The 113,969-nt window shown below is 34.1% G+C and overlaps 4 protein-coding genes across 4 annotated transcripts; 1 reads left to right on the forward strand and 3 right to left on the reverse strand.

The window, feature by feature from the left end:
• Positions 1 to 4,188: 4,188 nt before the first annotated feature.
• On the reverse strand, positions 4,189 to 11,873 carry LOC134251695 (zinc transporter ZIP10-like). Its single transcript, XM_062734120.1, has 9 exons — positions 11,778 to 11,873; positions 10,880 to 11,330; positions 9,765 to 9,966; positions 8,859 to 9,028; positions 5,712 to 5,885; positions 5,449 to 5,599; positions 5,024 to 5,350; positions 4,647 to 4,834; positions 4,189 to 4,432 (listed from the first exon to the last, which is right to left on the reverse strand). The coding sequence occupies exons 2-9, from the start codon at positions 11,255 to 11,257 to the stop codon at positions 4,283 to 4,285; spliced, it is 1,740 nt and encodes a 579-aa protein (XP_062590104.1). The 5' UTR covers positions 11,258 to 11,330; positions 11,778 to 11,873; the 3' UTR covers positions 4,189 to 4,282.
• Positions 11,874 to 21,372: 9,499 nt separating this feature from the next.
• On the forward strand, positions 21,373 to 24,676 carry LOC134251696 (uncharacterized). The gene is made up of 3 exons (XM_062734121.1): positions 21,373 to 21,516; positions 21,766 to 21,936; positions 23,887 to 24,676. Exons 2-3 carry the CDS (start codon positions 21,768 to 21,770, stop codon positions 24,144 to 24,146), a joined length of 429 nt encoding a protein of 142 aa, XP_062590105.1. The 5' UTR covers positions 21,373 to 21,516; positions 21,766 to 21,767; the 3' UTR covers positions 24,147 to 24,676.
• Positions 24,677 to 29,958: 5,282 nt separating this feature from the next.
• On the reverse strand, positions 29,959 to 68,638 carry LOC134251678 (transient receptor potential cation channel subfamily M member-like 2). The gene is made up of 32 exons (XM_062734084.1): positions 68,547 to 68,638; positions 61,147 to 61,330; positions 60,373 to 60,558; positions 59,798 to 60,034; positions 59,191 to 59,395; positions 58,555 to 58,753; positions 58,304 to 58,448; positions 57,626 to 57,719; positions 57,260 to 57,390; positions 56,911 to 57,105; positions 55,157 to 55,321; positions 54,726 to 54,910; positions 54,036 to 54,288; positions 53,864 to 53,954; positions 53,414 to 53,481; positions 53,201 to 53,338; positions 52,966 to 53,109; positions 48,584 to 48,817; positions 45,889 to 46,063; positions 45,636 to 45,689; positions 45,444 to 45,476; positions 45,236 to 45,362; positions 40,303 to 40,519; positions 39,652 to 39,788; positions 38,075 to 38,214; positions 37,320 to 37,441; positions 37,139 to 37,233; positions 36,678 to 36,881; positions 35,380 to 35,587; positions 33,186 to 33,305; positions 31,836 to 32,009; positions 29,959 to 31,694 (listed from the first exon to the last, which is right to left on the reverse strand). Exons 2-32 carry the CDS (start codon positions 61,321 to 61,323, stop codon positions 31,593 to 31,595), a joined length of 4,755 nt encoding a protein of 1,584 aa, XP_062590068.1. The 5' UTR covers positions 61,324 to 61,330; positions 68,547 to 68,638; the 3' UTR covers positions 29,959 to 31,592.
• A 5,693-nt stretch (positions 68,639 to 74,331) lies between these two features.
• LOC134251677 (transient receptor potential cation channel subfamily M member 3-like) lies at positions 74,332 to 108,981 on the reverse strand. Its single transcript, XM_062734083.1, has 32 exons — positions 108,880 to 108,981; positions 106,334 to 106,521; positions 105,406 to 105,591; positions 104,772 to 105,008; positions 104,206 to 104,410; positions 103,297 to 103,483; positions 102,884 to 103,028; positions 102,701 to 102,794; positions 102,302 to 102,432; positions 101,028 to 101,222; positions 97,075 to 97,239; positions 96,647 to 96,831; positions 96,140 to 96,392; positions 95,274 to 95,358; positions 95,097 to 95,164; positions 94,854 to 94,991; positions 94,074 to 94,217; positions 93,690 to 93,923; positions 93,294 to 93,468; positions 85,774 to 85,827; positions 85,215 to 85,247; positions 84,696 to 84,822; positions 84,277 to 84,490; positions 83,630 to 83,766; positions 82,993 to 83,132; positions 82,146 to 82,267; positions 81,965 to 82,059; positions 80,713 to 80,916; positions 80,342 to 80,549; positions 78,556 to 78,675; positions 74,665 to 74,838; positions 74,332 to 74,529 (listed from the first exon to the last, which is right to left on the reverse strand). The coding sequence occupies exons 2-32, from the start codon at positions 106,508 to 106,510 to the stop codon at positions 74,428 to 74,430; spliced, it is 4,734 nt and encodes a 1,577-aa protein (XP_062590067.1). The 5' UTR covers positions 106,511 to 106,521; positions 108,880 to 108,981; the 3' UTR covers positions 74,332 to 74,427.
• Positions 108,982 to 113,969: the final 4,988 nt, after the last annotated feature.

A 113,969-nucleotide genomic window follows, 5' to 3' on the forward strand; every position in this document is an offset into this window, starting at 1 on the left:
AAGGCATATTCAATTGATTTAGATGAGGAATTGGTAGATTTTTTGTAATAGAATTCTGGCCCTGGAATAGTTGAAAAAATTACTAATTCCAGTGCGTGACATATCATCTTTTTCGAAAGGAGGGGGGGGGGGGGGGTTAGCCAGAAAAAAAATATTCGCCCGAAAAAAAAACTTGAGAAGCCAAAAAAAGATTTGTCTACTCCAAGCCCGAAAATCCTATTTCGGGGAGGGGGGTCCAACTTCGATCAGTCCTAATTTTTTTGTCAGATATACTACATTACCCTCTGTGGACTATACTTCCACAAAAAGTGGGGGTGGGGGCTGTACTTTCAATGAACATTACATTTTCTATTGTAAAGTTATGTTTGGGAAAAGAGGGGGGTTGATATTTTGTGCCTCTAATTCTTCCGTATCAATCAGGAGCCCCCCCCCTCTTACCAGGCATAAAAACACGGTCGTCAACATTCATTTTATACCAGATATACAGCTTTGAGATAATGTAAATGTATTTTTACATCAGGTAATGCACTTTTGGAATCAACATGATAAAGAGTTAACACAATATAAAGATATTTTAAGATCACATAAGAAAGAGTTGACATACTCAGTAACGTAATTATATATCCACATCACGGAATTGAGTTTTGACATAATGTGATAAAGTGTTGATAATATAAAGATATGTTCACATAATGTCATACACTTTTTACACCACGTAATAAAGCACTGACATAAAGGTAAGATGTGTTCACTTCACATCATGATGCTCTCGCCGTAAAATAAAGATAAACCCATATCATGTAATAATGCTTTGATATAATAAAAATATACACTCTCGAAAAGGAATGGATTTTTGACTTCATGTCTATGAGATGTATGTCTCTCGACTTCAATAAAACTGAACTGATAAGTTTAATTATAAAACACAATTCACTTGACGTAATGCAATTTTGACCTCTCATATTAAAGAAATGAAATGATGTAAAGAAACATTCATTTCACGTAATAAAGTATTAACACAATGTAAACACATTATCGCTTCACATAATGAATTTTCGACTTCAAGTTATGAAGTGCTGACATAATGAAAGGATGTATTTACTTCATGTAATGCAGCATTGACATGATGTAAAGATATGTTTACATCATCTCATAAAGAATTGACATAACGTAAAGATATGTTCACATCACGTAATGATAAATTGACATAATAAATGCATAGTTGTATGCTATAAGGCAGTGTTGGCGTTCCATAGCTGACTGACGTTTTTCATACTAAATGTTAGTCCATTATTTATACACTGAATTGACGACGGATTTTTCCGTTAATTCCCGATTTCATGGATCATGACAAAAAGCACACGGCGGGTGTGACCGGTCGGCAGGGGATGCTTACTCCTCCATGGCACCTAATCCCACCTCCGATGTTTTGGAGGTCCGTGTTTGCTCTGCCCCTATTTTGTATTGTTTTATGGACTTTTGATTTTGAATGCTGTTCGTTATCTCCATGTTTCATTTGAAAGTAATCCACTACTTTTTTCCCATTACTCTCAATTTTTGAAAGGGGAGGGGGATTCTAGGGTGGTGTTCGCCGGCCCCTTTAAACATAGATTCACAGAGAAAATTCCATGAAAATGATATCTTTTTTATATGCCTTGACTCTTTGAGGTTTTTGCAATTTACGAATTTTTAAAATACACTAGGATCCAGTTTTACAAACGAATTTGCGACTTTAAAAGAAATATAATTTTGCAAATAACTTTTTAAATTATTTTTTAAACGGTATTTTCATGCAAACAATAGAATCTTCGAATTTTCAAGAATTTGCAGTCAAGTTAAATTTGAGATTTTAGTCGATATTTCTTTTGTATAACGGGTCTCTGGCTCGTAGGAAGCAATTTCAGTTGGGAAAGGGGAGATATGGTGTATGGTCAAAACCAGTATTTTGAGTGTAGGTAGAAACCTCTCTTTAGGCTTGTTATTTTATTTATTCATAATATATATAACATTTATTGGAGTCCCTTTTCTGAATACAACTATATTCACAAGGCGTTAAAATGAGCTTGGTTAAGAGGTTTTATTTTTTCTTCAGTTTTCCAATTACGGAACAAAAAATTGCCTTTAAATTGTTTTGTACTTTGATTCACGGAAAACTTATCTGACCGACTGCCCTATAACTAGTGATCACCAGATTAATTAAAAGCAGTATATAGAGAAAGCTTTGTTGGAAAACATGACGAGTTGGATACAGAACGAGACAAAAAGAAAGTAACGCTTATGTCCCAGTCAGAACTTGTGTTTTGGAGAAACTATATACATTCGACAACAGGTTATTTTGTCCTTTTCTTTTTATTAAATGCATATAGAGTTTTTTTATTATTGATACCTTTTACAATATATTATTTCGACTTTGACAGTTTTACATAATTGCAAAACTTAGCACTGTACAACATTAATTAATATACATGTATTAGGAAACACAAATTGGGCAGAGTTTCACAGATATTTGATTACAAATCAAAACAGGCTTCTAAATCCCTTTGCCAATTAATACTTGTACTTTGCATTGCACTCTTCCATTAATTTACGAAGTATTAATATTCATTTTTTTTAACATATGACTACAAAAGCAGGTTTTAAAGGAATGCATTTCTGTCAAAAATACCAATTGTTTTTTTCTTTCAATATTACCTTTTTCATTTTTTTCACGAGGGTTTAAAAATGTTACAACTCATATTCAAATTATATAACAACATTTGTTGCAAAAAAAATATTGCACTACCCAGTAGTAATTAAATATTCGGATAAACATGATAATTTACAGTGTTATCCGTCCTTACTGATGGGTTAGCATCCTTAATGGAAATGCATGGAATATAAAAAGGAAGTAAATGTCAACAATTTTTTTTTCACTTCACATTCAAATTGACAGTTCTAAGCATATGAGCTACATCGTTATGTGTCGGAAGACATACATGGCAAACAATATACATGTATACGCCCAGCCATATTTATGGCGGGGCATAAAAGGTATACAGCAAAACTCGGTTAGTACGAACACTGATATTGCGAATTTACGGATATAGCGAAGTCATCTTGGATCCCCAGCTATATAAATTTAATGAATTTCTTATACGGTTATAACGAATTACGGATATAGCAAAGTAATTTCATAGGTCCCAGTGACTTCGTTATAACCAAGTTTTACTGTATACGGTTGATATTAATTCTTACGAGGGCTTTCGAATGATATCACTATATACATGTAATAAGAAAAAAAGAATCAAGTCATGTTTTAGTTCCAATTATTCAACGATATTTCTTCAAGAGATTCTAACGGAGATGACTTTTTTTTTTTACCAGAAACAAGAAGCTGTCCTCTTTTCTGGAATTTCAATCATTATGAGTTATTTTTTAAATCCTTTGGAATCGAACCCTCCATAATTATTTTGAAATTCGTATAGAGTTTCTCATAAGATTAAACTTTTTTGTCCTAGACAGGTGATTCTTATGAATAAGATTTTTAAAAGATAACATCGAATTTTCAAATTCCTTATCATCTCTGCTAGGAAAGAGGAGCGGCCGTTCATTTTATTTGAACAAATTTAAATCCCCTTCATCCAAGAATTTGGTTGAAATTGTCCCAGTGGTACTGGAGAAGGAGATGGAAATATGGAAAGTTTACAACGACGATTTTGGGTCAGAAAAGCTTACTTTAGCAATTGGCTCAGGTGAGCCAAGAACGCAAGAACACTCAAATCCAAGCGAATCTTTTTGAGTCTTCTGCTTGTAGCTGCAGAACTGTAGCTCCCCGAAAAGAATATACAATTATTGACAGACCGGAGACGTCTGTCAATATATCTTTTTCGGAGAGCTACAGTTCTGCAGCTACTGCATGTCGGAAAGACCTAAGATATCACAATTACAATAGTCTATAGAAGATCGAAATGGAGGCCTTTTCAACAGAGAGAGAGAGAGAGAGAGAGAGAGCTCGCGATTATTTCGGTTGGAGGTACTGAGTATATGGAATATTGGCGAGCGCTCGCGAAAGTTCGCTCTGTTGAAAAGGTCTCTGGAAAACAAAGTTCGAGTCTAGCAAACAAATCCTAACAGAAAACACAGTTTAAACAGTAGCAAGATAAAATCAACATTAATAAAAACCACATTAAATGTAGTCAACATTAAATATATACAATACTAGTATGATATAAGATTCGAAAAAATTGCAATAATGCAAGAGAATTGTTCATGGATTTCTGGCAGTTTCGAGGAGAGCACGGTGTTATGGCTCCATCATTGTTTTCATGTTTTCCTCGTACAGAGCTATGAGTAGCATGATTCCGATTCCCAGAAACATGCCACATGCCTGGAATAAGAGGTGGAAGAAAGGGTTCTCTCCTTCTTTAGCATCGACTGTCATCATTTCTGGCAACTGTGAAGAAAATTGCAGTTGTGAGCAAATGATGGATCTAATAAGCACAATCTATTCATTACTACCCAGAATGCACGTTTACTCACTTGTATCCTTTTGCTTTATTTTTTTAGCTATAGTTTGGAGAACATAGCTGATGACCCATTCACCCACCGTATCATATACTGGTAGGACGAAGATGAGACAATATATAAAAAAAGCTTAACATGATTACCATATCAACCAAAGCAATATAGAGGAACATTCCGCCCACCACAGTGAAGATCCAGAGACTTGCTGCCTCAATGTTACCAAGCATGACGCCAATCAACATCCCACAAAACGCTAACACAGACGACACCACGTTATAAACGATCGCCTGCTTTGGCTTCATTCCCGCCTTCAAAAGTACAGCAAAGTCACCTAAAAATAAAGAGATCTGCTGTTAAATTTTACTTCTGATTGTCTTATTAAGTGTTGATAACATCTTTATGTCTTCCTTACTTTGTGATTTAGCTCGATTTGATGAATGCATGAAACTCGCATTGCTACCAAATCTCAAAGCCAAATTGGATTGGTTTTGAGGAGCGCTAATTATTTAGAGATATTTACCTATTTCGTGAGGCAGCTCATGGCAGAACACAGCAATAGTGGTACTGATGCCACCTGTCATAGAAGCAGCGAAGGCTGATCCGATCGCCAGTCCGTCACAAAAATTATGAATCCCGTCCCCAAAAATGACCATCCAGGCCACCGCTGCTACATCTTTAGGAATGCCTTCGTCATGGGAGTGGGAATGGCTATGGGAACGACTCAGCTGCCGGTTCAGGTTCGCCTTGGAGTTTTTGCGTTCCATCTTTTTCTGCTCGTTAATTTTCTTCATCAAGACCTCATCTTCCTGTTTTTCTCTGTTGGCCTCCTCGGCAAAATGTTCCAGTGCTAAAATTATTGACAGAAAAAAGCTTCAGAATTGGCTTTTTGGATTATCATTTATGGGAAACTGTTGTATTAGCATTACGAGTAAATTGACCTCTGACCTCTGGTTCCCGGATTCAATCCCCAGTTCAGCGATTCGCAGTCGTGTTCGTGCTGGTAGAGATGAGCGAGCTCGTGAGCTTTTTTAATCTGTTCTATCTCGTCATCCCCGAGTCGGGCTGCTAATTCCAACTGGTGCTCGTAGTGGATTTTCTAAAACACATTATTTTGAATACATGTTTATGCTTATACGCCTGCAATATTTATGCATTATTTTGGCAAATCAAGTCTGATTTGTCACTAAAGATATGATAATTAATCTCACCTCTTTCCGCTTCCTCTTAATGTTTGTGACAATAGTCATCACTCTTTCGATGAAGAAGAAGATGAAAATTCCGACGAGTGCCGTCAGCCCTTTAAAGACGTTTTTCTGTTCGTCTGTTAGTCCTGCGCCTGTAGTGGAATGTCCATGAGCGTGTTCGTCCTCAACAGCCAGTGCCTGAAAAGGTCATTATTAAATTAATCGTAAAACAAGCAGATGTAGTCTACATTTTGTTCAATTTATTTAAAGAAGATGAACATTAAAGAGGAAAACAACTTAGTGCAGTACATCTTAATTATCTAACTTAAAGTCCACAAATGGTCCACCTCCGATACCAGTAAAACTATACATGCCAATAGAAAATGGTTTCATTGTTCTTTTGATAGTTGTGTATCCTCCTCGTCCGTCTGTCAGTGTCAATTAACTCATATGGCTTATATATTAAGCACATAACTTTATTTTGGTGAATACAACATCGTATTGAAAATATTTGAAATTAAGCTAGTTGTCTTTAAATTTAAGTATTTTAACTTCTCAAATCACAAAAATTTGATTTGTATATGAAATTTTTGAAGCCTTGTAGGTGCATTTTTTGTATTTTATGTAAGAATTGAGTTGTCAAAAATACCATTCCTACATATATTTTTGAAAAATAAAGACGTTTGTTATACCTTTAATTGAAAACGTGTTCCTATGCCAATCTATACGGAAAAAGTCTAACATTTCTGATGTTTTGCTGAGCGGGCACAAAAAAATCGATGTTTGACCACTGAGTGAGATGTTGGACCGGTCGGTGAGATGTTGGACGCTTATGTCAAAGAATAGGCGGAGCTTAATCTTATTTTCATTCGTTGGTGTTCAACAGTGACGGACCTGAGGTTACATTACGGAAGACAGTACAAAATACACGTAATACAAAAATTAAAATGAAGGTATAACAAAACATTTATAGACTATGTTCTCGGGCAAAATGCGTTTTGTCGACCCTCGAACCAAACTGTCTGCCTGAGGCCTGACGGCAGACAGTTTGGTTCTTGGGTCCGACAAAACGTATCTTGCCCTCGAACTCAGTCAATAAATGTATAATATTGTTTATAAGTGTTGAGAATGAATTCTGTTTAGTATGCTTTGGTTATTGTGTCATAAATTATTTAACTAAATAAATGACCCTTTCTGTTCCTCTAATGAGTGTTGTGTCATCATTTATTAGTATAGATTGCGTTTTCTCAGGCATTCATAAAATATTTGATACAAATTGGAATTCATATGTTAGCAAGTTAATTACAAATGTACGAGATGGTAAACAATCTTGACCTCATTAACTATAACAAAGATTGATTATGATCATTATAAACCTCCTGTATAAAATATTATACTAAAAAGAAATCGGAAAACACTAGTCACTTAATAGTAGCACAAGAAATAGTTCTTCTACGTTCATTGGTCCAAAACAAGGTCAATCTCCGACGCTCAATACGACAATGTAAAACAATCACAATTAAAATACAAATAAAGACAAGATCAGTCATCTTGCATTTTAAAAAATCTACATCCATTTACTAGCACTTGTGGATGGGGACACTTTTTTGGTAATTGTTTTATGTAGTTTCATTTGGACCCCCCCCCCCCCAATTTTTGCAGTTGCTGTACGACGATACAGTGAAAGATTTCAGTATTTGAAAAAAAGTACTAAAAATTCGGGGAAACAACCATCCAGGAAATACGATTTGTTTATTTGGTTTGTAAATCCCCCACTTGAAAACTTGCTACGGTCTTGACTAGAACACACACTAGTATACTGTATAGTTATTAAATAAAAGAAACTGTATGGTTTTTGAGTTATAAATCTCCAACTATTCCATAGTCTTACTGGTGACATTCATAGTCTCCATCAGGGTTGGCAACAGTTTATACCTCCTCATCCCCAGCCACCCTCTATCTCTCTCTCTCTCTCAATAGATAAAATATAAAAATTCTAGTACCAGGTATTGGATATAGAACAAGAAACTTGTCCGACATCTAAGATCATTGAATGAGGTAAATATTCAGTATTCACACTGTGAATCCAGGGCGTATCGTTTTTAACATGTTTATTCTACATCCTTTTGGTTGTTTTAATGTATCTTCACAGTACCATTATTCTGTCTATTATCGCCGAGATCTGAGCCAACTCAGATGCTTCAACAATGACTACAGTATTTTATATGTACAATACGCACCATTCTTGATAGAATTTCCTTCTTTTTGAAGTATCTTTGTTTTTTTTTTCTCCTTTTCTTTCTTTCATTTTTTTTTGTTGGCTTCTTTTCAGAATTTCACGAGTGCTTGTTATGAATCAAAATGTGATATTGCATAAAGTAAAAAAAATAGTACAAGTCTTTACGTTTTGTCTCTACGTTTTGACTTATACCGAACCCGAAAATATTATACTTCAGTTTATTTTAACAACTTAATAGGATACACAGATCTAGTATCGTTTTTAAAGTGGGAGGGCGATTAGAATAACTGGGAAAAAATATGGATTAGGCCAAAATAAAATTATAGTTTGTTTGGAATTGCCTCCCGCCTCATTGAAATGCCCCCTCCTGAAAAAATTTTATTGACCAAAGTAGGACGACTTTTTTTTTATTTAATCATTTTTTTTTGCCCATTACATGTATCACATGTACCATACATAACACTGAAATATAGTGTCAGATCTAAGTAAAATTAGGTTTTTTTTGTAGATGATAGATACTTTTTTTAAAGTCAGAAAATGTATTTACTGTTTTCTGAGATTTTTATCAAAAATTTAAAAATTTTTCTTCAAGTTAAAAACAAAAAATTATTTCCCTCCCTCCTGTGTCTGAAACCCTTCAGGCGGCAATTCCAAACAAACAATTTTTAAAGATGACCTTACCTGAAAGTTTTTGACAAAGAAAGGAAATTAAATTTCCGCACCCGAGAATCCTATTTTGTAAAATGGGGTCCATTTTGTTTTCACACACGAATTTCTTCATAAAGTTCATATACATGATTGTATAACTATATAAACAGTTAACTAAATATTGTAAAAACACTAAAAAAAAAAATTGGGACTCTCTTCTTTCAAAAGATGTATGACTTCTTAAATTCGCAAACATGTGTAAAAATAATGGTTGGAAAACTCACATGAGGAATAAGATGGAGCATTGCGTCACCAGAGAGGGCGCCAACTGCCAGCGCCACGAGGAACTGCAACAGGTGGTTGTAAAACACGCGTTGCATGATGGGAATAACTGCCACTCCAAGAAGGCCGACCAAACTGATGATCAAAATTGCCAAGGAGCTGTATCCCCAAACTAAAAAAATAATGATGCCTGGCATAGTTGTTATGAAACACGTGTTCTGTGAAAACATTTTGAAAAATCCATGGCTCCTTAAAAAGGTAAAGTAAAACTAATTTCAAAGTGAGTCTTCTGTAGGTTGTTCCAGAGCTAAACATTAAATTACTCTGTACTGCAAAAAGTTATTCGCGATAGCTACGATAAATACCTATCTATATAGGTGTAACTGTTGCGATGGGTGAATTAAGGAATCACTTTCTAATTAATATAGTATACCAGGGCATCAACGATAGTGGGAACATGGGGTAATTTGCATAGCGGGCGAAGCTGTTTTGCATAAATTATCCCACGTTTCCCACTATCGTTGATGTCCCTGGCATACTATACTAACTAGACAGTGATTCCTTATATTTTCATTTCATTGTGAAATAAAATTGTAGATTTAGATTTTAAAAAACGTAGACATAGATTTAAATTACACAGGACTCCTCGTCCACTGACGTCAAACACAAAGGCAGCCGCATGAGATTTAGCGTCAGACACAGAGACAGATGCGCACGAGATTTGCATGCATATTTGGCCTCCTCCTTAGCTCCTGATCTATCGACCTTCCTAATTTACATTCCGGTAGAATTATCAAAATATCAACTCCACTAACTTCCAAAGAGTTATTACAAAGAAAAAAAAATTAGAAATATATGTGAATATCGTTCTTGTTACATGTTTGATTTCCTAAATAAAGCTGCCTTACCACTAGCTGGAATGGAGGCCAAGGTTCGTTTCTCTTCGTCATGTAATTCCTTATGACTCATGGAAGGTGTCATGTTTTTCTTGCATTCATCTTTGTCCAAAAGAACAATCAGACTTGGACATAAATCCATGAATTCGTCTTTGCTTATCGCCATTTTATCTTGAAAGTGGTAGACCATCATCAACTCCATAGTGTTCAAACACTAAGCGAAGAAAGAATACTCTGTGGTTAACAAAATGCAAACATTTTAAGAAACATGTTTTCTTTGATTCTTATCCGCACTCTGTCCTTCTAATATTTTAAATATTATTTAAAAAATATAATTTGTTTCATTTTTTAGGGTAACTAACACTGATATGATAGGAAAAATGTACTTATCACTTATATTTTTTATTTTATACAAATATCAAATTTTGTGACATAAAGAAGATTGAAACAAGATGTGTTTGTGAAACACTATGCGCCTGGCGACAACAAAGTTCTAAAAAGCTGTTTTTAGCATATGGGTCTCAGTCAAGGTCACACGATCATTGTCTGTTGAAAGTGCTTAATTAGTGGAGTATGCATACCAAATATGAAGTCTCTATCTCTCACGGTTCAAAAGTTATGGCGAAAATTCGAAAAAAGCTAATTTTACCATACATGTCACAGTAAAGGTCACAAGGTCATTGACCTTGGTGTCAGTTGGAAGTACTTAATTAGCGGAGTAGGCATACCAAATATGAAGTCTCTATCTCTCACGGTTCAAAAGTTATGGAGAAAGTTTGAAAAGGTTATTTTTAGCACAAAGGTCACAGTCAAGGTCACAAAGTCATTGACCTTGATGTCAGTTAAAAGTGCTTAATTAGGGGAGTATGCGTACCAAATATGAAGTCTTTATCTCTCACGGTTCAAAAGTTATGGCGAAGGTTAAAGTTGACAACATACAGACAAACAGATAAACAGATAAATAGACAAACAGACAGACAAACAGACAGACAGGACAAAAACAATATGCGCCCCGAATAAATTCGGGCGCACAAAAAGTTTATTTTGTAACAAGTGGCCTTAAGAGCCTTTTAAATTCATTATGAAACATCTCAGAAATAGACTCAAAATTCAATCAATGCAATTACCTTACTGTGACTATAATGAGTATTGTCTGCAGGCAAGGACCGCTTGGTCGGACTATTTTTGGCGGTGTCTCTGTTGGTACGTAGGAATGAACATCCGGTCTCTTCGTCATGGCAGTGAGTATCATTCTCTTTAGCACCAGCCACGGCGACAAAGGGCGCTTTATCTGAAATTGCTGGGAGTCCCAGGTTGACCATCAGTTTACTGACATTAGCCAAAGTAATTGTTTCATCGTTTCTGGAATACTTTTGGAAAATAGTCGATAAATAAAAGATCCTTTCTTTATAAGCCCGAGTTATTGTTTGATTGGCTCCAGTGATTCCTAAACAACATCCAATAAAACCAACAACAATGGCGGTGGCCACTGCTACCTTAAACATCTTGACCAGAATGACTGTAAGTGATTGAGTCCAGGGAGGCTCAGACTGACAAGGCGTTTATTTCGTGCTGCTCCTATATAAAGAGTACGTAGAATTGTTAACTTCCGATAATTCAGTCTTCTCTTACAAAGAAAAAACAATGTAACCCATTCTTCTTCATCAAATCAGACGGGATAACCTTCGCATCACGTGCGTAAATTATTATCTGCATTTTTAAAAAAAAATCAAAACCATTGCTTTATTTCAGGAAAATACTATTCTTTATAAGAAATTTGATATTACTTATTATGCAAAATTTGTATATGAATATTTTTATTATTATAATATAATTATTATATGTTTAAAAATTTTGCATATAAGAAATTCGTAAAGGACATAACTTGTTTGATCAAAATGATCACACATACACTACAGTGTAAATAGTTGAGAATACTGAACACGATAGTGTGTCCTTTTTCAACAAAATAAATTACAGTTCCAACGACTGTAAGTTTTAAAAATTTGTAAATAATGTACCTACTCGATCTACTCTTGTAAGCTGCATGGTCCGAAGTCAGTTTTGTACCTTAGCTTTCTCCAAAATCATACACAGTATGGGAACGATTGATTTTCACAACGTAGTTTTTAAATGAGTATCATAATGCCCACACATGTAATTAGGTAGAATTAAAGATCATCTACAAATTACACGACTATTCATAACAATAATCAGTCCATATATGGGGTTAAATTTATGAGGATTAAAAGAAAAATCATTTATTGCAGCCCTTCACATTTCGGCTCAAAATTGCCAGATAATGACGGCAGATGGTGCGCCTGTATTGCAAATGTCACATTATCTGAATGGAATTTTGATGTCGAATTTCGAAACTTGGCAAAAGTAAATTGTTTATATGTTTGTACTTTGCGTTTGATGACCAAATACATGTACATAAAATTACTTGTTACGTGCAAGTGTGCATTTTACTCAAAGGTTGCGGATATGTCAGAATGTCATGGCTGAAAATAACTGAAAATTCACTGGATTTAGACTTCAGTTTTATTCATATTTAGAAGATGAATTAAGATATAATCTTTGATATCAATGATTTTTAAAAGCTTTAATTATAATACGCTATTAACAGTATCTTCTGCTTCGAAATTCCACATTTACAGGTATCTAATAGACACAATTTCTAATTCTAATGTATACTCTCTGACTTTTACTCACACTCTCCTGACAACCAATGAATCTTTTGAATTCGGAACCTGACATATTCGAAACCATGTCAACTTTTTTCAATAAAAATACCCTAAACATATGTATAAAAAGAAGAAATACATACGTGTATTACTAAAACCACATAACGTTTTTTCCCTATTCAATGGGTCTCGGCGCAGTCCTAAAGTGTTTTTTTAAGAAAATATGGGGAATCGCCGAAAGTTTAAATTTGGACCATATAGAAAATCTACAATTATTTATCAGTAGTATGTTAAGATTTTGATACCTACATCATTCCCAAACGCGATATATCAATCCAAGCATCTATTTTGTTTCTAACAAATGTTTGAATCCCCCTTGTCCAATGATTTGACAGCCATGTAATAACTGATGTTTTTAATGTATAAATTTTACACTGAATCCAGATGTATTTTACTACTTACGAGTATTATGTACCAACTTTTCTTCCTATACACAAAACCATGTATTCCTATGTACATACTTTTGTCAAAGCATCAGACTATTTTTTCCTGAAAACATTAAGCTGATCCCGGGCTTCTTCCAACCTACCCGTACTTTGTACATAATTCAACTTATAATGCATCCCCTACTTATATTCCCCCACAATAGAAAACACTTTTCCAGACATTTCTTTACAGCAAGAGATTTATCAACAATATACCCGTGAGCTGTAAAGAGTTATATGAAGTTGTTTACATGCAAGGGATATTTCCAGATTTACCAATCATTCTTCCCCGATTAAATTATTTTTGTTGCAGATTTGTAAAGTGCATAGCGGTGGTGGATATTAATTTCCATCGGCCTATCAGTATATAAATATATTCATAACTTCATAGAAAGAAGTACTTGCATAGCCCTCGTCGTGTGTTTTTAAAGCGTCGTGTGTTTTTAAAGACGTATAGTTCGTGGGAAAGCGAACCAAAAGGGCAATATACCCTTACGTTAGATGATTCAAAGAATTTATGCTCCCGCTTAATTAAGGAAAAGTGAGTATGCTCAAGTGGGTGGAGGGGGGGGGGGCGCACCCGCCCCCCCACCGCATTTGCAAAATTATTAAATGTATGTTCTGAAGTACAGGGGTAAATAAAAAAAAATGCTAATATGGATTTATAGATTTGATAGTTTTTTCTTTAAAATGTGTACAGAAGATTATGTTTATATAAAGATTTTTAACACAATGTATAAAGATTTTATGAGATCTAGCAAGTTTGTACACGTCATACGTCATAACTTCATTTCTTGTGCGAAATTCTATTATTTAGTTAATCGAGAAAAAAAACATGAAATCACATTCTACATTGTCAAAATTTTACACAAAACAAAAATACAAAAGCTCAAGACTTAAATTCTCGGGATATCGCGTGTAAACGAAAGTGGCACAGACAGACAGAAATACAGACAGACCGGGCAGACACACCCGTCCTCTTCCCCACAGCCTCAGCTAGAACCGCACAGGACAGTGAAAAATGTTTTTAGAATGAGTAAATGATATCAGGTGAAGGCATCATATATTGAGACCCACACCCCCACCCAACGGAAGACTATAGCTACTGTATATAGGGAAATTTTCGCCCCTTTCGTACTTGTCGGAAGTGGGCGAATTTAAAAAGGGGCGAATCCAAAGTAAACAGTATTATATCTTAAACAAAAATCTTCCTGGGCGAATTTAAAACGGGACAAACTTGTTTCCAAATATGAAAGGGCGAAAATAACTCTGGTGGCATAATAGTCAGCTAATTAGGCAACAATATAGGCAACATTTATGTAGCCCCCCACCCCCACCCCACCCCCACGATAAGATATCAACCCGGGGCTTGTTGAATATTTCTTTATAAATTATATTTATTACACTTATCTATTATGTATACTACAGGAAAAATCAGGATAAACTGGAAAATAATCGTTCCATACAAATTACACTACTATACATTGCATATATACATGTATTGAAATAATTTTCAGTAATAAACTTTATTAAAAATAAATATATCTTAACGAAATATTGAAACATATCAATAAATTTATAACAATTTCTCTATTGATTAAAGTCTATAGAGATCTCTAAAGAGTTTTAAAATTAACTAAAACTTAATTTTCAACTCTTAATAAATAATAAGTGAAAATAGCCATTGGTCAATATTTTCCCGCCAAAACCTCTAACCTCCTTTGACCGGAGTGTCAACCCAGGACCAGACAGTGTATAACGCTTTGCGTTTTTTATTAGGAGAACTGCATAGACCACTGACAGTAAGTTGACCTTTTGACACTCTTATTTAATAAATACACATGTACTTTCATTTTTCATATTAATAATTGTAAGAATGAAAAATGAGAGAATGTAAAGCTGATAAACTAGTTTATTAAAAACTTTATTTTAAACTTTGTAGTTCGGAAAAATTGTAATACAGGTTTTACGCTGGTGCAGTTTTCTTCTGAACAAATGTCAGTCAGGTGTGACACAGGTACGCAGTATGTTACTTTGTGAGTTGGCAGTCTGTAGCAAAAAGACAACTGCTGTGGAAATGTTGATTGAAGGCTTTGATCCGCCACTGACTGTATCATCTATAGGGGACTGAAGGTGGCTCCGATAGGTGGTGCCATCAGCATCATTGCCCTACGTTGGGCACCAAATTTTGTTGATCTATTATAATGTATGGTGTTGATTCGCACTGCTTGTCAGCTATTTTATGCTTTCCATCAAAACTTGTAATCTTTATCAAAAACCGTCTTTTTTTTCTAGAATTTCAGGTCTCACTTTTAAATCGTAGTTACGCTTCTGTCTTTCCTGGGCTTTTTGGTTCGCTGCCATGCCCATGGTTAGTTGATAATCTTCTTTTAATTTGTTTCTACATATTTGGGTAATGGAATTTGTGAAGATGTTGGAATGTTGAAAGCAATATCTATTGATAGTCTTGGTCGTCTGCCTATTCCTCTCATCTTGTTTGGATGAGTTGATCTTGCTTTTGATCTTCCTCTACCAAGTGGATGATTGTTGGTCAATCCTCCTTTGTTAAAACTGATAGGTCTGACCTTGTGGAAATTTCTTATTCTCTAGTGCATCAACCATAGTAAATAATTTCTGAATCGCTGCTTTAAATTCTGAGATTTGACTTGAAGATGTTGTCTGATGATTTTGCTATGATGTTCTTATAATTTTTTTTCCAAATTCATCAAATGTATCACATTTATCACGTAGATATACCGATATGTCTTTGAAATTTTGACGTAATCCGGACCAGAACTTGGTCTTCAACATTTCATCAACATCTTGGAGATGAACTTTACCCCTGTCAACTGCTCTATTTTAAAGCTCTTCAAGACGGCATCCCTGTGCTGTGTTTTTTCTTCAGGTTTCTGAGTAGCACTGTAGAACTGGGTTATTAATGATTCGCCTTTTCCCACAGTTTTTTGGATGCTTTCCATTTTTTCTAAGACTTGGCTAAGTGTTGCATCTAGACGTAATCTCATGGGTATCTGGATATCTTGACCTCTCAGTGAATTATGATTTTCTAATAGCCTTTGGGACCACAGGACATTGTACTCGTGATCTTGGAGGTAATTTATAATTTTCTCTTTTTCTTCTGTTGATAATTCATCTGTTATCTCTGCAATATTTTCTTCAACTTTTTCTTGAACTTCATTACCTGTTTCTTTGCCAGAAATTTTAAAAATTCAAAATCTTTCACACCAATAATTATGCGCAAAAAAGTGATGTTGTGTATACAACACTTCAAAGAATTGAATGATTTCAAAATAAGATGTCAATTGCATTAATTCAATGTCAATGAAAAAAAAATAAATCAAACATGCAATGCAAACTCAAGCACGCTTCACAATAATGCTATGCATAAATGCTATAAAGAGGTCAAATCAATGTCTCTTATAATGTGTAGTAGGGTATTTTTGTACAGAACTATTATTTCTAGTTTTCCCTATTTTTCCACTGGGGGCCTTAAGGCGGCCTCAAGACCCCCTGCCTGAGCAAAAGTTTCCTGTTGTATACTAAATGAATAAGTGTAGTAAATATAATTAATTTGTGAAGAAATAGCCAACAAGCCACGGGGTTGATATTTTATCGGGAGGGTGGGTGGGTCTGTCCACAAGTATCTGTGTGCAACAGTGCACCAAAAAAGGATGTATTCGCTTTAACAAAAGAATTTACCTATAGGAGAGAACAATTTCCCGGAAAAAGTGACATTTGAAAATCAGTCTTTATTTGTTGTTTTCTACCGTATATATGTCTAAATTTTTTAAATTTGTATTTTACACCTAAAATTTGTTATTTACAACTTTATAATAAACCTCTAAAGTTGATCGAAACACCATTTTGTCCTTCAAAGCGTTGATTTTTGCATGAATTTTGGCCTTGAAGTCCATCAGGGCAGGCCTGCCCCTAAATAAGATTGTGATATTTTGATAGGTTAGGATGTAAGGAATAATTTAAGATAAGATTTTTTTAGGGGCACACATGCCCTGGGGTCGAAATTCACAAAAAACCTACAAAAAATAAGGAAACCAGATTTTCAAAATCTTCTCTAAATTTATGCCATTCGTTCTTATAGTCAGACTAGCTCAGTTGATATATGTGCTGACTTTTACATCTTGGATACTCTCTTTTTAAAGTCGGGGGTTCGAATCCACCTGGTAAAACACTTATACAGCGTTAAATTTCGCCTTTTCAAAGGCTATTTTAATTTTTTTTTTATAGACTTGTGTATTTTTCCTTCAATTATCTATCCCTTATGCATGCCCATTCTTGATATAAGAAAGACTAAAGAGATATCAAATCGTAACAATCCAATGTACAGTCGTCGGTCAGGTGGAACGAACCTCAGTATAAGCACACTTTCTCCGAGGACAAGAATAACTCACTGTGTGTTACTCAATACGGGTATTCTTGGCAGCATTGAGCTGCGATGAATTTCAATTGTATATATTCCTTAGAATTTAATCACATTGATTTTAGCTACATATTTCAGTAAATGCACTCTTGGATTTCATTTAGGCCTTCATAATTTGCACACATTAAAGACAAGTTTTTATTATATCTAGTTATCTACGGATAAATAGCCTAGACATTAGAATAGAATTTCAGAGACAGTAGACAGTACCTTTATGCACAATGAGAAGTAAAGACAAATATCATTTATTGCATTTAGAGGTAACAAACTCAGAAAATCAATAAAAAGGGTTCCTTTTATCTCTACTCACTGAAATAAAGATTTAGGAAACACAAATTGTTATATGTATTAAGCCTAATGTCATTAATCAGAACGGAAATCGACAAGCTTTTTGTAGAGAATAAAACCAAGCCCGGTCCTATAGGTCAGATCCCTATTTATAATGAAGTGATCCTTTGAGCATGTTGAGCCGTTAATTGCAATTTTTTTGCATTACGGGATCTATAGCGTTATGACCAAAGACTAATACAATCCTAAAGCATTATTTAAAATGACAAAATGTCACTTTTCAAAATTGAGCAAAATATATAGCTTAGTTGTTCAAAGGATAATATTGAAATTTCAGATCGAGAGGTTTTCAAATTAAAATAATCCGGACAAATAAAAATGAGTTGAGAGTCCCAGTATATTATATAAATATATAACAACAAACAAGCTGACCTCAACTTTTCAACTTTCCTTTTAACATCCCGCTATCACGTACATTATGGTGTTTACATCTCCCAACGTAGTATCTGATAATTGCTTTCGAATCTAATATATCACCGGTGGGTCACCAGTGGGTCAAAGGGATATAATCAGGCTTCGACTTAGCTGCAGATATGTAGCTCGATGGTTGAAAAAATTTGGATGGATGACCAGATAAATAAGATAAGATAATTTTTTTTTTCCAATTTTGGGACCAGAGGGCATAATTTTTTTTTTTACAATGATAAGATAGAAAGTTCTGAGAAAAAAGTCACATACACACATGCAAATAAACACACACACATGTATACATGCATATATCTGGCATAATCCATACAAAAAAGTACTTGTAAATGCAATATATCAAATTATTTTTTTTCAGAGAGCTTCAGATCTGCAGCTAGTTCGACTCAAAGAATCAGTGTTTCTTGTATTGTTTTTTTTTTTCTCTTTTCCCTTTGAAGAACATTTTGACTTAATTAAATACTCTCTACATATATAGTACAGTTGAAGTTCGGTATCTCGAACTCCGATATCTCAAATATCATGGATATGTCGATGTGACATGGGCGTCAGAAGAGGGGGCTAGAGTGGGCTTAGCACCCACTTTTTTTTTTTTTACAAAGAGAGACATAATGTAGGCATTGAACATTGGGGCGTATGTTTGAATTGAAGTTCAAAAAAGGGTAAGAGGTAGTGTTTGGACAAATTTTGATACTAAAAAATGTTCAATCCTACCCTCCCCCTCCTAAGAAATAGGTAGGAGCTCCCCTTTTTTACTTGTCAATTTTTTTGTAGGTTTGATTTTTTTCTCTTTCACGTAGCCCCCCTCCCCCCTTTCAATTTGCTTCCGACGCCAATGAGTGATTTTATAGTACCAATCACATATTCTTTAAGTATTTTACCCTCAATATCCCGAATCCTCGGATATCTCGAAGTTTTTTGTCCCAGTCACATCGGGTTTGTGATAATAAAGGAATCACTTTCTAGTTAGTATAATATATGCTAGGGAATCAACGATAGTGGGAAACATGGGATAATTTGGGCTTAGTCCGTTATGCATGTATTATCCCATATTTCCCACTATTGTTGAGGTCCCTGGCATACTATACTAACTAGACAGTGATTCCTTATATTTCCATTTCATTGAGAAATAAAATTGTAGATTTAGATTTTAAAAATGTAGACATAAATTTAAATAACACGAGGACTCCCATGCCAATTTCAATAGTCCACTGACGTCAAAAACAAAGGCAGCCACACGATCGAGATTTACATGCACATTTGGCCTCCTTAGCTTCAGACACAGAGATAGATGCGCACTAGATTTGCATGCATATTAGGCCTCCTTAGCCCCTGACCTATCGACCTGTCTAATTTACATTCCGGTAGAATTATAAAAAAATCAGTCAACTCCGCTAACTTTCAAAGGTATACGAAAGCCCAATGAGCTCATTTTCGTATGTAAAAAAAAATTCGCGTTATAACGCGAAACTTTCGCGAATTAACGCGTTACTTTCGCGATTTAACGAGAAAATGTCGCGAATAAACGCGTAACTCTCGCGTTATAACGCGAAACTTTCGCGTTATAACGCAAAATTTTTGCTGTTTAACCAGACATTTGCTTTAGTCACAACTTCCTTTTGATTTTGTCATCAAGTTTATTCATTACAATGTTAAGCAAAAGGCTATTTTGATCTTGGACTATCACAAGATAAATTTTCAGCTTTCTTGCTATTGAATCCATCTTTACAGTCACAATTTGTCTTTCTCAACGCTGTTCAAACAATTCAAAGTTTATGCGAGTTTTCCAAAAGTTAAACTTCAAGATTCTTTTCGGGGAAAATCACCCCTTTCCGGCGTGTTTTTGTGCACTCTCTAAAGAATTTGACAAAATGAGGTAAATTTGTCAATTGTGTCCCACCGCATTTGTGAAAATTGGATAGCAGATTTTCATTTGTCTCCGTTGGATTCACTGTGGAAATACGATATCCTATTTTGAGGTTGCACCACGTTGTCATTCCATTGCTTACGATATTCAAAAACTCTGCTGTATACCTTCATAGTTTTTATTTATGGCTAGTCCACGAACTTCTCTATAGCCCAATATATAAAAATTGGAGAAAATTTAGAGACCCCTCCTCCTCAATAAATTTGTAATTAACAATATCCAATTATAATTGTTATTTAAACAGCATCATGTGACCCGTTAAGCTCATGAAATTATACATTGTTCATTCACTTTTAAGTTATGTTTCTACAGTGTATAATTTTTTGTCCAAAATGATTGATTGCTTAATTTACTAGTGGTACAGCTGTAGTAAATGTTACTGATTAAAAAACAGCTTGAAAAAAGTGAGATTTTCTTTAAAAAATAATCAGTCTAAAGAATTTACAATTGAAAACACATGTACAAGAGAGTAAAATTCATTTTATTAATTCAGTGGTAAGGTTTTGAAATAAAAAAAATATTCTGATGACTAATCAATACTATTCTCGCATCATTTCTCCAGTACATCTTCTGAGGAAATGATATTTTATAAATACGTTCCTGAGAGTTCCCGTCTGTGTTCATGTTCTAATCTGTCAGTCAAGATCAATGTTCCTATGTAACAATACCATATGCATATTATTTCGCGAAATAACGCGAATGTTTCGCGTTATAACGCGAAAAGTTACGCGTTTATTCACGAAAGTTTCGCGTTTATTCGCGAACGTTTCGCGTTATTACGTGAAAGTTACGCGTTTATTCGCGAAAGTTTCGCGTTATAACGCGAAAAAGAAATATTTTTTTTCACATACGAAAATGATTGAGCTCACTGGGCTTTCGTACAAAGGGTTATCACAGAGAAAAAAAAAATAAAAATGGAAATATTGATCGAAAAAATGTCAAAGTTGTTTTACGTCCAGCTCGAGAAATTTTCACTCATATGTAGAAAAGTTTTTTAAAATTAAGAGAAAAATTTCTATAAATCTCTAATGATATTCAAATTTCAAATAGAGTAATTCTAAGAATTATATACCTGGTAATTGTATCCGAATATCTAATTCTTAAATCAAAATTCAATTTCGTATAAAGACGCATCATTCCCTAGTGTGACTTCAATTTGAGAACCGATACAGCAAATTGTGATCGGGTTCGGAATTCACTTGAAAGGTCATTACGTCTTCTGCTTACGCAACACTTAAAAAATAAAAGTTGTGAACGTTTGCACGTACTCAATCGAGTACACATTGTCAAAGGTGACTGAATTCAGACGATTTATATAGGAAGTTTATTAATTCCTGATATCTCGTGGTAGATGAGAATATGTCGTGAATATTCGATTAGCAAGGCTGTTTGGCGCGAATTAACTCGACCGTTTTAAGGAATTTTGACAGACTTTTAGGTTTGTTGTGTTAGTGTTACAGTGTATATAACTAATTGAAAGTAACATTTGATTTTGGTTAAGTGTACGATAATCATGCAAAGAAATATCAAATTATGATAAATACTTTCTAGTTTCTAGACAGAGACATGTAATATATAACCATTTTATATGATTGACCTGTAGAGTGTCAACGTGTGTATACTGTACAGCTGCTGTATAGTTAAAATGAGCAAGGTATTTTCATTTCATTTTATTATCAATTTACAGTGATGCCACAAGAGAGCTCAACCATGAATGAGGTGGATCAGCAGCAGATGGAAAAATGGGAGAAAAGTTTGAGTGAAGAAGAGAGAGCTAGACTGGCTCTCATAGAGTGGAAGAATGATCAGAAATATGACTTCAAGAGTCCTCTAATGAAGTATCCACAACTGGGGATAGGTAGGAAGTCAAAATACCCCTTAAAGAATTTACTGACACCGGGTAAACTTCATTTTTAAAAAAGGAAATAAACTAAACTGTTGTCCTTGGCATTCAGTTTGGGGGTCAAAAATGCTTAAAACCCCATTTGATCGGTCATGGCCACACTATATTTTAAGAGCATTTTTTCAGGACTTGTGATGTACATGAGTCCTTCCAGAATATAAAACGTAAAGACTTGCAAACAGTCAATGGACAACAGAATATAATTAACATGTAAAGACTTTACAAACAGTCAATGGACAAAGCCCTCATACACTGTAATTTTCAAAAGATGTTGCATGATTTACTATCAAAAGGGAAGGTTATAAGCAAGAAATATAAACTTGATTGTTGGCAACTAACACTATGATAGTATCTCTCTTATCATTGTGAACAACTAATATTGATATTATTGCAGTTGGGGCTACAATTAAAAATAATTGTTGGTTTGGCATTGTCAACTTAGTCTTTATACGTTTGTGTTGGTAAAAGGGAATTTTTTTTTTCAAGATTCAAATTCAGAAATATAATCGTGTGTTTCCCAGTTTTGTCATTGATTTTCAAAGCCTTTTAGCTGTTTACTAACTTTTAATGTACCCCGTACATGGTATTTAACATCGCCTACATTAAATTGGCATGAAGTTGTTGTCATATATGCACAAATTCAAGCATGGCCACCATAGATTCATCTAGCAGATTGGACAGGACACTTTCATTCAGATGAAGATAACGAAATAAAATTTATGATCTGTATATCAATTGAAAAAATTTATTTAGACCGCAATGATTTACCTCCGGCAACACCAAAACAGAGCTAATTTTATTTTTGGCTTAGGCCTTTAAAACAGTTTAATATGATAAGGTATATACTTTCCCACTGATAAATTTACCATTGTTATAGATGTTAGAGAACATTTTGATATTGCAATATTAGGCCTACATATGTAAACTAAATACTATTACCTTATGCAAGAAATCCTTTACAAGTTAGATACTCCATTTTTAAGGAATTCATAGCCACAAAAATTGAGCCCCAATTAACATTCGTTGGAAATATTTTGCATTTATAAAGAACCTTGACCACTGTTCAGATATATATATGACACATTTGAATGATACGTACATAAAAATTCATTTCATTAGTAATGTCAATTGGCAACAGAATGTGGACAGCCTGTGAATGTCATTTATAATTGTTTTTAATTGACCATGAGGGAACATTAACTTGACATAAGTTGTTAAAATATTTTGACCTATCACGTAGGTGTGCCCTCAGGTCATTGCGCCAGTTGGTTTTGATTTCTCCAGTTTTAGTATTTTATAAACTCACTTCATACATAATAGTCTTGTAATAAATATAATGTGATGACTGACATTTCAGATGTTAATCTGTTTCAATAAAATCTCTACATTTTCTACTTTCCCCCTAACCATAGAATTGCTTTCTGACAAAAAATATTTTGTTTACAAGTGTATTTTTATAAAGACTTTTGTATGAGAACAAAAAATATTGTTTTTCAATATGTTTTTGTAGTACAGATATACCAATAAAACACTCAGATTTTCTATAATAAATTCAAATATGATGTAGAATGTGTGAGAAAAGTTTACAATTGTGACAATGGTAAGGTAAAAGCTGTTTTATGTGTGCATGCATTTTGATCCATAACTTACAGTACTATAATTGAATCAACAAGATATTTTATCTTGGTCAATTTTACATTTCTCATGAACATGATGAAAATGTTAGTGAATGCATGTATAAAATAAGAATTAGAGCACATGTACCATTTTTATTTTCATTGAAAATAATTGCAATACAGTTAAAAATATTGCTGTATATTGCAATACAAAATCTCTAGCCATGAACATCATCGTTACATGCATCGTTCTATTTCTGATATTAAACATTATATATTGATATTTCAGGTCTTGCAGGGCTGGCTCTAATTGTTATTGGTAGAGCTCTTTACTTCAAGCCTTATCAAAGAAGCATTGCAAGGAAATACGGAAAAGTTGAGGTATCCCAGTACCTTGTACAAACTAGGATGTATGCACAAGGTTTCTTTGTGATATGTGCCAGTTCTATCATAGCTAAACCTGTGTTTGAACACATTTGGAACAAATATGTAAAAAAGGACAGTGCAAAGAATGAATCATCTTCTAGTCAACAAAAGCCACCATCCTAACACTTATATGAATTTTAAATTATATTTGGAAAAAAATAACATTAAATTTGCCAGGAAGACAATTGATTTTAAAATTTGTTTGCCATGTAAAGTAGAGTTGAAATGATTCTTAAATATTTTAATATGTTTAATGCAAAGTCCTGAATCAGCATCAAGTATATGCATCTACAATCTCTTATGTTAATTGAAGATAAGGGATTCATACACAGTAAAACTGTCAACTTGATTTGAAAAATTAAGAAATAAATAATGTGTGGATTTTTTTTTATTTTATTAAATATGAATTTTAAACAAATTTTTAAAATTAGAAATGATACGGTATATTGCCTCTGTATAGATATGTATCATATGCAGAAAACCTATGCTGTCTCAGCACTGATATGTAATATACCTGTATGTGAAAGCTACATGTATACATGCTGTTATTGATATAAAACCTCTTGAGACTTCTTATAGTCTCCAAATCTTTATATGATGGATTTTTGTTGAAGTTGATCTTCATTGTTTTGTAATAAATTATAAATTAAACAGTTTTAAATTCTTGTACATAATAGAAGAATCAGGGTATATAGATTTCGTCTGTCTGCTTCTCTGACCTGCCAGTCTATTTGTCTGCAAACTCTTTAACCATATAAAGCCACACTTTTTGAATGGTTTGACCTCTTCAGTCTTGACCATTACCTTGCAGTTTGACCTATTATTATGATTATTACAAAATTTACCAAACTTGAACCTTGACGGTTGACCATACCTTGAATGTTTTGTGCTAAGGCTTTCATATATCACATGTGTTTTCCTTATGTCAAGACCTTTCATGGAGAGTGGACCTACATAACCTCTTGACCTTGACACATGAAAAACTTAAACCTTGGGGATAACTTCTGAATAGACTATACAAGGGATTTATTATTTAATTAATTATCCAATCAGACAAATACCAGCATCTCTGATCTTTTTATTTTGAGAAATTACCTACGTTAAAAAAAATAACCCATAGTTTTGAATGGTTGTTGCTAGGGTTTTAATTTCACATGCTTATTCCTTGTAACAGGACCTTTCTTTGAGGTTCAATATTTTTGAACCCTTGACCTTGGAGTTCGACATTCATTTGAAAAACTCTAACCTTGGCCGTGAGGTGCCATTACAGGTGCATCAGTGTTCCACAAACACGTTTTAAACATCGTAAGACATAAGTTTACATCAGTTTAAATCAAATACTTTGGCAGCTGTCTAATATTTGATATTTGTTATGATTAATTTCATTATGTTCTTTACCCTGTTACAAACAGATAGAGTTTTGCTGTTTTTATGCTCCATATTTGAAGATTCTATCACATACTGTACCCTTTTGGTCAGTCTGCTTGTTTGTCCTCAAAAACTTAAACTTATGATAATTTAGCTGTAACTTTTGAATAGCTGTGTTAGGTCGGAACTTTCACATCCATATTCCATATATGTATTCCTTGTAACTGGATATTGGTTTTAGTAACAAATTTTGATCTTAGAATTTTAATAGAAAATGATAAATAAATGTCTCCAAGTCTGTTTTTAAAACAATTAAATTATAATGTTGATATCAGCACTTGTTATAAAACATTCTTATATGCAATATGTTTGGTTTAGCTTTTGAATAAAATGAAATATTTTATTACTCTTTTCGTTTTATTTCTTTATTTTTTGGGGTTTAAAAGATTTCAACACATATGATTAAAAAAAAATGAAAATTTTACTGTTTGGAAACTCCCAGAATCTAGACTTCCTATACATGTACTTAGTTGTAATCTAATGGTTTTTTCACCAATGATGGTCAAATTTATCAATCCAGCATATTTATGTAATTTCCACAAAAAATATTGAATAAAGATTCTAGCAGGGTCATTCACTTATCAAGATAGATATGTAATAATTGAAGTACAGTACGTAGGCTAATTCAAAATCTTGACATAAACCACTAGACTACCAATAAATACTGTAGATTCCTAAATATACATGTGGAATTAATTATCGCATCACTTCGTGAGGCGCACCACTCGGGAAATAAAATAACTCGCTTTTATTTTTTATGATGCTGAAGTCCATGTAAGGGAAATCTCTTGATCAACTGTCTATTCATGAATTATTATTCTTGCAATTTGATGTTGAAGAGCCAATTCATGATAAGTACTCATGAAAAATATAGGGCCTAAGTATTCTACAGTACAACATTTACAATGTATATTTGAAACTTCCATATACGCTGTACAATAAGGAAGTTTCATTAAACATTAGGTTCCTGATCCAATCTCTGGAATTTTATGAGCTTGTGTTTTATGCCCTGTTCTCACATTTGTACTTGTATGTATACTTCTTTCTTTTCTTTTTTAGATTGATGCTGTTATCTTCACCTCTTTTACTAAGGGGGATATGTTTTAAAGGTTCTCTGTCAAGATCAATGTGTGAAACAGCAAAGTAAGATCACAGAATACAGTCTTCACATATAGCAGAGAATTGGTTACTGTATTATAAACCTAACTTTCAGTTACTTCACAAAAGCTTGATTGATGTTTATTTCTAGTATGAATGCCGTCTTGTTTAGCAAAGTATCACTGATATGTATAGAAATAAACTTTGCAAACATTTAACATAGGATAAAGTAATAGGGGCATTCTTTTAAAATTCTTCAACTTTTTTGTTTGATATTAAGGAGTTGTATAATAGGGTTATGTCAAGAGAGTTCTAGGTCACCTAAATCAAAGAGGTGACCTATTGCTATTTGCTTTTGTCTCGGTTGTTCAATCCTCTACAAAAATTCTTGTCCCCAGGGTTAAGGGTCTTGATGTTAGTGTGAGCCTCTATATAGATTATATAAGTAAAAATGTATGAATGTTTTAAAAATCTTCCGCTCTTCCCATTTATATTAAGCAGGGGATAAACTAGATGCATGGCTATGATATGAAACAGGGTACCTCAACCTAAATTGTGATATCCAAGGTCCCTGGGTCAGGATCGAGTTGCTTGGAGGGCCTCCTCCTTCCTTTAAGCCATTTTTTTTTTGTTTTCTGTATAAAAATGTACCATATGTGTATCATAAAAGATGAGTTCTGGTGTATTCTGGAAGTAATTTTGAATTATTTAATAAAAAGCATGGAAAACAGTACTTCAAACAGATTGATTAATAAATTTATTCATTAAAGAAATTCTATTTTTCAGAAAAAGGTGCGATATCCCTTCCCCTCTCCAGCAAATGCTTTGAATTTTTAAAGAAATAGCTCTTTTGAACAACAAAAATGTACAGAAATTTTAAAAGAAATTTTTTACAAATGATTTTCATAATCATGGATCAGAGTTCCTACTATGTGATGGTAGAAGATATAAAGTGTATAGTGACTGTATTAATTATACAAGTCTTATCACATCAGAGGAAGACTATATGTACTAATAATAAAAGCTGATTGTGTTTAAAATTGCTTAGCAGTCAGTTTTGCTTATTGCATATAAAACCCTTATCAATACTTAATATGTACATAAATTAATTTCTGTTTATTGTTTTTTCCATGTATGATAAATTTTCGAAGAAAAATGTATGTATAGATGCCGGACATTGATTTTATTAAGGATTGGGAACGAGGGAACTTCCTTTATTAACAAGTGTTTTACTTTATGTGCACTCCTTCTTAAATTTTAGGAGTGACAACTTATGTCTGTAAGAACAGGATACCACAAAAACACTTCTCATAGGTAACTACAATACATTCTTTAATCTATGACATCATTAAATCATCATTATGAATATTAAACTTTATTTATTTCAAAAGAGGATATTGTCATCGGAAATAGTGAATCACAACACTGCATGCAATACACATGTACTTAAGCTAGGGTAGAAAACATCCCAAAATGACACAACAATCACACACATGCATGCATGGAATTTTTATATACCGGTACCCGGTAGTAAACAATATACAAAGAAGATGCATTAATTAACATTCTGCCCTTATGAATTGTCTTGGCATACAAGCTTACTAATTTTTATTCTGAAAGCTGCATTATGCATAAAACTTTTACATTTTGTCTGGCATCTGTCTGAAATCTAAACTTCCACAATTTGCTTTAATGTTCTCCAAAACCAATGGTCCAATTTTAACCAAACTTACCACAAAGTATCTTTTGGTGAAGGGGCCAAACTCTCTTTCCCGGGGAGGTAATTAAAGATTTGTGAAATTTTTGATGATATATTTTTACTTTTCAATGACCACTTTGCAAGAAAAGATGAAACCCTTCATGAATTTCCTTCATGAATTTGTAAATTCAAGTTTGTTACAAACATGACCATCTGGGATAGGTTTGGGTCACAGTAAGGGAATATATAGGAGAACAAGATGGGTTTGTGAAACACTTATATGCACATGGCAGCAGCATAAAAGTTAGAAAAAGCTATTTTTTAGCATATAGGTCACAGTCAGTGTCACAAGGTCATTGACCTTGGTGTCATTTGAAAGTACATAATTAGTGGAGTATGCATACCAAATATGAAGTCTCTATCTCTTCTGGTTCAAAAGTTGTAGTGAAGGTTCAAAAAGGTTATTTTTAGCATATAGGTCACAGTCAACGTCACAAAGTCATTGACCTTGATGCCATTTGAAAGAACAAACCGGGATGGGGGGGTGTAATTAGTGGAATATGCATACCAAATATGAAGTCTCTATCTCCTATGATTCAATAGTCATAGCGAAGGTTAAAGTTGACAACAGACAGACAGGACAAAAACAATATGGACCCCTGATCTATCGATCTGGGCGCATAAAAATCTGCTGATGAGGAACAGATGAACCTTATTGACTCAGGTGAGTGTTGTGACCAATGGGCCTCTTGTTTAATTTTTGAATCTACATATGAAATAGCTATTTTTCTGGAACCACTACAAAATCACACGGTATATAGCACTACACAAAGATCCTAACTTCAAATAAAATTAAAGGCCCATTATCTTTCAACAGTATACAGTGTATACTGTTTGAAATAAGCCCAGTGGTTTTCAAAAAGTCAAAACAGTGAAAAGTTTACAGCCATTAGGACACCAGACACTTTGATTTTAAAAGCTAATTAAGATTTTACAGGGGTCTAATAAAGGCATTTAGCTGCCAAAGCTGGTGACTATTGTGGTGCTGTTCTTGAATACGAGATATCGACATTGTTCCCTGATTTTCACACTTTAAACTTGACTTCAACCTTGCAGCTCCAACCTTGACACATCCTCAAGAAAATTTGAGAACTGAGAACACAATCATCTTCAAAAACACTCACAAGTTTTCAATGTTTTCAAAGATTATTTTATTTCAGTTACTGTAAGTCACACCTGGATCACATATCTGTACTTTGAACAGTGAAACATTATTAATGTGTTGTCTGCTCAATATCTTGAGGAACCTTTTTTAAATGTGAAACTTGGAACAATGGTCTGCTTTGATGACCACTGTATTTAGGATCCTTGCCCTATGTACCCCCAGGTGCAACAAGAACTATTTATATCATAAGTAGATAGGTGTTTCAGGTCATAAGGTCAAATTGTATCAGACATGGAAAGATGTATTTTTAATATCTGAAAATATTTCAGTTGACAGACATAGAATTCGATACATTAATTCCCCTTAAAGAGTAAATGCATAAACACTACTGATTTTAGCTCACAAGGGGGGTCCTTAATTGGCACTACCAGTATCCTTATTTCATTTAGGAAAGAAAGAGCTTTCTTCATCTTTCCATTCAATCTTGATGAATGTAATATAAAATTCATATGACTTATGAAGGTAAAAAAAAAAAAATAAGAACGTGACATCAATATATTTATTCAATGCAAATCTTACGTTTACTTTTGATCATATACAGTACTGTATATCTAACAACATTTTGCTTTCACAAACCACATCATAAACATAGGAGTATTGGTTCAGTGTCACACAATGTCACACAGAAATTGTTAACTAATTAATCCATTTGATGGATTATTGTATTTTTTAAAATCAAGTTCTAATACTACAATTGCCTAATAAATTCTAATTAAATCTTTGAATTTTAATTCCTTGCTATCTAAACAAAATAAGCACTGCATGTAAACTAATCTGAACATTGTGTAAAAATAGATTTTGTACAACTTTAAAATATGATGATGCATTCAATCCACAACTCTTGATAGCTTTTTCAAATACGTTAACATCTTTCTATGATGTCATGCAAGTTTAACAATTTAATTTGTAGACATTTATAGATTTTTCCTACATATTTCAACATAATTCTTTATGGGGGAAATGTTTGAACAATCTTGAATCTCCACTATAGATGTTTATGTATGGTTGCTCAGCTGCAGAATTTTACACAGGAAATATATGGACTAGCTTAAACCGATAGCAAAAGGTCAGCCAAGTGAGTCAATTGACCTTAATACCTACCAATAGCACCAATGGCAAAAGAATATTCGGCTCATGTGAGTTTAAAAGATTCTTTAAAAAAATAGTACGACTCCAAGCAACATGCAAGTCTATACCATTCCCTACAAATGGTCAAAAATCAACTGTTAATTGAAATATACTGTTACCAAAAATAAAACGGCTTCACAGAGATAGATTAACATACATCCCTGTCATGCAGTATGAAACTGATGTTTACAAAGGCAAGTTTACACAAAAAACATTGTTCGTCAATGAATGATGAATTAAAACTGATGTACATTTTTCTGGCTTGCACATTCTACATACTTTGCTCTTTCAAACTTTTTGTTCATACTAAAGCTTCACACTGAAGATAAAAAAACTATCCTAGTTTATAACGATCATTATTGAGTTAAAGTCTTATATATGTACCATTATATTAAAATAATAATGGTATACCCTGACCAGTATTTCATAACCTGTTTAAGCATCTTCAAGTACTGGTATATTGTAGATTGATTTCAACCTGAATCAATATATCTCTGATCAAAACAAATACTGTTTCATCTCTCACAGTTTCAGTGAAATTCTGGTCTTGAACAAAATAATGAAACAATAACCTTACATCTAAAAACATAAACTTAAAAGATATGGTAATGATATCAATAATTATTGAATGGCACCTTCATGTTTACAAAGATGAAAAGTAGATGATAAAATAATGTACACATGAAAGTACAGTGGTAAGAACACAAACACAAAAACTATGTTAAAAATGGCACAGTGAATAATTTGGATAAAAATTAATAAAGTAAAAATGCACCATGAAATAGTCTGCCAACACCAAAAGTGTGTATACAGCAATTAATATAAAAATAAATGTAAATGTAAAATAACTTGCATAAAGGACAAAAATATAAAAGGAAAAAGTCTTAAGACAGCAACAAAATTTTCATTACTTTTTTCAATCATTGCACTAAGAATCTACAACCATCTAGCATTTGAAAGATGAATATAAAGATGAACAAGTCGGTGAGTTTTAATAATAGGCACCTTGGATACGGGCTGCTTCTTGCACGATTAGATTCTGGTTTCCTGGTAGTCTAAGATAAGAAGACACTTCTTTCCACTTTTTCTCTTTCTGCAAAATAAATAAAATACAGGGCTACTTTCTTAAAAAATAAAACAACAAATGCATGTCACAACTGTATTATGACAATGGATAATTTCAGCCTCTCCTTCCAATGTTTGGACCAATAATTATGAAGTTAGTTATACATACGTCCTTGATCTTTAGGTCAAGGTTATCCGGAACATGGTAATGTATGTTCCAGACCTCTGCCTCTCTCCAGGCATTGTCAGTGTTACACGGATCATCCATGTAGCCCTTGTAAATTTGTCCTGAAGTAAACCCTGTAAAGGGACCAGGATGGGGCTCCACAAACTGCTCAAAGAACTGAAAAACAGAAAAAAAAATTTCTCAGAATTCATATATACATGTACATTGCTAAATTATGTTTAAATTATGTACAAGTAAAGGAAACAGAAAAAATTAATGTAAAAATAGGTTTTAAATTACACAAATATGCATGTATACCTTTACTGCAGATATTCTAATACATGAATGTCATTTCTATACTAAGATTATCAAATTTAGTCTGGATTTACTTCTTAAAATTTAATTAATCATTTGTTGTTCCTTGTTCTCATATCTGAATCATTTGTTGTCCTGTTGTTACTGTACCTGAATCATTTGTTGTTCTGTTGTTATGTACCTGAATCATTTGTTGTTCTGTTGTTACTGTACCTGAATCACTTGTTGTTCAGTTGTTCTGTAATTATCTTACCTGAATCATTTGTTGTTCTGTTGTAACCAAACCTGAATCATCTGTTATTTTGTCATTAATGTTCCTATATCATTTGTTGTTCCGTTGTACTTGTACCTGAATCATTTTCCTACTGTACCTGAATCAATTTTTGTCCCGTTGTTACAGTACCTGAATCATATTCTTACTATACTTGAATCATTTGTTGTTCTGTTGTTATTGTATCTGAATCATTTGTTGTTCTGTTGTTCTTGTACCTGAATCATTCATTGTTCTGTTGTCATCATACCTGATTCATTTGTTGTTCTGTTGTTATTGTACCTGAATCATTTGTTGTTCTGTTGTTATTCATACCTGAATCATTTGTTGTTCTGTTGCTACAGTATCTGATTCATTTGTAGTAACCATACTTGAATCATTTGTTGTCATGTTGTTATTGTACCTGAATCATTTGTTGTTCTGTTGTAATGTACCTGAATTATTTGTTGTTCTGTACCTGAATTATTTGTTGTTCTGTTGTTACTGACCTGAATCATTTGTTGTTCTGTACCTGAATCATTTGTTATTCTGTTGTTACTGTACCATAATCATTCATTGTTCTGTTGTCATCTTACCTGAATTATTTATATTTCTGTTGTTACTGTTACTTGAATCATTTGTTGTTCTGTTGTTACTGTACCTGAATCATTTGTTGTTTTGTTGTTACTGTATCTGAATCACTCGTTGTTCAGATGTTACTGTAACTGAATCATTTATTGTTCTGTTGTTACAATACCAGAATCATTTGTTGTTTTGTTGTTTTTTACCTGAATCATTTGCTGTTCTGTCATGTTGGGGTCAAGCTTGGTCTCAGACTCCTGGAAAATGTTCTCCAAAAACTTCTTACAGACAGCTGAGTAGAGAGACATGTCACCATACTCCTTACCCTACAGAACACAGAACAATAAAACTTCCTACAGACAGCTGAGTAGAGAGACATGTCACCATACTCCTTACCCTACAGAACACAGAACAATAAAACTTCCTACAGACAGCTGAGGAGAGAGACATGTCACCATACCCCTTACCCTACAGAACACAGAACAATAAAACTTTCTACAGACAGCTGAGAAGAGAGACATGTCACCATACTCCTTACCCTACAGAACACAGAACAATAAAACTTCCTACAGACAGCTGAGTAGAGAGACATCTCACCATACTCCTTACCCTACAGAACAGAGAACAATAAAACTTCCTACAGACAGCTGTGTAGAGAGACATGTCACCATACTCCTTACCCTACAGAACACAGAACAATAAAACTTTCTACAGACAGCTGAGAAGAGAGACATGTCACCATACTCCTTACCCTACAGAACACAGAACAATAAAACTTCCTACAGACAGCTGAGTAAAGAGACAGGTCACCATACTCCTTACCCTACAGAACATAGAACAATAAAACTTTCTACAGACAGCTGAGAAGAGAGACATGTCACCATACTCCTTACCCTACAGAACATAGAACAATAAAACTTCCTACAGACAGCTGAGTAGAGAGACATGTCACCATACTCCTTACCCTACAGAACACAGAACAATAAAACTTCCTACAGACAGCTGAGGAGAGAGACATCTCACCATACTCCTTACCCTACAGAACACAGAACAATAAAACTTCCTACAGACAGCTGAGTAGAGAGACATGTCACCATACTCCTTACCCTACAGAACACAGAACAATACTAGTAAAACTTCCTACAGACAGCTGAGTAGAGAGACATGTCACCATACTCCTTACCCTACAGAACACAGAACAATAAAACTTCCTACAGACAGCTGAGTAGAGAGGCATGTCACCATACTCCTTACCCTACAGAACATAGAACAATAAAACTTCCTACAGACAGCTGAGTAGAGGGACAGGTCACCATATTCCTTACCCTACAGAACACAGAACAATAAAACTTCCTACATACAGCTGAGTAGAGGGACATGTCACCATACCCCTTACCCTACACAAAACAGAACAATAAAACTTCCTACAGACAGCTGAGTAGAGAGACATGTCACCATACTCCTTACCCTACAGAACATAGAACAATAAAACTTCCTACAGACAGCTGAGTAGAGAGACATGTCACCATACTCCTTACCCTACAGAACACAGAACAATAAAACTTCCTACAGACAGCTGAGTAGAGAGACATGTCACCATACCCCTTACCCTACAGAACACAGAACAATAAAACTTCCTACAGACAGCTGATTACAGAGACATGTCACCATACTCCTTACCCTACAGAACACAGAACAATAAAACTTTCTACAGACAGCTGAGTAGAGAGACATGTCACACCATACTCCTTACCCTACAGAACACAGAACAATACTAGTAAAACTTCCTACAGACAGCTGATTACAGAGACATGTCACCATACCCCTTACCCTACATAAAACAGAACAATACTAGTAAAACTTCCTACAGACAGCTGATTACAGAGACATATGTCACCATACTCCTTACCCTTCAGAACACAGAACAATAAAACTTCCTACAGACAGCTGAGTAAAGAGACAGGTCACCATACTCCTTACCCTACAGAACACAGAACCATTAATCAGGCTTATATCAAATGAAGTGACACTAACAGGGAAGTGAATTTCATTTCCCTGACTTTAAAATATATTGTCCTTTCCTGGCTCTTCATTATACATGTAAATTTGTTTCGCTTCATAATTAAAATACCGAATGAGTGATTTTGTGAAAATTATGATTTGCATGCTTATTGGTGGGTTTTTAAACAGTTTTTAATTTCTTAAAATTGAGGAAATAATATTATGCTATGATAAAGTAAAACTGAACTAGAATTATCAAAACAGGACTTATATTCCCAGCAGGGCAAATCAAAATACATTAACAAAACACAGTAAGTATCCAAAGATGTCCCACACTTGCAAGTTTAGTTTGTATTACCCTTTGAATAATATGCAGTATTAAAATTTCATCAAACTTACACTTGGCAGAGTGAACTCCCCTGATTCCTTCTTTTGAAATACAGCGACTTCTAGGACTTTTTTGCCGTCCACCGTGATGAAGTTCTGCTGGTTCTGACTCGTAGACAGAAATCTCTTCCATCTGGACACGACCAACATCACACAATGATTCGGCCCCCACCTCCTCAACTTCCCTCTTCCTCTCATACCAGTACGACCCATGGGATTTCTGTGAATATTTTTAAAATATACTATCATAGAAGACAGAAACTGAAAAGGTAATAAAACTAAAAACAAAAAAAAATTAAAACTTTAAGGGTGCTGACTGCGGTTTTATTGTGTGAAAACTACAATAGCGAAACTGTATTTTCATACCATATATAAGTTACATAAACTTCAGTGTACATGCAAAGTTTGGGGGAAATCTACCGTCCAGGTATTTTTGAGGGACCGTCTCAAAATACAGGTACATTTACTATAGGATTATATAGGAAAATGCCAATTTTTAGCACTTTAAGGCAAATTTTACAAATACTACAATAGATTTTTTGTTCAAACTATAATATTTGATGAGTAATACTATACTGTACATAATATGTAAGAAACACAAAATTCTACCGTCTTGTTACCAGAGGAGGCATCTCCAAATGCCAAAAATTAACTAATTTTCCTGTTTTAATAGAGTACTACAAAATATGACGGGCACATAGGATTCATATGAAAACAATAAAAATAATAAAGATATTCTCAAATTTCTATGTTTTAAATTTCAAGAGCATATGTTTATAACTTTTTATTTAATAACATTTTCATAACCCTTTTCTTAAAGAGCTTCAGTTTATCATAACATCAAGAACACTGTAACGACGTCAACCTACCTATATCAATTGCAAAATCGATTAAAAATCAGTTATATCAATTTGTAATTACATTTTTATATCTATAATTTCTTAATTTTGTTTAATTTTAATAATTAAGCAAAAAAAAGTTGCTTTAGAATAGTAAATACGCTTCGTTTTCCTATGATGCTTGAAATATTGCGCAATGGAAACCACAGTCGGCCCCCTTCAGGCAAATGCCCAAAACTGGGGCCTGAATGCTGAATATTAGAATTCTGGTAAGGGTCAAGAACTCATTGTGATCAAGCAAAAAGCTTCCCAAATGCATGCTTTGGTGTAAAGATGAAGATTTTCACAGCTGTAATGTATTTTTCAAAACACGACTAATTTCATCTCACCCTAGGGCCTATACACAATTATCTGTTGCAGTCTTGATATTACAAGACTTTTGAACTTAAACCAGTAATTGAAGAGTCTTACATTGGCATGTTGGATGAGTCAAGCTCATATCTTATTGGTAAACCATCCTTTGTGATCCAAGATACTCTGTTGATTTCTATGTTAGTCTCATTAATAACATATGTAGCTGACAGATTCCACAGGGGTTTCTGGTACCCATACGCTGAAAGTATACTGGTTCTCTCCTCCTGACTCTGGCTGCTGCTTTCCACACGCTGTCTGATCCTAAAGAAATATCAACATAAAAGAAAAAGTAAGGTAAATCAAATAACTTTTCCTGTCATGAATATTTTAAAGCTGATATGTGCTAGGTTATTTTGAGAAATATATGTTTATATAAAGAAAAATAATGCCATTTTTACCATTAAAAATCTCTTAGTTATCATTATTAATCTAGACTGTTTTAAGCTTTTTAATGTTAATGAATCCTTCATCCCAGAGAAGCCTAATATTAGTCTAGTTTAATCATCATCTATACTTACTCTATAAAATCAGGATCTACCAGACTCTGTATTGATTCTCTGTATTCATCCACAGGTTTGGTGTACAGGACAGGATCATAGGTAGGATAAGGTTCCTGTATAAAATATTTAACATGTAACAATATATCACCTTCAGATGCCTCTAACAAAAGAATGTAAGTTTGTGGAAGATGATACCTACTTCCCAATTGACATACTTGTCAAAGACAGGAAATCTCTGTATCTTGGTGTTGGGATACGGAGACTGACGACTAGCTATGTGTAGGGAGGTGGCAGTCTCTAATTCTGGACGGGCCTGGGGATCTGCAGAAACATACAAACAAGAGGTAGAAGAATCTGTGACAAATTTTGACAAACATTGCTGTCCAGTACTTGAAACATGACTCACATTTCAGAAAAGTTGCACAAGTAGAATGGCCATAGCATTAGTTCTCTGTGCCTTTTGCTCATCAGAGCAAGAGATGTGAAAAGTTAACAACTTGACAGATGGACAACAGAAAAATGATGAACAGAAAAGTTCACTTAAGCTTATAACCCAGGTGAGCAAACAAAATGTGTAAACCTTCAAGTTAATTCTGGAAATATTACACCAAATTAAGATACTGTAAATCACTTTTTATTCGTGAGAACTTTATTTTCGCATAATTACGTGAGACGGAATGCTCGCGAAAATTTCATTCTCGCGTATTATAGAATTCCTTAAGATTATATAGAGCAATGACCAAAATTCGTGAAAATTTTGTCTCGCTAATAAAGAGTCAATGACTTTCTCGCGAAAATAAGGTGTCGCGAAAGTTAAGTGATCTACAGTATTAATAAAGTCTTTGAATAAAAAAGAGATTTCCTGCATGAATTTGGTTCCCAGTAATTTTACTGGGAATTTTCTTTAGTGTTCACAGATTACAAAAACTCCATATGTGTAAGGATAATACTGACCAATTGTATCTATTTTGTGGGCAATCTGCTCCAAAGCTAAGCTACAGGCAATCAACTGTCTCTCCAGATTTGACATCTGCTCCGTCATTCTGTCATTAAATTCCCTCTGTAGTTTGGATTGTGTTACCAGCTGTTCTATTCTACAATTTAAACAATAGAAGAAGATAATTACATTATACAAAATTTAGGTAATCAAAATTTACAACCTTGACCTCTATGAAAATGTTCTGGTAATGCGCTTCACAACAATGGTCGCAGAGTAACTTTGTAATGGACCTGCTCCGAACAAACTAACCTGATCATTCATCTGAAAAAATGTCAGTAACTTCAGCAGGCCTGGTTCTGTATTCTTATGATCATCACTCATGTAAATCTGGTACTTCTAGGATTTTTATTTACTTAAGAATGGACTTGCTTTAAAAAAAATTACAATCTTGTCACTAATATATCCAGAAATATAGGAGAGATCAAGCAGCTGAAGGCATCCCTAGATTGCAGCAACCATGCCAGTCTGGCCACCTTAAGGCTTTTTGATATTTTTGATGTACTTGGGAATGGATCTTCTCTAAAAGCTAGTCATTCATCCAGCAATCCAGTTTAACTGTTTTGCAATTGGTTGTAAACATCCCTAGATACATCACCAATGAAAGCATGGTTAACTATGAACTTGCATTGGATAGCTCTTTTATCAAACCTTGGACTTATAGTTCCTGTTAAGGATTTGATGAAATCGCTATCCCAGACCTGTTTACCCATATCGTTGTCTCTCAGTATTTTTGTTTAGATTTGTCCGTGAGATTTGGCATTTGCCAGTAAGATTTCATTTTCCATCGATTTTACATATATAAATGGAGAACAACGGCTTTTCTGATTGCTAAAATATGGTTTAATAACTTGGTCGTTGTCATATTATACCACAGCATTTGGGCACCCTGATAACACCTCTGCGTTTGAAATTTTAAATTCTTTTTAAAGTCATTTAAAAGCGTGAAATTGAGATAGATCCTAAAGAAATACAGCTGCTGAATTCCGAACAACTGTATTTCGGATTTCCGTATATTCATAATAGCAAAACGTGAGACGTAATTTGGACTAAAAATCCGTATAAAATACGGCGAAATCGTAAGAGTAAACAGGTCTGCTATCCCACTCAGAGCCAGCTGATAGGTGTTTTTAATATATCAATGTGTAATAAAAGTATTTGTAAGAGTTGGTTAGTAAATTTTATACCCCTAGGTATATCTTTGTGGAACTCTTCAATGTTGAATAACTTGCGGACAATGTTGAATAACTTGCGGGTCAATCATATAACAGAAAATCAAACTGCATGAAAATTTTCTCAAGGATGGATAGCAAAAAGTATACTCCATGGTATAGCTGAAACTCTTCAGTTTATAAAATACAGTTACTTTGCCGATGGCCTATAGGAAATATTTTAACAGAAATTAATTGAAAACAGAAGCTCATTTCTTTGAGGTGAACTAAAAATATCAGAGCAACTTAAGTGTATGCCTTCAAATCTGAAGCATTAATCATTATCTTATCACTATAAATCTAACACGGATTATTTCCCTAACCTTTGACTTTGCATTGTATGTCGTGCAGCCTCTCTTTCATCTTGTTCCTGTTCTTCATTCAGTTTCTTTAGACAGATCTTCCAGTAGCTGTAGTTTGTCGAGTCCTTGACTTTAACAATAGACACATTGTCAACATCCTAGAATTGGAGTCAAAACGTTATGTTGACTTCTTTACTTGAATGATAAGAATCTAATAAGTCATGTTCTTAAAAACAAATAAATACCAATTTCCTGAACTATTTAGATATTTTTTTACAATTATAGCTCTCACTCTCATTTAGAATCCAACAAGAGCAAATAAAATTGTCATAAAGGGTCTACATGCGATACCCTTATCAGACTTATGGAGTTAGTAAATAGATGATTACTTTAAAAATGCTCTATATATCTGTATTTGTAAAACACTGATGTCCCCAAATGGAAGTCCAACTCCAAGGTGAAAAGGAAAAAAAAATGTTATTACCCAAGGAGAGGTTATATCATGAGGAATGTAAATGAAATACAATGTGCAATGTATGAAAATCTTGGCATCAACTATTCAGAAGTTATGACCTGGATTACAGTTTCACAAAAGGTCAAACTCTAAGTTCAAGGTCTTATGGTCAAATTGCTGATATCCAAAGAGAATAAAAGTAAATAATAGAATTTTACCACTCGGTCCTTTTTCTTCCTACAGCATGAGGATCGACAGCATTTCTTTAGGCACAGTTTGAGTTTATCAAAGATGAACTCAAACATCATGATGATGTAACTGATGAAATTAAATGGAGCAGGCAACCTCAGACGAGTCTCAAAGTCCACAATGATGCTGTACACCTGGTACTTCCAGATTTCCTCTGATTCCTGCTGAACCTTGGCATTGGTTACACTACAAGAGGCCCAAGGGCCTTGAATCGCTCTTCTGATAAATTGTACAACCTATCACTTGTATTTGAAGCCTCTAACCCTAAAGTATCATAAGACCCAAGTTGCATCACCTGACAAAGTTTGATGATTCTTAGCCAATTAGGACTACTTTTTGGTCTACATTCTTGGAAAATCCAAGATGCATCAACTGACAAAGTTTGATTATTCTAAGCCAATAAATACCTAAGATACTTAAATATAGCCATAAAATGTCAAAGTAAGTCATCGTGACCTACATTTTAGTCGACATTTTTCAGAGTCCCAAGATGCATCTACTGACTAAGTTTGATAATTCTAAGCCAATAAATACCTGAGATATTCAAAAGTAGGTCACTGTGACCTACTTTGTGGTCGACATTCTCCGAAAACCCAAGATGCATCAACTGACAAAGTATGATGATTCTAAACCCATAAGTCCCAGTAAATACCTAAATATAGTCATTAAATTCGAAAGTAGGTCACTGTGACCTAAATTTTGGTTGACATTTTTTAGAATTCCAAAATGCATCTGCTGACCAAGTTTGATAACTCTAAACCAATAAATACCTGAGATATTCAAAAATAGGTCACACTGACCTACTTTTTGGTCGACATTCTTCGAAAACCTAAGACGCACCAACTAACAAAGTTTGATGATTCTAAACCAATAAGTCCTAGAGATACATAAATATAGCCATACAATGTCAAAAGTAAGTCACTGTGACCTTTTTTGGTCGACATTCTCGGAAAACCCAAGATGCATCAACTGACAAAGTTTGATGATTCTAAGCCAATAAGTACCAGAGTTACTTAAATATAGCCATAAAATATTGAAAGTAGGTCATCGTGACCTACATTTTGGTTGACATTTTTTAAAGTCCCAAGATGCATCTGCTGACCAAGTTTGATAATTCTAAGCCAATAAATATCTGAGATTTCAAAAGTAGGTCACCGTGACCTACTTTTTGGTCGACATTCTCCGAAAATCAAAGATGCATCAACTGACAAAGTATGATGATTCTACACCAATAAGTACTAGAGATACATAAATATAGCCATAAAATGTCAAAAGTAGGTCACTGTGACCTACTTTGTGGTCTACATTCTCCAAAAACCCAAGATGCATCAACTGACAAAGTTTGATGATTCTAAGCCAATAAGTACCTAAGATACTTAAATATAGCCATAAAATGTCAAAAGTAGGTCACCGCGACCTACATTTTGGCTGACATTTTTTAGAGTCTCAAGATGCATCTCCTGACCAAGTTTGATGATCGTAGGTCTGAAGGTAATCAAAATATGCCTTTTTAACAATTTGAAAACAAATGCCTGCAAAATTCTAAAAAGAGGTCAGAGTGACCTACTTTTTCTTAAATATGTTTTAAGGTCCCAAGATGCAGCAAATTACAAGATTTGATGATTCTAACCCTTTCAGTGCCTGAAATAATAGGATTAAATGTTTTAAAAAGGATAAGTAATAAAATTCAAAAAGTAGGTCACGGTGACCTACTTTTAAGTTGACATTGTTCAAGGACCCAAGATGCATCAACTGACTAAGTTTGATGATCATAGGCCTTAAAGTGTCCAAAATATGCCTTCAAATCAATTTGAAATCAAATGCCAGCAAAATTAAAAAAGTAGGTCACCGTCACCTACTTTTGAGTTAACATGATGTGAAGTCCTAAGATGCATCAACTTAGAAGATTTGATGATCCTAGTCCTTATAGTAAGCAAAATATAAACATTTTTATTAATTGTAAATTTAGGTCAACTTTAAAGTGACCTTGAGACCACGCCCTTTGCCCCAGGGTCATGCCTTGAACAATTTTTAATCTTCAACATATCTTGATCCTTGTATGTAAGTTTGGTGAAAATCTGCCTGGTGGTTCTGGAGAAGAAGATTTTTTAGCAACCAGCACTTTTGGTTTTGTTTTCCTGATTATCTCCCCTTGTTTTAGGGTCCCAACCCTTATTTTAGTATAAATGGTAGCCCTTGGGCCAAGGATACCCTGTGACAAATTTGACACTGATTGGCCAAGGGGTTCTTGAGTTATGGCCCATATTCTAAAAAGTTAACGCACACCGCACGACGCACACCACACACCGCACAAATGGCCATAGCATTAGCTCTTTGAGCCTTTGGCTCAGAAGAGCTAAAAATACAATAACCATTATAAAACCCAATTTCACCTTACTTGTTCCTACTATGTGCAGAAATAATGGGAATTATGATTAGAAATAATAAATTAATAAAGAGCATTGTTATTGAAGATAAAGAATATAAACTACTACAATATGCTGATGATACAGTTTTATTAATGGATGGTTCAGAAGACTCAATTAGATCAGCTTTGTCTTTAGTCAATCAGTATTCCAAATTCTCTGGACTGAAGCCAAATTATGATAAAACTCAATGTATTAGGATTGGATCTACTGTTCATACTGATGATAACTTGTGTGATAAATATCAAAACTTGATGTGGTCACAGGAACCATTTACAGTGTTAGGTATAGCATACTGTGTAGATCTAGACACAAACACTATGTTTGATTTGAATTTTTTGCCAAAGATTGACTCTATCAAAAAGCTTATATCATCATGGTCTAGAAGACATTTATCAACGGCAGGTCGTATAACAGTAGTAAAAACCTTGCTTTTACCTAAATTTAGTCACTTATTAATTAGTTTACCGAGCCCTTCTAAAGAAAAACTCAAAGAAATTGAAGCTATATTTTTTCATTATATCTGGAATACCAAAACGGCTAGGGTGGCTAAAAATATTATATGCCAAAGTTATGAAAACGGTGGTATGAGAATGACATGTCTTGATTCATTTTGTAAAAGTTTAAAAATTACATGGATTCGCAGATTGTTTGATAGTTCATGTAAATCAGCCTGGAAAGAATTGCTAAAAGATTTAATTCCTGACATTAAATATTTAGTTATCTATGGTAGGGATTTTTCAAAAAAACTTAAGAAAGATACGGAAAATGTTTTCTGGAATGATGTTTTTTCAGCATTGTTGGATTTGAGATTATGTATTGATGATCAAACATCTATTTTAAGTCCCATATGGTATAATCCATCAATATGTATAAACAACAGAAGTGTTTGTTATAAGTCATGGCTGAGACAAGGTATACAATTTGTTTTTGATTTTTATGATACAAATGGGACTTTGTTAGGATACCAAGACTTTTGTAAACAATATGATTTAAAAACACCTTTTACAATGTTTTTAGGCATAACAAATTGTATTAGAAAATTACAGTTGAATTATGATCATAATATAATTCAAAGAAATCAACCTTTCTTCCCAAAATTCTTACAAACAATAACAAAAAGCAAACAAGGTGCAAGAGATTTCTATGATGTTTTTATTAGTCAGAAATACAAAAAACCAAAAAGTGAAATGAGATGGGAAAACATTTTAGAACTTAATGTTGATGAATTTTGGTGGAAAAAACAAAACATTCTGTTTTTTAACATAACAAATGATATACAGTTAAGATGGTCCACTATAGAATTGTACATAGAATTTTAGCTACAAATACATATTTACACAAAATTGGTGTTACTGACTCAGATTTATGTAGTTTTTGTAAGAAACACCCAGAGACACTTTGTCATCTTTTTTGGGAATGCGAGTGTGTTGCAGAAATTTGGGAAAATGTACTGGATTGGATGAAAGAACAGTTTGGAGTTGATATATCTCTAAACAAAGTTGATGTTTTGTTGGGAAAACATTATAAATATAACAATATATTTAATTTAGTAGTATGTATAATAAAAAAGCATATTTATAGAAATAGATGCAAAAAATGTGTACCATCTTTTGAGAGGGTCAAACAAGAGGTTATGTATTATTTTAATTGTGAAAAATATATTTATAAGAAAAATGGGGAAATGGACAGTTTTAAAAAACGATGGAATTTGATAATGTTTTAATATGATTAATATTTTTGAAAAAACAATGCAGTTACAGATGTACATCAACTTTTCACTGATTATATTAAGATTTCAGTTGTTAAATATTATTATAAATATAATCATATGCATGTTATGTAGCGAAAGGCGTGTGAATGATATGTGAAAAAAATGTCCTGTCACATTATGATTGTGTAATATATATGTGTATTATGTATGTTACTTAGTGAACCCAGGGCCCCAACCCTGGCACTATTATATACTTGGACATGTGATGGGGCAATAAAAAAAAAAAAAAAAAAAAAAAAAAATTATAAAACCATAAAGGTGACTCTTTGAAATTCAAAAAATTTAATCATGTTTAAAAGTATCTGTTTACTCTGTCAATAAAGCATGCAATATCATATGAAAGAAACCCTAAAGGTAATACACTTTCATACATGTATATTCCAGCAATTATGTGTCGCTACAGTAAAAATTTTACTACTGGTATATATTCCTACTATTAATGCAAAACTAAGAGTAGGTAGTATGCATTTGAAATAAATTTGGTGATGTTTCCTTTTCAAATCTTGCAAAGAAATTCTATATATATACATGTATATTGTAGTATTAAACATACAAACATACACATGCTGCCTTCCGGGAAGGTACAGAAGTTTTTTCTTGTTAGTGAAGCTGGTGCTTGAAAATCAAGCACAGAGCCGACCTTGGAGAGGTCATCATTATGAATAATTACACAACAACTTAAATTTGGGTGCGAGTTCATACCTGAACATAGCGTAGAGGAGAGTTAGAAGGATGAGTTTCGTAATGACGAGATACTGGATCACCATCGCGTAACCACCAAAGCTACGATATGGACACTCAGCAAACTCTGGATGAAACCTAATCTGACCTACAATTCAAACAAAAAACTATAGAAATCATAGATCTCAAGTACTTGCTTTAGTGTAAAATAAACATTTATCTGACATACTTGTATTTCTATTCCAAAATGAAGCAGCAGCATCTGAAACATGAAATATCAAGCAATAAGTGGTCGATAATGAATTGTAAAGTGTTTATCAGAATATATAAAATTTCTGAAGTCAAAAATACTTCCATTCACAGAATTATGTGTACACTTAATTGGATTCCTACATTTCAGACAACAGTAAACAAAACTTACTGTAGCATACTTCTCTTGTTTGGTTGGCATAGAATAACTCGCACCGTTCATTACCTGTAATTTTTAAAATCATAAGAAGGATTTATCAATGAAATCTGCTATATCCTTGACTTTTGACCTAGAAAATTGGTTCAAAGTCTGAACATTCCTTAACCCATGAGCCATATTTATGGCAGGGCATGAACGTGTTAACAAAGTAATTTAAGCTTACCTCAAATTTTAAAATATCTAGATTATATGCAATCAAACATACTGTCAAGGTCATCAATTTTCGTGAGGAACATTCCGAAGAAGGCCCTGCTGAGAGCATTGACAATGCCTTCCTCTGATGCCGGGAAGTTCGGGTACAGCGTGGCCTGAATGGTGATACCCCCCGCAATCATAAACATAAGGAACATCCTTAACCAAGTCACAAAGTCCTTCTTCATCTGGAAAAAATCAAAATGCATTCATTCACAGGTGAGTTGTATTTCACATTTCTCCTGGATTCCCTATCTCATATTGGACTATAAAGATGACTGAGAAGTGTAAAGAAAACAAGAGGCCCATGGGCCTTATAGGTCACCTGAGCATCATGCAACAACTTTCAAATGATTGAGTTTGGTTCATGTTTTAAACTAGACACCTTGGCATTCACAATTTTGAAAAAGGCACCATTGCTCATCATAACTATACACTTAGCAATTAGTTTGGTTACTTAATACCCATAGGCAGGGTAGAGGAATAACAAGAGGCCCAAGGGCCTTGAATCGCTCTTCTGATAAATTGTACAATCTATCACTTCTATTGGAAGCCTCCAACTCTATTAGTATCATAAGACCCAAAATGCATCAACTTACAAAGTTTGATAATATCTAGCCAGTTAAGACTGAAGATATCATAATATAATTATAAAATACCATAAGTAGGTCACAGTGACCTACCTTTTGATTGAAATTTTCTGAGGACTTAAGATACATTAATTGACAAAGACTGATGATTCTAATTAAATCAGTACCTGAGATATTCAAAAGTAGGTCACCATGACCTACTTTTTGGACAACATTCTCTGAAAACCCAAGATGCATCAACTGATAAAGTTTGACGATTCTAAGCCAATTAGTACCAGAGATAATTAAATATAGCCATCAAATGTCAAAAGTAGGTCACGGTGACCTACTTTTTGGTTGACGTTATCCAAAAACCCAAAATGCCTAAACTGACAAAATTTGATGATTCTAAGCCAATAAGTACCTGAGATACTTAAATATAGGTCATCGTGACCTACTTTTTGGTCGGCATTTTTCAAAGACCCAAGATGCATCTACTGACCAAGTTTGATGATCGTAGGTCTGAAGGTAATCAAAATATGCGTTTTAAACAATTTGAAAACAAATGTCGGCAAAATTCAAAAAGTAGGTCAGTGACCTACTTTTTCATAAATATGTTTCAATGTCCCAAGATGCATCAAAGTACAAGATTTGATGATTCTAAACCTCCCAGTGTCTGAAATAATGGGATTTAATGTTTTTAAAAAGATAAGTCATAAAGTTAAAAAAGTAGGTCAAGGTGACCTAATTTTAAGTTGACATTGCTCAAGGACCCAAGATGCATCAACTAACAAAGTTTGATGATCATAGGCCTTAAAGTGTCCAAAATATGCCTTCAAATCAATTTGAAAACAAATTCCCGCAAAATTCAAAAAGTAGGTCACCGTGACCTACTTTTGAGTTAACATGATGTGAAGTCGCAAGATGCATCAACTTACAAGATTTGATGATCCTAGTCCTTATAGTAAGCAAAATATACACGTTTTTATTAATTGTAAATTTAGGTCAACTTTGAAGTGACCTTGAGACCACGCCCTTTGCCCCAGGGTAATTCCCCGTGCAAATTTTAATCTTTGACATATCCTGATCCTTGTATGTAAGTATGGTGAAAATCTGCCTGGTGGTTATGGAGAAGAAGACTTTTTAGCAACCAGTACTTTTGGTTTTGTTTTCCTGATTATCTCCCCTTGTTTAAAGGTCCCAACCCTTATTTTAGTATAAATGGTAGCCCTTGGGTCAAGGATACCCTGTGACAAATTTGGTACTGGTTGGCCAAGAGGTTCTTGAGTTATGGCCCATATTCTAAAAAGTTTACGCACACCGCACAAATGGCCATAGCATTAGCTCTTTGAGCCTTTGGCTCAGAAGAGCTAAAAATGCATTTCAACTAATCAGTAATATTCAGCAATAATCAGTAGTACCCCATACCACACATGAACCCCATACATGTCACAATTTTGGAAAAGGCATCCTTGCTTATCAAAAATGTTTGATTTATACCAAGGAGCAGATTTAATACAATTAATTCATTTTCAGTATAAAAGTAGAGCCCCCCTCTCTCTGTGGTACCCCTGACCCCGAGGCCTTGAAATTCACAATTCTGGAAGAAGGGCCCTTGCTCATCAGAACTATATAAGTAGTTTATCTGCTTAATACCCAGGAGCAGAGAAGAAATTTTCAAAGATTTAATGTATTTTCACTATAATCAATAGAGCCCCGCCCTAACATAAGAATCCTTGACCCTGGGGTCATAAAATTCAAAATTTTGGAAGAGGCATTCTTGCTCATCATAACTATGTACTTAGTTAGTTTATCTAATACCCAGGAGCAGAGAAGAAGATTTTCATAGAATTAATGCATTTTTACTATATAATCAATAGAGCCCCGCCCTAACATCAGAACCCCTGACCCTGGGGTGACTCAGGTGACCTAAATATATTTACAGACAGACAGAAGGTGCCAATTTGCCATTGCATAAACTCTTCTGGTCTTTGACCAGTTCCATCGAAAAATCAAAAAATTCCAGAGAAAATTGAGATTTTGGGTCAATCAACTCAAAAACTGGAGACAAAGGTGTCAGATATAATGCTCTTATTCTTAAAAAGACCAGATTGTTAGTACACAGGTTTTTATGCATACCATTATTCTAAAGTTGATCATCATCGGTCCAAGTACAGGGCTGATGGGAAGGAAAACACTCAGTAACCTGTAGTAGAAGTATAGGAGGCCCAAACTCATTACAAATTTAGCCGTGGTGTACTTGATGAAGGGGATGAACTTTGGTATGATTCGGACCAGTCCGATCACGATCAGAAAGGAACCAATCAGGCATATCTCTATCACTGTCCAGAAAATCTTCATCTCTTTGTATTCCTGAAATTTGACAGAAAGAAAGGTAGAACCTTGTCAAAATTAAATTATCAATGAAAACATAGGTAATCAGAGATTACAGAGCTCACCTCAACGAATGTTGTCTTTAAGTAAGGCAAAGTCACACAATGAACCAACAAAAAGTGTACATTCCAAAAATGAAAATATTTAAGCAATTTAAATCTGATACTTTGAAATAAACCTATACAAAAAATTTAAACTAGTTCTTCTTCATGAAAATGTAATTAAAATCCAGCATCGGACGCAAAGAGTTATATGCGGTATTCCCTTGCCCCCCAAAATGCAAACTCATTTGATGGAGTAATATTTAATTAAGTCCTTAAACAATGCTATACATGACTTCAAAGCTGAATAATTTATAAGTAATGACCGTCATATGTACGTAATAACGTCACATTTGACCTAAATTTCATTGAATTCTGCAGAAAAATGTACATATTTGTCGATATTTTAAAATTAAGTCATCGAGCAAGCATGTGTGAGTAATGCATTCATATAATGTGTAGAATATCATATCAATGAAATAGTTTGGTCCTGAACACACATGCGCTATAGTTAATTCTAAAGCTTAAATTGCACCAAAAACTTTAACCTGTTCTTTCTGAAAAAGGATGTAAAATCGGACTAGATTGTGACATCATAAAAACAGAAATTGTGAATACACTGCTCTGGAACTATAATGTTTTCTGTTAACTGTATCATTTTCCATACAATTTATTGAATTCAGCACATTTCAGGAAGTTTTCAAAATTTGACTTTTGTGGGGGCAAACACCAAATAACATATAGTTCTTTGAGAAAAATGTTAACTTTTTGCAAGTTTGGCTTAAAATGCATTACATGTATAAGCTTTATAGTTTGCTGAAATTGCAGCATAACTTTTACCTGGTCCATTATGCACAAATCTGAAAAATGTAATCAGATTCAGCACACACCAGTAAGCATCTTAAATGTGCATCCATGTCTTTGGTCAACATAGCTCATAATCACTTTGAAAGAAACTGCACCAAAAGAACTTTAACCTGTTCACAAGAAAATGTAGGTCAGATTCCTTAATCCGAAGCCAAGCCTGGTAGTATGCATCCTTAGACGCCGAGGGTATCATCCATGCAAGTTTGGTCAACAACTTCTAGTTAGTTAGCTAATGAAAAGCACAAAGAATTTAATTAATTTCACTCAACCAGAAAATCTAATAGGTCAGATTCAGCATCTGAAGCAAGCCTGGTAGTATGCATATTATGTATCATCCATGCAAGTTTAACATTCAACATAGGGCTAGCCTTATAGTTACTTGGAAATGAAACCTGCCAAAACCTTTAACCTGTCAATTTAGAAAATGTAGGCAGATTCAGCATCCGAAGCAAGCCTGGTAGTGTGCATTCTTAGCGATGTATCATCTGAATTTCATGGAAGTTTGGTCAACATAGGGCTTATTTTAGGAAATGAGACCTAAGAACAAGAGGCCCAGGGGTTGAGCACATCGGGCTTGAATTTAACCCCTTCCAGGCATTCATCATATTATTATTATCTACATACCTGAGGTGATATATAATACATATTATCACTAATCATAAATTTGAAGTACTTGGTAAAAGAAGTTAATTTTTCCCTATATATCCCTATGTAAAACTTGGGTTCAGTTGTGAAACCCTATCCCCAGGGTATACATGTAAATCTGCATGTTTGAAAAAACTTGAAAAAAATTTACACTACCTGTAAATGATTCCACATTTTGACGATTTCTAATTTTGTATAATTGAGAAGGATTTTTAAAGACATTTCCTATATATTTTATGTAAAACTTGGGTCACATTTAAGTCCGATGGTCGGATGATTCCAGATGACTAAATTTTTCTTTCTGGCCCAGTGGTTTTGAAAGAACAAGATTTTTAAAGATTTTTCTTATCTATATTCCTATGTAAAACTAGGGTCGGCCATTTTGGCCCCATCTTTGCCCCAGGAGTCATGATTTGAACAAATGAATCTACACTAAAAATGCTTTCCACATTTTCATCTTTCCTGGAAATCAGTGGTTTGGAGAAGAAGATTTTTATTTTTCCTATATATTCACTATGAAAAACTCTGTTTGCAAGGCATTTTGGCAGAACCCTTATAAAATTGGTCATGATTTGAAAACAAACTTGAATCTACACTACCTGAGGATGATTCCACAAAGTTTCATCTTTCCTGTCCTAGTCTAAGAAGCAAAGAATTTTTTAAAGATTTTTCTTATATATTCCTATGTAATTGCCATTATTGGCCCCATCCTTGCCCCGTTGAAAAAATTTATACAATACCAGGATCAAAATTTTCATCTTTTGGCCCAGTGTTATGTAGAAGTTTCTATTATTATTATTACATATAAGATTTTTAAAGATTTGGTTTATATATTCACAAGTCGGCCAATTTCGCCCCGATTGCATCGGGGTCATGGTTTGTACAAGTTTGATTTTACACTACGTGAGCCGATGCTTCCACATGAGTTTCATCTTATCCTGGCCCAGCGGTTCGGACGAAGAAGATTTTTTAAAAATGCCATTAATTTTTAACAAATTCATGATTATCTCCCCTTGGAAAAGGTTGCGTGGACGGATTTGCAACAAACTTGAATCCCCTTCGGCCATTTATACTTTGTGCATGAAAAATGGTTGAAATTGGCCGAGTGGTTCAAAATTGGTCGAAGATGAAAATGTGAAAAGTTTACGACGACAACGACAACGACAATGACAACACGACAACGAACTGAAGAACCAAATTTTTGCTTCAAAACCCGTCGGCCGTTGGTCGGTGAAATGCTAAAAACTGGGGCTTCAAAAATGTTAACCTGCTCCAAAAACATTAATCTAGTACATTCCTTTGCTGAAATTGCAGCATATGAAACTTTGACTGGTACAATGAAACACACCAGAAGCATCTTCCATGCATGTCTAATCAATATAGGACATAGTACTTAAAAAGAAAACTGCTCCAAAAAACTTAACCTTAACCTGGGACGCCAACGATCGAACCGACGTCGACTGTTAATTTCTTTTGTAGGTTAGTTAAAAATGGCGGCACAAGAATTGTGGATATAAAATCACATTTTTAAACGAGTTCCATTGATAATCTAAATTATGTATCAATTTTTATATTAAGGAAATTTAGCGTAATTATCGCATGTCGTGTTTAAAATTAGTTTGTCACCTCAGGCTAATTTTGACTATTTGACCGCCACACTTTTGTAATTTTTAACGGCTTTTTTAGAAATCAAATGGCGGTACAACGAAGGGCGATTTATTTAATCAAATCTTTTAAAAACACATAAGATGTAGAGTTATCGTTCTTAGAAATATCAAATTTTAGCGTTTCTATTATTATTATTACATATACAGGTATATATAAACATATTTAAACTAGATTGATAATACTTCAAAATTTTTTTTCGTACAATTTCGCTAACACTCGTCAAAATTTTCGTGGAAATGTGACTGGGGTTTTAACTCAAAAACAGAATATTTTTGAAATAAGGACAAGTTCATGTGTATACATGTAAATCTGCAACTGATATTGAAAAAAAATAATTAATGCTGGGTCGATCGTTGTGATATATTGCCTATAGTATAGTACGTAAAATGAGTTCTTGAATGAATTAATTGTTTTTGCCATCATTTCTGACTTATAATTATTTTTTAAGCAAACTTTGCATTGTTTTTAAAAGCAGAGATCATCAAGATAATATTGTTATCGGCGTACTTTAGAACAACCGCTTTCGTGGCGAAGCCTTTACTAAATGATTTTATTAAACAGAAAACAAAATTATTCAAACAGTTCATGTTAAAATTATTGTTTACTTAATTGCATGTACCTTGACTGGCTTTGCATGCTTTACAACAGGGATAGCGTCAACCAATTAGCCGCGCTTCACTGACCACATGCACCTGTGGCGGTATTATCGAGATAATTGACACTAAAAAATGGATGTTTGTTGTGAAAACAGGGTGGCGGATGGTGGTATGCGAATTTGGCGTTATAAAGAGAATTTTATATGGCAGGAAAAACGTTCTTGGGAAATCATGGTGGTATTGCGAAAATGGCGATGAATCGAATGGTGATAATTCGAGAATTGACTGTATATATATATACATTGTATACCTTTCTCTTGATGATGGTTTTTCTGATGATTTCAACCCAAATCATGGCAGTCCAAAAATACACAACAAGGTCAATGTAGAAATCTCCACAGGATGGTATAATGACTGCATAACTGAACAAGGCCAGGTAAAAGATGTACAGCAACTGAAAAACATTTACATTCAACTCTATCTTACGATTTCACTTTGACACCTTGATATATGACAATTCATTATTTTTTTCTACAGTTCCTTACCTGACTGAGATAAAACTTGGTGATTGGGGCACTCCACAGGTAGTAGAACTGGAGATAAAGGGGCACCCTTAAGTTTTGTCGACCATAGCTTAACATCTGCCTCACTTGGTATTTCATTTCTCCTCTTGTACTCCTTTTCTAGTAAACAGAAATATAAAATCAACAGTAACCCTCAGGTCTACAATAGCATGTACTAAGAGTTGTTAATCATACCCATTTGATTTTCAGAGGTATCGTATCCTGATTATCCAACTGATCTATATCCAATTCTTCTTCTTCTTCTTCTGAAAAACACATTGATAACAAAGGGTCATGGTTTAATTATATGGACATTTTATGGGCTGAAGAAGAGCAAGAATGTACCTGTCTAATTTATGTGTATAATTCTGTTGCCCATTAAAATAATTTAAAAGGCTTACACCTCTCCCAATATGCATTTTTTCAAGGACCCCAAATACTTCCGTATTATCCCTCTAAGTGTCTACATAACTAATAAAATATTTGCAATTCAACTGAAAAGTATCTGCCATATTGTTATTTAAAGCCATTGGTTTTTAAATATTTCAACCATCTGCTTTTATACAAATATATCATGACAAAGGAACATGATATCACTTGTCATCTCACAAATTTGAGCAATTCTTGAAGCCTAAAAAAAGTTACCTGGTGTTTTCTCCTTAGAGTCTGGGTCCTTCTTAATCTCATAGGTAATCCAAATCAACATGGGAAAGATGAAGAAGACACTCATGTATATCTACAAGTAAAGTCAAACAATGAGTTGAACCAGTTTGGGATTATAATTTAAGTATATTACTTAATTTACTTGTCTACAAACCTTGAACCAGTTGGGTAGTCTGAATACTCCATAATCCACTTCTCTAATGAGTAGGTTACCATGCCAACGCTGAAGCAGCCATTTCTGACAACTTTTGTGAGCAATGAAGAATTTATTGCGAGCAATGTGGGCTAGCTTGATGGTGGTTTTATTGTTAAGTTCTGGTAGTTTCTCATCTAAAGAAGCAATGGCTGTTAGGCATGAATCTTTGTAGCTCAGATCCAACAATCTTACAGCCTGTTTTCCAAACTCTCTACAATACCAAAACATGCATATTGTATTAAGTTGTTTCTGGCCATTCTTTATAGATCTTCATATTTAAATAGGAAAACTAATGATAACAAAACATCCTTGTCATTGCAACATAATAGTCAAATCAACAATCTTAAACTTTGACCTTGATCACATTACACCCCCCCCAAAAAAAATACACCCTCCACCAACATGTGTGTGAACAATGTAAAGTCTGTAGGTTAAAAAATACTCAAACTATTTAGTTAAAAAGAAGTGTAATGGGATTTTTAGTATGTCATGACAGACAAATCCTGTGATTTCCTTTAAGGAGAAAATAAATCGTGATGTCCTTTTATTGTCAAGTTCTCCAAAAGAAAATGTGAGTTATGTGTATGTACATCAGAGAATAATTATTGGTCTACAATGTCATATTCTGAATAAAGAGTAAGTATTTACATAGCAGCATCCTTGAGCTGTCGTTTGATGTCCAGATCCCTGCTACACCATTTTATGGCCAGTGTGTGCCAGATCATACTGATAACAAGAGCCATTACCATCGGCTGGTCAGACCGCCTCCATAGAACTCTGGTCAGTGAGGGGTTAAAGGTCAAAACTGACCAGTAAATCAGGGCATTCAAGGCCTTCAAACATAACGTTCAATGTAATCACTTATATCCTACATCAAATCTAAATCTAATCAAAGAGATTTTCTTTACATCTATTTGAAATAAAACTGTATTTTAACTATATGCAATATCTTTTAACTTTCATTTATCTATCAAATTCTTTAAAGTCTTCTACCATGCAATCTTGCTTAGGTATTTTAAATTTGGATCCTTAAATACATGTTTTTTAACATGTTAAAAAACAGGAATCTATTTACAGACCTTCCTTTCAGCAGTAGATTTGTCACACACAAACTGTCCAGTAGAGTTCATAGAGAGGTCATAAGATGACACAAGAGCCTCCAGACTGGTCAGTTTATACAGAAGGTAATTCAGGTCGCTTTTCTTTCCTATGACAAAGTCTTTGTCTACTGGATAACTCATTCCCTACAAAACAGATTGACAATTTAACACTCAGATACAACGTGAAGGCATTAATCAAGATGTGTATTTTCAGATGACCCAGGCTTTGAAAACTAGGATGATGAACATATGTGCCATGAATATATAATGGTTGTGAATATATAAAACACAACAAAAGATACACCTCCTATTAATTATATAGGCCTGTTAGGGGAATATTTAAAACAATGCATCATAATCATATAAAGGTGTCAGAAGACACTCGAAAGGAAAAATCTAAACTTGGATTATGTGAAAGTATGGACATAGAATTGCATATTGCCACATTTTTCAAAAAATATCTTTTGGGTGCCATCTTTGGTGAAAATCAATAGAACTTTTAACAGTAACCCTTGTATGTTTCAGTTATGTGACTTTTTGTTTTACATAAAAAATCACCTAAGGATACTTTATACCAAGTTTGGTTAAAATTGCTAGTGGTTCTTGAGAAGATGTTGAGAATGTGAAAAGTCTACATACAGACAGACAGAAGGGTGACATACAACCGATGATCAAAAAAGCTCACTTAAGCTTTCAGCTCAGTTGACCTAAAAAGAGATATAACTATTAAAATAGTCTTTCAATTATGATTCAGACTGCAAGATAGGTTTTTGTTATCTCTCAGCATTACTTGGGAAAGGATCGAAAACTTGATAATACAAAAACTTGAACCCAACCAAATCTTAGAAAATTCATTAATTATAGTCATAGATAAACTTCCAAAGCATTTAGCATATGTATAGGGCTGTAAATATTTGAGCTGCATCATCCATACAAAGTTTGGTAGAGCCTACTAGGTTAATAGTTTACATATTAATCATTCTCAGTACAAATGAGGCCATCCAATTATAAATAAACAGAATTCTGGTTATGTGTATTAAATACAACAAACACCTATTACATATGAAATGAGTAGGTCTCTCATCACGGCTAAAAGGTAAAAGAATACTAAGCATTAATACATGTGTTAAACTAATTGATAGATAGTTTTACTTTATATAAATTCTACATATATACTGTATACCATGTTTGAAAATCATGCTGTTACCTTTTCACTTTCCAATATGATCTATAAATACTGAAAAATCATGCACTATAAAAATATATGCTTGATGAATGTTAAGATCAAGAGATAACTGTATATCTATTCTATACAATTTTTTGTAAGTTCCCTACATCATTGTTTATGCCCCAGTAATCAAAGATTCAGGGGTACATGTATATACTCCTTGTCCTATAATGCATCTGCCTGTCTGTTTGTCCACAAAAACTTTAACCTTGCGTGGGCGTTAATGGCTTTCATATTTCGCAGGTGTATTCCTTGTGACAAAACCTTTCTTTGTGTACCATCAAATTTGACCTCTTGACCTTGACCTTGGAGTTTGATCCACTTTTACACAAATTGTCACACTTTAACCTTGGTCAAAACTTTTAAACAGTTGGTGCTAAGGCTTTCATACTTCAACTGTGTATTAATTGTGAGAAGACCATTCAGTGGGTTAAAGAGCAAAAATATTAACAAGCATCATGTTTATCCAATATAATGAAAAAACTAAATAAATGTTTTTACTCACTGGAGATTTGGCCAGAACTCCTTCTAGACAGACTTGACAGAAAAAATCAGGCATGTCCAGGTTGTTGAACAAGTCCAGAAGCTTTTTATAGTTGACATACTCATGTAGGACAATTGTTTCCCGCTCCAGGAAAATCTCCACAAACCTCTCTCTCCCTCTCTTCAGCAAAGCCTTATCAAATAGCTCGGGGGTAATCTGTAAAATAAACGATTTGCGAGATTCCTTATTGAGTAATCAAATGCTGTAAATTAACATTTCCTTCTTTGTAACTTACTTTTGCAATATTTCTAGTACTTGAATTTTAAGCAATGACTTGAATGCAAATGCCAGTGATAATAAGCATCTTTACCTTGATGCTTGTCCAATCATACTTCTCAAAAATCTGAGACTCTGCGAGATCAGGTCTATTCCAATGTAAGGTCAACTTGAGGTCAGATTGGAATTGTTCCTGAAACTCACTTCCTGTCTTGGACCCTTGAGCTGAGGGAGAGAATCAAATGGCTGATTTATGAACAAAAGATTCAGAAAATCCATACAATATTAATATAATATTTCTTTGAATTTTCCTCAGATTTAATGTACTGGTGCAAGATGGTATAAAACAAATACTCTAGGAGAAAGGGTTAAGTGCTTTTTGTGCAATAGTTCTCTCAACCTATTGATATCATTCTACACACTATTCTTCTAAAAATCAATGTCACCAGCTTAAACTTACATTCAAACAAAGTGAGTAAGATGTATTTGTCTAAGTTCTTAAGTCCTGTGGGATCAGCATTTATGTCCAAAATAGTTAGAAACCTCCCATTATCCTACAAGATTAAATGTAAAATGATCATTATTTCTGCAAAACTTTGAAATTATATTGTATACTGTATAAGTGGAAATTTTAGTGAAACGCAAATTTAGCGATTTGTCCTTAAAAAATTGGTATTCTATTTTTAGTGCGATGTAATTTTAGCGATTTTAAAAAGTTCACTAAAGAAGCTTTTACAAATAAAGCGAAATTAATTTTTAGCGATATTCAATTTTAGTGATCTCATCATCCTTAGAACCTAACCCGCTTTTTCCTCCAATCAGCAGCTGCTAAATTTTCTATTAAGTTGATCACTTAATTGTTAAAATTTTATGTTTATGCAGTAACTCCGCGGGCTGACTAATTAGCCAATGAAAAAGCGAGATAGGTTCTAAGTTAGATCAACTAAGTAAAATTTTAGCTGTTAAGAAGAGCTCAGTCGCTTCGCTCCCTCCGCCCCTTCTTAACCTCTAAAATTTTACTTAATATGATCTAACTATTACTCAATAATAATGCCAAAAGTAAATCCTCGCTAAAAATTCTGCTTATACAGTACTTCCATTTCATGAAAACAACTTGGCAAACAATTTAGAAGCAAACCTGGTGAGCGAGATTAACACACTCCAGTATTTTGTCTCTACACTGATTCCGGGCCAGCTCATTGTCCACAAAATCCTTTGGATAACAGTTCATCATTCTCTTAATTAACTCAGTTTTCACAAAAGACTCATACTCATCACCTTGGCTGTTAAAGAAATTAATACATGTATTTATAAATATGTCTTAAGAAACACACACCTAATTGCATACTGATGAAGTTATCAAGGCTATAAACAAAAAAGTGAGCTTACTGGTGAATTTTTTCAAAGTACACAAATGCTATAAGATCGGCTCCCAGTCCAGTTCCCTGTAGAACCAGAACAGGGACTTTTCTCCGGAGAAGGTCCACCACATGGTCAATATCTAATGGTCCACCCTGTATCAGGAGGCCCACCATGGGGGTACTGGTGCTGGTGATCAGAGTTATGTTTTCTGTGTTAGATCCTGCATCTGTAAAACCCAAAACTAAATGAAAAAATTCAAATAATGAACACAAGTTTAAAAAATATAAAACAATATACATGCACATGTATTTCATGGGAATATTTTTCCAAAACCATTACAGTAAAACTTGATTGTATTGAAATCCTGGGGACCTGTGAATTTACTCCACTACTTGTATATCCATAATTTGTTTAGTCACATTTCAAAAGTGAAATACTGTAACTTCATTTAACTAGTATGTGGGAACAACCTTTACACTATATGACTATATACACATATCCCAAGTCTGTTGCAATCAATACTTTAAAACATTGAGCTGCAACTTCAAAACAAGAGACCCATGGACCACAATGCTCACAGATGGATGGACGACGGACAACTGGTGATCAGAAAAGCTTGATTGATCTTTAAACTCAGGTTAGCTAAAAAATTATGCAACCTACCAAGGGAGGGATCAAACATTTTGATTTTTCTGTATCTCTTGCCCCTCCCTATGGGGATCAGAAGTCTCTCCTCGATTCTGAGTCTAAAGCCCTCCAGCTCCCTAAGATCAGTATTCTGATCCATTATGATAAAATGAGAGTGTTCTCCATTCAACTCGATTGCTTCTTTTGTACCCGTTTTTTTAAGTGAAATGATAGAGTCATGCTGAAATTATTAAGATTATATAAAACACATTAATAATGGCTCAAGTTTGCAAAGATGTTATTTTTTAACAGATGTTTTAATCAAATTCATATTAACATTTAATGAGTACCACAAAGTAGACTTCTTACAAATCAATCATATCATTTTGCACGGTTTAACTGACCACCTTATCAGCAAAAGTCAAAATTATTAAACACTGAAAATTTTGATAGACTTGTAAATGTTGTGTTATACTTTTTTTGGTTTCAAACTGTATGGATACAGTCTGAGAAAAATGGTATGGGGATTCAAAAACTTAAATTTTTTCCCCCAAGACAAAAATTTATTTTCTTTCATTAAAAATGATGTGGACAGGCTCCTGAGGAACCTATAAATCCCATGTTTATTTAATGGATTACTGACCAATCCCTCAGTCCCAGCCACGCAATGGAGCTGTAGTTTAGGAACGATTCCCATCACGGTCAGTTTAGGCAGTTCCTCTACATCCTCTTTCTTGTGAAGCTTTACATAGGGGTTCTGAGCTCGAGTCATCAGAATAGACCGCCTCTCTCTCTCAAAACGAACAGCATCCCCAACTATTTTAGCGATTCCTCCATCTAAACCATTTGTCAAGACCCACATATTGGTAGAGTTCATAGCCTGCAATGCAAACAGCTAAAAGTTTAGAATTTATGACTAAAGCAGTGCAAAGTTGTAACTTTTATATAATTTTGTTACTCAAGTATATTTAATTTATTTTACAAATCCATCCATCTTTAATTGTGCTGGCAGGACTTCCCAAACGAAATAAGAATAAGATACAAGTGAAAATGTACAATTTTACATTAAAAGTATACATGAATTGGCAGATAAAAGCTTCGTAAAAAGTGCTTTAATGAGATTACCCTGTCCACTTTCTCTAACCATCTGTTCCAAGATATAGAAAGTCTAATTCTTATAAACTTTAACCTTTAGCCTTTGACCTTTGCCCTTCTGACCTGAATCAAACCTGTCTGGAAATCTTCCACTTCCTGCTGATTCTTCCACTTCCTGAAATGACTGAGACTGGATATAACAGAGAGAATGATGTCTGGGCTCCTCTTTTTCCACACTTTGGTGATGTATTTAGCCACATTGTCCAACGTAGCATCCTCCCCCACACAAACATAGTAACTTGTGTGACTCTACAATCCAATCACTTTAATTAATGTGTTTATCTCAAATAATGTCATAAGAATATACCCTGCCATGAATTTGACAGGGGCATATAGTGCTTTTCATGTCTGTCTTCCATCCTCCTGTCCTTCCATCTGTCCTCCTGTCACACTTTGTGTTTTTCTCAGTTTCTAAGAAAATTTTCTAGATATTTTTGTAAATCTTTAAATGCTGATACATTTTGATGAGAACTATTTAAATGCATAAAGCATTTTTTAACCTTGACATTTCTTTTGACCTTGACCTTCCCCCCCCCCACCCCCCAAAAAAATGTTAATTAAGCTAAGTTTCAAAAAAACTTTTCAAGATATTTCTTTCAAACATCATAATACGCTTATACATTTTGACCATTCATTGCATCAATCTTTTTTACCCTGATTTTTTCCCTTTGACTTTGACTTCACTTTTCAGTGGGAATTCATCTGGGATTACTTATATTACAAGAGATACAGATGAACATAATTTTTTGGTCCATCCAAGTGTTTAAACAGTCTTCTATGCTAACATGGCTAAGTCACTGAAATTTCTTTTTTCTCTACAGCTATTGACCATCTAACCTTTTCCTCAGTGGAGCCATCATACAGAAACTTGATTATCCCCCCTGTAAGTTTGGAGTTTTGTAACCAGTCAAGGTCATCTGCTGAATCTGTGCTGACATAAGATGCCACACTGGACACTGTGACATATCGAGGGTCCACTTCAATGTTAGGAAATTCTTCTAGATCTTCTTCCATGTCAAGTCTACAGTTTCACATAAAACATGTTTAAGGTTTTTCATGTTAAAGGAAAATTAAATGAATTTTTAGTGAGTCTTTTAATTTGATTTGAAAATAAAGTCCTGCTTTTAAAATGATTTATCCTATAAACATCTGAATATGAACAACCAATTTTTAAAATTTGTTGTCATTTTTTTTAAATTAAATTGATTGTATGAAGTATTAATTGAATAGTTCAAACTGTTTATATAGTGCTAGATCCTATACCTTAGATTGTAATACCAGAAATTCCTGGTTCAAATCCCAAATAAGTCCTAAAATAAAAGTTGTCATAATGTATAGCAAGTATAATGTTCATGTTTTATAATCTCTGGAAATAATGATAACTCCCTTGTATGAGTCATGAGCCAATGACCAAAATTAATTTTCTTCTAAAAATCATATATTTTTTGTTTCGATTTTTTCATGGAAGGCAGATGCATTCAGTCTAGCTAACAATAATTTATAAATGATGAATCTTTAAAAAAGAAACAAAATATTTTCATGAATTTGATTTCGCTTTAAAATGTGTTTGATCTTGATGTGCTTATTTAGCATGTTTAGTGAGGCAGACTACATTGTATACAGTATCCAGCTGAATAAGATTATTATTATTGTGACAGTCAGCTGACAGAGGCCAGATAAAGAACCTCTCTAGATTCAGGCCCCCTGGGTCGAACCCTGCTCATGCCCGTTGTCGCATAATATTTGGTCCGCCTCGTTTAAAGGTCCGGCCGGACCAAATACGATAACATATTTGGTCCGCCTGGCTCTATAAGAAAAGGTCCGCCCTCGGCCTTTTATACAAATTGTATGCATGTGGTTCATTCGATATTAATTGAAAAACTATTCTTTTAAAATTAATTAAGGATAAATAGTCGTATTAACAGCTAGTGTTTTCTCCAAGAAAATGTAGTAAACAATAAGTAAGAAATCGAAATTAATACATAATTAAAGGAATGTTTAGATTCTAATTATTGATCGGGTTTCCTGTCGGGAAGATGGGACATGCTTCTTTTGTCGTTTAAATTAATGCACTAATGTCAACATTATCATAAAAAAATATTAAGAATACAAATGTACAAACATTTACCTTCACCGCCTTGTTTACTGGCAGATTAATCAGTATTGCATGAACAGAAAAATGTTCGTAAGTCCAACACGAATCATTTAGTTACACTCTCCTTCCTATAAACATGATAAACGTTTGACTAATCCACTCACAAAAACTGAAGTTCACATCTTTCAAAATATATATCTTTATAGCATTGAAAAAAGAAATCTGTCATTCTTTACGTTTAATATTGTTGTAAATAACTGGAGGGTCACTAGCTGTGACAGGGGCTTATGTCACGGTGTACTACCCTACACCCCTTATTGTAAAAACAACATGCATACGGATTGGGCAGTTGGGGGTTAACCTATAATTGTTTCGTTTGAGAAAACCTAAAGTACCATATCCACTGTGTTCTTTATAACTTAACACTGTTTCTTACCTATTCAAAGGCTAATTATTATATCTACTAGATCTCTGCATTTCATTTCCTGAATTTAAAATTGCCGACAATTTTTGTTATTATTTCGGAATGCGACAATTTTATTTTCATTTTCGACATTATTTCTTTCTTTTTTTTTCACATTTTCGGATTTTTTTTAGGATACCTTTACGGCAATTTAAATTTAACATTTAATATTGTTTACTTCTAGTAGTAGTAGTAGTAGTAGTAGTAGTAGTAGTAGTAGTAGAAGTAAACAATATTAAGACTAAGACTTATGATACATTATTTAAAGGAATCAGTTAAGTAAAACTTCACATTCACAATACATGTACCTACATCTGTTCCAGGGTAAATTCAATTAAGTTTCTTTGACAGATAAGAGCAAAGTCTTTTATATGAATAAATTATCTAAAATATTTTACCTTAAGGATTTTAATAACGGATGCATGAATTCTTTTTTTCATTTGCGAAAAATTACTGACATGAATTTGACAAATGTCGGAGATGAAAACTTTTAAAATGTAAAAACTTAAAAATGTCGGAAATGAAAAGTTCAGGAAATTCCGGAAATGAAATGCGGCCTACTAAATATTACTCCGGGACAAGGTAAATGTGCATTAATTGGCGAAATCAAACCAAATTAAGTCGATAAATTGCTGGATTTATGTAGTGACCCTCCAGTTATTTAATATACATGCCGCTCATATAAAATCTCTGTGCATTACATTTATGATATATTATTTATACTTATGTCTCTCGGTTTCGGTTTCAATAAAAATCCAAACATTTTATACCCCCCTCCTAAATGTTTTTTTTTTTGGGGGGGGGGGATGGAGTGTAGTGAAATCACGCAGATACCTGTCAAAAAAGTTTTAAGTTTTAAAGTATACCGATATTGTACACCATATAAAGAGCTTGAGTTTAAAGACACACAATTTCAGAAAAGAACGAATGCACTTATGGGCCTTGGTAAAATGTGAAAAAAATAAACAAAGTTAGCAAATTTTTCATATCAAATCATTAATTGATCTATCATTAATCGATATCTAAACCATAAGATTCAACAATTTTTAACGCTGAAATTCACGAAATATAAAGAACAAACCATACAATGTGGTAGGGGTCAGCCGACTTTTGTGATCTATTAATAGTAAATCGAGAACAGTCATTCATTTCAAAGTTTTTGTTTACTATGAGCCTAACTTTGTATAAACTTGTGTGAATGGCAAAAGACGCATAACACATTTATAAAGCTTATGTGAAAGTAGGAAATTTGCACACTATTAGGCTGGTACTTAAAATATTAATTTAGGAAGTTCTAAACACTGCACACTAAAAAAGTTCTAATCTCTAGTTTATTACGAAAATAAACCCTGTCCAAAAATTTCTCTTTATGACATAAAAATATCTAAAATACAGAGGACGGACCTTTTCTGATAACTGCATTTTAAGGTCCGCCCTGTCTATTTTTCTAGTTTTTCGAAAATAAACCCAGTCCAAAAATTTCTCTTTATGACATGAATATATCTGAAATACAAAGGGCGGACCTTTTCTGGTAACAACGTTTTAAGGTCCGCCCTGTCTCTTTCCCTAGTTTTTTAAGCTACGAAAATAAACTCTGTCCAAAAACTTCCCTTTATAACATAAAAATATCTGAAATACAGAGGGCGGACTTTTTCTGATAACTGCGTTTTAAGGTCCGCCCTATTCCTTTCTCTAGTTTTCAAGCTACGAAAATAAACACTGTCCAAAGTTTTCCCTTTAAAACATATAAATATCTGAGATACAGAGGGCGGACCTTTTCTGATAACTGCGATTTAAGGTCCGCCCTGTCCATGCTGTCTATTTCTAAAGTTTTCAAGCTACGAAAATAAACCCTGTCCAAAAATTTCCCTTTATAACATAAAAATATCTGAAATACAGAGGGCGGACCTTTTCTGATAACTGCGTTTTAAGGTCCGCCCTATTTCTTTCTCTAGTTTTCAAGCTACGAAAATAAACCCTGTCCAAAAATTTCCCTTTATAACATAAAAATATCTGAAATACAGAGGGCGGACCTTTTCTGATAACTGCGTTTTAAGGTCCGCCCTGTCTATTTTTCTAGTTTTCAAGCTACGAAAATAAACCCAGTCCGAAAATTTCCCTTTATGACATGAATATATCTGAAATACAGAGGGCGGACCTTTTCTGATAACTGCATTTTAAGGTCCGCCCTCTCTATTTTTCTAGTTTTCAAGCTACGAAAATAAACCCAGTCCGAAAATTTCTCTTTATGACATAAAAATATCTGAAATACAGAAACTTTTTCTGATAACTGCGTTTTAAGGTCCGCCCTCTCTATTTTTCTGGTTTTCAAGCTACAAAAAATAAACTCTGTCCAAAAAAGTCCCTTTTGACATAAAGATATATGAAATACAGAGGGCGGACCTTTTCTGATAACTGCGTTTTAAGGTCCGCCCTATTTCTTTCTCTAGTTTTCAAGCTACGAAAATAAACCCTGTCTAAAATTTTCCCTTTATAGTATAAAAATATCTGGAATACAGAGGGCGGACCTTTTCTGATAACTGCGTTTTAAGGTCCGCCCTGTCTATTTTTTTTAGTTTTCAAGCTACGAAAATAAACCCTGTCCAAAAATTTCCCTTTATAACATAAAAATATCTGAAATACAGAGGGCGGACCTTTTCTGATAACTGCGTTTTAAGGTCCGCCCTGTCTATTTTTCTAGTTTTCAAGCTACGAAAATAAACCCAGTCCAAAAATTTCTCTTTATGACATAAAAATATCTGAAATACAGAGGGCGGACTTTTTCTGATAACTGCGTTTTAAGGTCCGCCCTCTCTATTTTTCTACTTTTCAAGCTACAAAAAATAAACTCTGTCCAAAAAAGTCCCTTTTGACATAAAGATATATGAAATACAGAGGGCGGACCTTTTCTGATAACTGCGTTTTAAGGTCCGCCCTATTTCTTTCTCTAGTTTTCAAGCTACGAAAATAAACCCTGTCTAAAATTTTCCCTTTATAGTATAAAAATATCTGGAATACAGAGGGCGGACCTTTTCTGATAACTGCGTTTTAAGGTCTGCCCTGTCTATTTTTTTTTTTTAGTTTTCAAGCTACGAAAATAAACCCTGTCCAAAAATTTCCCTTTATAACATAAAAATATCTGAAATACAGAGGGCGGACCTTTTCTGATAACTGCGTTTTAAGGTCCGCCCTGTCCCTTTCAAGCTACGAAAATAAACCCAGTCCGAAAATTTCCCTTTATGACATGAATATATCTGAAATACAGAGGGCGGACCTTTTCTGATAACTGCGTTTTAAGGTCCGCCCTGTCTATTTTTCTAGTTTTCAAGCTACGAAAATAAACCCTGTCCAAAAATTTCTCTTTATGACATGAATATATCTGAAATACAGAGGGCGGACCTTTTCTGGTAACAACGTTTTAAGGTCCGCCCTGTCTCTTTCCCTAGTTTTTTAAGCTACGAAAATAAACTCTGTCCAAAAAAGTCCCTTTATAACATAAAAATATCTGAAATACAGAGGGCGGACTTTTTCTGATAACTGCGTTTTAAGGTCTGCCCTATTCCTTTCTCTAGTTTTCAGCTACGAAAATAAACCCTGTCTAAAATTTTCCCTTTATAGTATAAAAATATCTGGAATACAGAGGGCGGACCTTTTCTGATAACTGCGTTTTAAGGTCCGCCCTGTCTATTTTTTTTAGTTTTCAAGCTAGGAAAATAAACCCAGTCCAAAAATTTCCCTTTATGACATGAAGATATATAAAATGCGTTTAAAAACTTTAAAGTCATATAAGGCGTTTTTTTTTTTATATAAGTTCAGAGTAAAAATATAAAAAAAGATCTTTCTATTTGTTTTGGTACTTTATATACCACTGTAAAGATAAGACCGCTGCATTTCATTTCCGGAAATCGGCATGGCATTTCCGCCATTTCTTTTTTTCATTTCTGACAATTTGTCTTTTCTTTTCTGACATTTATTTCTTTTCATTTCTGGAATTTTTGCAAGGTACCTCTCCGGCAATTTAATGATTACCAAGTACATGTATGTAGAAATGGAATTTTGAAAGAATTTATTATACACAACATTTTAATATAAAAAAGTTCTATATACATGTATATACATCTGTACATGAAGCACTAAGTCTAGTTAATAGAGTTTAATGAGCATGCAATTTTTTCATCGCATTTAATGTTCACTAAATTAAATGTCAAAGAATGCGCCGAACATTGATTTACTAAACAGTCTATAATTTATTCTTTAAATTTTTTCATTACCGGAAAGCACTAAATTCCTGAAAAATGTCGGAGATGAACACTTTAGAATGTCGAAAATGAAAGCTAAAAATGTCGGAAATAAAAAGTTTAATATTTCAACACCAAAAAAAAAAAAAAAAAAAAAAAAAAAAAAAAATCTGATATGGAATGCAGACTGAAACATTTTATGAAAATCAAACAATTTAAATCAATCGCGTTTCATAGATATCCGAGATTTAAAACAATGGCCGATTCTTATCGACTCGGAATTTAAATATCAGACACAGTTTTAATTCTATTAGTTTAAATTTAACTAATAGAAACGTGGGGATATTTAAGTTCAATATCGGTGAAATTTTTAATTTGAACAAAAAACCCAAACTCATGTACATCTACGCTTAATCTTGTATTTTTAATTTTTAGCTCAGATACGCCATATTTAGCTTTAAATATTGAAATAAAGATTATACATGTATGGTTATAATTATTAAAAATGTCGCAGTTTTGAAGTGTACGCCTGAATATTTGGTTCCTTGGCATAATTTATTAATTAAAAATAAGATCTATTAATATGTAAAGCTAACACATGACCATTAGGTTCACCGACCATTCAATGACAGCGCCATCTGCCGCGGGCTCTACCTGTGGGTAGGTGGGTACCTGTCAGGTAAACAAATACGTCACACACCCATTGTTTTATTAGCTATACACATCGGCAGATTTCACACCTTTAATCGTACTAATTTACAAAAAACAAATTCTAAGGAAAAACAAACACTTGCAAAATAATTGTGGCATGATTTTTAAAGAAATCATGGCCCTAAACGGCACTGCTTAAAGCACACTATACGAGTAGATTCTTGTCTAGAGATACTTGTATGTTGTACAAAAAATCAAACACAACAGGGTTAATCCTTCTTTCATCATATAGTATAAACAAACTACCCAGTAGCCTTAATTTCATATGTTAAAGTCAAGATTAAAACATTTTGCACCACCCGGACCTTAAAACGCAGGGGGACCATTTCTTATACGGACCGGACCTTTTCTTATAAAAGGCGGACCAAATATGATATCGTATTAGGTCCGGCCGGACCTTTAAACGAGGCGGACCAAATATTATGCGACACCGTCACATTTTATTCTATTACATAATCAAGCTTCATCATTAATGCATCTTGACCCGAAAATGAAAGCAAAATAGACAATAAAGAATTAAATTTAAAGATTGGACGGATCCATACCTATAGACTGTGTTATTTCTTTTGACATAACACAGGGGAATCATGCTCATCAATTTTTATTGGTTGTTTGCATCAGTCTTCAGCTACATTTAAATAATTTGCGCAGATTCGTTTTTTGAGTTTCTTACCATGCTAACACCAGTTCCTTGATTTCCTGCCAAATACGATTGAATGCGTTTACTTACCAGTAAAACTGAACTGTTTCTATGTCTGTTGACAAAAATTTTGATTCACTATGTTTGTCATGCTAATCGGCTGTAAATATTCAAAACTATTTACTTGTCAATCAGAAAATCTGATCCATCTGTCTTTCATTATTGGTGAATGCCGTGCCCGACCCAATATGGTCTATACATGTAAGTAAGATAAGTATTATGATTTAGTAAAAATATGACAGTAATGAAGTTATTCAGTAAACAGCTGGTAAAGGTAATCTAAAAACGAAAACCATGATTAGTGAAAAGCGCGAAATGACAAGTAGCTAAGGCCATATTAAAAAAAAATCTTTTAAAAATTGTTTGGTTGCCCTCTTCCGACAGACTTAAAATTACTAAAATTGGCTCGACTTAAAACTTTTTTTACATTCCAGGACATGTACAATAATTTTTCCTTTTATCCCTCTTATCCATTCAACAAATATGTTGAATTTTCTGGAAAAGAAGATTTTCCCAGCTACCCATCGTTCCAATAATTTTACCCTGCGTCGGAAGTGGGTATAAGCCAAGATTCTTTCTTTTAAATGTAGATGGCCTTAAAAAATATTTTTTTAACAAGACTGAGCGAGGAGCTACACGCGAGATGCACACAAATAGTGGAAATGTTTAATTTTGCGGATTACTTAATTGGACTTTAGATATATTGCCATGAATTTTATTTCCGTTTGATTTTAATTTTCCGCTTATGTACTGAATGCATGAAGTCCACCCATTGGCATTTTCTTGATCAATCAATCTTTTTTTTTTAAATTTTTTAAAATATTGGTTCTTAGTTCTTTGTTGCATCATACAGAATAGTACAAGTCATTTTCCTGTGTTCTTTGCGTATACTCATTACATAAATTTCGTAACTTTGATGATGAATGAGGAAAGGGGGGGGGGGGTTATACCTGTTTTAGCATTCTTTTATGACGCCATGATGATTATGACGTCACAATTTCCAAATATGTAGGCAACGAATGTCGGAGCTTTGTTATGCTTGATCATTTTAAAATTTGTGGAAATATCGATCAACGAAACGGAATGAATACTTGCGATCAGGTAAGTGGTCTAATACAGTTGGGGAATATGAAAAAAATACATTTGATGATCGCAAAATTTAGAAGCATATAATTTCCACTGCTTCTTTTCGAAAGGAGAGGGGGGTTCTTAGTTCTTACATGCATGCAGAAAATGCAAGAAATCTCTGCCCACAACATTCAAGGAGCCTACAAAATGTAGCTGTTTTGATTAGAAGATATACTTAAAATAATTTGGATAAAATAAAATCTAGAAAAGGAAACGTGGAGTTTTCATTGCCTTTGGCATATGGAGACAGAAACCCTTTCATTTGTTGTAAGTGTTTGTTTTATTGTATTTTAGAGTTTATGTATATGACACATTAGCAGCGAAAGCTCACAGTCGTTGTTTCAATAATTCACTTAGCATCTCTTATACAGTCTGCCGCAGTGTGTATACCGATACTTACTAGTAATAAGAAACTAATAGATTAATATACGAAATTTAATCACTATTTTGATACGTGATCACCGATTCGTAACAATATTTTTACGTCACAATATCAATTGTGACGTCATAATATCAACGCTTTTAACGACGAATGGAGGAACAATATGTTGTTTCTTTTCAATAATCCAGCAGAAGTGAAATTGTGATTTGTGACCGAAGAAATTATGATAAGTCCTATACAGGTTTGTTATAAGGTTAATCACGAACAAATTTTTTTCATCGTACATTGGTGATTAACACAACGCATTGGTGACAAGGATCATTTTCACTTGTTAGTTATGCATGCGTTTCATGGCCGGGGGTGTGCCCCCAATAGTTCTGCCGATAAATAGATTACACATTTGTGAATTAATCTATCCTATCATTTCAGAAAATTTGTTTAAACTAACATTTTATATACAAAAATCCACCCCACTATCTATATATTTAACAAGGTTGATTTTTACACATCGAATGTAGAGTAGATTTATAAAACGTTTGTTTTAGGTAATTTTTCGAATTGTTGGTATAGATTTTATCACAGATATGACATTGAAAGATAGTTTATGAGAAAAAAGTCGAAAAGGCCCAATTAAGGGTCTATATCGAAAGGGGGGGGGGTTCCTGTCCTCAAGCACATGTGTTCTTTTTTTTTGTTGTTGCTTGTCAAAGAAGTTCTGGTACTTCAAAATGCCCCTCCAACTGAAAATATATGGCTGTGCTCCCTCCCCCAACTGAAAATTACTTCCTACAGGCCTGCGTTATATCATCTTGCACCCCCCCCCCACCACCAAAAAAAAGGTTAACCTGTTATCTATGTTGAAGTTATTTTTCTTTCATAAACATTTTTCTATGTTTCTCTTATGATAATACGGCACATTTTATAGTTAATGAAAAACATAGGTAATCAAAGATTACGAAGCTCACCTCGACGAATGTTAATGCAAATCTCACATAATATTTTCTTAATAGTTGGTATTTATCCCGACAACAATATTCTTGCAAGTTCTGTTTAACCCCTTACATGGCACATACACATTTCTAAGCGTCTAGTGTGAAAAACATGTATAGTGTAAACAAATATTCATAACTTTGTTAATACTGCCGATACCAACTTCAAGTTCTTTGGGATTGATCTGTTCCAAAAACTTTAACCTGGTCTCTTGTTTGGGAAAATATAGGTCAAATCTAGCAGCCGAAGCAAGTCTGGTAGTTTCCATCCTTAGATGCATTATCCATGCAAGTTTGATCCGGGTATGGCTTAAAGTTACTTGGAAATGAAAATATAGATCAGATCCAGCATCCACAGCAAGTCTGGTAGTGTCCATCCCTAGATGCATCATCCATGCAAGTTTGGTTTGGGTACGGCTTATAGTTCGGAATGGACCTGCTCCAAAAACTTTAACCTGGTCACTCATCTGGAAAATGTAGGTCAGATCCAGCATCCGAAGCAAGTCTGGTAGTGTCCATCCCTAGATGCATCATGCATGCAAGTTTGGTCCGAGTAGGCCTTATAGTTCTTTGGAAATGGACCTGCTCCAAAAACTTTAACTTGGTAACTCATCTGGAAAATGTACGTCAGATCCAGCATCTGAAGCAAGTCTGGTAGTGTCCATTCCTAGATGCATCATGCATGCAAGTTTGGTTCAGGTATGGCTTACATGTATAGTTACTTGGGAATGGACTTGCTCCTAAAACTTTAACCTGGGACGCCAACGCCAGGGGTATAGCATAAGCTCATCTCGACTTCGTCAAGGTGAGCTAAAAATGGTTGCAAAAGCAAATCAATATATTTATTAATGCAAGTCCCCTATTGATCTTATACAGTACTGTATACTGTAGATCACTAAATTTTCGCAACACTTTATTTTCGCAAGATACATATTTAGTCTCTATAAGCGAGACAAAATTTTCACAAATTGTGATTACTGCTACATATAATCTCTAGGTGTATTAATATCCACGAGTGATACTACAGTATTTTTTGCAAGCACAATGTCTGGTGTAATTAAGTGAAAATAAAGGTCACTCAAATAAAAAGTGATTTACAGTATCTAACAACATCTTGCTTCAACAAACCACAACAGGAGAGTTTTGGTTCAATTCTACAGAGGATAAAACATGGATACAGTATTTATTTAATCTTTCTTTATGGAAAGAAAGATCTTTCTTCATTCTTCCCATTCCATCTTGATATTCACATTACATATAAATGAATGAAAAAAAGGTTGAGAAAGCGACATCAATATATTTATTCAATGCAAGTCCCTTTATTTACTTTTAATCATATACAGTACTGTATATCTAACAACATTTTGCTTAACAAACCATGCCATAAACAAAAGAGTATTGGTTCTGAAGTGTCACACAATGTCACACAGAGTGTAAACTACTCGATCCATTTTGATGGATTTTCTAATACAGTAATTACCTAACTTTTTAAAATTTCTTTCTATGACTAGCTATATACATGTAAATTCAAGTGAGCACTGGATATAAAATAAACTGAATATTATTTTCAAAAATAAATTTTGTGCAAAAGCACTGGAAATTTGTAAGGTGTATCTCTTCATTTCTGGATGTACAAGGTTTCTTAAGATGTACCCAGTAAGCTTGTTTTGATTTTATCATTGGAACAAAGTTGACAAATTTCTTCAGACTGAAGGTAAAATGAAAATATATACCACATGGAAACAAGAGTATTCTGTATAACTAAGAATTGAAATTGGTCTAGATGTTTGGGCAAAGTACACATGCAACTGAAATTGTATAAATTTTTAAGACAACAACGAGACAGAAAGCTTCCTTCAGCCTTTGTTAACTAAAACTACAAAATACCCTGCATTTTGTATTGTTCGCAAAAGAAAAAGTAAGGAAAATTAAGCACTTCAAACCTGCTCTACTGAAAATTTGGTATTTAAAATGTTTTGGAGAATATATTATTAAACAAGATTTTTCGTACATATTTTTATGTAATTCTTTGTGAGGCCAAGGAATCTTGAATGTAAATTTTATGTCTAGGAATGCTTCCTTGTGGTTGTTCAGCTACAGAAGTTTACCAAGTAACAAGTGGACTTGAGCAGATAATAAATGGACGTCTGACTAAAGTGACTCAATTGAATCAAAACTTTTACACAACCAGCACAAATGGCAAAAGCATAAGTTTATTCCAGCCTTGGGCACACAGGAGCTGAGATTTTTTTTTGTTTCAATAAAAGTAACTGTGAGCTAATAACTGAAATACTGTTAAAACAAAATGAAACTGAAGAGCAACAAATTCTATCAAGCAATAGAACTATTTAAACCTTATGATAAAACTGACAAGATGAAAAATAAAATCATTGGTCTTAAAAATTGAGCAATGAATAACAAATTACAAATGATAAACATTTTTCTCTGGATTTTACATTCTAGCCACTTAACTACCCGTATTTCTCATTTTAAAAATCTAAGACTAGCTTCATACTGCAGGAATAATTTTGAGAGATTAACATCGATGTTAAAGTTTGCTACATCATATAAAAAAAAATAAGATTCTGCAACTAAGATGTACATTTGCGTTTCATTTTCTTTAGAAGTATATAAGCATTTCTACACAGTGATCTACTGAAAAATACATGTGGTTAAATATTGCCGACTTTATAAGTCATTATTGATGCAGAGTATTTCCTTTTGCCAACCCTTATGTTGTAGTTGGATTAATGCAATATTCATAATGATTTATTTACAAGCTGTTACATTTTACCCTGAATTATAAACTGACAAGGACATGGAAGCTTTGCTAATGTAAAATCTACAACCTGTTTTATCTACTCTACTATAATGACATTGGAAACTGATTGCAAATCTTAAATAAAAAAAGTTTCTGATTATATCCACTATTGTCCCACCTCTCAGAACCTTACCAAACTATCAATATCAATAACATGAATGGCACCTTAAAGTCTACATATACCTGATAAAATATTGAACAGTAAATAAATGATAAAATAAGGTACATATGAAAATATAAAAATGAGGTAATTAAACAAACCAATAAATCATCTGTGTAAAATGGCACAGCACAGAATTTTGACCAAAAAAAGAGAAAGTAATAAAAATGCACCATAGAATAATCTGCCAACACCAAAAGTGTGTATAAAGCATTTAAAAAAAAGCAATTGTAAAATAACTTATATAAAGAAAAAAATACAATAAAATAATATGGGAAAATTATATATATTAAGAAAGCAATAAAAATTTTAAACAAGACAACACAGCATTTATTTCTGTTATTAACATTGCACTTGGAATCTACAACCATGTACTTGGTGGTTAAGGCTTTTATTGGACAGGTAAATATGTAGGTGTATGTCGACCAGTTTTAATAATAGGCACCATGGTTACGGGCTGCTTCTTGCACGATTAGATTCTGGTTTCCTGGTAGTCTAAGATAAGAAGACACTTCTTTCCATTTTTTCTCTTTCTATAAAATAAATATAATTATAGGGTTATTCCCCAATAAAACAAATGAATGTCACATCTGTGTTATGACAATGGTTAATTTAAGCCTTTTCCTACCAATGTTTAAACCTATAATGATGAAGTGAATTATACATACGTCCTTGATCTTTAGGTCAAGGTTATCTGGAACATGGTAGTGTATGTTCCAGACCTCCGCCTCTCTCCAGGCATTGTCAGTGTTACACGGATCATCCATGTAGCCCTTGTAAATTTGTCCTGAAGTAAACCCTGTGAAGGGGCCAGGATGGGGCTCCACAAACTGCTCAAAGAACTGAAATACAGGGAAAAATTGTCTAAAATACAAACATCATAAAATTACATCAACAACAAAATAAAACAGGAAATCTATAGTTGGTTTATGACACTGATAAGTATGCCCTCCTTCAGATTTTCTTATTTGCATTATTCTAAAGCATACCTAAATTATTTGTTCTGTTATAACTGCACCTAAACAATTTGCTGTTCTGTTGTTAGAATACCTCAATCAATTGTTATTCTGTTGTTACTGTACCTGAACCATTTGTTGATCTGTTGTTATGTACCAGAATCATTTGTTGTTCTATTGTTACCATTAAACCTGAATCAACTGTCATTCTGTTGTTATTGTACCTGAATCATTTGTTGTTCTGTTGTTACTTTACCTGAATCAGTAGTTGTTCTGTTGTTACTGTACCTGAATCATTTGTTGATCTGTTGTTACAATACCTGAATCATTTGTTGTTCTCTTATTACTGCATCTGTATCATTTGTTGTTCTGTTGTTACAATACCTGGATCATTTGTTATTCTGTTGTTACTGTACCTAATTCATTTGTTGTTCTGTTGTTACCCTACCTGAACCATTTGTTGTTCCATCATCACCATACAAGAATCATTGTTATTATGTTGTTAAATACCTGAATCATTTGTAGTTCTACATTACCTTACCTGAACCATTTGTTGTTCTGTTGTTACTTTACCTGAATCATTTGTTGTTCTGCCATAACAGAACCTGAATCAATTGTTGACCTATCATTAATGTTCTGTCATTACTGAACTGAACCTGAATCATTGTTGTTACTTTAAATGAATCATTTGTTATGCTGTCATTAAAGTACCTGAACAATTGTTGTTCTATCATTCATGTACCTGAATCTATTGTTGTCATTAATGTACCTGCATCATTTGTTGTCCTGTTGTTACTTTTCTGAATCATTTGTTGTTCTATTGTGTTGTACAAAAATCATTTATTTTTCTGCTGTTATGTAACTGAATCATTTGTTCTGCTCTTATCATACCTGAATCATTTGTTGTTCTGTTGTTATGTACCTGAAACATTTGTTGTTCTGCTCTTATCATATCTGAATCATCTGCTGTTCTGTTTTTACAGGACTTGAACCATTTGTTGCTCTGTCATTAATGTACCTGAATCAATTGTGGTCACTAATGTACCTGCATCATTTCTTGTTCTGTTGTTATGTACCTGAATCATTTGTTATTCTATTGTTACCATTATACCTGAATCATTTATTGTTCTGTTGTTATGTACCTGAATCACTTGTTGTTCCTTTGTCATGTACCTGACTCATTAGTTGTTCTATTGTTACCATTATACCTGAATCATTTATTGTTCTGTTGTCATGTACCTGAATCATTTGTTGTTCTGTACCTGAATCATTCATTGTTCTGTTCTTATCATACCTTAATAATTTTTTGTTCTGTTGTTATCTAACCTAAATCATTTGTTTTCTGTTGTTATTGTACCTGAATCATTTGTTGTTCTATTGTTACCATACCTGAATCATTTGTTGTTCTGTTGTTACTGTACTTTGAATTATTTATTGGTCTATCATTAATGTACTTAAATCATTTGTTCTGTTGTTACTTTACCTGAATCATTTGTTGTTCTGTTGTTAATTTACCTGAATCATTTGTTGTTCTGTTGTTAATTTACCTAAATCATTTGTTGTTCTGTTGTTACTGCACCTGAATCATTTAATGTTCTTTACCTGAATCATTTGTTTTTCTGTTCTTATACCTGAGTCATTTGTCAATCTGTTTTTATGTACCTGAATCATTTGTTGTTCTGTTGTTAGGTACCTAAATCATTAATTTCATTGTTCTGTTATTAAGGTATCTAAATCATTTGTTGTTCTGTTGTTACAATACCCAAATCATTTGTTATTCTGTTGTTACTGTACTTTTAAAAATAATTTGTTGTTCTTTTGTTACGGTAAATAAATCATTTGCTGTTCTGTTATTATGAACCTAAATCATTTTTGTTAACTTAATCATTTGTTGTTCTGTTATTACTGTACCTGAATCATTTGTTGTTCTGTTGTTACAGACCTGAATCATTTGTTAATCTGTCACAACAGTACTTGAATCAATTTTCGTTCTATCATTAATGTTAACATACCTGAATCATTTGATGTTCTGTTGATACTGTACTTTGAATTACTTGTTGTTCTATTATTACTGTACCTGAATCATTTGTTATTTAGTTGTTACATTACCAGAATCATTTGTAGTTTTGTCAATAATGTACCTGAATCATTTTGTTGTTCTGTTATTACTGTACCTGATTCCTTTGTTGTTCTGTTCTTATCAAACCTAAATCATTTGTTTTCCTGTTGTTTTCAGACCCGATTCATTGGTTGTTATCTTACCAGAATCATTTATTCTCTTGTTACTGTGCCTAAATCATTTTTTGTTCTGTTGTTATGGTAACTAAAGCATTTGTTGTTCTGTTGTTAATGTACCTGAATCATTTGTTGTTCTGTTGTTACAGTAAATAAATCATTTGTAATACTCTCTTACAGTACCTGAATCAATTGTTGTTCTATCATTTATGTACCTGAATCAATTGTTGTTATTTATATACCTGCATCATTTGTTGTCCTCTTGTTCTGTTCTTATTCATACCTGAATCATTTGTTGTTCTATTGTTAGCATTAAACCTAACTTATTTGTTGTTCTGTTATTACTGTACCTCATTCATTTGTTGTTGTGTTGTTAAAGTAACTAAATCATATGTTGTTCTGTTGTTACTGTATCTGAATCATTTGTTATTCTGTTGTTACTGTACCTAAATCATTTGTTGTTCTGTTTTTACCCTACCTGAATCATTTGTTGTTCTGTTGTTACTGTTCCTGAACCATTTGTTGTCCTGTTGTTCTCGGACCTGATTTTTTGTTTTTTATCGTACCTGAATCATTTGTTATTGTGTTGTTGTTACAATACCTGAATGATTTGTTATTCTGTTGTTACTGTACCTAAATCATCTGCTGTTCTGTTGTTATGTACCCGAATCATTTGTTGTTCTGTTGTTATATACCTAATCATTTGTTGTTCTATTGTTATGTATCTGAATCATCTGTTGTTCTGATGTTATGTACCTGAATCATTTGTTGCTCTGCTCTTATTATACCTGCATCATTTGTTGTTCTGTTGTCATCTTACCTGAATCACTTGTTGTCCTGCTGTTACCTTATCTGAATCACTTATTGTTCTGTTGTTTCCTTACCTGAATCATTTGTTGTTCTGTTGTTATCATACCTGAATCATTTGTTGTTCTGTTGTTACCTTACCTGAATCATTTGTTGTTCTGTTGTTACAGTACCTGAATCATTTGTTGTTCTGTTGTTACAATACCTGAATCATGTGTTGTTCTTCTTGTTACGGTACATTAATCATTTGTTGTGCTGTTGTTGTCTTACCTGAATCAACTGTTGTTCTGTTGTTATTGTACCTGAATCATTTGTTGTTCTGTTATTACTGTACCTGAATCATTTGTTGTTCTGTTGCTACCATACCTGAACCATTTGTTGTTCTGTTGTTACTGTACCTGAAGCATTTGTTGTTCTGTTGTTACAATACCTGAATCATTTGTTGTCATCTTACCTGAATCATTTGTTGTTCTGTTGTTACTGTACCTGAATCACTTGTTGTTATGTTGTTTGTTGGTCTGTTGTTACAATACCTGAATCATTAATTTGTTGTTATTGTACCTGAATCATTTGTTGTTCTGTCATGTTAGGGTCAAGCTTGGTCTCAGACTCCTGGAAAATGTTCTCCAGAAACTTCCTACAGACAGCTGAGTAGAGGGACATGTCACCATATTCCTTACCCTACAGAACACAGAACAATATAATTTCCTACAGACAGCTGAGTAGAGGGACATGTCACCATATTCCTTACCCTACAGAACACAGAACAATACAATTTCCTACAGACAGCTGAGTAGAGAGACATGACACCATACCCTACAGAACAGAATGAAGAATAACTGGTGCATTGTTATAAAATGTCTATAAGTTCTCAAAGCTCATTCAAAATAAAACTGGATTAGGTAGCATCTGGATCACAATTGTTCGTAGGTGAATTTTCATTTCTTATCCTGATGATCACAACTCTAAGTTGTGCTGGCTTATCAGATAGCTACAGCTGATTGCCATCTCAGGCTCCAGGGCCATAAAATTTAGACAAGCTCACTTTTGATCTCACTTTTACAAAAGGAATTAATAATAGAAAAGTGAGACTTAGATCAAAAGTGAGCTCATCTAAGATTACACCCTGTACCTGGTTGTATTTGGGGGTTTCTTCATCTGATGTGTTTTACATGCTATTTTTTGCAGAATATGTTTATGAGTGAAACAATATGATATAGATTCATTTATACTGACACGCAAAAGAAACGCAACAAGCAGTAATCTACAAATGTTTGATTTTTTGTCTTATGATTTTCAAAAGCGAATAAAGTACGGCTAAACTCACTGTTTATCTGTTTACTTCACTAAGTAAAATATGACTGTTAAAATACCCCCCTCCCAGCCATTCAAGTAAAACATGCAAGACTGCCCTACACAACAATTGCAGCTTTATTTCTACGATACAATAGGTTCATTAATATCGAGATCTGAGCGAAGGAATTATTCTTTGGCATTTTTAAATGCCCGTTTTTCAGATGATTAAGTCGAATTTTCTCTAACTGAGAGCAGTGTAGCAACCCTTTGACTTCCGGTACAAGGACTGTCCTTAATGCATTTGATACGTAAGACCCTGTTGAGGCGTAATGTAGTGAAATTTCGCATCAGCAATTCTCCATCACCTTTACATTGAAATTTTCCAGTTAGAGCAATGGAAATGCGTACATAAGCCATTTTCAAGTAGCCTTAGCATCGTTACGGGAAACGAAAGAAGAGTTGATTTTTTGAAATATTGCTGCATTACTTATGATGAACAGTAAAAAATCCCTTAAAACTCCATAATATTGCCAAATGTTGTGTTAAACATGCAATTTTTTGATTTCTGTTAAGCAGACTCAAACTTGACTTCTGGTATGGTATGGAAATCGTTCAACCGTTAAATTACCGATATTTACCAAATTGAAGATATTCATAATTTTAAGATACAAAATTCTTTACTTTACATAATTATTTCCCCCCTAAAGTAGTGTGTTGTGTTTCTTTTGCGTGTCAGTATATAAACAAATGGTCTACAATTTGTAAAAATATACAGAAATCAGAAAGATTCAAGAACAACATCACCATCCAAATTAGATGGAACTCCAAGACAAAGAAAATTTCCAAAATGGCTAAGTAAATGTGTATGGTTTGAATATCCCGAGTTTTGAAGGTAAGACATACATAAACTATGAGGAATTTATAATCGTCACTACTTGCACGTATTATGATCACTTTTTTCAACCATTGAGCTAACAAAACCAATACCGACAGTCCATATAGCCCAAACTACTACACATGCAATTTTCTTTGAACATTTCATCAAACTTACACTAGGCAGAGTGAACTCCCCTGATTCCTTCTTTTGAAATACTACGACCTCTAGGACTTTTTTGCCATCCACCGTGATGAAGTTCTGCTGGTTCTGACCTGTAGACAGAAATCTCTTCCATCTGGACACGACCAACATCACACAATGATTCGGCCCCCATCTCCTCAACTTCCCTCTTCCTCTCATACCAGTACGACCCATGGAATTTCTGAAATATTAATTCTACTATTGTAGAACACAGAAATCGAAAAAAAATTAAAACTTTAAGGTAAAGGCCCTAACCTTAGACGGGAGAGGTCAAACAAACATTTTTTAAAACTGATTTTACATGAAATTATATTTTAAAATTTACATTAAAGAGTGTGTCTTACATAGGCATGTTGGAGGAGTCGAGCTCATATCGAATTGGTACACCGTCCCTGGTGATCCAAGATACTCTATTGATTTCTATGCTTTTCTCATTGATGACAAATGTAGCTGACAGATTCCACAGGGGTTTCTGGTACCCGGTAACCGACAATAAACTGGTTCTCTCATCCTGACTCTGACTGCTGCTCTCCATACGCTGTATGATCCTGAAAAATATATTAAGGAAGCTCCAGGGGCTGACAAATAGATTTTTCAAGCATTTGCCCACAGGCAAGTGCATGGTCAAATTTCGCTTGCCCTACTTCAATTTTTACTTGCCCCAGCACTTTATATTCATCATAATGAATTAGCTTGTCTCTAAATCGAAAAATTTTGCAGCCTAGGATTGTTGTTTTGAATATTGGTGACATTTAAAACCTCCTGCCATTAATTACTACGTACCATACAATCTTTTGATTGGTTGTATGCTGTTTTATGTCCCGTTCGAGAATTTTCCACTCATATAGAGACATAAAATTGCTATCATATTTCAGCTATAGTCATGATATCTGTTATTTGTTTATGGACGATGTACTTATCATCAACTATCGATCGTTTTCTGCCACATAACTGTCAAAACTTTCTCCATTTCTTCAATGCCAATTTGTCACTTTCAATTAAGTACAAATACATGTACTTAAAACTTTCGGTAAAACTTGTAATGAATTGCATAATGATGACACAATTAAACTGGTTTGCATACAAAGTGTGACAAACAAAGGAAGATAACTCTTACAACAAAATAATTTTAATTTTGTGGAAAACGATGACATTTTAAAAAATATTTATCGATTGATTTTTTTAAAAAGTCACTTGCCCACGGGCAAGTGCCTATTAAAAATTCACTTGCCCGCCTCTAAAATTCACTAGCCCGGGCGTCCGGCAATGGGATTTGTCAGTCCCTGAAGCTCTAAGCACTGAACAACAAAGAGTTCTAATTCCATAGGCCAGTAGACTGATTTGCTCTCGGATATAACATATTAAGCATTTTCAACATTACAACGTACAAAACTTAAGTAGATGAATACATAATACCCGGTACAGTGTGTAGGTTGTTGGGTATGCCAGGGACTTTAACAATGTTAGAAGCCTGAGATAATTTTATCCCACGTTTTCAACAATCATCAATGCCCTGGCATACCCAACAAACTAGACAGTGATTCCTTAAATATTAAAAATGAAATTCTCAATCCATGTAATATCCATCCTACTTACTCAATAAAATCTGGATCCACCAGACTCTGTATAGATTCTCTGTATTCATCCACAGGTTTGGTGTACAGGACTGGATCATAGGTAGGATAAGGCTCCTGTATAACATATTTCACATGTTACAGTATGTCATCTTCAGATGCCTCTAACAAAAGGTTCTAAGTCTGTGCAACATGATACCTACCTCCCAGTTGACGTACTTGTCAAAGACAGGAAACCTCTGTATCTTAGTGTAGGGATACGGAGACTGACGACTAGCAATGTGAAGGGAGGTGGCGGTCTCTAATTCTGGCCGGGCCTGGGGATCTGCAAGAAAACAATGTACTACATGTATATATGTATAGATCACCCTTTCCCTTTTTCCTTACTTCTTAAAAACTGAATGAAAAGGTTTGGGATTTCCAAATCACTTCACTTATTTACATACTGTACATGTTTTTAAGATATTAGTGTTAGAGATACTGAAGTTCAACTTTTACAGGTATGAAAGGGCTATGAATTTCAAACTTCTGCCAGGACTTTCAACCTTTCAAAATGAACTTAGGTCGAGGTTATGTCACAACTATAGAAAATACGGAAATATTAGTGTGAAATTAGAACATCCAGTGTTTTTCCATTTAAAATTTATGGATCAGACATGAATTGTGCATTTCTCCTGCTTTTGACCTTCAGCTTTTCAAACTGACCTGTCACAAGTTCATGAGGGTCATCAGCAATTTTTGTAGAAAATTTTAAGTATTCCATTTTTAGATATGGCCAAGACAGGAATCAAATTTTTTTTCAAAAGGTCACCTTGTACTTGACCTAAGTCAAGGTCAAGACACACTGAGTTATATGGGACTGTGTGTCTCAGATGTTTCTGCAACAAAATTATGACCTTTTCATAATTACGTTGAAAGAAAGTCAAACAAATAAATATGGTGATTTCTATATTCCCCAAAACTTCTTTTTTTGGGGTGGGGTGGGGTTGAAGGGTGGGGTCAGGGTGTTAATATATGCAACAATTTTATGTGGCTTTCAATGATACTGACCAATGGTGTCTATTTTGTGGGCAATCTGCTCCAAAGCTAAGCTACAGGCAATCAGCTGTCTCTCCAGATTTGACATCTGCTCTGTCATTCTGTCATTAAATTCCCTCTGTAGTTTGGATTGTGTTACCAGATGTTCTATTCTACAATAGAATTCTGATTACTATGACAAGAATATCGACAGTCTCGTTTCATATCATAAATTATATGGTCAATACTTGTTAGCAAATACAATCTATCAATAAGTCAAATACAGACGGACAAATATGATATAGGAACATATCATTATCATATTAAGCTTATTTGAATCAGATGAGTTAAAAGAAGTAAAACCATTGCCTGATTGCTTATTGATAACTTATATTTTACAACAATTTGCTTAGGTGGTACAAATGTATAGGCTAAAACACACCTATAAATCTATCACATAGCTGATTTCTCTAAAATTTGACTCTGCTCTGTGTGTCTGATTTCTCTAACCTTTGACCCTGCTCTGTGAGTCTGATTTCTCTAACCTTTGACCCTGCTCTGATATCTCTAACCTTTGACTCTGCTCTGTGAGTCTGATTTCTCTAACCTTTGACCCTGCTCAGTGAGTCTGATTTCTCTAACCTTTGACCCTGCGTTTGATTTCTCTAACCTTTGACTCTGCTCTGTAAGTCGTGCAGCTTCTCTTTCACCTTTCTCCTGCTCCTCGTTCAGTTTCTTCATACAGATCTTCCAGTAGCTGTAGTCTGTCGTGCCCTTGATCTTTATAACAGACACACCCTCACCATCCTGCAAATGGAGCTTTACTATTACCATACATTCTTTTTATACACACATACTCAAAGACAGGATTTTTTGTTGTTCAACAAAATTAGTTGCACCCATAATTATCAATTAGTTGTTGCTAGATTGGGCTTTGATATTTGATGTATATCAATAAATCTTACACATGCTGTTAACTTTTTCAAGCTACAGAACTGATGTCAGAGTGGTTCATGAAGATACAATTTTAAAAAGATTTTTTCCTAGATACAGTGTGTTCCCATGTTTATTAAGGATTTCATTTTTATCATTAATTTATTAAGTCATTTTTAGTGTATATCCATTTATATATGGTGAAAAAGTCTATGATCTGACTGTATGTATTAAAGTCTTCCACAGCGCAACCTTATATTAACTTTGTGTTTTTTACTATAATTATGATGGTTTAATATTTCATTTGGAGGTTCAAGGAGTTGGTTTCAATAATTATTATAAGTAATTTGCCCTTTAAGTAAAATTTTTAAAAATTCACTCTACCACTTGATCCTTTTTCCTACAGCAAGAAGATTGACAACATTTCTTTAGGCACAGTTTGAGTTTCTGACAGATGAACTCAAACATCATGATGATGTAGCTGATGAAATTAAATGGAGCGGGTAATCTCAGACGAGTCTCAAAGTCCACAATGATGCTGTACACCTGGTATTTCCAGATTTCCTCCGATTCTTGCTTTATTTTGGCATTGGTGGCACTGAAACATAACATAATATATCTAACTACTCTGTCAGTAAATGTGTTTGTTAGTTTACAAGATTGTTCATTCTGTATTCTATCTAGTACATCTTTTGTCTGATAATATCAAGTATTCACACTTTAAAAAAATATTCAAAGACTTTGGGCAGGTTGTGCATCATGAATTTTAAAGAAGGTGATAAAAATATAAGGAGGACTCCTACCTGAATAAAGCGTAGAGGAGAGTTAGAAGGATGAGTTTCGTAATGACCAGATACTGAATCACTATCGCATAACCACCAAAGCTACGGTACGGACACTCGGCAAACTCCCGCTGAAATCTCACTTGAGCTATAATTCAGACAATAGTGAATCAATTCCATTTAAGGTTAAATTGTTAAATGATAAAAATGAGTATCAGACCATCAATGAAGTAAAAAGGACTGGCTTACTTCACGTTCCTGATTGGAATACATGTTCATGGATCTTGAAAGTGAATTAATACACATACCAGGTATAACTACATATATCTTCTAATAAAAACCTTACACTTTAGACTGAAATTTGAATTTTCATCTCATCAAAAAATTCTTGGTGTATATCCCCAAATAATCTCTATATCCTGGATATTTTTTTATCTGACTAGAATGCATTAACCAAGTACCTGCACTAATGTATTTTTATTTTTGCCGATAAAGAGTAAGTAATTGTAGCATTTGATCTACATTTTATATCTGACATACTTGTATTTCTTTTCCAAAATGAAGCAGCAGCATCTGAAACACAAAAAACATTGCCAACTACTGTACATGTATTTTAAAAAACGGGCTTCATATTTTAGCCTCTTTGGTGTAGACAACAATGCGCTAATTCATGAATACCGCTGAGAAATCATTTACATATACAATACACTGAATTGGCATGTGTTGCGCTAATTTATGATTACGCCAACAACTTCAACCCCAGTGATTACACTAAATTTTGAATACGCCAAATTATGTAAACGTACAGTATGTAATATAAACATGTACAAAAGAATATCTATAAACAAAAAAATAGTTGAATCTCCAACTCAACTGAATCTCAATCTTGAATACCATGGATATTTCTAAGTGATCTGGAAGTTCCAACCATATATACCATCGATATAGTGAATCCTCCAATATCTCAAAGTTTTTTCTCAGCCCCATCAGGTTGGAGATAACCAACTATGACTATATTTCCATTCACAGACTTATGTATATATTATATTGGAATCTTTAACATATTAAGACAATTAAACAGAGGAGTGACAAAACTTACTATAGCAAACTTCTCTTGTCTGGTTGGCATAAAAATTCTCACACTTTTCATTACCTGTAATTGATAAAAACAACAAACCTTTGTAACGAGGGCAAAAAATGCACTTCTACAAAAACAAATTTCAAAATAAGTTTTGCAATTGATTATAAATGCCTGAAATCCTAAAATAATTTTTTATGTCAGATAAAAAAATATGGGGAAAGTACAGGTACCTGAGTGTCATACTGCAAGTTTATTTAAGTAAAGTTTCATGTTCTTTCCTTATCAACAATTTTATACTAAATAACATTCAACTGGTAAATGATTGATAATGATGATAAATACAGCCCTCATCCCCCCACCCCCCTCCCCTCCAAAAAAAAAACATAGGTAATCAGAGATTACAGAGCTCACCTCAACGAATGTTGTCTTTAAGTAAGGCAAAGTCACACAATTAACCAACAAAAAAGTGTACATTCCAAAAATGAAAATATTTAAGCAATTTTGATCTGATACTTTGAAATAGACCTACATAAAAAATTTAAACTAGTTCTTCTTAATGAAAATGTAATCAAAATCCAGCATTTGAAGCAAATTTGAGAGTTTTCATCTCTTGATGCAACATTTGTGCAAGTTTGATTTATACTATGTTATATGAGCCTTATAGTTTTTTGGTAAGAGACCTGCAACCATAACTTTTACCTGGTCTATTATCTGAAAAATGTATGTCAAATTCAGCATCCGAAGCAAGTCCATTAGTGTGCATCCTAAGATGTATCGTCCATGCAAGTTTGCTCATTATAGGGCTCATACTTAATTGGAAATGAAACATGTATTAAAAACTAACATTTTCACTCATCCACAAAAAGTAGGTCAGATTCAGCATCCGAAGCAAGCCTGGTAGTATGCATCCTTAGATGTATCATCCATGCAAGATTGGTCATTAAAGAACTCGTAGCTACTTGGAAATGAAACCTGCACCAAAAACTTTAACCTGTTCACTCAACTGGAAAATGTAGGTCAGATTCAGCATCCCAAGCAAGCCCGGTAATATTCATCCTTAGATGTATCATGCATGCAAGTTTGGTCAACATAGGGCTTAAAGTTACTTGCAAATGAAACCTGCACCAAAAACTTTAACCTGTTCACTCAACTAGAAAATGTATGTCAGATTCAGCATCCCAAGCAAGCCCGGTAATATTCATCCTTAGATGTATCATGCATGCAAGTTTGGTCAACATAGGGCTTAAAGTTACTTGCAAATGAAACCTGCACCAAAAACTTTAACCTGTTCACTCAACTGGAAAATGTAGGTCAGATTCAGCATCCGAAGCAAGCCTGGTAGTATGCACAAGATGTATCATCCATGCAAGTTTGGTCAACATAGGACTTATAGTTACTTGGAAATGAAACCTGCACCAAAAACTTTAACCTGTTCACTCAACCGGAAAATGTAGGTCAGATTCAGCATCCGAAGCAAGCCCGGTAGTATGCATCCTTAGATGTATCATCCATGCAAGTTTGGTCAACATAGGGCTTTTAGTAACTTGGAAATGAAATCTACACCAAAAACTGCACCAAAAATGTTAACCTGCTCCAAAAACATTAACCTGGTCATTCCTTTGCTGAAACTGCAGCATCTGAAACTTTGACTGGTACATTGAAACACAGTAGAACCATCTTCCATGCATGTCTAATCAATATAGGACATAAAAGTACTTAAAAAGAAAACTGCTTCCAAAAACTTAACCTTAACCTGGGACACTGACGCCGACGCCGAGGGTATTATATAAGCTCCCCCAACTTCGTTGAGGTGAGCTAAAAAGAAGGCACAACTCAGTCACCCTGCTTTTTGGGTGAATATATTTCTTAAAAAATTTCCAAACATGCTTCAAGCAAATACTTCATCCCTGATTGTGACAGTATTACAGTAAAACATTCTGAAAGATCATGGACAGACAATTTGCTTTGTTATCAGCATAATTTGTTATATCTGTTCAGTTTACAATACATGTATACTGTAAATGTGGAAATTTTGACACTATATACACTGTAGATCATGTTTTTACAAGCAGAATAAAATTTTATTGATGCAAACGCTTGAAAATGAGTTCACAAGGAAGTTGCAGTCTTTGCTTACAACACCATGAACTTTCAGGACCCATTTCTGCTCTCAAGTATAATGTCATCAAACCCAATATTTCCACCAGTGTAACATTTTTGGAAACTCCTTTTTGAGAATTCTTTGCGTTCGATTTTTAACCCTGTAAAATCAAAAATACATAACTCTTGTTTCAATATTTTGCCAAAATTAACATTTGTCAATTTTCGTAAACAAAAAAACATCAATTTTTCAATTCGTCAAAATAACCACATTTACAGAATAATAAAGTCTCAGAGAATGACGTTACTTTAGTTGCTGTAAGTGTCAATTCATCAAAGGCGTGTTCACAATAAGCATGTTTTACTGTACTTCTCTTGGAGCCAAAAGTCAAGGAAGAAATAGTCTACACAACAAGGAAATGCTTGCATATTTATACGTGTACATGTAATACAAATGCTATAAAAACCCTCCTTTCAAGAGAAAAAGTATTTTAATGTAAAATTGTAAGGTAATCTTGAAAAAATGTTGTCTATAAGTCTATAAGTCTCACACCAAACAAATGTTCTGGTACTGTGCATCCCTTGATAAAAAATCTATACAAGTTTGGTCCTGGGAATTTTGATACTTGAAAATAAACCTGCTCCAAAAACTTTAAAGATTTAATGTTCAATCACCATGTAAGTGAAGGTCAGATCCAGCTTCTAAAACATACCCTAAAATCTTGAAAATAAGACGGATTTAATAATAAGCCGGTTTTGAAAATAAGCCACCTATTTCTTGCATTAAAAATTACTCGAAAATAAGCCAGTTTTGAAAATAAGCCGGTGATAACAATGCCATTTAGGAAAGATGTTATACGTTTGACGATTTCCTCGTCTTAAAAATTTGACGAGTGAAAACTTTGACGATATTTTTACTGTGCAAATTAAAAATGAGTTATCTTTCTTGAATTCATTTAACCTTTCTCAATTTCTGCATGTTTACGACAAAGTACGAACGAATACGAGTATCAATGACATAGTACGAACTAAGTCTGTAGCTACTAATGTACTTTTGTAAAATTACTAATAAAGGGTAGCTCTTAAAGTTAATTTTTTTTACCAGTAAGCATGTTACGCTGGCTAAAAAAATGTCATTGCGGAACCAGCTAACATTGTGAATTTTTTTCATGAAATTGTCAGAACAATAATTATCTCATTTAGACCTGTACTAGCTAACGATGTATTTAAAGTTGTTATAATTAAATAAGTAAATGGATAAAAGGAGATTTTTGTTTGTAAAGCATTTAACTGTCAGGTAATACTGCCCGCGGCAGGAAACCTGCTAACCTGCAGGGCTTGGTAGTAATTATATTTCAATATATCTTTTACATGTAATTGAGTTGTTTAAGTATGTGTTTGTTTGATACATTTATCAAGTGATTCAAGCGGATATCTTATATATTATTTTTACTTTTTTAAAACAAGTTTATATTTCACGTAACTTTATATGCTGTATACAATGAAGTTATCTTTTCGGGATCGGCATTCTCAAAATATAAAGTAGACGATTGATTACACAATAAACCTAATGAACGTACACTTGGAAATGCCAATGAATTAAACAATTGACGAGAGAAAACTTTGAGGAGCTAAAATCATTCGTCAATGTTTCCTCCTCGTCAAACTTTCCACTTTTACAGTATTTTTTTCTACACGCAAGATACTGAACAAAGTATTATTGTAATTATTTTATTTTATTATATTCATGATTTAAAATTTAAGATCGAACAAGTAGTTCTTATTTTATAGCTAGATTACACTTTATTCAATGATTGTATTGAAAATAAACCATGATTGTGCTCTCTTCTCTTACCAGTTTTTTGCATTGATAATAAGCCGCAATTTGAAAATAAGTTGGTTTTGAAAATAAGCCCCCAATTTCTTACCAAAACTTAAAATAAGCCGCGGCTTATTTTTAAGATTTTAGGGTATCAGTAATTTGCATACAAAGAAACATGCATAAACAGTTGAATTTCATTCACCTTGGACTTAAGTTATTACTTACTTGGAAATGGACCAGCTCTAAAATATTAACCTGTTTATTCACCTGGACAAGAGGCCCACGGGCCTTATAGGTCACCTGAGCATTATGCAACAACTTTCCAGTTATTGAATTTGATTTATGTTTTAAGCCAGATGCTATATGGCATTCACAATTTTGAAAGAGGCACCATTGATCATCATAACAATACACTTAGCAGTTGCTTAGCTTGGTTACTGAATACCCATACGCAGGGTAGGGGAACAATATTGCATTTCAACTAATCAGTAATATTCAGCAATAATCAGAAGTGCCCCTAACACTGTGACATAAACCCCTGACCCTAGGTCCACACATTGCACAATTTTTTTAAAGGCACCCTTAAAATTGCCTATCCCAAAAGGAAAAAAAATAAATGTTATATAAATATAAAGGAGCAGATTTCAAACAATTAATTCATTTTCAGTATATAAGTAGAGCCCCCCCCCCACCCCTGACCCTGGGGCCTTGAATTCACAATTCTGCAAGAGTAGGGCCCTTGCTCATCATAACTATAAAAGTAGTTCATCTGCTTCATACCCAGAGACAGAGAAGAAAATTTTCAAAGATTTAATGCATTTTCACTATATAATCAATAGAGCCTCGCCCTAACACCAGAGCCCCTGACCCTGGGGCCATAAAATTCATAACTTTAGAAGAGGCATTCTTGCTCATTATAACTATGTACTTAGTTAGTTTATTTAATACCTAGGAGCAGAGAAGAAGATTTTCAAAGAATTCATGCATTTTCACTATATAATCAATAGAGCACCCCCCCCCCACCAGAACCCTTGACCCTGGGGCCATAAAATTCATAATTTTGGTTGAGGCACTCTTGCTTATCATAACTATGCACTTAGTTAGTTTATTTGATACCTAGGAGCAGAGAAGAAGATTTTCAAAGAATTCATGTATTTTCACTACATAATCAATAGAGCCCCCCCCTAACACCAGAACCCTTGACCCTGGGGCTATAAAATTCACAATTTGGGTAAAAGCACTCTTGCTCATCATAACTATGCACTTAGTTAGTTTATTTAATACAAAGGGGCAGAGAAGAAGATTTTCAAAGAAATCATGTATTTTCACTATATATAATCAATAGAGCCCCACCCTAACACCAGAACCCCTGACCCTGGGGCCATAAAATTCTCAATTTTGGTAGAGGCACTCTTGCTCATCATAACAATGTACTTAGTTAGTTTATTTAATACCTAGGAGCAGAGAAGAAGATTTTCAAAGAATTCATGCATTTTCACTATATAATCAATAGAGCCCCCCCACCACCACCAGAACCCTTGACCCTGGGGCCATAAAATTCATAATTTTGGTTGAGGCACTCTTGCTTATCATAACTATGCACTTTGTTAGTTTATTTGATACCTAGGAGCAGAGAAGAAGATTTTCAAAGAATTCATGTATTTTCACTACATAATCAATAGAGCCCCCCCCCCCCCTAACACCAGAACCCTTGACCCTGGGGCTATAAAATTCACAATATGGGTAAAAGCACTCTTGTTCATCATAACTATGCACTTAGTTAGTTTATTTAATACAAAGGGGCAGAGAAGAAGATTTTCAAAGAAATCATGTATTTTCACTATATATAATCAATAGAGCCCCACCCTAACACCAGAACCCCTGACCCTGGGGCCATAAAATTCACAATTTTGGTAGAGGCAATCTTGCTCATCATAACTATGTACTTAGTTGGTTTATTTAATACCCAGGAGCAGAGAAGAAGATTTTCAAAGAAATAATGCATTTTCACTATATACTTATTTAGCCCTGCCCTAGCACTAGAACCCCTGACCCCAGGGCCATGAATTTCACAGTTTTGGTAGAGGACTCAATGCTGATTACAATCATGCAAACAGTTTGACTGCTTGTTGTCCAGGAGTAAAGAAGAAGATTTTTAAAGATTGCATTAATTTTAGTGGTTTTGGCCCCACCCCTCAGGCCCCAGGGGGGCAGGGATCATGAAATTCACAATTTTTGTTCCCCTTCACCCATAGATGCTTTGTGCCAAATTTGGTTGAAATTGGTTCAGTGGTTGCAGAGAAGAAGCTGAAAATGTTCAAATGTTAACACACGACGACGGACGAAAACGGATAGCAATAGGTCACCTGAGTTTACTCAGGTGACCTAAAAATGTAGGTCAGATTCAGCATCAGAAGCATGTAGATGCATTATCCAAGCAAACGTAATTACCACAGGGTTTTAAAGTTACTTGGGAATAAATGCAGGTGAGATTCAGCATTGAAAGCAAGGTGGCAGTGTATCCTATATGCAAGTTTAGTCTGGGCAAGGCTTAAACTTAATTGTAAAGGAAACTTCTCCAAAAAATAAGCCTCTCAAGGTCAAATCTAGCATCTGAAGCAAGCCTTGTAGTGTGCATCCATGCATGCAACTTAAACTTGTGCCGTAAACTTTAACCTGGTTGCTTATTTGGGAAATATATAGGTCATATCCTGGTACTTATATACTTATACAATTGGATTAATATAAGTTTGGTCCAGCTAGGGCTTATAGTTTACATGTACTTAGGAATAACAACTGCTCCAAAAAATTTAAAAGGATAACAATGCATGGGATAATCGATAAGTGATCCATAGAAAGAAGTTGCTTGAAAGTCTTAAAAGGAAGAAATAAAAAATATAAAATGTAGTTGTGATGGATGTCGATAAAAAACATACGAAATCCCTCCAATACTTGTAGGTGATCTTGGGACAAAAGATTTTTAAAATCAAAGAAAACAAGATGTGTTTGTGAAACACTGATGCCCCCATATGGCAGCTTATGGCAAGGGTTGAATTCTCTCAAATGCATGTCAAACTCCTAAGGTCAAGGTCAAAAGACTTCATACCCAAAGGAAGGTCTTGTTATAAGGAATACACCTGTGAAATATGAAATCCCCTTTTTTTTAACTGTTCAAAAGTTATGACCAAGGTTCAAGGTTTTTAAAAAGTGGCTCAAACTCTTGGGTCAAGGTCAAAATTATTTATACCAGCTGAAAGACCTGTCTTGTTACAATGAATACATAATATGTGAAGGGTGAAAGCCCTAGCTCCAACTGTTCAAAAGTTATGGCTAATTAAAGTTAAAGTGTGGTAATTTTATTATAAATAGGTCAAACTCCAAGGTCAAGAGGTCAAATTTGGTGGTACCAAAGAAAGGTTTTGTCACAAAGAATACACCTGTGATATATGAAAGCCATAGCTCCACCCACTAAGTAATAGGCTAGGTTAAAGTTGACAACAGACAGACGGAGAGACAAACAGACAGACAGGACAAACACAATATACCCCCAGGATCTTTCAATCTGAGGGCGTAAAAAGTTTGCATAGATCTAATAGATTACAAATTTGAAACATACTGTCAAGGTCATCAATTTTAGTGAGGAACATTGCAAAGAAGGCCCTGCTAAGGGTACCCACAATGCCCTCCTCTGAGGCCGGGAAGTTAGGGTACAGCGTGGCCTGAATGGTGATACCCCCCGCAATCATAAACACCAGGAACATCCTCAACCACGTAACAAAGTCCTTCTTCATCTGAAAAAATCATACAGCATTTGTGAACATAAATCAGTTTAATTCTCAATATTTCTTACATTTCCAACTCTAAAAAGATGTATCACTGTGTGGGGTTTTAAGAGATCGTTTAAGCTTGTCTCCATTGAATAAACTGAAAAGCTGAGGCATGGATGTCAAACATAGTGTCCCAAGCCCTTAAAATAGCCAGACAGTTTTGCATAGATGTATTTTACACATACCATAGCTCTGAAGCTGATCATCATGGGTCCCAGCACGGGGCTGATGGGAAGGAAAACACTCAGTAACCTGTAGTAGAAGTACAGGAGGCCCAAACTCATGACAAATTTAGCCGTGGTGTACTTGATGAAGGGGATGAACTTTGGTATGATTCGGACCAATCCGATCACGATCAGAAAGGAACCAATCAGGCATATCTCTATCACTGTCCAGAAAACCTTCATCTCTTTGTATTCCTAAAATTAAAAAGAAAGTAAGATCCAAACTTGTCAACACTACAAAATCAGCAAACCAGAATTCTGGTAGGAGTTAACTTCAGAGTTCCAACTGTAAAGAGTTATTTTCATGTTAAATAATCAGCATGGCTTAACATTACACAGATGTACCTTTCTCTTAATGATAGTTTTTCTGATGATTTCAACCCAAATCATGGCCGTCCAAAAATACACAACAAGGTCAATGTAGAAATCTCCACATGATGGTATAATGACTGCATAACTGAACAAGGCCAGGTACATTATATACAGCAACTGAAATATATTTATAAATATTAAGATACCAAACTGTGACCAATCTCAGAAATCCAGCGAACAATCCAGAAATCCAGTGAACAATCCAAACAGAGCAAAATAATAGACCCCTGGACATATAACAGTGGCTAAGTGAACCTTTAGCATTGTTGGAGAAAAACAAGTAATCCATTCAAAAACTATAAACAACCTTACTATTGGTATACTGTAGATCACTTAATTTTTGCGACACCTTATTTTCGCAAGATAGTCATTGACTCCTGATTAGCGAGACAAAATATTCGTGAATTGTGGTTATTGCTCTCTATAATCTTAAGGAATACTATTATATGCGAGAATTAAATTTTCGCGAGCACACAGTCTCGTGTAATTACGCGAAAATAAAGTTCTCGCGAATAAAAAGTGATTTACAGTAATACATGTCAGACCCAGTATTAACTTGTATTTGCAAATCACTGTAATTAACACAGAATTTTTAAAATTTTGACATTATGAGACTATAGAAAGCTCTGTTACATCAACCTATTTGTCAGTAGCCTACAATAAATACTCCAAAGTTGATTATGTTGCATTGATATGTTCATCTACAGGTGATTACAAAATGTGCCATTCACACTGCTTAGGGTAGTTCCTTACCTGACTGAGATAAAACTTGGTGATTGGGGCACTCCACAGGTAATAGAACTGGAGATAAAGGGGCACCTTAAGGTTCTGTCGACCATAATTCAACATCTCCCTCATTTGGTATTTCATCTGTCCCTTTGTACTCCTTTTCTGGTCATCAAATTTACAAAATAAATTTAAATAAAAAGAATAAACATCTTAAACAAAAGCAATTCTCAGATCTACAACAGTCTGTTCTAAGAGTCGTTAGCATACCCATTTGATTTTCATAGGAATCATGTCTTCACTATCCACTTGGTCTATTTCCATTTCCTCTTCATCTTCTGAAATAAAACAAGACAAAGGGAACAGCTGAAATTCTTTACTTAACCTTCCTTATTTTGGACCTAAACAATAATCTAAAACATACAAGTACATGTATACACACATTACCTGGTGTTTTAGCTTCTGGGTCCTTCTTAATCTCATACGTAATCCAAAACAACATGGGGAAGACGAAGAAGACACTCATGTATATCTACAAGCAAAAGAAGGCTAATAGGCTCCCGATCATCATCATTAAATTATATCTGAGTCACTTTGAGTGACTTAGGATTTCTCCATGTAAAAAGTTGGAAAATTACATACAGAATTTTGCATGACCTAGTCCAAAGAGAAAATTTAAAACAAAACAAATCATAAGATTAAGAGGAACACAATTTACTTTTCGTCCCCCGCTTGAAAAGTGGGGGATATTAATTTGGGTCTGTCCGTTCATCCGTCTGTCATTCTGTCTGTCTGTAACGCTTTCGTTTCCATACCATATCTCAAGAGCCCTTTGAGCTTTCGCAATGAAATTTTGCATAGCAACTCCCTATGTACATACATTTAATAATTCTATAAATTCAGTCAGAGGGATCCGACCCCCCCCCCCGAACTGCACATGGTTGACTTTTTCCCTAAGCGGGGAACACAAATTCTCTGAATTAGCTTGTACATTTAAAACTGATCACCTCTACATTGTACGGAAATACACCTCGATCATTACTTTTTTACTGTAAGAAATTTCAATTCATTAAGATCTGAGATCATAAAGATGTGAACTGAAGATCCACACATATGTCTTGACTACAAAACTTAAATCCCTTTAAAAACAGAATTAAACATATATCTTGTCATCACAAACCTCAGATGAATCCAGATAAGGATTCTTAATTAAATGTACATGCAAGTCTCATTTGAAAATTTGAACCAGTTTGGGAATGTGAATTACAGGTATGCTTTTGAAAGTGATTTAAGGATATGTCTTGTCTACAAACCTTGAACCAGTTGGGTAGTCTGAATACCCCATAATCCACTTCTCTGATTAACAGGTTACCATGCCAACGCTGAAGCAGCCATTTTTGACAACTTTTGTGAGCAATGAAGAATTTATTCCGAGCAATGTGGGCTAGCTTGATGGTGGTTTTATTGTTAAGTTCTGGCAGTTTCTCATCTAATGAAGCAATGGCTGTTAGGCATGAATCTTGGTAGCTCAGGTCCAATAATTTGACAGCCTGTTTTCCAAACTCTCTACAATACCAGATCATAAACATAGGTAATCAAAGATTACGAAGCTCACCTCGTTGAATGAAACATATCTGGCTGCCGCCTTACAAAAATAAGTTTGTGAATAAAATGCATATACATGTATTAGGTTTTACAAAAAAAAGTTTGTGAATAAAATGCATATACACATATTAGGCTTTACAAAAATAAGTTTGTGAATAAAATGCATATGCACGTATTAGGCTAATTATAATTAGCCTGTGATAATGAGTATTTACATAGCAGAATCATTGAGTTGTCGTTTGATGTCCAAATCTCTGCTGCACCATTTTGTGGCTAGTGTGTGCCAGATCATACTGATTACAAGAGCCATTACCATCGGCTGGTCAGACTGCTTCCACAGAACTCTGGTCAGCGAGGGGTTAAAGGTCAGAACTGACCAGTAGATAAGGGCATTCAAGGCCTTCAAATATAAAAATAATTGTAACCATACATAACCTACAACAAATTCATATCTATTCCAAAAATTTTTTTAAAAATGTTAATGCCATTAATAAATGTTCACAATATCCTCACTTGAGTTAAATATCAAGTTCTTTAAGTCTTATGCATGCTATCATATGATTTTGCATTTGGGTCATTGTAATATTTTCAATTAAACATCATAAAGCCCCATCTGCTAAGAAACAGAAATCTATTTATAGACCTTTCTTTCAGCAGTAGGTTTGTCACACACAAACTGTCCAGTAGAGTTCATAGAGAGATCATAGGAGGACACAAGAGCTTCTAGACTGGTCAGTTTATACAGCAGATGATTCAGGTCACATTTCTTCCCTATCACAAAGTCCTTGTCCACTGGATAACTCAGCCCCTACAAAACAGAGATTGACAATCTAATACTCAAATAAAAGATGAAGGTAACAAATACAGTGAACTGTGAGAACAAATTTAACATTAAATGATTGATGGATATATAGGTCATACTGTCACATTCTATTACAGGGAATTATTCGATATATTGTTATTAATAATTGGAGTAAGAAAGACCTCCAAAAAAAAAAAAAAAATCTGGGAACATGAAAATGCAGAAATATGAAGTTTACGTTTGCAAAACTTTATTTATTTTTTTTAATTGTAAATAATTCAATCAAGTGGAAATAGTTAATTTCAAATATTTCTTTTCCTGTGTCAGCTAATTCTTAATTTTAATAAGTAAAGTTTCTAAGTGTTTCAAGGAATCTTTACATAATAAAATCCTTTGAATTTCAATGAATTTCTCAAGGTCTTGTGGAATGTCAGTTACACCAAGTTACAAGTTCTAAACTAAGACCTCTGCATTTATCCATCACTGTTACCTTTTTGCTTTAATCAAGAACATAGAATCATAAACAGTAATGATAATCTAAGAAAGCTGTAACAGAAATAATAGTCTACTATGAACGCATTGAAGTGGTATAATTTTCCAACTGGTTGGAACATTTTGAGTTTTCTTTTGGATGTTGATTGTCACAAAATGCTCATTTCCTTAGAAAGGAAAAGATATGTAATATGAGATTTCAGAGTTCACCTAAATAATTGTGGTCTTTAAGTAAATTCACAATCTAGAAGTGTACATCCAAAGATGCAAAATTCATGCAATTTTGATCTGAACGGCATAAATTGAAAAAGAAAACCTGGAAAACTGCACCTAAACTTTTAGTCTATCCATCCAACCGTCAGTAACACCTTGTTTCCATGTGAAATTTTAAAAAGTCTTTGAGCTTTAATACTTTGCAATGAAATTTTACATACCCGTTAACAACTCCCTATGGCCTAAAGAAGAGTCAGACCCCTCTTGATTTTGATGTCAAAAGTTAAAGTCATAAATTCTGTCTATTTAAAAACTTTCATTTCCATACCATTTCTCAAGAAGTCTTGAGATTTTACAGTGAAATTTTATACCATAACTCTCTATGGCCTATGGAAAACCCCTCTTGATTTTAAGGTCAAAGGTCAAGATTTTAAATTCATACATTCTGTCTGTGTGTAAAAGTTTCATTTCCAGGAGAAATATACAGAATCTTTTGAGCTTTTGCAATAAAAATTTTATAACTCCCTATGACCCTGCCTACCCCTCTTAAAGTGTCCTGCCCATCCTTCGAGCCCCCCACCCCATCCCCCTCCTTTTGATTCACACATGCTCTTCTTTTTTCCTAAAGGGGTACACAGATTCTCTGAATTACTTGTTCAATATATACTGACACGCAAAAGAAACGCAACAAGTAGTAATCTACAAATGTTTGATAATTTTTATCTGATGATTATCAAAAGCGAATAAAGTAAGGCTAAACTCACTTTTCTGAACACCAGAGATTTGATAAAAATGTTAAATGTTTATGTGTTTACTTTACTAAGTAAAATATGACTGTTAAAACACCCCCCCTCCCAGCCATTCAAGTAAAACGTGCAAGACTGCCCTAAACAACAATTGCAGCTTAATTTCTACGATACAGTAGGTTCATTTACATCGAGATCTGCGTGAAGGAATTATTCTTTGGCATTTTTAAATACCCGTTATTCAGATGATTAGGTCGAATTTTCTCTAATATAGAGCAGTGTAGTCACCCTTGGACTTCTGGTACAAGGTCTGTCCTTAATGCATATGATACGTAAGACCCTGTTGAGACGTAATGTAGTGAAATTTTGCATCAGCAATTCTCCATCACCTTTACATTGTAATTTTCCAGCCAGAGCAATGAATATGCGTACATAAGCCATTTTCAAGTAGCCTTAGCATCGTTAGAGGAAACGAAAGGAGAGTTCATTTTTTAGAAATATTGCTGCATTACGTATGATGAACAGTAAAAAACCGTTAAGAATCCATGATATTGCCAAATGTTTTGTTAAACATGCAATTTTTTATTTCTGTTAAGCAGACTAAAACTTGACTTCCGGTTATGGTTTGGAAATTGTTCAACCGTTAAATTACCGATGTTTACCAAATTGAAGATATTCATAATTTTAAGATACAAAATTCTTTACTTTACATAATTATTTCCCCCTAAAGGAGGGTGTTGCGTTTCTTTTGCGTGTCAGTATATTAATCAATACAGATGAACCCCCCTCCCTCTCTTATTGTGTCTATGGATTCCTTCTACCTTCATTAATTTTACTGGAAAATATAACCAATATAGCCTAATAAGTATTAGCCAATCAGAATTCAGCCTTTTCAAGTATCAGCCAATCAAAATCAGCAATGTTCTTGCATGCCCTTGCATTGACTATTTTATGGCAGCATAATGTAGAAACACATAACATCTAACTATATTCTGAATTCCATCCTGTTGTGATGTAAAGTAAGATAGTTTAAATCATTTAAATGATCAGCCAATCAATGTCAGATGGCTTAAAGAGCAATATATAACAAAGAAAAGCCGTTAATATACACTGTATGTGCAGAACAAATTAATAAATTATGCAACATTGAAATAAAATCAACATAATTATATATTCATGAACAAGTATATTTCAAAAACCATGCTGTTACCTTTTTACCATCCAATATAATCTATAAATAAAATCATGCACTATAATTCTATTACATGTCTATATTTTTTTCATATCATTTTTTATCCCGCTTCAGACAAATTTGTAGATTGCTGATTGGATAAAGGCTGATCACATGACGCCCTGAAATTTTCCGTATTACGTCTCCGTCGAGGCGTAATATGAAAATCGGGCACGCAATTCCGTTCGAAGCGTTGTTATTGTAAATAAAAATGGCGGCAAAGAAACGGTTTACGTAGGCAGTTTAGTTAAATTTCTTGTTACCGTAACGATATTTTATGTTGATTGTTATTGGATTAAAACTAATATTTTCATAATATGCACAAACATTTTTTTATATTGAAAAAAGGTCTTCAGCGGGATAAATTTGTAACACAGTCAGTTAGTGACCTAATACGGATTCATACAGGGTGTGAAAAGGAAATCTGTATTGGGCAAGGCGAAGCCTCGCCCAATATGGATTTCCATTTCACACCCTGTATGAAACTGTATTAGGTCACTAACTGACTGTGTAACTAATAGAACAGCCAAGAGATGGGAGAAATAACTAAATGTAGAACATACATATCATTATGAAAAGGAATTATTTAATTTTCAATGTTAAATATAGGAAAGAAAGAGCTAGGTTCACTTTGCTGCAATAATGTAGCCCTCTCTGATAATCTTTTTATTTTATCTGATATTGTCTGGAACCAACAAAAAAAAGGGGGGGCTATATTTAATATTGCAACTAGGTTTGCTTTATGCTTAAAATGGCCCTGTTTGTGTGCCAATTGAAGGTCTTAAGGTTCCTATTAATCCTCTGCTCAATCATCATGCTCATATAAAATGTTTCAATTCTTTTGATTTTCAAAAACTCAATGTATTTGTTAAGTAAAATAATATACAAACAATTATCGCATATCTTGCAGGGCAAAATTGGGAAAAGAAATACTTCAACTCCACAAACGTATGAATACATTGTCAACTAAAACTAAAAACTTTTGATTTTTCAGAATTTCACTGAGCCAAAGGAAACCAAATGTTAACCTGGCTCGTTTACCAAACTTGACTAGCATTACCAAGATTACATTTATCCAATACAAAACAGAAACAAAACATGTCGTCACTCACTGGAGATTTGGCCAGAACTCCTTCTAGACAGACTTGACAGAAAAAATCAGGCATGTCCAGATTATTGAACAAGTCCAGAAGCTTTTTATAGTTGACATACTCATGTAGGACAATTGCTCCTCGCTCCAGGAAAATCTCCACAAACCTCTCTCTCCCTCTCTTCAGCAAAGCCTTATCAAACAGCTCGGGTGTTATCTGAAACAACCGATAAAATACCATAACAGACTGTGGATCTGCATGGAAGTAGGCTGATGGCAGTCAGGATATAGGTTACATGCAAAAATGTCACACTTATTTCATGTTAATACAAGAAGCACCTGGATGTCTTGGATTTTAACTTTTTAGTTAAAGGATATGCTTTAAAATGTAAATAGCATTACAGTCAATTCTCGAATTATCGCCATTCGATTCATCGCCATTTTCACAATACCGCCATGATTTCTCAAGAACGTTTTTCCTGCTATATAAAATTCTCTTTATAACGCCAAATTCGCATACCGCCATCCGCCACCCTGTTTTCAAAACAAACGTCCATTTTTAAGTGTCAATTATCTCGATATACCGCCACAGGTGCGAGCGGTCAGTGAAGCGCGGCTAATTGGTTGACGCTATCCCTGTTGTAAAGCATGCAAAGCCAGACAAGGTACAGGCAATTAAATAATTAAATTAGAATTAAATGAACAAACAACTTTAATATGAACTGTTACAATGATTTTGTTCTGTTAAAAAATCATTTAGTCACGGCTTCGCCACGAAAGCGGTAGTTGTGAAAGTACACTGAATACGATATCATTTTGATGATATCTGCTTTAAACAATGCAAAGTTTGCTTAAAAATGATTATACGGTATAAATTGTGAACGTTTCACGAACAATGATGTCATAAACAATAAATTTATTCAAGAAACTATTATACGTACGGTCAGCAATATATCAAGAAGTTTTTTTTTAATATCAGACGTGTCGATTTACATGTACATAAATGCACATGTACATGTCTTTATTTCATAACTGCACATTTTGTTTTAAAGAAATTGTACATAAAAAATACTTGAAGTATTTTAAAATTTAGAAAAATGTTTTGTATACATGTATATGTACTTATAGGAATAGAAACGCTTTATGGTATTTCCAAGAACGGTAACTCTACTTCTTGTTTCCTAAAATATGGGAAATTCAAATCATCGCCAAATTCGTTATACCGCCATGATTTCTAAATAACAAAAGGTGGCGGTTTATCGAGAATTAACTGTATATATATATTTTTGGCAATACCTTAACAGTTGTCCAATCATACTTCTCAAAAATCTGAGACTCTGCGAGATCAGGTCTATTCCAGTGTAAGGTCAACTTGAGGTCAGATTGGAATTGTTCCTGGAATTGACTTCCTGTTTTGGACCCTTGAGCTGAAATAGTACAAACAGCTGTTTTATGAGCAAGAGATTCAGAATACTCATTCAACAGGGTTACATGTATCTCTTAAACCCAGCGGATGGAGAATGTCCTTGCCTATAATCATGTTATCACCAGAGACCTGTTCAACAGAGCGAGCGCTAGCGAACATTTCTATTGAAGGTATAAGAAATTTTGGTGAGCGCTTGTGAACGTTCATTCTATTGAAAACGCCTCTGGCGTTATTCGGATCAGCTGCTAAGGGAGGAAATGAAAACTTACATTCAAACAATGTGAGTAAGATGTATTTGTCCAAATTCTTAAGTCCAGTGGGATCCGCATTTATGTCCAAAATAGTTAGGAACCTCCCATTCTCCTACAAGATTAAAAAAATATACTATTTTGCAAAACATTGAAAATGTATCATATACATGTATTTCCATTTCAAACAACTTAGAGGCAAACCTGGTGGGCGAGATTAACACACTCCAGTATTTTGTCTCTACATTGATTCCGGGCCAGCTCATTGTCCACAAAATCCTTTGGATAACAGTTCATCATTCTCTTAATTAACTCAGTTTTCACAAAAGACTCGTACTCATCACCCTGGCTATAAAAGAAATTAAATATAACATGTACAAGTTACAGGAAACAAACATCTACTAGTATTTAGTTTAACAAATTCCTCATGTTTATATACAAAGCATAGTCAAGACTAAAGACCATCAAATGTAGAAGAGTTATCTAAAATTTATTCAACAGAGTCTGGATCTTAGGTTCTAGATTTCTATAGACATCTAGATTACCAAACATTGTGAGAATGCAAAGGTAGATTTATTTCTTTTATTTATACACATAAGAGCTATACATGTACTTACTGATGAACTTTTTCAAAGTACACAAACGCTATAAGATCGGCTCCCAGTCCTGTTCCCTGTAGAACCAGAACAGGAACTTTTCTCCGGAGAAGGTCCACCACATGGTCAATATCTAATGGTCCACCCTGTATCAGGAGGCCCACCATGGGGGTACTGGTGCAGGTAATCATGTTTAAATTTTCTGCATCTGTGCATAAAAATATTATATTAGTGTACAGAAAATGTGAATAAATAATACATATTATAATTCATATTTAATCTTTTTTCCTTAAGAAATTTTAACTTTTTTATATATGTGAGACATATTCTACATCAAATAAAAATTAGTCTACTTGAAACAAAGAAAAAATCAAGAGGCCCATGGGCCAAAATGCTCACCCAAGTAACTTTGGACCCATTGTTCTTCTCCAGATTTTCCTCCTTGTAATACATGTACTTACTGTGGTTTTACAAAGTTTCAGCTTTTCAGTAGTTCTCCAATCTTAAGGAGAAAATTATTGAAGATTTTTTTTAATATTTCAATTAATGTAAAACTTGGATTCCCTATTGTGGCCCCACTTGTCCTCAGGGGTCCTGATTTGAATCTGATTTTTCACTACCCCAGGATGCTTCCATGAAAGTTTCAGCTTTTCTGGCCAAATGGTTTTTTGAGAAGATTTTTTAATGAGTTTACCCTATTTTTGTCCTTTTTTTGATTACATCATTTTGTAAGAGGACTTGGCCCTTCATTTTAACAATTTAAACTCCCTAAAAATGCTTTGTACCACTTTTGGTTAAAATTGGCCCAGTGGTTCTCGAAAAGAAGTTGAAAATGTGAAAAAGTTTTCAGACATATGGACAGACTGACAAAGGTGAACAGAAAAACTCACTTGAGCTTTTAGCTCAGGAGAGTTAAAATATGCAACCTACCAAGGGAGGGGTCTAACATTTTGACTTTTCTGTATCTCTTGCCCCTCCCTATAGGGGTCAGAAGTCTCTCCTCGATTCTGAGTCTAAAGCCTTCCAGCTCCCTTAGATCAGTGTTCTGGTCCATTATGATAAAATGAGAGTGTTCTCCATTCAACTCCATAGCTTCCTTAGTCCCCGTTTTTTTCAGTGAAATAATGGAATCATGCTGCAATTTGCAAATAAAAGAAATACAATAAGTTCCATTTACAGGTGAGAGAAATTCAAAATACAGGATTTTCTGCATTGCTGGTCTTAATAATTGTTCCCTATTGTTTTTAATAATTACTGTATTACACATATAAGCCAATATACATGTAATCACATGTATATACATATATATGTTTTTTAAGATGTAAAGTCATAACGCACTCCAAAATTTGCCTCTGAAACAATTTGAATATGAATGCCTGCAAATTTCAAAATGTAGGTCACTATGACCTACTTTTCAATAAACATCTTTAAACTTCTTTAAAGGCCCCAATAGCTAATTATCTAAATACAGTGTAAATTCAGACATGACCACGTACCAATCCCTCAGTCCCAGCCACACACTTGAGCTGTAGTTTAGGAACGATTCCCATCACGGTTAGTTTAGGCAGTTCCTCTACGTCCTCCTTCTTGTGAAGCTTTACATAGGGGTTCTGAGCTCGTGTCATCAGAATAGATCGCCTCTCTCTCTCAAAACGAACGGCATCCCCAACTATTTTAGCGATTCCTCCATCTAAACCATTTGTCAACACCCACATATTGGTAGAGTTCATGGCCTGCAGCGCAAAAAAAAAATGAAGAAAAAAAAAGAAATCTATGATCAAGCCATTGTCAATTTTCAACCTCAGTACAATTTTTCTTAAATAATAAATCTGTTTCATAATGTGAAAATTCCAAATCCAATTTATTAAGTTCACTGTTAATATGCATATACATGTATATACACATGTTACATTGATGTTCCTATATTTGTGCAGCAAAAATGTCCGAAAATATTGATAATTATGAACATATCAGAAATATGGCTAAAAATGGGAATGATATGTAAGTGATAGACAAGTATTGGTGATAAATAGCTAGATAAAATGTTAAGGATTCTCAAAAGAGTTCAATTAAAGCAATTTTATACAAAGTCTACTTCATATTTTAACCTTTAACCTTTGCCCTTCTGACCTGAATCAAACCCGTCTGGAAATCTTCCACTTCCTGCTGATTCTTCCACTTCCTGAAATGACTGAGACTGGATATAACAGAGAGTATGATGTCTGGGCTCCTCTTTTTCCACACTTTGGTGATGTATTTAGCCACATTGTCCACAGTAGCATCCTCCCCCACACAAACATAGTAACTTGTGTGACTCTACAATTAATATAAAAGATTAATAGACACATTCAATTGTATCTTTAATTTGAGTTGAAATAAACCTTTCCCTAAATAAATGATAAAAAATGTTTTAGTTTCATGCAAATTTCATCCCTTACACGGTATTTTTTGGACATTTTAATATATCAATATTTTCTATTTTATTTCCTAGATGTACTTAGCTGGTCTTGACAAAATTACATAGACTGTTTGCTTCATTTTTATATAAGTACAAGATCAGAAGTTGTGAAAATAAAGTGTTATTTTATGTTAACATATAATCAGAAGTTTTGAAAATAAAGTGTTGAAAAAAAGATTTTTCTTAAAAAAAATAAATTGGGGATAATCCTTTGAAGTATATTTTTGATGTCTTAAATAAGTTGAAAGGCTCATTTTAAGCCCAAGGAAAATCTTTAGATAAATAATTCTGAAAATAGGATAATGCATTGTTTGCCAATTTTCTACAAGTTCTTACGTTAGGTATACTTCAATGTGTACTGGAACATGTAAACTTTATCATGTTCCCTATGAAATTATTAAGTGTTGTTTCATTTAACAGTAACCATACATAACATAGAATAAAAATCAAGAAAGCAATAAACCATTACTGACATTTGTCCCATTGTATAACATGGTTTACACATCCTTAACATACTTTTTTTTCAGACAGACAATTTATAAAGCTTACCTAAGTGACTAAAACAACCCTCTCTTGTTCCTGCTATTTTGACATACTGACCTTTTCCTCTGTAGATCCATCAAACAGGAACTTGATTATCCCCCCTGTAAGTTTGGAGGTTTGTAACCAGTCAAGGTCATCTGTGGAATCTGTGCTGACATATGACGCCACGCTAGTCACAGTGACATATTGTGGGTCCACTTCAATGTTAGGATAATCTTCTATATCTTCTTCCATGTCAATTACGTCTAAAATTTTTGATGTAAAAGATATGTTATTTAAAATTTAAATGCTTCATAAGTTTTGTTTGTAAAAGGTAAGGTCTGAAGCAAGTCTGGCAGTTTTCATCCCTAGGTGTCATCCCTAGATGCATGATGCCATCATACATGTAAGTTTCATCCAAGCAGGGCTTTGGAATGGACCTGCTTCTTAAACTTTGACCAAGACACTGACACTCATGCCAAGGCTACTGAAATAATAAAACCAATCATAGAAGATTGATTGGCACTAATTTATGAATATGAAGGTAATGCTAAGCCATGCCTCAATGCCCACAAGACAGTAAATAATATCAATGAATATTTTTTTTTTCCTTTTACAAATCTAAATGTCCAATAAAAAAAGTCCACGGACCTTTACAGTAACCTGAGTATAACTGATACATGTAATACAATACTGTATTTTGGATCCACTGAAGTAATCAACTGATGGATAAAGGTGTGCTGCTCCAAAGCAAAGGGAATAGAATTATAATAAAGGACCAACAAAACAGTTGGTCTACTCCTTTATTTATTTAGTATAAGTACTTTTTTGAAAAGTAGATATTGCACAAAGATAAGGTATTTTTGTCTCATTTTTATCATTTATTTATTTATTATTTACAAGTCTTCCTTAATAGCTTACCATTAAAAAAAATCACAATTACTTTTTGTATAATATACTTCAAAAAATATTTACTTCTTATATTCAATTTGATCTATCAATTGCATTACCTACAGTAATTGATTATCAAAGGTAAATAACAAGGGGAACAACTTCTCTCATTAGGATACCATATCATTAGAGCCCTGGCCAAGCACCGGAACACTAGACACAGAGATCCATAATTTCAAAAATCTGCTAGCAAATAAACACCCCTTCCAAGCACAACTTTAAGATGCCCAAGGGAAGATAAGAATTTATTCATTCTCATTACATTACATTATACCAACCAGCTTTGAAATTTCCAATTTTAGTAAAGGCACAACTGCATTCACTCAAGCACAATCACCTGCTAAATACCCAGGAGTAGAGAAGATTTTTCTAATACTACTAATGCATTTCAGTACAGTATCAATTATAGAGCAACACTAATGTCAGAACCTCTGAATTTGGGATCATAAATTTTGCCATTTTGAACCATCCTTGTTCAGCATAATCCATCTTCGCTAGCCAAGGGTTTCTGATATGCTACTCTCCTCATCAACTCTTGGCATAGCTACAGTGTTTAAAAAAAAGGTGGGATTTTTTTCTCAAGTAGTGATTGGAGTGGATTGGCATTAATTGACCAATCAGCAACTGTTTTTGGTAAATGACAATTGTGTGCGTTAGGGATATATTTTGACTCTTTACTATCGGAAATGAAAAGCGCAAGTAAACAACCATCACACGCCATGCTATGAAAGGATATGGTGTGATCCAATATCTAAATTCTAAAACCAGAACCCCTGATCCAGAAGTCAAATTTACTTTTATTAGCCTATATTATTCACTATCAATTTTTTATTCATGATGAAGTTGGATAATATTTAACATGTCTAATTGTCTGTTTGGTTCCCCAAGTACCCCGGTAATAGTTTGTGCTGAAATGTTAAGTGATTTACACCTGAATACATTATGTAAGCAAAATTTTCAAAATTTTACCAATTTCATCAACTACCTGATAATTTTTCCTAATTCCCCAAAATGGCATTTCCCAAAATAGGCTGATATATTTCCATACTTTTCCATGGAGTCTACATCGTATATCAAAGCCAGAATTTGACAAACCATCACACAACTTTTTCTTCTTCCGTGTCCTTATATGGAAAAATTTCTTTAATTTTTAAACAGGTAAACTAAAATGGTGGGAATAAATCAATAATACCAAGAAAACATTTTAGCTAATAGATTTGATGGTTAGTCGATTTCTTGCTCTCCGATTCATAGTTGGTCAAGAAAGCTTTCATCCTTTTAGTAAATTCTTTCATCCAGACCAAAGAATTTTTTAAAAAAAAAGAAATATAATCTAATCGACCAAAATTGGAGGGGAAAAACAGAGAAATAATGTAGATAAAAATTTAATAAATGCATCTTACCAAACAATGAAAGAAACACAGGTGCTCATAGCCTTAAAAAATAAAACAGTAAAATAACTAAACTTAAAAGATTTAACAGCACCATACCTGTCTACTGCGTAACTACCTTTAGAAATTCAATTAAATTAACAATATCATTGCTCATTGGATAGCTGCATCAGTCTGTCAGCTGCATTTAAATAAACTGCGCTTGATTTAAATGTGCGCAAATTATTTTCTTTCACCGGCTACCTTATTACCTTTCAGACATGATTAAGAACGTTAACTTACCAGTAAAACAGAACTGTTTTCACGAGCATTCAACATTTTATGGACTCTCCTTGTCATGTTGATGTTAATATGCAGAAAAAACAACGTTAGTGTCAATGAGTATTGAGTATGATCCATCATTTGTCTTTAATTAACTTTTAATAAGAATACCGTGCCCGATCCAATATTTTATGTGATTTAATGAAAAGGATGGAAAGTGATAAAATACAATGATTTAGTGTAAAGAATTTGAGACTCGGAGAAATGCGTAATAATATGTAGTATACAGGGTGAAAGACAAAAGCCACAAAGGTTAGGGTGTAATGATACACGGGAAATTCCGACGGCAAAGTTCATTCTCTATCATAATTTTACCAGTAACTTCCTAAAAAAAATTCAGCTTCTAGGCCTATAAAGGCCTATATTGTTTTCGAGAACTAAATATATCTAACCCTTAAATCAAATTTTATGGTTAATTGTTGGTCCTTGAAATTGGACATAAATTTATATGAATATTTTTGTCCCCTTCTCCAGCTGTAAAACAACAATCAGTGAAAAGCTTCAGTTGATAGAAATTTTATTTTAAAAAAGTGAGACCGATCTCATAAAACTCCAAACAATACAAATTTGTGAACAGGGTATAAACACTTGGAAAGTCCAGAGGTGGGATCAGGAACCTAGGAGAAGTAAGCATCCCCCGTTGACTGGTCACACTCGTCGTGAGCCCTATATATTTATCTGATATTTAATTAAAAGGACATTTTGTGTAGAAATAAAGGTCTTATATTTCGACACAGTGGTAGGTTATATTTGCTAATAAGGTCATTAGAACAACCATGAAATTAAAGAAACCTTGTCCATGCCAATAAAACTTATAAATGCATTCTATACCCGTAGAGCGAACTCAGTAAAAGCCGAATTATTCTTCCCCAGGGAGATGGAGATGTGCGCGAGGCAATTAATGTCCGCAGTTTTGAGGGAGGGCTCTTAAAATCTACTGGGTTTAAATTATAGGTAGAATACTAATTATTTAGAAGCCTTTGCCCCCTCTCCTGTTTTTTTTTTGGGGGGGGGGGGTTCCGTCTATATCAAATGCTATTATAAAAAAAGAAAAGGAAATCAATTGTAGTAGAGTAATTCTTCAATAAAATAAGCTGCCTTTCAATTTTTCACGTATTTCCATTTCAAAATATTTTTTCTTGGTACAAATTGACATCGGGTAGTTGTGGAAGTACCGCGTCGAAATATAGGGAAAAGTACCAAATTCCCGGAAGTTGACATAATTTCCTGCATGGTTGAACTCCCTAGTTGAGATAGAGAAGAGTACTGAATGGGTAGACGTTACCCGATTGGCTTTGTAAATATTTTCATTTTAAAGCAAATACTTTTAGTAAATATCTCTCTTTTGATTTTTTTCTCTAATTTTCTTCGACCCCCCCCCCTTCTTTTAAATATAATTTTGGTACCAGTGCCTGGGGCATTTTACGTATTTTGTATATAAATAAAGGTTTTTGACAGTAACCTTTTTAGGGCAATAGATGACTACTCCCTGGGGTAAACGTTTATTTTTTCTTTAACTAAGAAAGCTAAAAACCTATAGGATCCTGATTCCACCCCCTGAAGTCTGCTGCCGTAAATTGTCTTGCCAGCGTTTTGGGCATATGGGTGATCATGTGCGATAATGCCCAACTTTGGTGCCACGCACATTACTGGAAGAAGAAGAAGAAGAAGAAGAAGAAGGTTAAGAAGAAGAAGAAGAAGGTTTGCATCAATTACACTGACTCCATCGCTGTGGAAAACCGGACGAGATTTCTTGGCATGCTTTAGGCGGGTCATTGAAATCCCTGTAACACCAACTCATGTGTGAGTAGCCTGTCTAGAGTAGAGAATAAGTCAGTACCGGAACAACAAACACCATGCATCTACAAGTGAGAGCGAAATATTATTACATAAAATATAAAACTGAAATTCTAAATCATCTCGTTTGTCATATACAATGAAGTACAATCTGTTGTTAGTTGGCCTTTAATTGTATGTTTATAGTCAGTAAACCATGCATCCAAATATAGATCAAATGCCGCAGACTTATTTCAAGTTCACTGGGATACAAGTAATGGAGTCGACATATAAATCAGGATTCCATCCCAGTTAATAAAAAAAATTGACAAGCCCCCCCCCCCAAAAAAAAAGAAGGAAAACTCTCCCAAACGTGAGAGTAGTGTTTTCCCGCGTTTCGTAGTATAGCGGGAAAACATTGTATGATAGGAACGTATTTTATTGGTTTTTGCCTGTATAGTAGGCGTGGTCAAAGGAAGGCCAATGAGAAAGCAGTATTCAGTAAGGTGTTCGAATCATTCTAAGCCAGTGCTCTTCAACACACACACGTGTTTTGCGGAGGCCTCGGGAGCATGGAGGCGGCTAATCTCGAAGTTCTTCTAAACAGAGTTTCCGACATGATGGATAACAAGTTGCAATCTTTGGAAGCGAAAATGGCTAAGCAACAAAAGCAGCAACACGAGCAGCAGTTGTCAAAACTGCAGTCAGTCACCGACAAAACTTTCGTATTCAAGAAGAAAGGAAATGAGGCACAATTCAAATTCAACAATACTGTTAAGGAAAAACTTGTGGGGGCTAATTCAAGTTTAAACGACGGAGACGCAGAGTCTGCTTTTCAACAGATAACAGACGGTATTCAGCTTATTAATAATAGGCAAAAGTTAGTGAAGCTCGCTGATTCCTCTAAAAACGGATGGAGAACTGTCCAAGAATATACACAACACGAGCTGGCCTCTGACCAGGTTGGGCACAGCCTACCAAATGGTACTTTATCCCCCGTTTGGTAGATAATCTACCATATCGGTAACGAATTTTACTAACCAAATGGGGGACTTTTTTATTCTATTGCAATTTTTATTAAAATAAAACAAAAGCGCATTTATTCAGGCAATGGGGAATTTTAATGAACATATTCCTCGTACAATTAACATAAAACGGTCGAATTTCTATGTGTAATTTCTCCGTAAATTCGTAAAAACAATACCCGTAGTTGTCTGTAACAGTCGAACTTCTTGATCAAACGATCAAAAAAAAATCTTTATTGTGTCTTGTTGGATAAAAATCCAATTTTATACAGTGATTTAACTCTTGATGGGTTAACTTTGAATCTCTTTTTGGATCTTCGTCAATGTTTATCTCCATAAGATCCTGTTAAACACGAGCTCCTCATGCCTTACCGGTATGGTGGGCACTTCCTGCTATAAAGTTAATTTTTTCCAGAGTTGTACGTAATATTTGTTGTTATTTTTCTTTTAGGATGAAGTTGCAGATTCCATGCGATCTTTTGGGGTTTAATATGCATATTACTGGTGAATTTAATAAATTCGAAAAATAATATTCAATAAAAGATGTACAAAATGACTTTTGCCATTATTCTTGTTTTTGTTCCAAGTACATCGTTTTAAAACAATAATTATGTCATACCCCAACTGCATTTACTATTTCTATGAAGAACAAAGCCATTGTGTTCAAAATAAAAAGAAATAAAGGCAAAACTTATTTTTCTTCTGATTTCCTAGTTGAAAATTAATACAAATGTGCCTCCGTAGTTAAATCCGACTTTTCATCAAGTTTAAAATAGATCATCGTTTTGATTGGTTTGCACTAATTGATTGGTTGCCCGGATAATCAAAATAGAAAGTAAAGGACATGATTGACAGGTGCAGCATCGTTGGAGAAGGAGAGAATTTTCTTTTAAAGTAAAAAACGGAGAAACATTACACTTGTTTACATAAGCTACGTTTTTGTCAAATTTTTGAAACGACTCTGCGCAAAAAATTGCACATAGAATTTTTGATTTTTTTCACCCAGAACACCGATAAATATCTATATTTTATTCCACATGGTTTAAAATTATGCGAAATTCCACTCCACTCTATAGAATTAAACACAACCAATTTTGTCCCCCATTTGGTTAGTAAAATTCGTTACCGATATGGTAGATTATCTACCAAACGGGGGATAAAGTACCATTTGGTAGGCTGTGCCCAACCTGCTGACGACGAAGACGAAAAAAGAATATTAAAGGCAGAGATTAGGGCAGAGAAAAAACTGAAAGATGAAAGAATACAGAAAGCCAGAAGTCAACGGAGGAGCGTACCTTATGCACCCCCAGAGAAAAGTGTTCAGGAGCGGTCAAGCAAAGCTGAAGCCAGTAGAAAACCGGGAACCTGTTTCAAGTGTGGTTTTACAGGGCATTGGGCTAAAGAGTGCACAAATAAGGAAACAGTTTCTAAGATAAGTATATTAGATAGTATTTCTATCAAACTGTTTAGGAATATTGGCGCTAATGAAGCTAAGCACGCAGAGAATTTAATCGAACACGAGAGCGTATGTTTAGAAACAGTAGATGAAAACGAAAGTCCAGTCGGTCGCTTAAGGGCTCATTTGTCAAAATGGGAAAGTATTGGGGCCGATGATTATATTTTAGATATTTTGAGAAACGGATATAAAATACCATTTAAGAACGTGCCGAGTCGCGTGTTTCTTAACAATAACAAGACGGCTCGGGATAACGGTGAGATTGTTTACAAAGAAATACAAAAACTCATTCAGAAAGGTTGTGTAACCGAGGTCAAGGACATACCTCACGTTGTAAATCCTTTAACTGTTGCATTCAACAAGACGGGTAACGCTCGTTTAGTTTTGGATTGTAGACACATTAATCAATGTATACATAGTTTTCCTTTTAGAATGGAAGACACAAAAGTTGCTCGCGATATTTTTGACAAAGGTGATTTTTTATTTAGTTTTGATCTGAAGTCAGCATACCATCATATAGAAATTTTTGAAGATCATAAAAAATATTTAGGTTTTCACTGGGAATATGACGGCACTTTGAAATATTTTGTGTTCAATGTTTTACCCTTTGGTATTTCGTCTGCCGCATTCATATTCACAAAAGTTTTGAGAAAGGTAGTTCAATATTGGCGAGGAACAGGTATTAGGGTTATTATGTACCTAGATGACGGTCTGGCTGGATCAAATAATTTCCTAGAAGCTGTAAGTATTAGTAACTTCGTTCAGACTTCTTTAGAACAATTGGGTTTTGTTGT

The sequence above is a fragment of the Saccostrea cucullata genome, unplaced genomic scaffold (assembly GCF_032062105.1).
Source record: "Saccostrea cucullata isolate Sc308-1 unplaced genomic scaffold, CSIRO_AGI_Scuc_v1 ctg168, whole genome shotgun sequence".
NCBI classification, from domain to species: Eukaryota; Metazoa; Mollusca; class Bivalvia; order Ostreida; family Ostreidae; genus Saccostrea; species Saccostrea cuccullata.

Excerpts from the sequence above, each read along its gene's own strand:
- LOC134251695 (XM_062734120.1), bottom strand. The coding sequence starts at position 11,257 with ATGTTTAAGGTAGCAGTGGCCACCGCCATTGTTGTTGGTTTTATTGGA. Across the intron at positions 9,029-9,764 it reads GGCCTCCATTCCAGCTAGTG|TTTGGGGATACAGCTCCTTG; the intron begins GTAAGGCAGCTT and ends TTATTTTTTTAG. Across the intron at positions 4,835-5,023 it reads TGAGCTGCCTCACGAAATAG|GTGACTTTGCTGTACTTTTG; the intron begins GTAAATATCTCT and ends CTTTATTTTTAG.
- LOC134251677 (XM_062734083.1), bottom strand. The coding sequence starts at position 106,510 with ATGGAAGAAGATATAGAAGATTATCCTAACATTGAAGTGGACCCACAA. Across the intron at positions 95,359-96,139 it reads GACTACCCAACTGGTTCAAG|ATATACATGAGTGTCTTCTT; the intron begins GTTTGTAGACAA and ends TTTTGCTTGTAG. Across the intron at positions 94,218-94,853 it reads CCAAGTTTTATCTCAGTCAG|TTGCTGTATATAATGTACCT; the intron begins GTAAGGAACTAC and ends AATATATTTCAG.
- LOC134251678 (XM_062734084.1), bottom strand. The coding sequence starts at position 61,323 with ATGGAAGAAGATCTAGAAGAATTTCCTAACATTGAAGTGGACCCTCGA. Across the intron at positions 57,720-58,303 it reads GTGTTAATCTCGCTCACCAG|GATAATGGGAGGTTTCTAAC; the intron begins GTTTGCTTCTAA and ends TTAATCTTGTAG. Across the intron at positions 35,588-36,677 it reads GACTCATCCAACATGCCAAT|AAATCCCATGGGTCGTACTG; the intron begins GTAAGACTCTTC and ends AAATATTCACAG.
- LOC134251696 (XM_062734121.1), top strand. The coding sequence starts at position 21,768 with ATGCCACAAGAGAGCTCAACCATGAATGAGGTGGATCAGCAGCAGATG. Across the intron at positions 21,937-23,886 it reads GTATCCACAACTGGGGATAG|GTCTTGCAGGGCTGGCTCTA; the intron begins GTAGGAAGTCAA and ends TTGATATTTCAG.